The sequence below is a fragment of the Megachile rotundata genome, chromosome 5 (genome assembly GCF_050947335.1).
Source record: "Megachile rotundata isolate GNS110a chromosome 5, iyMegRotu1, whole genome shotgun sequence".
NCBI classification, from domain to species: domain Eukaryota; kingdom Metazoa; phylum Arthropoda; class Insecta; order Hymenoptera; family Megachilidae; genus Megachile; species Megachile rotundata.
This window is the reverse complement of record NC_134987.1, coordinates 20,211,744-20,333,639: the sequence shown is the minus strand read 5'-3', so window position 1 is coordinate 20,333,639 and position 121,896 is coordinate 20,211,744. Positions and strand designations below refer to the sequence as shown.

Genomic DNA, 121,896 nt, shown 5'->3' with positions numbered 1-121,896 from the left:
CCCGATTCTACATTTCTGCTGTATGATCGTTATTATAAAAAGTTATAATTTTATTTTCAGTTATACCGTATCCCTTTGTTTATCGACTAGAAAAAGAGTAAAATTATGGTGATTTCCCACATCGTTTACGTTTTAAAGTTTCTTTTGTCCGTCACTGTACGTATCTACCGTAATTAACCGATCAACAACCGATAACAAAAAACGAACATTTCGAACTCGACGAGCGTGCATCGTGCAAGAATCACCTGCGTGGTTCTACGAGAAAAAGGTAAGAGAAGAATGGACGGAGAGAAAGGAACGATAGAAAAAAAAGGAAGAAAAAGGAGTGAGATGCGGTGACAATGGAAGGGTGGAGAGTGACGAAGTCTGTCGCAATATCCTGTAACGAAAGCCAATAAATAAAAGGACGGCTTTGCTACGGAATTAAAACACATACATCACCTGGCTCTGGTAGGCGTCTCCGCGTTTCCGGTTCTCGTCACCTCTCGCTCCGACCGCTTCGAGCTGCGATGCGTTCCTCTCGCTCTGTCGTTCCCGATGGGCACCGATGGGCACCGACGGGCACCGTCGGGCACCGATGGGCATCGACGGCCACCGATGCCGTGGTTCGGAGCTGCGCTGCGGTCCGACCAAACTTCGAATTAATCTTGGCCGGGCACTGATTGCGAAATAATTTCGCGATCGAACCGTATACCCGACGGCTTCCGCTCGTTGCGAATCACGCAAGACGCGATGACCAGCGCGGGCGTTTTGCTAGCATCCCTCGGATACATATGTCTTTGAACGATCGATGTTTCCCCGTTGGAGGTCCGCTACGGGTAAATCTCTTGATTTACGAAGGTAATTCGTTCCACGAGAATCGATCGTTCTCGCGTTTCGCGCTACATCGGCTTCGAGTTATCGCGCCGTCGACCTATATTGTGTTTTGATAATGAATTCCCGACGGTTCGGATAGCTGTTTCCTACCGGACCGAATTACTGCCAGTGGTCAGTAATGTTTTCTTTTCTAGGAATATTTTCAGGAAAAATGTCGTTAAAACGATCACACCTTACGACTATTGATTTGCAAAATACAATTGTACAGTTTATAGATTCATCCGCGTTGAATAGGAAGCTGAACGTTGCTTTTCTCTATTGCTCCAAAATTATCAAGAAATTTCATCGTTGAATGCATAATGTAGATATTAAACAGGTTTAATATTTGAAAGATAACTTCCTTTGTCACGCTATAAATATGCTAGGGCTGATACGTTCGGATTTATTCATAGAATGCAAGGTGTACTGCCGAATCTGAATACTTCGAGTTTCAATTAAATACTTACTCATAGTTTTGTCGGTGTGCATAGTATTGCACCGAACTCAAAAGTTTCGAGATGAAATTTATTCGATATACGCCGATAATTTGCATGTATCCAAATTTTAGGTAGAAACTTCGTAGATCAGAAACTATGCGCATTGTTTATTTAACACGTATAGTACAGTGCTGCTCGAAATTTATCCACGAAGCGTACAAGTTTTTGTTCAGAAAGGGCGAGTGAATTATTAAAATAACAATGGTAATAAATCAGAACAAATACATACGAGATGGATTATATTACAAGTTGAAAATCTGGGTTATTAAAGTAACCTAAATTCATACGCGTGTACACGCGTATATCTCTACCGGTATCCGCAGATTAGATATGAGTTAGGTTTACCTAGATTCGCACAAGCACTTCGCGTATTAGCTAGGTGCAGCTAACATATGGGTTGGGTCTAGCTAGGTTTACCTAGACGTTCCATATATCCCAGACGTTCAATGTGTATCCCGAATCCGAGTCGAGGATTGATCGAACGCGACCGAGCTCCGGGTTAACCCTACTTTACGTTTTCGGGTTCTTCTGTCCTGTTCCGTGATCGATAATTGCGCGCCTTCCTCCGTGCGATGCAACAAAGCGATTAATCTGCCGTAAATAGCTGAATAATCCGAGGCAATTAACTAGATAGACGTACGCTACCGTTCAAAAGTATACGCTTACCGCAAGCCACGCCTACACGTTTCTTACAGATAATAATCAAATTTGATAAAAACGGTTCGATACTAAATTTGTTCGTTACACGTGTAGTCTGGAATTGACTCGTACGGTGGAAATATCGCGAGTCACTTTATTCGACGGATCACCGAAAAACTTTTATTCGCAGGTATCGGGCAAAGGTATTTGCTAACCCCGTTCGAGTTTACTGCCTGAAGGATTGCATCGTCCGAATTCTACTTTGGACCCAAGATGCCATTAGCGGCGAAGAGAGTATCCCGAGAGTTTCTCGCACCCTCCCTGCGATAAAGTAGGAAAAGGACGACGAGGAGACCGATGCTATTTGTCCCGTTTCCTTATTCGAGCCTTTTTGGGAAGCGAAGGGTCCGCTCGCGTCCACCTCTTTCTTGCTCACCGTTTTCGGAAGGCCACCTTTGCCTCCTGTTCCACCCTTGTTCTCGAAGAAAAGAAATTCCTTGTTCCTCGATCCCTGGGAGGATTACAACGCTGCTCGTGTATCCCTTCGACGTCTTCTTGTCGCATTCCGCCGCTGTTGTTCCACGTCCTCTAATTCCGTCACGTTTCTCTTCTTCCCCTGAAAATGAAGTTGCAAAGGGTTAAGAGCTTCGTCGTGACGCTGGAGAAATCTTTTAATACGGTTCGACGAAGTATTTAAAGAAAACTACCAAAGTTGAACAAGTTGCGTTGAAATGTAGCTGCGAAACTTGTACAATTTAAACTGGCCGCTGACCGTTTTCAAGATAACATAACACGATCGATGTACGCGCAACTTTTCGCGTTAACAATTAATTAAATAGCACCGCCCGAATACGTCGGATTCCAGACTGTGCAATTAAATCCGCTTCCATTCAAACGATTTCTATCATTCGAGCGCAGAGGAACGAGAGTAACTCGACGTTCTCGGTATTAGCCACTATTCAAAAGAATCGGGAAGGAAACGTATAAAATTATGAATCGCGTTGGTTGTTCCGCGACAGGAAGTTGGACTGGTTCGGCGAATGGAAGGCTGCGGAAACGTTTCCGCAGCTGTCAAAGGCAGAGCGAGGAAGGTAGGCAGATAACGCAGGAAGGTAGAGGAGATGTAAATGGTGTGCTTCATTAACGTGAGTTACCGTCGCATCCATTATTCCCGGTAACCTAGCTGACAAGCACGATTCCAGCTTGTCCAGGGTATTAGCACGCCGCGTTCCTTCCTGGACAGTCAAATTGGAGCGAACTGACGCCGTCGCGCCATCCTGGAAAACGTTCCTCCACGACACTCGCCTAGGATCGAATTCCCGAGATATTAACGTAAGCGTTTCGAACTATTAAGATTTTCCTTAATTTCTTCGCTCGTTCGGTCGGGAAAGACGCGTCGCCACGGTTCGCTTTTCAAAGCGGCAGCTCTTCCGAACGCGACACCTGTCTTCCGCGAACGTGACTTTGGTAACGAAGCGACGAGTTCGTGCGGCTTTTACGAAAGTAACGACCAAATCCCGCATTATTGCGCTCGAACAGAGAAGGGGTAAACGTTGCTCTCCCGTGAAAATGTCTCTCTCTAATGGGATTTCGGTATTCGCGCGTTAATTGTCACGGAAGCGCTCGTTGGGTAGCGATTATTTCTGAAGATGCCTGTTTGTAGGCGATACAATTATCGACCGATCAGTCCCTTTTATTATATTAACCTGTTCCTAGTTAAAATAAAGCAAATTCGTAAACTCCGATTTACGACGGATCCGTTGGTTTACTGTCAGAGATGCCCCAAAATCCACTTTGCGTCTATTTGCTTCGCATTTTTATCGGAGTAACATTAATCGAGTAGCCGATACAATTTTTTTTTATTTCACGCACCTATTTGTTACTTGTCCTGTGTTTGCGCGATAATATCGGAAAATTTCAAGCAAAATTATCGAAGGTAATCATCTCCGTGATGGATTTTCATCGTTAATAACGAACAAACGGTGATTCTTGAAATAGATATCATCGAGTGGAGAGTCGATTTGCATGTTAATGACGAATAACGATAATTAACGTTGGGTTTTTGGCAATTTTTCCAGTGGCTCGATGAACCAGCCGGTCGAACGGAACGAAAACAAAGAGACAGGTCCGTTAGCTACACCAACGACGAGGATGATTAACGATATAATCGCTTTTCCGAGTCGCTTGTCACACGCCTGTCATACCGTGTGATATTAATTTTCAAGTGGTCGAAATTGCGTTCTGCTCTCCAATCGATATTCAAACGATAAATCGAACTCTTTCTGCTCGTATCGTATAGAAATAATTGCTTCGTTTAAATCACTTCTTTTACGTCGTTGCGAAACAGAAACAACGCGGCAAGAAATTTTCTGTAACACGATTAATCGCGAGTTTTATGCCGTGCTCGACGTTGTAATAGTACCAAACAATGTTTTACAGCGTACACGCTATTTTATAAACAAAATTGGATCGGTAAAACAATTTGCGTGTGCTATTTACAGTTCAATTTTGTATGGGTTTCGCGATCGCTCTCAAATCTGTAATATCGATGTTTCAAAATTCTTTTACGTTTTGAAATTGATACGCGAACGAACGAGTGTTTTAATTACGCGTAAGAAAATTGCTGACGTAACGCTACCATATCATTTTGCTTAAACGAAAGGCGAACTGAATAGCAACGGTAGCTAAATGAATAGCAAAATTGAAGGGGCAATAATTCTGCTACACACGCGGATGAGCTAAACGAGGAGATAATGGCTCTGCTTCAGTTTCGCTGCGAGTTTCTCCCAAATTAATGAGAGTTGACTTTCGTAATCAACGAACGAAAGCTCTGTACGGAAAATGCATACCTTACGATGTAATAGAAACGATGACTATGATCGTTACCCGAAATTAACGTACGCTACCTTTCAAAAGTCTCAGGGTACTTGTCCCATTAGATAAGAATTTGTAACGAGATAACGAATATCGAATTACGCTGTGAGAGTAAACGTGTTTGCAAATACGCTATTCGATAGTTGAGATAGATGTCGATTTCGAGCGTCGCGAAACACTTTTTAATAATTTCCTATAAACATGCATTGAGAAAGTTGGAAAAATCATTTGTTAAAGTTTTACGCGTCGAAGGGACCATAAATTCCGCTATTTTCTTCTTCAGTAAGTGTTCCAAGAGTCTTGAATAGCATCACATGTTGATGTATGGAATAAGCGAGGATAAAACATTCCTCTCGGTCGGTAGACGCAATAACAAATGGAAGTTGGAGAGTGGAATCTCCATGGTACAGGCTGATTCGTAGGCGGCGACCGAGTTCGCTATATCTACTTCGATTTCCAACTATTCGCAGAAATTCACCGTCAGCGTGTTGGCACAGCTCCGGGGAATACTAATCAAGTTTTCAGGTGGTTCGTAATGGCAGGGACGAGGGACGAGAAATTAATTCCAATCCCAATTAATATCTCCGGAATTGCTTAACAATTTCGAAATTCCAATATGACGAGCGTCTCCTTTGTTTGTCGGTGCGCGACGTTCTATTGCCTGTCTTTTTCCCTATTCCGGTCGACGTTTTGGCTTTTAGGGGAAAACAGGCTGACCGCAAAATTAGAATTTGTCTCGGGCATACGATGTCGCCATTGCGAACGATACTTTTTCATTTATATGTAAACTGGATGGATCGTGAAGCCCAGTCTTCGAATTCAGTAGCAATTGCAGTACCGTAACGCGGATGAATCGCGTTGAATTTATGAAAGATCGAAAAATTACAACGAATACGACGAAAGGGATTAGAGATTTAAACAGCTATTTTGTTCGGAGATCGTTGTCTCGTAACCATCCGTACAGAAAAATACAAATTGGCTGGCAGCTTTTGAAAAAGTAAGCGTACCTCGTTCCTCTTAATAAATACCATAAATCTCTAGTCTTGAAATACCCTGTTTGACACTGTGTACACGTAGAAGAGTCGGCAAAGTGAAACACGGGTGTAGAAAATACGAAAGGTATACAGACTGTACACACATAGCCGTACGGTGACTGGCGTTTGGGTATAAAGGATCGAACACGCGAGGAAAAATATGGGTTACGTTAAAAACGCGGATATTCGTATTCACAAAGTCCGTTTCGCTTATTCGTATCGAAAACCCTAGGCACGTACCGCAACTGTAATAGAAATTGACGTAGATGCGCGGCGTATGCGTAGCGGGACTCGCATACGATCCGAACAGACTAATTACGCGTATATCGAGTAACGAGACAAACTCGTTTATCGACTCGAATTACAGGGAAATTCTAAATTAACGGGACGAGCTCGTCGAGGCGGTCTTCTCTGAATGCCTTCGCTCGACGATCGAGCAGTTCGTCGATCCGCGACGATTAAAGCGGCAAAAAATCACGAAAAAGCCACCCTCGAGTTTCGTTCACTTGCACAACCGTTAATAAAACCTTATTAATTAACGCGGAAACGTCGATCTATTCCTGAAGTTATGTCCCGAAGACAGCATGTCTCCGCTAAGATATCATATTTTATATCGCGAATATTTGTTTTTGAAATACCAGATATTCTAACCGAGATGTCCAATTAAAAGCTGGGAAACGAATATTCCCAGTTATTAAGAGAAATTGAAATTTCTGCGAAAAGCGTGATAGGTCCTTTCGATGCGATCGATTGAAGATCAACAATTTGGAGAGTAGAAGGTCGAGGCATGTTAAGCAAGTAAAGCCGAAGAAATATGAAAAGCTAACGAACGCTAAAAGCTATTTATTTTCGTCATCGTTTGCACGAAATTAAATAAATGGCCCGACAAAAGGGAACATCGAACATTCCGGAGTTATATCGTGGATCAAAATCCGAGCCATCGAACGGTCGATTCGTTTGACAATTTTCGGCTGACGAGCACGCGAATTTCACGGCTGCCAATTATTTGACGCTTTCCTCGAGAACGCGGCTTCGAATACGATCATCGTTGCCCGTCGACCTTTCGTTACTACTACACGTACAATTTTTCCAACGAGGAAATATCGACGGCTTAAAGGCAATTGAATTCTGACGCGAATCGAGCAATGCAAAATTTAGCGAATTTACCCGCATAACTTTGTAAAAGTGAGCGCGTAGTCAGAAGTTGAAGGCAATGTCGGCGTTGACGAGTCGAAAGTTGAACACGACGTTGAACTCGTGTACTTTTTCGAATCGCGAGCAGTCGATCTTATTAAGTCGAATTTAATAGCCAAGTTCCAACGAAAATCGTAGTCGAAGTTGTAGTTTCGAAATAACGAGTCGAGGATGAAGTTAAAGTTTGGAAGTCATAACTCGTTGAAATAAAAGTTTCGAACTGACGAGTTGAAAAAGCGAATCTATGAAAGGGTAAAATAGAGGTCAAAGATGCGAAGCGAAACCGTAAGTCGCAAAATCGAAGATAGAAGCGGAGGTCGCAAAAAGGGGTTGCGAATCCAAAGCACGGCACAGTGACATACTCGAAACGCGAAATTCGGGTCGAGTAGGAGAAACCCGTGATTTATCAAACACCCGGTAGAGGGTGGATAAGGGGAGTGGGAGAAGGAGAGGCAGAGGGTAGACGGGCTTTTCTCTTTAAAGCCCGCAGGCAGTAGTCGTGGAACGGGACGAAGGGAGCAGAGAATCACCCCTATCTTTTCGCGTGCCTCCCACGACCAGCTCATTTATCAAGCTGGCTTCCATTAATACCCGACAAAATAGTACAGGGACGCGCGACATCCCATAGAAGTCATGCCTGTCCGCCGACTACACTTCCACGGGTTTCACATCTCGCATTATATTGTATCTAGTCTCTACTAGCACGCGCCACGCTCTCGAATACTACGGATCACAGACCAGAATCCCCTGGAGCGCGCACTCCGTGACCCGATTAACGATTCCTCCGTATTCCTCCAGCTGCCACGACTTTTCGTTTTCCTTCGTCCGAGCCAAACAGTCGGGAAACGACAATTTCCGAAATCTGCGAAACATCGAATCGTCGAGTAAGGTGTTTTGCTGTCGAGAACCATTCCATCGAGATCGTGCGCCGTCCGATCGAAACTTTCTTACCGATCCCTCCTTACAAAGGCTTCGGAAGTTGTTGCGTTCCGAGGATGCTCGCGAAACTCGGAAGACTTAATAATTTTAATAAACGGCAGCTTTGAGACTTTCACGGTTGGTCGGCTGCAATTAACGCTGTCCGAGACCGCTTTGGAGCTATAAGCCGGATCCTTTCAGAAGAGTTTCGATACTCGTTGCGTTCTTTCAACTTACTACCTTCTATCGAAATATTGGAACGCTCTTACACGACGTTATAATGTTTGTCCATTTTTTTTATCTTTGCACATCCTTTATTATCGAAGTATTCCTCGATAAAGCAGTCTGGAAGATGGTTTAACTTCGCGGCGGAAGAATTGAAACGAGAATGTTGGAGGAAAATTCTTGACTCCTGATACGGTATTCATCCCAGAATTCAGGGCTAAGAAACGGCGCTATATTTTACACCGGTCGAGCAGGCTGCTGAATGAAAAAGCACCATAAAGTGAATCAGAATGATAGAAAAATAAATTGGCCCGCGTATCGTAAGAAAGTCGTTTGACTTTTATGGGTACAATATGTAATGTACAGCTCTGCTGCTTCCAACACCATTATACGTTGCTTCAAAGTCGTAAAGTAACATTAACGCGTTATTCGTCATGTTCTCCTCGTAAAAACAGAAGAAATCATTCTAGCCACGACATAACTGGTTGTTAATGATCGAACCATAATTCGTACGACGTTTTATTAAATTTTCCGTCGTGTTCGCGCTTTCGAATGAAGTACTCGAATAAAAATGACGATAACGCAGAAAGCGTGTACGCGACCGTCTCGGAAAGTCGAACCATTATGTTGTCCACGAGTTTATTAGTTGCGCCAAGAAACGAAAACGATAGAAAGGAATCATAATAAATTCCGTTCACTTTTCGACGTTTACGTAAAATTTACCGAAACAGGAATTCGCTCCGAAATTCAGGGATACGCGTTTAATTATGGAATATCCTGGGTGAATGTAAGGCTTCGATAATTATAAATTGATTAAGTTCGTGCGTTAACGAGTATCGAACATGATCTCCTCAACTTTTGTTTTAAGGTTGAATATTCGATTACAGAATACTATAGTCACATTGATAAATTCGTATTACGAAACTATCGAAATACTATTCGATGTATAAAATTCTTGTTCACTCGATATAAAAAATTTCGAGACAGATTTTTCAAAAGAGATTCATGGAACCACGAGGAACGTATTAGATTCGATCGGTGACGGACAGAAGCGCGATCACGCGCTCGCTTTTTCATGTTATCCACAGATCCCGCGCGATTTAGTCGAAGTCACGGGGGATTTGCTTGCGCGAAAGCTGCTCTACGTGATTTCCATTAAAAGACGTGGGTCGTTCTCCTCGACCGGCGACCGTTCGGTATCGTGTCTTATAATCGTCAACGGAAGATCGGGAAACTTTCGAAAGCGTCTTAACCGAGACCGCGAAGGTTTTCCAGAGCGCCGTGATTTATCGTGAAAGTTAGTCGAACGAAGGCGACCGGGAACCTCGAAAGATCTTATTCCCGGTAAATCGACTTTGCGATTAATTCTTAACTTGTTACCGGAAAGACGAGTTAATTCCAGCGAACGACACCAGGAACTTAATAACGCATTTATTGAAAGGCTCTTGCCTTTAATTTTATCGTCCGGGACGAAGACTCCTGCTACTAGCTTTCTGTTATTATGTCATTCTAGTTAACGAGTTCCAGTTCGATAATTATTTTCATTAACGTTCGATCCTTCATTACGAAATTTCATCTGAATTTTCATTATGTCGATATAACTGAACGTGACATCGAATTTAGTTAAATTAACATGTATTCTCAAAAGTTGCAGCAATTATTGAAATTAAATCGAAATTCTATTCGGCGTTAATTAAGCTGTATTTAATCGCTTTTAATAAAGTGCATCGAAATAATTCTATGACGTTCAAAATATACGCGACCGCGAGATACCGAATCAGGAGGAAGTTAGAAATCGTTCGATACAGAATTGGTCGCTGCACTTTATATGTAGATATTGTTTTACGCGCAAGCTGTTCCGATCTTCGGAACTGGGAGATCGCTTCATTGCCAAGGAGGCACAGGTTCACTCTCGACGGTACTCGTTCATCGGAAGACGATAAAAAACCAAGTTTCCGGCGAAGGATTTTCAGACACAAGAATTGTATTTTCAACATGAATTTCGGGAAGTCGATGGCGTTCCCGTTGGGAGAAAGACGTCGTAACAACCATCCTAACTTCTCTCGCTCATCGCGTATTCTAGTCAGCAGTTTCGGAAGAGCGAGTAACGTCCGATCCCATCCGAAGCCGTGAAACTGGGTCAACATTCTCGCCAATCTGCGAAAAGAACGAAATACGTCCCACAAGAAACGACCACCTCTGTCTTCCTGAACGAGACGGAACCAGATGACCGACTTTGACCGCCGATTCGAAACTTGGATATTTTTGATCCTTTTCTGAAATCCCGCCACGAAACTCTCGCTCGTTGTTGCAGGGAGTAGCTGCTTCTGGTTCCATGCAGCTTTCAGTTTTCTTCAATTTTTCACGAGATCACAAAGAACAGTTTCCGAACTCGCGTCCTCTAAAAAATGCTGCCACTGTGCTGCCGTTTAAATTATGAAAATTTGATGTCGTTAGCGCTCAGGTTTCACGATCATAATATTTAATACGTTCGGAAGTCGATTTCGACGGCTAACAAATTTTCGATCTAAGAGAACGCGACGTCCCTTTGAATTCAATATTTTTCAAGCTCGCTGGAAACGGCGGCAGTATTTTATGAAAAATGTCCCTCGGAAATGGACGTAACATAAGTCGGTACACAGCGGCAAAATCGAGTCAACGACCGTCGAACACAATCGAGAAGGGAAGCGAGGCGCAGCTGACACGGTTTCTCGAGTGTTTGACGGGAATAAAAAAAAAAGGAAAAGAGAAAACCGATAACGTATGAACGGTCGCCGCGATAGCGAAATCCATTTGACGATTGGAAGCATCCGCGCACCTTTGATCCATCTCGAAACGATGAACCATAATGGAGAGTGCAGCATTTTCGTCGAATGCGAGCTCGTAGGAACCGTGCACCTAAGAATTCCGCCGGAAGCTGTCGGTCCGAAAGAACAGTACTCCGTTTAGAAAGTATTCCATTTAACCTACCCTTGCGCCAATGCACGTTCTTCTTCTGGAAAGATTTTGAGCTGCCGTAATCCTTCGGGAACAGCCAGGTTAAAATTCCACTTTCGAGGATGCAAACGCGACAGGTATCATCGTAATGGTCCGAGGATTAGTTGAAGACAAAAGTGATAGAGGCTTTTCGCGTTATTCGTGCCGTCGTGATTAATTTCAGTTCAAAAACGAGCGGTCGCCACGCGACATTTTGACGTCGACGAAAGTGGACTTCCAGGATTACGGCGTAACGAAAAATGGGGAATGTCACGAAACGTGGGACGCGTCCTTATGCGAACTATTTTCCTGTCGTTAGGAGAATTTCGAAATTAATGGGCTGCAACGAGGCCGAAGAAGGGTGCACGATTCGAGACAATTCCGAGCTGGGGTTCGGTTGATAGGTTTGCGAGAGGAAGGGAATAAAGCGTGTGTCGTACAGCTCCCGGCAACAATGCTGAAATCCATTTGGGAGATGACGCGCGCGGGTAAAGTCGCTAGAACAGGCACGAGTTATTGAAAGCTTTTGTACCTTTGATTCCCTTCGAGCTGTGATGCGATAAACCATCGACGGGGAAAAAGTTCATTCTTCGATGCTAGGGGGATGTTTGTTCGTCAACAGCCGGCAGGCATCTGATACTCGCTCGTTTTCGTATCTTACGACTTCCTTCCGCGCGAACTGGTCACGATATTAAATTTAATCATCGAATTGTACGTTCGTCAACGATACACTATCATATTTTACGCGACGAGCGTTTTAACGATATGGGAGAACTCGAGAAGATAAAAATATGCAGTCTATTTTCAGCCATAGTTATTATATTTACGTTTCGGTAGGTCGAAGGAAAAATTAAGAAATAACACGGAGAAATTCAATCCGAAGGATGACTTTCCATTGTGCGCATGACATTCCCAAATGTGAATATTTCGCGAACGACGATTATAGCAGCGGACAATCGATATAACGAAATAACTAAACGCTTTTCAATTTAGAAAGCGCCCTGTCCTTTCGGAGACATTTTATAGGAGTCACGTGTAGCGAAAGGATTAAGAGCAACGTCAAGAAACAAAGAGGAGGAAGAAAAAGGTGAAGGAGAAGTTTGCGGGACATTATTATAAATGCACGGGGGACAAGGATATTCGAGAGAACAGTATTATGCACGACCAACCACCCTGGTACGCATTGCATAATCGTGTCTACGTTCGCGTGGGAATATGCGTATAAATATCAGAAGTACGTCACGTGTGACCGAATATATGCGTATGCCGGTGCTTTCAGTCAACTGAAAAGTTTCCGCTGGATTGGTAACGGTGTACTATGTAGAGAATATGTAAATATCAACGGTAACGTGACTTTGCAAGTAAACAGTAACACCAACAAATATCGAGGGGAGAATAAAACTCGAAAGTCCTCGTGAATCAAGTATCGCGAACGCGTTTGATCTCTTTTTCAAAGGTAACGTGTACAAAATGTCCTGTAATATAAGATCTCCTTCAGGAGTTGAATAACCGTTTCAAAACGATAAAACACGTTAATATACATGTACCTTTTACTCGACGTAGCGTCCCGCGTTGAGTACCGCGCGAAGTTTGTACGTTTTCTTTCTCTCGAAGGCTCTACCGCGACGCTAAGCTAAAATTATAACGAGCAAAAGTTCTCGATGGGTAATTTGCGTAGATGTGTATGTAGCAACCGTCTCCTGGAGAAATGTTTCTCATAAAATGCAGATCGACCATTTTTAAATCGGAAAGGTAGCATTTACAAAAGAGCTCGGTGAAGAGGGAATAGAACAGGAAGCGAGTGCGTTTGAGATACACGAAAGAGGTTGAATCGCCGCATCGTATCGATCTGCGCAGCGATACGTTTCCGAAGAAAATTACATCCAGACTGCGGATCCGTGGTTTGCGCGTCACCGAGACGATTCCAGGCGGAAATTTTCGAACGCGCCTCGACTCTAATCCGTTTTAAAGGATCTCCGCGCCAATGTACCGAGCATTGACTTTCAAATCGACCGATAGAATTTCGTACAGAGAGGGAATGCTTTCCGTAAACACGACCTCCCTTTTCTTCGTGGTATTTCGAAACTTTTTAAATATCTCGACAGTCGAACCAAGATCGCGAGCGCGAGAATGATCGCGAGTACGCGAGAATGGAAAGGTCGGATGGAAATGGGAAATGGATGGCTTAAAGAACACGACAAAATAGGAAAGCTTCGAAACGAACCATAAATTGTGTTCCGTTCTAGTTTCGTTTAATCTTCCGCTTGAAAATTATTCAGCGAATCGAACAGCTGAGGAATTACACGAAAACTACAATTTATACCTACAGTTCGCCGATCTAATAACGGATACGAAGTTAATGGATATTTTTACGTGGTCCCTGATGGAAGTTTCAAGTAGGCGAACGCTTTCGTATCGCAAGTTTCGGTTGCTGCCAGTTCGAATAAATAATATCGAGTATTGTTCGGGACTTTCGCGTTTCACGATTGACTCGCAAATCAGAGGAGGAGGTCGTTCGTCGCGACACTCGTCGATATTCGAAAGCAATTAAAGTTCTCCTGCTTTCAGGCTTTTTGTCCGGTTGCTCTTTGCGTCTGGCTTTCTTCCTCGCGGCTTTCTCCCCTTACTTATCGGCTGGCTTTGCGAACAGCCCGCTTTAAAGCAGCTTTTACCCTTCGACTAATTCACTCTATTGTGACAAGGCATATTCAAGAAGTCTTCGTTTATGCACCACTCTTTTTCCAACGTCTACGTTTTGATCGAGGTGTACTTAATCTAATACGCATCGACCTTTCTCGCATCCCTCTATTCTTCGCTAACTGCCTCTCTATTTAGATCTTTGCATTGAAATCGACTTCAACGTCGCGAAACTGCCAACAAAGCTATCGATTCTGTCAAGTGTTCGATCGTAATCGCCCTGAAAATGCAACGTGTCCGGTGGTTCATTGTGAATCGGCTTTTATGCGAGCGTCGTTTCGAAAATGATGTATGATCAACACAAAATAGAGTACTCGAAAATAATGGAGACAATATTTTACGCGTTCCTGTATTTCTGCGTTTTCCACGAAGCGTGCTCGATGGAACGAGCGACGTTTTCAATTTTGACGACGACACAGATCGGCGAAAGTACAACGGGAAAGGACGAGGAGGAAATCGGAACTGTGCCTCTGACGGAACAGGTTATAGATCCTAATATAAGAACAACTAATGTGCCCGACGTAGAAGAACCGAGCGACGACTGGGACGCTGAATGGGACAAGAACAAAGTGATTCGAGACGTTGCCTATTATATTAGAGCGCACAAGTTTCAAGACTACGATCGTAGGTACTACAAGAGACCCGAAGACTCGCAAAGCAGGTTTTACGAAGAATTCCCGAAACCTCCTTTGAGGTCCTTGCACTGGGAAGTGCGCAAGTATCGCTTCACAAATCCTACTTTTATTATTTGTTAACAATTCTGGGTCAATCGTGCCTGTTCGATTCATTCTAGTTGCTAGAATAGAAAGTCAAATACTTGAAAAAAGTTGCATATATAAGAGATAACTGTTTTTCAATTATGCGTAGATACTGTGACTCGAGTTTCGTCGAGTGTCTAAAATATCTCGAAGGTGTGATTAAAGAGACTGCCTTCAGGCGAGAAGACGACACTGTCACGATCATGAAAGAACAAAAGTGGAACCTTGCGGACAATACCAAGCAGATCCAAGCCGCTCAAAGGGACTGTCAGGCGGCTCAGAAGCGTGACGAACTAACCGTGCTTCCCTTCCAAGGTCCAATAGGCAAGTACCAATGGTCCCCTCGGGACCTTTCCAATCAAAAAAGAAAGCTAATGATCGATAGCCCGAGGAAAGACACTATGGAAGAAACTTTTCATTTGTCGACCATGCTTAACTGGATTCCCCAGTACTTCATTCGTCCTGTTCATATTTGAACAAAAAATGAAACGCTCGACAAACACGTTCTTCGATGCTTATAATTTCCTTTCATTTTGTTTGGCTTCGGACTTGGCGTAATTCGTACGTTGTTTCGCGCTCGAAGGACTTTGTTTAACGTGTAACGCGAAATATTAGATAATTGTATCGTAACTTAGAACGATTCCAGTGGCGGACCACCGTGAGTTATTACATGTGTTGGTACACGATGCTCGGAGTTCCAGAGTTAAGCATCTTCGGCGAGGACTGTGACAACTATGCCAACTGTCAGGTGGAACAGGAAGGCGGAAACGGTGATCCGCGAGCCGATGATACGAGTCCATATGCCTGTGCCCTTTATAGTTTCTGTCCGGATCACTGTTGTCCCATGAAACACATCCGGGATATGACAGATTGCTATCAATCGCCGCTCAATCCTTGTTACGCCGCGAATCCACCGGGTGCGTGCAAATCATCTTACGTTCCCGTGTCATAAGAGGATTGCTTTGAAATCCGAAACTCGACGCGCCAGATAATTTCGTGCGAGTTATTAGGTCGTTCCTTTCCGGCAAAAGACGTTATCGCCGTGTATAATGTTCTCGCTGAAACGTTTATGGCTAAGTATATTAGCTAACGATTCGTTGGCACGAGTTAAGACTACAATATGGAATCGAATCGTTCAATTCCGTGGCAATTTGCCGAGTTTAGTTAAATGCCAAATTTATGCGGCACGATTGAATCTACCTAACGCTCGATCAATTTACATTTATTCCGCTATTAATTTATTGCCAAGCGAATTCATTTCGTGTTTTCGACACGCGTTGATCGCATTCCGAAAACTTTTTTCTTCGTTTGCGACGCTAAAGCTTTTACACGGGAAATCGCCATACCGGTATATTTGCTCGGAATTAAACAAAACAATACAACTAGTTCCACGTTCGATCCAAGTTCCACTTATTTGCATCCTGATCAATTTAGTTTACCTTGTTCGTAGCAGAGCACAGAACGTGCACATTGAACAGGCAAGAAAATCAGGATTTCTTCAGCTTGGTAGGAAACCAGATAAACATCAGCTGTAACTGTCTCGAATCTGGCTACGAATGGTCCTCGAGATTTGGACTCTGCGTGGACGTGAACGAGTGCATCAGAGGAGAGCACGGTTGCTCCACAGACGACGGAGAAACGTGCATGAATATGCCAGGTGGCTACGAATGTGTCTGCAAAATCGGCTACATTTACGATTCGGAGCGAAGAGAGTGCATTTTTAGCTCCGCCGTTCATGAAATATTGGCTGGCGAGAAAGGCGAGACGAACGACTCGGAAACGAAGAGTATCCTGGAGACGATCGTTAAAGCCATTACGAGATCGAGTGACAGTTGTTTGAAAATCGATTATTTCGTCCTTTCTGCTTCCACGTTCCTGCATTTTGTAGCGGTAGCAAAAATATTGCGATGATCGCGACAATAGCTTTTAATTCGAATGTTATATACGATCGTAAAAGGTTCGAATTTTTACGAGTTTGCGCGTTTTCTGGGGTTACCTTTTTTCAGTGAACCGCATTATCGTTAGTCAGGAAGCGGCGAATGTCTCGGGAAATAGAATGTACAGTGAAATTTGTATCCGTAACAATTCAAATTTTAATCTTACCGTGTAATAGCGCGATTCCATGTGTTTCGTACGTTAAAGAGAGTGCCTTCTGTGGACGGTTATTTGCCTAGTCAAGGGAAACGCGACGCTTTCTCGTGGTATTTAGCATAATAGGCGCAGATGGGAATACTGAAACAGTAAATAGAAACCTTTAACGCGTCCAGTTTTACGCGAATTCGAGGTAAACGCCAGTTCCTCCGCCGGTATTTCAATAAATGCAGTTCTATCGTACAGTTGTAACAAAATATGCTTCTCTTCCTGTAAACTTTCCGCTATTTGAATGGTAACAGACTTCTCCGGTGTTAAAATAACAAGCAAAACGAACAAAATAACAGGCTCGGAACTTTACAGGAGTTCAACCGATCTAATAAACCTTGATTTTTCCGGCAACGAAGTCATATTTCGAATACTGGATCGATGTAAATTATTAGAAAAGCGTTATAAATAATGATCTCGTTAATTTTGCATTACAGTGCACACGACAATTGCTACTTAATTTTAACTTGATCTTAAAATGTTATTATTAATCCCTCGTTATTTTATTCTGGAAAGACGAATTGTGTATTAAAATATATAACCATATATGCGACAATAAAGAAGTTGTCTAACAATTTCAGAAATCTCCTTTAAAAATAGAAGCTCCCATCTATCGTCAGTTTTGCTCGAGTTTTTTCGCGAAGAAATTCTTAAACTCATTAAAAATTAGTTCCCTCGTGTTACACGCGTATGTGTAAAAAAAACGATTCAATCAATGTAAATTACTTTTGCCGAGCTTCCAAAATACTTATTTCCAGGTTTAATCCCGTAAAGGTTGTTTGCGCGTCATTAAAAAGTTTAATTGCTTCGTTGGTTTACGGTCTCGAAATAAAATGTAACTAAAAATATAATTAACGCTAAAATTAAAAGCAACTACGTTCAAATTAAAATAGAAGCGACTATACAGGAATTTCTTGGCAAAATATCGAACGCTTTCGAAACCAGTTCCTTCGGATTTCAATCAATTTGTTAGACATCGGATAGAAAACAGTTGTTACGTGAGTAGTTGAACTACACTTTCGAACCGATCCGTAAGCAGTTACGTCTACGTAATCGAATCGTGCAACGAAAATGCGTTGTTAATTTAATCCTGTTCGTTAAATTGAAAATGCAACGTGCTTTTTCGACACGGCGTTTTGTTCCAGCGTGACAACCATCGAATTAATAATTCATTGATATCTTCTTGCCAAACAGCTATACTTAACTCCATTTGAAATTCTAATTACTCGAGTAGTTTTCTTTTTACTGGTTGCAACATTGTTGCAACTTTTTATACGTCGCCTGTTTTTATCTGTTACCCATCAACCCGATTTGCACAAACTCGAGTCATTGCGTGATCAGTGTCGGTTACACGGTTCCATTTTTTACTCTTAAAGCACCACTTCTTGCAATATGCTTTACCATTTTTATAAAATCATCTATAATTCTCGTCGGAATACGAGAAGTGGACCATTGATTCGCCAGATTTTAAATTTTCGATGAGCAAACGAGTCTTTGAGCTCTGACTTTCCACTTTACAGTAATTCGCTTTGACGTTTTCCATGTTTATCAGAAAAAACACCCAATCAGTGTAGTTTCAATGCAGTTAAAATCATTTTTCTTCGGTAAAACCTTTTCGTAGAAAGAATATTTATTCGTTAATTTACCAACAAATTGATTGTACTGCGAATACCATTCCGATTGAATTTATCTTACAGTCTCAATCGATGTACGCTATCAGGAAAATTTATAACTCGATATCGAAAACACATTGCAATTAAAAAATATATATTCGTACAGTTCGTTGAACAGTACGTAACAGATTTGCATCGTTCCCTATTCCGTTCTGTCGCGTTATTTTCTCCGTTACATCGGTCGCGCGATAATTTCCGGTCACAATGAAACGATTATTAATTTACAGTAATTAACTCGCTCCTCGTTCTATCGAATAACATAATTATTTTCCACGAGTCTGCTTGCCGACGAACCGTGTCCACAGAAACGTCGATCGTTTTTCCTGTTGTTATACTTCCGTGCTGTCATGCGTAACACAATTATCGAATTATACACTGCGTGGTTGCAATCATTGTATAGCGGGACATGGTCGATGATTCTTCGCGCAAAAACTGACCGAAAATATACAACGCAACGTGCTGCACTTTGTTTCGGAGATTATTCATTTTGAAAAGTGGACAGCGTATCGCGCGTACGTCCGTGAGTTATCTGTGCAATAACGCATATAAACTAACATGTATTTTTCTTCCTTAGAGTACGACTTTTTCACGTTTCTCGTTTTTGTTCGTGTCAACCGTCGCGCGTGTTTCGCAACGTTAAAGATGACATTACTTGTTCTTCGATAATCATGTTTTATTTGCAACGACGGAAAGACGTAATTGACAACTAAAGGAAACGTTAATAAAGGAAATTGTCTTTCGAACAAAGCTAACTTTCGTAATCTCGATAGCATTGATTATTATTTGAAGTTGCGAATCACGTTTAATTTTCAAGTTTCAAGGGTTTTCCGTGGTCCGTTGTTCGTTTCAACAAAGATTTCCTAATTTTGTTCGGTTTAAATTCGCGCAGCGGGGTTCTATTAAGTAGCAATCGATATCGACTCCGGTCCACATCGGAATTGCAAATTCTGAAAGCGCTTACGGTAATTGAGATACGGATTCTATGGGTGAGACATCGATTCGGCAACGAATATCATTCTACTCGCAATTCATCGGCTACTCGTTCGAGATATCGCTGTTTCGAAAAACCTTTCGAATAATTTACGAGTGTCAACGTAGAAACGCGAAGAAACGTCCTTATTTTGTATTCCCGATGTTTGTTTCGATTGGTCGTAAAATATCGCGTGATCGATTTCGAAACGTAAAAAATTTGACGCTATTCGATAACGTCAGGTCAACGTAGAAGCTTTTATAACTATAAACGCTTTTGTAACATTTTTAACAACCACGTATCAAATAGTTTAACGCCAGCTGCAATGCGCTCTAGACCAGAGAGTCAATTTCGTGTATTGTTCCCTTTTGGGTCTCGATGAGGACATTTCACACAGAATGCAACGGGTAATTTCGTACGTCAATTTCGCCGAAGCACAGCTAATTAACGCGCAATACGTAATTAATTCGATCAATTTTGATTAGGAGAGACGAACGTTTAAAACAAACTCTATACTTTTTAGCCGTCGATGCACGTCATAAACTCGTGTACATTCCACGGATTACGAAACGCTGATACGGAATCGAGAATTTTGTCTGTAACAAGATATACGTATATTTTAAACATCGAGCAAAAACAGGAGAAAAACTACGTTGAAAACGGAAATTCGAGAGTATCGAGTAGGATGTAGGAAAACCGAGCGATAGAGCGAAACACGCTTGCGACGCGAATAAACACATGATCGATAGGTAGATGGATATCGACATTTCTTGATAACGAACGTCCGTCAAAAACGGCGATGCACCTCTTCCGTGTCCACAGTCACGCGGTTTCTTTCAAATTGGCTTGATTTTGTATTCGCAAACAGCGTAACTGACATGTCCGTAGGCGAGAACATCGTGTACATATTCATAGACAGAACTAAACTGGGAAGCAGAAGTAGCCGATGAGAAAATTACATCGTCGCACTGGGCAAAAACAGAGATCAATATTTCGATCTTTATAACACCGTAATGAGATGAACAAAAATCAAAGATGAAAGAATTGTCGTTTGACCGCACTCATGCTATTTTCTCTGATCCTTGACAATCATTTTAGTTTCGAACGACCTCTCGAATCGAGGTCAATTCGACTCGAAACGTGAAAGTGTTAAACCCGTTAACGCGAGGTCCACGGTAAAATTCCGCTCGACTCTTCCTTCGATACTCTCCAGACAAACAAGCGTATTTCGTGTTTGAAAAGCGACGAAATAATTGGGTCGTGAGAAAAGAATATAGGTAATCTCCGCAGACTGTTAGCGTCTCGCATTTAGCAACTCGCGAATAGAGATAGGCATTCTCGAAATTCGAATTGCAGATATCGACATTTACGGTCGAAAGGAGAAATTGTTTGTAATACGCTAAGCTCGCAAAGCTCCCATTATCCGATTCAACCTGTTATCCAAACGGTTCCGTTTCCCAGCAGCTCCTAATAAACCGAACTTACCGGTGTATATCGCAACCACCGCGAAACGAAAACAGAAATGGCCGCAATTTAAGACGATAACGTTATCTCAGCGAGTTCGTCGTTATGTATGGACGAGTCAGAGTATGTTTGTAAGTACGTAAACGCGAAACGTTCAAACTCTTCCCGAGGAAACTGTGCATCAGGTCGTAGGTTGGCAATCTTGGTAAGCGTACAGCCGGTACTCTCATTTACATGGAGATGTTCCAGACGTTTGTGAAGCGTCTGTGCATGATCAAGGACCGTCCGTTCCTCGTTTGGCGTCGTTGAAGGGACTGCAACAAGGGACGAGACGCGCTACATTAAAGGTAAACCTACAGGATGGACATTTCGAGCTTGGAATCGAGCTTAAACTGCTGCGTGGCAGCGAGACAGGAAGATAGCTAGTGACGGGTATTCGATATTTCGTCTTGTAAATTTTAGAGAAATTTCATCACCGGTGAATGTCAAAAGTACTCGTGCGTCCAACTACGCGGACAAAAGTTCATACCTCGTAGCTCCTAAAAGCTCTCCGTAATCTCTTTTTCGATACAAAAGGGAATAGAAAATTAGCAGATTCACTGATCCCATAAAATATGCAAACGTCAGAGTGTTACTATCATTATAACGGATGCTCGAACAACTAGGACAGATTGAATTCGCAAGAGGGACGCGCGGAGAGAAAAATATTCGACCGATCAGATTGTCGAATCCGGATCTTTCGTTTGCCGGCCGATTGCTCTTCCGATTGATCTATCCAGGTCGTCGACGAATATTCTCCTTCCGATTCTTAACGCTCAAATATGCTTGTCTACAAACTCGATATTTTCAAAATATCAGTGAACGTTCAAAACTCTTCGCTCTAATTTGTCGATGTTAGGACAATTACGCTAACGATGTTCAACGCGTTTTCTTCGAGATTACGATGTCGTGAAATTCGGTAATGGAATGCAACGTGCTGGTAAAAGGAAGTCGACGGCATATGCTCACGGTAAGTGGGTTGCAGCGAGGATGGCGTTACTTTCTTCTTCCATCGGTCAGTCAATGAACATGGCTCTACGCGAGTGGTACGCGGATCGCGAGCTACTGTTAACGGGAGTGACCAGTGATCTGGGACGGGCTGTCCTAGAAAAGATTCTTCGTTCGTTTCCCAGCGTGAAGGTGTACACGGTGCTCAGATCACGACATGGCCTTGACAAAGAGGACAGAATCAAAAACATCTTTATGTCGCCTCGGTACGGGTGATCGATATTTTCTACTCTTCTGATTCTATTCTTTTATTGTCGACAGTATCGTATACGTATTATTGACTGTATAGTACGTATGCGGTCGTCGCTGCTTATAATCGATAAAAAAGTTGAAGGATTTTGCATCGCTCATTTAACAATTGTGTCCTGTTTGCGATGTAACATTGACGTCAACGAGTTCAGTTCTTTTACCGATGATTAATGTTTTTATGCAATACACGGAGTCGGTTCGTGTTTGATTTTGAACGAGCAATGTATTTCACGATAAAGTAGGTGAAGTTTGGACTAAAATTACACTTGTTTTCGATTGGCTTCTGCAGTCGTTCAATATATTTGGGAAGTATAATAATTTCAAGTTACCTTTTGAAGAGTGTGGAAGAAGAAACGAGTACAAACTGTTTGATTAACCAATTTGCGGTGTAGGAGCGGTTAACAAGGATTCCTAGAGTAGCAGAATCTATTTATCGAATGTGCAGTATTGTTAATATTGAAATTTCGAAGGGTAAACAGTTACGTCACGAAAGCGTGGGTATTTGTTCGATCAATTTATGCAAACAGACCTGTTTAACATCGGTCGAAAGGAAAACGTACGATTATCGCGCAGTCGATTATTAAACTTTAATTGAGGAATAAAGCACTTTTCGTGAGAAGGAGTCACGAATGTAATGTAGGAATTTAGAATATCTATAAAACTGCATTTTGCGACAAAGATGCTAATTATTGCAGTACTGTACTTTTCACTGGGGAATAACTTACAATTTTGACAATCCGGTTGATTGGCATTGTCACGTGTAACCGTTACAAGGAATATCGTTACATTGCAATTATTCGGCACGTTTCATAGCACTCCTCATATTCGTTAGAGATTACGTCTGACTTTAATCAGCCATTCGTTAGATATTGCAGCCTTCCATTCTAATCAAGGCTTCATTAGGAGAAGCGGCGGCTGCGAATTACCGTTTCATTACGAATTCAACGGATACCACGAAGAACCGTGTTAATTTGTTTAGCCGTTTCATTATAATATTATATTGTACCGTTGATAAGAACGAAAATAATGGAACAGGAATGATTTATCAAATTTTTACGGCGATGCAACAGAAATTTCGTCGTAACATTCTGAGGGTTATCATACAAATTGAAATAATACTTGCTTTAGGTTTCATTCGTTTTTCTCGGTCAAATTGGAACAAAATCTTATACGTAACTTTTAATCGTATTTTCTTCGAAACGTGTTTCTTCCGTGACACGTAAATTAACGGTCGAAGAACATTTCCGTGCACGACACGCGGACAAATAATTATTCGTTTCCTTCTAAGCAAATTATCTTACGGATAATCGGTCCGTCCAGGTAGTAAAATAGAAACGGAAAGCTTGTTTGTCTTCTATTCAGGGTTGATAATATGTGCTCACGACTTTAAATGGCTTTATCGCGGTCGGCGATTTACCACCGTCGACAGGGTGAAACGATAATTGAAGACAATTAAATGGAAAACGGCGAAACGAACGACATGCCTCGTAACAAACGTAGCTGTAACGTTGAACACGTAACGTGATCGAAGTGCTTCGTTTCCAAGTGGACGCAAACAAATTGTAATTACGAAAGAAGCTTAATTTGATCCTTTTGCGAGCGCTCTGGCGCAGTATTAAATTCGTCACGCCCATAAATGCTTTTATTTCGAAAACGAGGCTGCAGATTGCTAAACGACCAAAAATTATACCACTTCTTTTTGGCATACGGAAATCTGGAGTTGTCATGGTGTACGTTATCGAGGAACCCTGTGTACGTACTCACACGAATGTATAAATTGGATAGCGGACGAATAAATTGTTACGTGATCGTCTACCGTAACGATCTCGGTTGCATCGCAAGACACGCGAGCTAAAACTCAGTAGTCGTGGCTGGTTGTTCTCAGCAGCGAAGAAATTTATTTTCATTAGCATGCTCTTCTCATCCGCGTCTTTTCGACGCGTGACTGTGAAATACGTTCCAGCTGCATCGAAACTCGTGTATCACGAAAATTTGTCGATATTTCTTAAATTGTTATTAATTAGATACTTTAAAAACTTATAAATTCATTTTTAACTGGAATAATTTGAAGCTATAGATTTATTAAATGTAATCAGTGATTCTCTCCGCTACAATTTCTTAAATTTCTTAATTAGTTCGTGGCGAGAATAAATGCAGTTCGCAGTACGATAGAGATGCACCAGTTCTCTAGCCGTAAAGAAGGTTAAGAGACACTGGGGCGCTGTAAGACTTTGCGTACAAATCTTACGGGTATCGATAAAAATTTATAGCGGGAAATCGATTTAATAGGTGGGAACGTATAAAAGAATAACGCGAAACCTCGATTGGATGCAATCCTGCTTGGCGATCTTATCGGACACGGGGCCAAGTTACTTGTATTGGAATTGCAAGGAACGGACGACGAACCACCGATAGAATAGAGGGTGGTTATGGTGTACACAATCGAACAATAATAGTCTTGGTAGTTGGAGGCGTGGAGAAGGACTGTCTGGAACGCCCTTAACTACTGTTATTGCAAACAGAAATTGCGCACGATCGATCGGGACGCGTAAATTGAAAGGAACTGGGCGTTACAGAAACGGGAGGTTATTAAAATTATGAACACCTAGGAAGAACATAATTCGAAATGAGTTGAGGTCTAATAAAAATTTATTACTTCTTTATTACTATGATAACAAATACGGTAAAATGAGCTTACGTAATAAGATTTAATACAAGATTTTCTGTGCAAAAAGACTCGACCAATCCAAATAGATCTTGAACGATTTCCGACGCATAATCCGATGAACATTTTCCTCTTACGACCGCCTACATACCAGCCATAGATGCGAACGGTATCCGCAAAGGCCATAATTATAGGCGTTATCGAATCAGATTTCCGAATGAAATTTGGCTAAGGTTCAATTGATCGAATCTCCCATTGTTTGCTACAGGTTCGAGCGAATCAGGCAAGAGGTACCGGACGCGATTTCTCGCGTAAAAGCGATGGAGGGTAATTTAGTATACGATGACCTGGGCGTGATAAAGGAAAACAGGAAACTGTTGCAAAACGTGAGCGCGGTGTTGCACGCGGCAGGGCCGTGCCAAAAACTCCTCGAGTTTTGCCAAAAGTTGCCGCGTCTGGAGGTAATAGCAGTTGTCTCGAGCGTTTTTGAGCAAGAGGGTGAAATCGGTGAATCGAACGAGGAGCACGTAGCGGACGGACCTGTGGCTTTGCTGAAGATTCCTTTGATCGGACCAGCTTATCGTGAACCTATGCCCGGCTTCGTCGACGTACTTAAAGGGCCAACTGCCCTGATTGTAGGAGCGGGTTTCGCCCTTGGCAGATCCGAGCTTCGAGCGGAGATCATACCGATCGATTTGACGGTCAACAGTCTTATCCTTGCTGTTTGGGAACGGGCTACCTCGTAAGTACAAATTTTATATAGTCTATCTTCGAAGCTAAATCGAGTCGAATAAATTCGTTCCACGATATATTAAGCTTCTATACTCGACGACGAATTAAGCACGAAAGCGTAGAGTGTTATCAGTATTTACAAGCGTGTTTTTAACAACGCGCTTAAACGCCTGACGAATGTCGTTCGTGACGTATGGCACGTCGTTAAAGAAGCTTTTATAGGCAGTCAAACTGTTGTTAATTATACGCGAATGGACGTAGAATAACGAACACTGGGTAGTAAAGATCGCTTGTCATTTGCTTCCACTTCAAACACCTCGCGAAACCGATGTATTCTATATGTAGTAACGATCGTTAATTATGTGTTAATTCTTTGCGTTGTTACCGTTACTCAATGCGGAAACGGAGAAAGTGAATAGACACGAAAGTGCATGCGTGACTTGTTCTTACGTAAACGGTCTTAGACCTAAAAATGAATTGGTAAGAGGAGAAAACATGCTACACAACAATTATCCTGTTACAAGTTTTCTCCATTTTGAATAAATCGTTTCCGATCGCACCATCGATAAATTATATAATTCTCGGCTAAAGAACGAAAATATCTCTAATTATTCTCTGTGCTGTAATTTCGTAATTATAGTTGAATTTTTATGAGTTACAAGCACGTAATGAAAACAAAGCGTATACGCTTGGTAAATAAAGAAAGCATCGAGGCGTATTCTCGCTCGTGCGTGACTTAAAATTTATCAGGGAATGATCGAGAAACAAGACGATAAATAATGCCTGAACAAACGGACCAACGAGTGAAACGTTAAATCGAAGTGCACGCGATACGTTATTCGTAAATCACGTGGCTGTACACCCATGGGTCGTTACCGTAGCCGCTGTTAAAGCCGTAAAGCGTTGCAATTAAAGTTTACGCCAAATGAGCACGGCTCCGTTTCGCGAGAGCATTCAAATCTCTTTTGAGCGGGCCAGCAAAAGGCAACGGGTTAAACGGCCAGCATTTGGGGCATCGAGCATTACTAGCGGGAAGTCGCATTAAGGCGGTTTACCAGCCTCGAATAGCCTCGGTTATCGTTTCACGAAGAATCGCGCACGCGAACGAAAGTAGATTTTCCATCCCCCGTATTGTTACGCTTCTGTGATCGTAATCGACGTGTCTCCGTCACTGCTTTCTCCCTTTCGTAAAATAAGCGATTCAATTTTCATTCAAATCGGACGATTCAACGAATTCTTTTATTCTAAACTACACGAATGTAGAAACTACACATTTTTGAGCTAAGACCGGTGTACCGTTTCTAGAATCTCTAAAAACTGCGGCCGCGGTCACCGAATCGTGCACTAGCACGCCCGTGCGCTTCGCTATGCTTTTCGTTATTGGATCTCGAGTCGAAATTTGCATTTGAAATAATATCGTTTCCTCGATTATAGGAAAAAGAACGTAAAAGGGGCGGTGGTGTACAACGCAGCGCCCATAGAGTGCACGTGGGGCGAACTGATTAAGAAAGGCCGGCGCGGCAACCAGAAGTTTACATATCCGACTTTTGGGCTCCGTGGAATGACGTCTGTAGCGAAGCTGCATTGGATTCTGGTGCTGCTGTTTGAATGGCTGCCATCCGCATTCTGCGACACGATTCTCGGCCAGCTTGGAGCAAAGAAGAGGTATAACGAACTGGAAATTTTACTGAATATCCGTGATTTCTACCAAGGTCGCATCTTTCAATAGATTGAAAGTTCGTTCCCGCTACGGCACTTTCGAACGAACTTAGTCGAATTTACGAAAGAGAGACCGACTAACAGCAGGTTCAGAAGTCGTTTGAAATTCACGTGGATAAGGGAAGTTGTTACGATGTTCGGTTATTACGCGAAATTGACATCTTCGATAGAGAGTTAGAAAGAGAAACTTCTCTATTGCGACTCGTTATATTGCACCGTTCACCGATTCGCAACTTTCAGCCAATTTCATTTGGAATGCTCTTGAACTTGTTAACTGCTTCCGAAGGCCATAGGGTACTCTCGCCATTAACTTCGTTGGATTACATAATTACAAAAAGAAAGGGAAAACGAGGAATTGAATTATGAGTATCACTTAGAATCACGTAGAATCCAGTATTAGGTTTCGCCTTTTAAGACGTCGAATAAAATTAATTACGTGTATAGAGAGAAAAATATTGGTAAATCGAGAAAGGAAAGCGATAGTCAAAGTTGGAGGAAACAGCGTTCGGGGACGACGATGCCAGAGACGGGACGCGTCGCGCTTGGCAAAAGCGACGAGTTCGTAAAAGTAAAAGTTATCTTCAACTACGATTTAGACGAATACCGAAGTAAACAGGTTTACCGTGGCATTCAAGGGGACAGAATGCAGGCGAGAAGAAAAACGACTCGAAGAGAAACTCGTTTTCTCCGTGGGAAACTTGAGCTGCAAACTCGCTCGGTCTCTCTGATTGCTTTTAAAAATCGCAAGTCAGATTCAGCGACGGAGAAACTTGGCCGAAAAATCTTGACAGCTCTCATTGAAATACGTCGGAGAAGAGACGGTCTACGCGATCTCAACTTTTCTTCCGCGCGATTCTTGGCGCAACCAGTAGTTTGCTAAGAACCTATTAAAACTGCGAATCTGTCCGTGACTCACGTTTCCTTCGTTAACAGTAAACGCTTCCTGTTTCTTGATAATGTCATTTAAATATAATCTACAAATTCTTTAAGGAATGCCACTGATGGTATGTCGCGTTCGCTCGAAAGCTAAAGCAAAGTACTTTGTTATTCTCCTCGTTTTAAGAAACTAAAGAAGAATAAAAAACGTTGTTCTCTTTGAAGTAGATATGTTTGAACTTTTCCTAGTTCGTTCTACCGCGCCTCAAACTGTCGAACTTAATTCCGTTTCACTTTAGTTTATAATCTATCGCATACTTTATCCATTTTGACAGAAGTTAGGTTAACTTCGCGTCTTCCTTTCATTATTAACGCTAATATTCTCGAGAGAACCTCCGCGATATTCCATTAACGATTTAACGGTGACCGCCTTTGAGCAAACGTTTCCTCGCGAATTCGAATATTGTAAATCCCATGAAGTTAACATCTTGAGGTGACGCCGAGGAAACTTCGTAAAGTCAAACGTCATCGAGCAATTACGTTCGACGTTCGAAAAGTGATATCGCTTACCTACATTTCACTTATCTATACGCCTTTGTGTACACGCGTCTCTAATACCGTTTGCGAGATTACCAAATTTTGGATGATCCTGATTTTCGACGCATTTCCGAACAGTAAATAATATTTGTCAGAAGTAGCGATCATTCGGTAGATCGGGCGAACACAAGTTCGGATAAAAAGGTCAGGACCGAAGTAGAATCGGGTTTCGAAGGAAACAGATGCGAAAACGAAGAGTAGAGGGTAACAGAAGGTAGACAGGGAGAGTATTATGGCAACGGGGAAGAAAAAGATCATTCGACGAGGTAAAACCTTTGCTTCTCCACAGGCTTCTCGAGGAGCAACGGAGAGTTCGTAATGCACTTCGATCCCTTGAGTCAATTTCATCGAGGTCGTGGTCAGTGGAGAGGAATCGCCTGTACCAGGTACAGCAACGTCTCAGCCCAGAGGAGCAAGATGCATTTCCGGTTGTCACGGAAATCGACATCGAGAGTTATGTTCTGTGCGCGAACGCAGCCGCAAAGAAGTATTGCGTGGAGGAGAGCAACATCACCCTCATGAAAATTCTTCGATTGTTGTTCTTCTTTTTCATCGCCGTTGCTTTTCTCTCGATGCTTTTATTTAACAGGTATCGAACATCCGAAATCATCAAACGACGAGAACTCGAACAACTTTAATCTACCGATTTTAAGTCGGTAAAAGGTTATTTTTTCTTTTTACACAATTTTTATAACTCATGATAGCTCTAAATAGTGGAGTAAATTTTGTTCGCTTCGTGTTAAGATATTTAAGGTAAGCGTTTTTAGCGCTATTGTGAAAAATACAATGTGATGTTGCGAAAAAAGCGTACAAGGTAGGGTTATTAATAATTCAACGTATTAAGAACAAAGAAAATTCGGATAATGGGGGTTCTACTGTACCTTTTAATTAACGATAGAAATTGCGCTGTACGTAACATTAGAAAGGGAACACGATTTCGTTACATTCCGAGCATAAAATTCAATCCGTTCGTTAGTTATACATTCCCGAAAAAACAAAACTATATAACGAGTTTAAAGTCGAAAATTAAACAGAAACTTTCATGCCGTATGTACTGGATTGCAAAAACAGAGATCCCTAACGAGCTTTGAAAGCTAAAATCGAAGAGAAATTTCCACCCTGCACATTTTATTCGTTAAAATATCGAAGCAAATCTTCCCTTCCCTCTTTCGGATGTTCCTTCTCGTTTCACGTGAAAAGAAGGACATCATTTACGAACGGAAATTCACTCGCCCTTTTTCGGAGGCTGGCTACCTATGTAACCGTATAATAACACCCGGATCTAACGAGTTAATTTGAATGCTGCTCTCGACGAGCACGGTCAACGGTATTGCTTAAACTGCTAGCCGAATAATTGGAGGAAAAGTTTGCACAGGGGGAAAGAGCTGCAGCACCGTTTCGTCAACTCTCTTTCCCTCTCTTTGTTTCTTTCTCTCTCTCTCTTTCTCGGTGTGTTTCTTTTTCCTCATCAATTCGGTCGTGCCGCTTTAATTGGTTCTGGTTGACGTTCGCGCAGGCGAGTCGCATATAATTTTCCAACGTGTTTACGGAAGCTTTTGAATTGCACAATTTTCATTAAGCCGGAAAACAGGTGTTCGTCCATGGCGAAGAGTTGTCGGCGGACGAAACGTGTCCGAGTCAAAAGGCACGCGAACGTTTACGTAAAATTGGAAAGTGCTTCGAGATACCTTCGCCGAGAGAGCGTTCTCGTAACATTTTGTAGCATGGACCAGATTTTAATCTCGAGTCCATCCACGTCCGCCGTTATTACCTCCAATATCGTGAAACGCGTTGTTTACCTTCCTTCGGATCGACTCTTTCCCTGTGATTTTCGCGTCGATGCAGACTGCGTCGGTTAAAGTTAATCCTGCTACAGTGCGTATCAAAAATTATCGAACCGGCGCGTAGCGATATGACTCGCGGCGATATAACGGGAATCTATTCGATGCGCGATGGTTCGTTCGTTCTGCGATGTAAACCGAAAATATCATTTTATATTTTCATTGACCTACATACGCAACATCGGATAACACTGTAGGCACGATGATCGATATCGAAAGGTCGATGTGTTGGTTTTCAAAATACCGAATGTATAAACATGGCAGCGGGTGAACGGTGTGCATGGCAAATATTCGTGAGAATTGTGCAAGACGTCTGTACGCCGAAGAGAATGATATTCTGGTGAAAGTTCGTCGAAGAACATTTATTATACTTGCCTTCGTACGCGGATAAAAATACGCGTTATGCTTACCATTCTTTCTTTCAACTGAAGCGTAATTATGCGTTCCAATTTCTTGCATCGTGTTACTCCGAAGAACTGACTTTGTAGAAATTGTAAGAAAGATTTTATAGAAATCGTTTAGAGGGTATTAACCTGTTAATTTTAGCGGACTAACGAGATTGCATCAACAAGTATTATCATCGTTATAGAGTTTGCCACACGATAAAACTGTCGCGTTTCGTAAACATTACGTAAAGCGAGAAAAAGTTCGAACTCCCAGATGTTTGTTATCGGAAAACTCTAAGCTGGAAAGATTAAAGTAAACTTTATAAAAATTCGCGCTGGGAGAATAAAATAATATAGTTGAGAGTGATCAAAATGAAAGTATACCGAAACGTATGTGTGTAAAATAAGATCGTAATCGTGAAAGTAACGAGAACGTAATCAGGGAGAAATGTACATAGCGATCATCGTAAATTATTCATAAAGAGAGGTTGTAAATTGTATCCATAAAGTTCTGAAGATATTAAAAACGACACGAAAACCAGTTATTGAATGTAGGCGCTTAATTCTTAAAAGAAGATTTGAGGGAGGTGTAAAAAGTCAGAACGGAGAGGAGAAGAACTCGTAAGACGGTTCCATGCAGCTCGGTTATTTTTCAAAACAGGACGGCTGTCGCTTTTATTACGCGCAATGTGGCGATGTAATGATACATATTAATCGTAGAAGATAGAAATCCTTAATATTCCCATCAAGTTAACGAAGGGGCAATAACGTCCCGTGCCCGTTTCGCGTCCTCCATGTTCCATCAGAAAGTTAGCTCGCGTGACTGCATAGCAGGAGGCGAGGTGAGTTATGCTTTTAAAATCCTGTTATCCAGTTGCGAGCGCGAAATTTAACAAAGAAACTTACAGATTAGTTTCATGAGATATAATTGGACGCGGTGGCTGGAACTGGGCCTTCATAATAATAATTGAGGAACGTCTGTTCCAACGAAGTTTCACGAGCTCGCTGACTGTCTGACTGAAAGACAGAAACGGAAACAGGAGCAGAAAGGAATAAAAGAAATAAGGAGAAAACGAACGAACGATAGAAGAAACCGCTAGAATTCAATGAATAGATAAACGGTATTTTGATGTCGCATGAAATCGTCTTTGTCGCGCTAAATAAACAAATTCATGGCTAAATAATACTTTGCTTCTTGCTCGGTTAGAAATTGTCAGAAGAGAATAACTGAAACTAATTTGCTTCGTTAATGTGACACACGAACGAAATCTGCGACCGGTATTAATATTAATAAGCCTCGAATACGACAACGACGAATATTAATATTAATAGAACAGTCACAAATTTCATTAAGATAATTTTCCCGTCGCTACCTGCGGGTAGACGATGCATGCTTATGCTTACGTGTGATATAACAATTCAGAATGTTAAATTTGAAAGGTGTAGTCGCGTATTTAAATATACGAATTGTCGATCCGGGAGAGAATGCTACGAGAAAATGGCACGTTTTAGCGGAAGAACATCAAAGAGAATTCTACGAATCTCATTCGGTTCGCTTTATTTCCATAAAAACATTCTGGCGAACGTTAAGCGTGTCCGTTTCTGGAATCGTGCTTGCTTCCCCGCAGACGAGGTTCCCGCAAGTTTCCTGGATGATCGCGTCGCTTATTCAATTTCCCCTGGCACGACCATCCGCGCCGGAATAACGCGTGCCTTCGCTGATTCGATGAAAAACGATTTTCCTCCTTGCCACGGTCTTATCTTCGACCTTGTGACTTTCAGCCAGCGGACAGAGCGTCGAGGGTAAAAATTATCATAACTCGACATCTTTACGGTGAGGGAGTGTCTCCGTTAAAAGTGTCTTTCCATTCGAGATATTTGCCTTAAAGCGAACCTCGATGTATAGGGCTTCCACGGTCGGGTTCCCTGGAAAAATTTCCTTAACCTTTTATTCTTTCCTGAATACCGACCTCTTTCGTCGCGTTCTTTCAAAAGTAGCTGCCGACTATGGTAATCGCGCGACGCGATCTATCAATTAAATCCACCGTCATGGTTCTCGATTTCACGGTCGTACAATATCACGAGCAACGAAATTCTTGCAGCTACAACGATACAGGCGAAGAGATAATACTTCTTCAGGGAAAAGAATTTCATTTAGTTTTTGACGGAACGCTTGAAACCAGTGCCGATGTATGCTGATGGAAGATATTATTGTGATTCCTAACCCTTTGCATATTGACGTGGTTCTTATGCTAATTTGCGGTTAACATCAAGAAAGTAGTGGATTTAAATATTACAATGAAGGTTTATATTATGTCGAGGATCAGAGCATAAAGCTTTGGTTATCGTCTGATCGCCAAAGTTAAATTCTACTGGATACGTTTAATGCAGCAGTAATAATGAATAATATTCTATGCCCCATCAGGAACAACTCTGCAGGTCGTGAATCAAGAAATTTTAATAAGCAACGATAGAAGTTAGCACGTTTTTTTCTTTTGGTAAATTCGGTGGTAAGTTTATTGCGAGCCCCGAATAACCGAGTAAAACCGTAGCATATTTTTCTCACGCCTGAGCTGAAATTTGTATGCGTTTACCTTGGAAGTATTCGTAATTAACGTAGTCGCGATTATGCGTTTCCAGATGAAATATGTTGCGACAAAGTAGCCCGCTGGAATATCGTACGCGAAAAGCGCTTTTTTATTTCAGCGGAACGTAATAATAATTTCGAGTATTATTGCTTGAAAGTTTAAACCCCTTGCAATGGTATAAAAAAGGAGAGCCACGAAATTCGGTTCGAAAATTAATTAAAAAAATTTTCCATTCGCTGCGTCCCTTTAAAGTAGATTTTTAAAACATACCGAATTCTCGGAGAAGGCAGCGACGTTTTCAAAGTGTATATTTTCAAATATGTATTAGAATTGCGTTTACGCGATGCGAAATAAAGCAAGATTAATGAAAAGATTAACGGTCGAGAGGAAAAATTTCATTTTCGCAAAAATTTGTGCGTTACTCTTCAAACGTACATTTCAGTATTAAACGAGTTTCATGTAAATTGCAATGCTGATGCCTTAAATTAATATGGCATGAAAAGTGTCAGCACAACGTACCGTACAAACACGCGAACACGATACATTTATTTGATGCACTATGTAAAATCTTGTGAATTTGGCATTACAATGTTTGCACGAAAATTTCGTTTTACTAGATCCTCTTGGTAATGTACGCAACGTTTGTTGCCGAGCAAATAAACAAGCCTTGCTACGATGAATTTTTAATACACGTGTAATTTTCATGCAACCTTTTATTAGGTTCGTGGCATACTAAATACGAGAATTCAAAATGTACTTCGTTACGGAATATGATGACATAAAAATGACCGCAAAATAACACTTCTGTCGTATCAATTTGAAATTGTCGAATGATTAAAAGTGGCAATAAATATTGGAATATGCATCTGTCGAAAATTGGATATTTGCTAATGGACAATACCGAAATGAAATTGGTCGACCCACTATCTGTTACAACGTAGCATAAGTGCTATATCACGGTACTTTCATATGGGATCATTTCAAACTGATCGATCATTATTATAGGCGAATACAAATTCTCGCACTTTTAAGGATGTAGAGGATCTGCTTTACAAAGCAATTTTACTCCAAATTTTACGCTTTTGCCATAACAGAGAATTTAAAGAATAGAATTACAATGGCTTCACGTTTTATTCTTTTCAATGGGAACTGAATATCGTTATAATTTTCGTAACAGAATTTCTTTCACAAGGAACAAAGATGAAATTTTCGATAAATTTATCCTCGTATGTTTTCTCTGAAAGGGCAACGTAGCATGGGTTTTGTGAATACAAGCTTTAACGGAAATTTGGAACGATAACGTTAGCGGAGGCTTGGAAATGAAATCTTGCGGGAATCGTTAAAGAGATCTGGGAGGATAGATGAAAATAGAGGAAGGTGCGAAGGCGAAGATGTCTCGGAAACGTTGAAACTGCAGAAACAGGGCGGGGAGATGATCGTCGGTAGTCTTTGAATTACTCAAGATTACGTTTTGCGGGCGGTGCAGTTTCTCCGGTTCCGTGGTCTTGATAAATGCTCGAACAGAAAAAACGAAGCCAGGACCTTTAATTTTTCACCGTGTTCGCGCGAAAAAGCACCAGATTCCTCTGAATAACGCTCGGTATATACGAGCACTCGAGTCGTCGTCGTCGCCGTTGTCGTGCATCGGCCAACCCGAGAGTCGAAGAAAAAGTCAAAGGTGGAGAAAAAGTCTCGCGATTCTTATAAATCCCGCTAACGACCCGGCATCGATTTTATGCTCGTTCTAATACGAAAACCCGTTCGCCTTCGACTCCGGGGAAAAAGAAAATGCGGCATGATCGGTGGTGCTGATTTTTCCCATCTCGAACAAGGTCCTTCTATTCTCTTTTTACCGAACTCCATTAAACGCAACAAATCTTGGAACGAGTACTCTTAAGAACGCGAAGCAGTAAGGAATTAAAGACGTAATATCCCCGTTCGGACGATTTCAAATGCATCGACGAGTAAGTTTCTCGCATAGAAAGTGAACGTCCTTTGTTGGACGGCACTTTTGAAAAGTTACGTAATCGAAGTTTACCCTTTACCTGGTGGCTGACACCGGAATCCATTAAGAGTTTAACCTCGTCCACCATCGAACTCTTCCAACGAGGACAATTGCGATCTTCTTAGTTTCTTTCCAGTTTTTTTTCTTCCATTAAATTTTCTGTTCGATGCACCACCACCTTATGAAAATATAACGCTGGAAACGATCTTTCCGTAGACGAACGAAAAAGCATTTTTATTCGTTCAATATCAATCGTTACAAACCGTGTCGCATATTTTGCTCGCGTTACGCTCGAACAACGATATAACGAAAATTCATATAAATACGAGTTCGCCCGAAAGATCAATCGGTTGGACACTCGACAAGAGGATAGTTAGCAAAGTGGAAGTTCACTTTGCTCATTAATCGCTTCTTCGCGGCAACAACACCGGCCTCCGCTCGATAACTCGCGCGTACAACAGACTTCGGGCAAACAAAGTCGCCTCTATAATGGGTCGCCGCGAAATTTCCACCGGTAATTTACAAGGCAGTTGGCGGAGGGCCATTAATAACCCCCACGGCCGACCAAATGCCGCAGTTTCAGTTTTGTTACCGAAGCTACGAGGGATGGAGGGGGCGGTAAATATTTGAACGCGACACGAGGCAGAAGGAGAAATCGAAACCGGTAAACCGAGAGCAGACGGTTTCCGTGCGCTCTGTTCCCTCGGCTGACACGAAAATACGCGTCAATTTTTAACGAGACCTACGATTCTCGAAGATCGACTCGCTTCGACGTTAAGATTACCTGTTCAGAGCAACTTCGTCTCTTTGCTGTAACAGTAATAATGCACTATTTTCCCTAATATTTATTTCGCGTAACGCTGTAATTAATATGGTACACCAGTAATGTATAATGAAATTTATTGTTTGTATTAGAATCTAATTTGCCAACAACGGGCTATGAAACTTTGTTAGCTCGGTTTAGTTTGGTTTCAACGAACGCGTAACTTTGAAAATTAAATTATCCAGCAACCGCTTCGTACCTGGAGCCATTTTGTGCAGGTAGATTTTTCGAGCGGATTCGATCTGGGAGCAGATTTATGCGGTTGCTCGACCAACGTTAGAGCACGTCTTTCCTATGTAAATATCGAGCCATCTTGTTTACGCAAAGCTAAGGGAATATCGCGAGGCAAAGAACGTATTCACAGAATCTCTACGCTCTTTGTATGAAATCGTCTGAACGAGACGATTCTATTCGAATCGGACCGCACTCGTGGAAATAATATGCTTACTCTGTCGCTTTCGATGTTCCAAGAAATACCATATTTGTGTATGTTTCTTAAGAACGATTTCTGCGTAAAAAGGATGAACAATCTTCTATGTCGTTTCAAATTATTATCATAGATACGGTGCAATTAGAAATTGTCTCTTTCGTCCGGAAACAGGTATAATAGGAAAATGGACAAGAAAGTAAATGATTTCGTAGCTAATTTTAATAACAACTTTCTTGTTTCAAGATAGATTCTGTTTATTGAGAACGTAATCGCAACGTCTAAAAGGGACGCGCGTAACGAATACTCGAAGAATTAATTACCATGATTAATTCTCAGCAGCTTTGAACGGATAGCTTCTCGGTGTCGGAAGTTGCTACTCGTTATCTCATACTCGTTATACCGTATTCAAAGCGAAAGTTTTGATTACGATATTAACGCCTTGACTACCGCGACGATAACCAAGCGATGGGTCAACACTGACCGAGACTGTAAATTTAATTTAACCTAGTAACGAAAAGTCGACAGAAGTTGAAAGAGAGTTTTTAATTGGTTACTATTAGTATCGAAACCGAATAATAACCTTTCGATTGTTCGTAACTCTTTTGTTAGAAAATTGAAATGTCAAACTTCAATGGCGCTACAATGAAAAAACACGGTATCGCTCCAATTATTGTATCGTTATTAAATTGTAGCATTACAGCGGACATATCCACGGCATTCGCGGACAATAAACAACACATTGAGATAGAAATTTTTATTCGAGCATACTCGTACGCTTTACGCGGGACGAGAAGAGTTTGCCTCGATACGATAAGCGAGAGATCAATGAAAAGATAACGAAAATATTTGTCAACGTAAAAGAATAAATATTGGAGGATCTCCCGGAAGAAAATGTTACAGCTAATGGATTACGGTAGCAACCGTGTTACACAGGCTGTTTAACTTGCGCCCAGTAATAAATGAAGCAACTTCTGTGAAGCAGCTTCGCGAGAGGAAGCGAATACTGCAGGCCGCTCGAGTAACTTCTTCTAAACGCCACTTTGGAAAGCAAACGAACAGTGAAAGATGATCCTTCCGTTAGCTCGAACGACGAACAGATTTCGAACCGATCAATGGTAGGAAAATTATTTTCCCACCGCTGCAGCGTAACGATTAATATCCATTGACTTTGTACTTGATCGTTCGCGATATTTCGCTCGAGACACAGAACGAAATTCACCGTTTATCCGAAATTATTTTCCCGATACAAAATTGTTTCGCCATGCGAATACAGGTATGTAAACACTTTATTAAGCAATCAATATGAAATTACCGATCGATCGTCGCAGCTTTTATTATCGCGACAGTAGGAAAACATTGAACGCGAAATTATGTTTGCAATCTACCAATGCAAATATCAATTTTCAAAATATTTTCGGAGAGCGGGGTTTCAAAATTAAATGTTATTAATTATGGAGGTTTATTTATCGACGATTATCGGAAACATTACAAATTTTTCGACTAACCCGGTAATACTTGATTTCCAATTCGTACATTTTCGAGCAGTATTTGGGAGCAGATTCTCGAAACAAAGTTGTCGAGAAATATTTGATTTTTATCGATTCTGTCGGCAAATGTGCCTTTATGAAATTCAAATGTGTACCAAATATGCATCCGTGCGTTCGATGTTGTTCCGCATTTCGAGTGTAACTACGCAGTCACGCACGGTTCAGATATTTTTCAAAAAATTCGTCCGTTTCAGGTGGTCGAAATGGTGACGCGCGCGCGGTTCTCATTTAAATACCGAGAAACACGTGTTTCGTTGGTAATTCGTTCGGTCGGGCAGCGGTCAACGTTCAAAAAACCGAACCGAAACGCGAACGGTCTTCGTTAACGTTAATTTAGCAAGCATAAACAACGCGAAACCGTGTACTTTCCGGTGGAACCGCAACGAAACGTTTTCGTGTTGTAATGTTCCGTCGTGTATGGAAAACGAACGGAAACCGAGGAGAAACAATGGGCGTGCTCCTGTATCGGAGTTGCAGCGGCACTTATTTGCTGCTCGTGTGCGTATCAAACCAGTCAGAATGCAAATATCGCGAGTAATGTCGATGACAGTTGTTTTTCGTGTACGGATATAAAGTACAGCTTTAGTCTTTTGCATGGTAAGCGCGATTAAAATAAACGAAGCGACGGTTACGTTGAAAGAAGGGGCAGAAAATGAAATTCCGAGCAGATTTCTTCGTTAACGCGTTCGCTGTCGTCGTGGTCACGAGCGATCGACTTTGCCGCTTTAATACGCTCGTGCAACCATTTAATGTGATTTGACTCGATGCGATTCAATTAAGCGCGACTCGATTCGATACGATTCGACTCGACGTATTTTAATTCGACGCGATTCGATTCAGCTTACTGAGCATGCGGACACGCGTTACGACGATGGTAAGCCACAATTCGTCGCGACAGATTGGTCGCTCGCGCATCTACGCGCTGCGAGAATTTCCCACGCGATATATTTGCGTTATTTCGACACGCGTGCAATTAGTCGCAAATACAGATAAGCCTGTAGTCCATAGAGTTGAAACTCTCGAACCGGAACTGTCTTTCTTGATCGATCGATTAACCAAGCAACGATATACCATTCTTAAAGAAAGAGGAAGAGACGAGAAACTCGATGAATCCGGTGTAATTGCGATGTTAGCGACAATTAGATTTTACTAAATAATTAGGAGATTCCTACTACTTTTCGTTTCTTAATCGCTCGATTTAGCCAATTCATGGTACCGATGCTGTTATTAGAGAGAATCGCTAATTAATTCGTTGAATTTCCAGCATCGTTACCGTAAAAGATAGACGGACGACAATTTCTTGCTGGTTTTCGCGTCTCGTTGAATTATTAAGCGATCTTTAACGAGCTGTATTCGACGGTTCAAATACAAGCGTATCAGAATTCCGAGCACGCGATGCACGGCCGCGTTTCCAAACGAAATGAACCCGTTAAAAAACGATTGTAGCGGTGATAAAGGATGCTTGACGAGAAGGAACAGAGATGGACAGGAAGCGACGCGACTGAAACGTCCTCTTGAGCGAAACGTTAATAGCCGCTGGAATGCTAACAGGGGAACGAAATTGTCCCGCTTCTACGGAATGAACCTTTTATTCTTTCGAATTATACTTTCGTTTTATCGCTACTGCGTAACGAGAATTTCACTTGTTCGACTTTTGACAGAATTTCAGATCATTTTGGAAAATGATCATTTTTTTCTTGCGATCAATCTTGTTTTTCGTCGCGTTCAATCCGATATAACGTAATCCCGTAGAAAATAAAATGCGCGTAATTGTAGTCAGAAATTGTCCAATGAGCCGTACGAATTAAAAAATGATCGTCAAACGATGTCGAAATAAAAAAGTGACAGAAACGAGCATCGTAACGATGCGGAATGGACAGGAATGGACGTGGCGAAGATATCCTGCCTTCAATGAAGCGTTAATAGCCGCATTGACACTAAGGCACGAATTAAACGACGGCGCCTGTTTCATCCCCGAGCGGAAATTAATTTCGTTCATCTTGCTACCTGCCAGCTCTCGACTACAGATTGAGCGTATTTTAACGAGAACGCTGCGTTCCGCTTCGCGTTCCTCCTCGACGGATTAACGGTAACGAAGCACGGCCTGCTCTTCTCCCGTTTGCCTTTGCGTTTTGTGACCAGCTAAACTACCCTATCCACATTCTCCTGCATTTTCTTTCATCCTATAGTTATTCCAATATCTCTTGTATCATAATCAGAGGTTAATGACCGAGATATAACGTATAATCTGTTTTGATCTTGCCGACAGTTCTTCCATCGCACTTGCGAAACATTTTGTATCGTCAAATTATTTGTAATATTATTTTGTAAGATATAGGAGGAGATAAAATATTAATGAATTAACATTTTTCGAAACTGGTTTATCAAGTTATTTCGCATTCCGTAGGGACGGAAATAATCGGGGTCATTCGTACATATTTAAACATCGACATCAAAATATCGAGGTTATTCAAATACCTTTGAAAGATCGAATTACGTTATTACCACGATAGAAAATTCGAATCGAATGAAGATAGTGTATTAGTTCCGATAGAATGTTGAAACGATGAATGTGTATTGCGAACTTTCTGTAATTAATGGTTACCTAATGAAACTGTTCAATCATTATCCATAATCAATCCAATTTCTGGGTAATATGCAAAGCGATCGAACGAGTCGAATGGATCCAATTAATCAGTAGATTTAAACAATTACGTTACATGCAGCAGATGTTATTGAATTAGTAGTATCTTTAATTACAAGGTAACTTTGATTAAATAGTAGGACAAAGGCCTGCAAAATTTACAAATTTAACGAGCACATATCCGTAATTAATAAAATAGATAATGCATATGCGTGCAACTCTTTATGGGTTACGATAAAATTCAAGTTTCCCTTTATTAATATTAAACGCTGTATGAAACCAGCGACAAAGCGTAAATACCTGTGGAAAGTATCGAACGAACGTAGAAGCGGTGAATATAGAATGCACAGACAGAAGCTGGAATTAGGCGTGAGGGAACACAGCTATTAGTATAACAATGGAACGTACTTGAGAGTGCAGGAATTGTACGCTCGATACTGGGAAGACGGTAACAATTCATAAAGCAAAGAGACATCTTGTAGGAAATATATTCTGCTAGATGAAGCATAAAGATAACACGACGACTGTAACTATCCACCTGGAGCCCGGAAAGTTTCGCGGCATAATGCAAGGCGCCGTGTGAATCGTATTTTATAAGCGACACGCATCCTGCGATACAGCGGAAAATAATTCTTATCGAAATAATAAATGCGTGGATGTGCATCTTGGCCGACACTGTTGCGGAGTAAAGACGCTCTTGCGCTTCTTGCAAATTGTCGCGATAAAAATTAATCAGAACTTTTAAATTGAAGAGATAAAAACGCGCACACAGTTTCATTTTCTCGGACACGACATTGAAATAGTGTTCGGACTACTTTGTACCAGCCCTTATTTATTATTGCACTTTTCGCGGAAGGTTCCCTCGGGCCAAGTTAAGAATAAAAATAAACCAATACATTAACAATTAGTCACGTTTACACTTACGCGAACGATTTCACCTTAGCTTTAAGTTGCCATTACCTAGTTTCTTAATCACGAATGTACATGTAGTTTCTCGTTCGAAAGAAAAACACAGTTGCTCTTCCATCTTCGTTCCGACATCTACAGCTTCGCAGTAAATTTTATGGAAAAGTAGTTACTGCCAGGCTTTCAGCTTCAATTCGATAGTAATTCCTTGGCTGGTTTTAAAGAAAAATAATCCCGTTACTTAACCTTGTTAACTTCAAATTACTCTTCAGTTTTCTTTCCTTACATTTGATATAGTTGAAATAAAACTACGATTTTCGTTCGGGTTCTTAAATCGTCACTGTGAACGAATCCGTAAAAACAAAATTGCACGAACGAGACTTTATTCATCGATAAGAAAGAACCGTAGCTGGTGTAGTTCAATTTCCGTGGCTGCTGTAAAGCATTCTTCGTTCATAATTCGTTCTCGCATAACAACATTTTCCTCGCTTCCTATTCTCTTTCGGTGACACAACGATTTCCACCTATACCGGTGAATAGGTGCCTTGCACGAAATCTCGACCACTCTTCGAGATGAATAGAAAAGAAATAAGCAACAACGATCTATATTTTGGGCGTCGATAAAATTTACATAGAGATGCCCTCGTTGCCAAACGCTTTTCAAACTATCCACGTCACCTATAAGCAAAATTTCTTTCGACATAAAAAAAGTTAGTCTTTTCTTTGTTGTTGAAACTTGCAAAAGAGTTATTTGCGACGGTAAAGGAACGTTCTATTTAATTGGCGAGTATTTTAAAGACGCGAACGATTCAAGAGACAGTCGGACGTTTCATGGCAAGCTTGATAATTGAAACGTTATCAGAAAGCGGCACGCGCACTCGTCCCGCGAGCAAGAGAAGCCAGGTTTACCGTCTATGGGAAAAGACGGCTTTTGCACGTTCGCTGCGCCGCATAAATGATACATAAACAGTAACTTGTAAGTGTGTACATAAGCGCGAAAAGCGCGAATCCAGCCACCACACCGCGTAACGAGGCGCTCCATGAAAACGTGCAAACACATGGGGAAATTGAAGCCTACCTTTTCCTGCGTTTTCCTGACTTACCTCTCCGCGAATTAATCACGCTCAACCTCTTCTCTACGCGAATTAATGCCGCTAATTTCAACTTCTATTCCTTTTTCTTCTCTTTGCTGTACATTTCACACGAAGCACAACAGGGTCTCGCTACACGACCCTGGTCGGAAACGTACAAGCGAAAAGAATATAAATGGAACTCGTTCCGTGGGATGCTCGATGTTTAAAACTCTTCCCCGTGGCAATTCTGAATTTACAAATTGAAGAAGTTTCAAGAGTTTAACAACTTTCTGAATTGCTAAATCTGACAATTTGTATTTATCGATCAGAAACAAAATGGTTTCGACTTAAGACAAAAGGATTCGATTTTTCGACAATATATAAAATGGACGAATACTTGTAAGAAACGTTCGTTACATCTTGCTTCCAGAAATATATTTTCTCGCTTTAACGCGTTCGGAAAGCTGCACGGCATTCGGGTGGCAAGGTTTTTACGCTTTTGGCAGTGCGATATAGAGAAGAAATGAAAAGCGGTGGATATAAAGGACGCATTGACGTCTGAAACTTTGCGCGGTCGTCTTCTGTTGCCGCTCCGATACTCATGGAACCTCTATGGCTCTATGGGTTTTCGCAAAAAGAACGACCACCCGTGCTATCTGCGAGAAGATGGATGAAAAAACGAAAGAATCTCCTCGAATGCTTTTACCCAGGAAGTTGCTCAACCGAATGCGTTCCGATGCAACGCGACTCTCTCTTCTCCTTCATTCTTGTCTTCCTCGTTGTCTTGTATCGTGCCCATTATTTTTACCCCGTTTGAATATCGCTCGTTAATCGTTCGGTAACATTCGTCGCTTCCTTTTTTTTCAAACGATACAACCACGTTGGTGTCTGGATGAACAAATCTAGCTCTAATTTAATTTGGTAGAAAATGATTGTCCTATTGTATTATCCAAAGTTGAAGAGACGAATTCAATCCATCTGATCGTGGAACCGTGTCAAAGAGTACCGGACCACAAGAGTAAACTGCCGACTCTGTTTAAAAGCTCATACATATAGAATTTAATGAAAGATGCAAATAAGGAAGAAAGAAGAGGCTCGTATGAAATATGCATTCCGCCAAGCATACGTTCTCACCGAAACAGACTGCAATAACACGGCGCATCAACCGTTAGATGCGAAACGAGCTTCGCAGCTTCTCGACGACCCGTAAGGATAACGCGGCAGACAATAATAATAATAATTATTCGCCTCGCGGTGCTCATAATTGCCGAGTGTAACTCGTGATTCCACGATGTCCGCCGCACGTACGAAGTTTGCCGGTGTATGCCGCGAGCAGAGAGAGTTGCCATGCTGCCACGGAAACTTCCTCCAAAATGCGGTTGTTTCGCGTTCCCTTTCTCGCCCGCTGAAGAAACCAACGACGAATTAATTCTCGCAGTAACACAATTACAACTTGCAGACTTTTGAGCGCGTGGTATAAGGAAATATTGATGTAGTCTTTTGTTACCCTTAACGATGGGCGTTAAATATGGCGACACGAAACATGACAACATAATGCAGGAGCATACACGCGACGATTTAACGCGCTACAAGAGTTCCCGATAGAATTTCAGATAAAAAACGAGTATTATCCTGTCCTTTTCAATAGCGATTGACACGCTTATAAATTTATGAGCCAGTACGCCCGATAGTACGGTGCCACTTGGGAGAACTTGTCAACAAGCTGACCCAAGGAGAGCTTCGTCTCCCAATGTAAAACCATCATGTACGTCGTGTCGTAAAACTTTCTTAAAAGGATCATCGTGGCTATAAATTATTACTTTTATTCGTTTTACGAGCGAATAGAGTCGCGTTAATCGAGCAAGGTTCGTCGATGTTACAGAAGTTTGTTCGTTAATTTATAATTAAAAGTTTAACCGGTACGTCCCTAAATCATTTTCGAGTCAGTTTATGCTTTTGGTGGCTATTTAGCGTTGTAGACACAGACGCAACTCAGCATACAGGATGGCTGCACAAAACACGGGCGCAGCACGACTTTGGCTCGTTTGGCTGCTCGCCGGCAACGTTTCGCGCGATAACACCGAGATTATCGTTCAAACGGCGAGAAGCTCGTTTCCCGCTCGTTTCACGGTTACACAGCAACGAAGAAAGTTGGCGAATGTTAACGGGAAGCTTCACTGGTGAACGTGGGTTTACGCGAAAGCAACTGTCCAGTAATTCGGGAAGCCTCTGAGGTGGTCAGGCACGCTCAAACGATGTCGTGCTCACGGCACGCTCAACTTATTAACCAATTAACCGACAAATATCTTTGCAAAACCTGTAACAACATCATTTTACTCGCGTTTAAACAGCGTAGCGTACTAACGCTCGAAAATATTTTCAGGCAAAAGACTAGATAAGCACCGGAATATTCGTGTGGTTTATATAATTTAATATAGAAACGAAAAGCAGAGTTAATTCATCAGAAGCTATCTCGTCCGCCGACGAAAATAAGAAGAAGAATAATTAAACATCCGACCACTTTACACGAATTGCTTCGAACCATGATCGATGATCTGTCGTTAAGCCGACATGCTGAAAGTAAACAGAAGATAATGGAACTATTTATGTACCAGTATATTCGTAGAGAGAAGATAAAATGAATAAGCAGACGAAGAGACACGGTGGCAGGTTAAACAACGTACTCCCCAAGGATACCTTGAAAAGCAATCGTTTCAGAATGAATTATGAGAGATGTGGAATCAGAGTTTGTTTAATTGTATTAATTATGCAGCAAACGTTGCCACACTACTGGTACGCTTTGATGCTCGAGAGACCACGGTTGTTGAATCCAAGATTATCCGAAATCCGAGCAGTCTACACACCCCTAGTTTGTAAGTTTAACCGAAGTCGAGCTCTGTTTATTCACCTAAGATCGTCTAACCTAACGTCGCGTTCAGCAGAATTCAAAGTCGCTAAGGAAGGAAGTTTGGCCAACCAAGCGAATTATTAGCCTCGATTCCCGATCTCGTGCTCCAAATCGATGCCGCTTCGACGAAAATCTAAGCCCTTGCCAGTAAGTACCCTTTTAACAGGAAATTGCAAAATGGACGATTAACCTCGTGAACGAAGTGATCGTATTCTCGGTAAAGCTTATCGCCGTGTATATTCAAAGTTTCGTGTCACAGAATGCGTCTTTGAATAAAATGATTCAATGGTGCGTTTACTCGAGGTTTAATGATTCTCGAGAGTATGAAAAATAGGAAATTTCTGGTCGGTATTCCGTGCCGGAATATGATACAAAGTGCTCGTTGAACGGTTATGTTCCGTGTCTGTGCAGATAACATAAATCTATCTCAACGCGTTCGTCGTACTTCCACGCTCGTTACCCGTCCAGATTATACGCTTCCGCCGTGAGAGCTGTTTCTCGAAGAAGCACCGGATAGCGCAGTTATTCTCTAGACTTTAAGAGTAACAACGAAGAACTTCTGCACACCCGGAGATTTGCCAAGAGCCAAAGTAGCTGCAAGAATAAGAACTCAACCTTCTTGCTGTCGTTTCACAGACAAGCCTTTTCCATTGGTTAGTCTCGTGTTTCCGTGCCCCGTTTCGAACGCGACCGTATTAATTGCATTAAACGAAAGTTACTACCCTTCGTGATCTTTATTCCCCTTGATCCTGCGACACGACAGGACATCTTCGTTGCCGCTGTTGCTATCGTTATACGGGAAATAGAATCGGCACTGACACGATTAATCTACCAATTACAATGGGACAACTAGCCAATTTCGTGCTACAGCACGTTTTGCTGCGAGAGAAAATTTCTCAGGCTGTTAGTCTAACGGGGGTATTTTAAACTGTTAACGAATGAAATATACGCGTTGAATTCACGGGTATTCGTAAAATTGACGCAGAGGACGAGGATCGCTATAATACGCGTTTCTCTAGCGAAAAGCAGCTTCCGTCTCTTATGTCGGCATTTTTCCCAGAGAAGCTTACCGCGCTCGACGATCATCGTTCGCGAGTGCAACGTTTTGCTTTTGACTTAATTTTTGAAAAATCTGACTGGAACTTGACTCTTCCACTCTCGCAAAAAGCTACGAGCGTTTTCATGAAACGCGATTCCAAATCGTATACGTATTTCATTTTAAGATTATCCGCGAACGCAGATTCGATTATCGTAACATTCTCGACGCGGTGCAAAAAACGAAGCACGAGCTCTTTAGAAATAGATCCGCTTCGAGCTTCATGAATCAGTTTGTTTCGATTGCAATCGCTATCGCGTTTCTCGTTTTCTGAAACATCGAAGCTGCATAAACGAAGCTTGCTCGACCATGGAAATTTACCGCGAGCTTCCTTACAAACAGTGTTGTCCCGTCCGCGCAATCTCGCCGATCTGTTGAATTAATGGTGAAGATCTTATCAAAAAACGAGGCAACGAGCTCGCCAATTTCAAGGAACCCGTTAATGTTGTTTCCCCTATAGAACTCTTCTCTCTGTTTCGTTTGCTCGGTCGGATCGTTTCGAGATACCTTTCGACTCTCCACTGGATTTCGTTTACTCGACCTCCATGGATTGTGAAAGACGCTGAACAGAAAGTACCTGCTACTAGATGTAATGCATCCGAAATGGACCATTGGAAATTAGTTACCGGAAGAGGAAGGAACAAGTGTCTAGAATATATTTAAGAAAATGTCTCCCTAAAGATCTCGGCACATAGCATAAATATTTATTCGGTTAGTTAAGTCTACGGAAACGTAACTTAATGCGATACAACATTATACGTAACGTTACTAGATTATTGGACACTGAGATACGAATTGGTATAACTATTCATGTCCCGTAAACGTATTTATGTATTCAGGACATCAACCGCGTCAATTTTAGTCGCATATGTCCTTGATGAGTCTCTTTAGCTTCCAATCTCGACACGGAAGGAAAAATATTAATGCACTTTGATTAATGCTGTAAAACATTGTCTTATTTGTAATTAATTTACGAAAGAAATTACGTGGATATTTAAAGCAAGTACGTACAGGCCGTTCGTGTAACAACAAGAGGGAAGAAGATGAATGAAAGGAAGAAATGCAGCGGGGGAAAAAAGGGACGAATTTAGCAGATAGAACACGATTCCCCCGTGTAGAAGGGAAAAACACACAAAGCGGACAAAAAAGAGCGTATGAATACGAATGGAAGAACCGGTGGGTAAAAAGCAATGCGTTTGCAAGCACACGCCTCTGCGAAAGAGTTGAGTGTCGTCAATTGGGACCCGCATGCATGGTTATTTTCACTGAAACAGGATTTTCCATGTTGGCATGGGGATTTTTGAATAGACGTTTCTCTTTCATATTGCTTTTAAAAAGGATATCCTCGAAGGTGAATGCAAATCCTGTAAAAGTTCCATTTATCCGAGTTAACAGGGAGATATAATGCCTCAAAGAGAAGTAAGTTTCTTTTCTAGACGTAGGAAACAAGGAATCGATATTGAATACGCGATGAAAAGTGGACTCGGCGATGGTCGTTGGCTGAAAGTTTGTAACGAACAAACTGTTTCTGCCTGGAAGAATGTTCCGTCTCATCGGTTCGACGCGTGGCAGTTCGTTTCGGAGCTTTTCACCGTTTCACGTTTCGTCGATTCGCGGGAACGCAGCGAAATTTTTCAAAGTACCCATTAAAATACTTCATGGCTCTGTAGTGACCATCGAAGCAGCGAACAGAAAATCAACGAGCATTCTTTGCTTTCTTCTCGAAAAACAAAAAATACTAAAGAAGGAAAAATGGAAAAGAAAAAAGAAACACAACGGTTCGATGTTGTAACAAACTCGTTTAAGGTTGCTTCGCGGTGAACAGACGTTCGCGACGACGACGCGCGAGCTTGTATGCAAAGGTAAACCGCGAGAGGGTTGAGGCCGAATGAAAAAGTAATGCAGCCTTGCTACTCTCGAGTGAAGGAGCGTAGAAGAGGGAAGAGAGTAGGCGCATAAGTTATAGTTGGCATTGTGCAAGACCCTCGGGCAAAGTCGCGCGAATCCGAAAAGGGTGCAGGCTGCCAGGGTGTGTAGACTCCTTCAACGGCTAAGCAGCTTTTCCATTGGCGAGCAAGCAGCTCGCGCTCGTGCCCGCCCTCGCCCTCTCGCGAGCGAGCCACCGCCGCGTCAGTTAATCTACGCCGGAGATTCTACACTCTCGCGCCGTGTTAAGCTTAGCTTTTTGCCGCTCTCTTTCTTTTCTCCTCGCCATCCGGACGTTTTCCACGAGAATAACGTTCGCTCTCTTTCTACTTTTCTCCGGAGTCGTTGGGTAACCGCTATGCCTTAATTGAAAATCCTCTTTTATGTCGATGAGCTCGATAATCAAGACGGAGTTTCGTTCCTCGTTTCTTCTGCTTCTTGAATTTCCGCTCGAGTGATACGAGTGTCTCGTCAATTAACTCCTTTCTTTCCGCGAGTGACCTACATCCTCTTTTTTCGATGCAACTTTAAGAACGTATCGAAGGTACAGTCGGGGACAAATCGGCCGTTATTCGTTAACATTTATATTTCTTGCGATACTAACACCGACAGTGGGGGGCCTAACGGAGATGTTATCGGATGATACAACTTTTCGCGGACAAGTTTGATCGAGAAAAAAGTCGCTCATGGTGATCCCGCAGGAGACTGTTCGTTTGCAAAACTTCCACTCGAAGATCGTAGATATCCGAGTATGGGTTATCGAAGAGGTTCGAGTATAACTGGTGCTCGAGTCAGGGCTTCGATCGTGCATTTTCACTTCTTGCGCCGAGCAAATCGAGTGCCAGCCATTTTCGGCTGGTACTGCTGGGAGATGGTTAATTTAGCACCCACAGAATGTTCGACCGGTCCAGGACTTTGCGATAAATCAGTGGCTCTCGATTTGTCACGCGTTCAAAAAGCAGAAGCGTGGAATCAGGTGGAAAGAAGATAAAAAAGTAACGAGGAACGAGAATTTTTCACGCAGATTGAAGAAAACTTCTCTCTCGCTTCAATATTTCCCATAAAATACTATTATATTATACTGCAATGTATAATGCATAAATTCCTTTATTTAATATAATCTGCTCACCTTAAAAGTACGTCGAAACATCTCTGAAATATTAACAGATACAATTTTGTTTTTGATACTGAAATATTGAGAGGTTGGAGTGGAGCCGTATGTCCGACATATAGCGCACGTATACTACTTCGTATAAATATTCTTCGCTGCTCCACATTCTTTTCTTTGAGTCGGCGTATTTTAGAAGCACTCCATTAATCACTTGACGAGGTCAATGCTATTATTAATTACTTCGTTGCAACGTATATTTCTGCGCATAAAAATTCGAGTTAATAATTATATAGTATAACGTTATTAAGCGAAGCAGGAACGAGACAGAATTTTTATGAAAAGATTCCGGTCCGGTGGGATTAATAAAAGTCGTCGTAAAAACTCGTTACCGTTACGCAGCTTGCACTTCGGCCGGATACAACGCAACTTCCAGCCTCTGGAGCATATAGTTTACAAGAAGTTGTAACAATCTGAATTCCTTCCGGCGAATGCTAATTTGCCCTCTATTCATTTAAGTACTTCAAAACTCCAAGTGATTTTCAATCGACCTCGGCCCTGCCACGATCGTAATTGTTAATTATGGTAAGTTCCAGTAAACTACAGCAAGTTCCGTGGCTTTGGACGACAAGAAGCGATGAGAAAACTTTCCTCCACGAGTAATAATGTTATCGTCGTGAAAACTGAAAATGTTTACTCGCCAGTTTAATGCAAGTACACTTGTGTATGCCAATAAATGCTCCTATATTCTCGCGTACGCGTAAACGTTTTTATTTCTATGTCTATACACGTATCGTATTTTCCCACGCTGTGTAAATTGTAAATTATTCCTGTCAACGCGAATAGAAAAATCTTTTACCATTTTAGAATCTATAATTTTGTTCCCGAAATGTAAACGGGCAAAAATTTTTGCGAACTTTAGTTTTCCACACATTCGATTTGCTCGTAAAACGAGTAATAATTTTTCCAGGATTTTTTATTCTATCAACGAACGAAATTTGAACTTCAAACGAAAGCTTTGATGTTCAACTTTGAATTTTTTTCGTAAATAGATTCGTAAATGTACAATACCGAATATGTCACAAGCGTTACTTTCTCAATTCTTCGTGTGCGGTAAAGTCCATTTGGTAGATGCGATCAATCAATTAGTAACTTCCCGCACTTAATTCGTCGTCGCAGTTTCGCGTAATTTATCACCGGATACCATCAAGGTTCTTCGCTAAAGAAACTCGAAGACGAGCGACGAGCAATGAGCCTGCACCGTGTCTTGCCGTTTTCACGTCCGAACTAATAAACGCTGAGTTTCTCTTATGACGCCAATTGGTTACGTTCGTTATAAAAAATAAGGAAAAAAAGAACGATCTTCAAAATTTATTTAAAATTTATTTATTCGAATGTATATATGAACACGCACATTTTTGCATATCTCTCTATTGACGAACGCGAAGGGTATCGGTGCGCGTAATCCCAGGAGTTTGGGCGGATGTTTGCTCCCAAACAAAAACGATCGCGTGCAAAAATTTTCGCTCCTGCATCGCGTGCCTGTCCATCCAACCAAGACTGCCGCTCCTGTCCAACTTTCCAGCAACTCGTTTGTCCGCGAATCCCGCGAAAACACTAACGTTGATGTAATAACGATCGTACGTACGGACGGCACAGAGTTCCGTTCTGTTCCTTCGGATAGATTGATTTCTGGGAACCGAAGGACGAACCCTAATTTTTGCAGGGCGATAAGAGTTTCATTATTTCCGTTGTATTAGAGTAAATCTTTGATATCCGAGTAACCTACCTGTTATTACCATCGAATCGCAGTTGTAAGAGCAGAGAAATTGGATCCCGATCGAATCGAAACGCGGGACAAGAAGCCATACGCGAGCCAAGACAACGCATTGCGAGCCAGAAACTCCCCAATACACGTCCGAAACTGGGAAGATCGTTGATTAACGGACGGAATAGGAACATGTACGAGTAGTTAGAGCGGATTCTCGGCATACTGCTCGTAATCGGACGCAGGTGTACGACAAACAGTTCCTGATCGAGCGTCATTAGTGAAATTATTGGTTCATTAAGGATTCGGTGGTGCGGAGTCTCGAGGCGAGTCCGTAGCAAGATCCGTGGCAGCCCGTAACTCGAAACGATTGCGAGATAGAACTGCTGGCGTATGGAATTTCTCTCGATACGAAGGATAACCGATTTCGCGTCCATCTCCCAGATTTACGACGTTATTATGGCCAATAACCGTTGACCCGTATCTGGCAATGTTCCAGCCAGCATTATGCTCGCTGTTGTATCAATATTGTCGCGTGACATTCGGTCAGTACATTTGTTGAAAAGCAAACCGTAACCCTAATCCACAGCAAAAAATACAATTAGTCCAGCGGATAATTAATTTATATACAAATGGTGTACAACTATTTTGGTGACTTCTATCGCTCGTTTAACTAATCCCTAATGCAATAAGACCGTCAGTGAAGCTTTCTATGTATTTTCGATGTTCGTTTTCCTTAATCCGATGGACCTTAATCCCAAATCCGCTATTATAGCTACCGGAAAACAGTTCTCACCTACTATCGACAAGCAAGAGAATTTATTCCGAAAAGCTTCGGCGAGAAAACCGAAGGCGCGTTCGCACGAACATCGGCTGCTATAATTCACCGTTTTTATCCGGTTTGATAGAGATCGCGAAACGAACATTCTCAACGCCCTTTCTACGATTTCTTACGGGATCGGTAATCATTGGCCACGTTAACTGCTTTCTGGTTAAAGGAGTTAAAATCGAACGATTACTCGGCAAAGTGGAAAAAATTGGGTCGGAAAAGAGCTACGTGGCTCTCCTATAATCTCAACACCTAAAATAAAGTTTATCCGACTTTATTGTATCGGCTTACACGACTCGTACATTTCCGTTTGTAGGCACTTCTCCAGGACAATAATGTCAGAAGTCATTAAGAAAAGTAACACCTTTCTCCCACTTTTTTTCGCAATCTCTCAACGTTAGGCTTTCTTCTAGAGACCTTTTACCGTAATTATTACTCGGCATATTTATTTATAATCGTATCGAGTCAAACATGTGATAACTAAATTTTCAAGGCTTTTATAATACGCTATTAAGGCGATCTGTATATAAAATTTTGTATAGGAAGGCTAAAGTTTCGTGGAAATTTAAAAGAATCTTTCCGGTTGGAAGACCGTGAAGAATAATAATTGAAGTCACGGCACTATTGGATACATTAAAAAGTCAGTTGATAAATGTTTCCTTTGCGAGCTGTTGTTCCAATTATGAGAAACTTTCCGGCGTCGAAAAGTTTACGCTGCCAAGAATACTAACGAAACAATCAAAAGATCTAAACGAATTCTTTTTAATTACGCGGAGTTGGGGAAACGAATACAGTACCGTTCGAGAGATCGATGAAAGGAACAGACGTTTTACTTAATATTTTTAACGAATGAAAAGAACTTTACCCTCGAGGAACGCGGGACTCATTCTTTCTTCTCTTACCTTTTCAAGCATCGTTTGAATTTAATAGGTAAACGCAAAGAAAAATTGGGACAGCAATTTAAAATAATGCTTATTAAAATCTAGCCACTTTAACGTTGTGCCTTTTAACGGGTGAATTAACCTAAGAAAGACCGGCGATGTTTACGGCACTCGCTAAATTTCTTGCTCGTTTTCTTGCCGGCTACGCGAATAAAATTATTTGATTAAAGCGTATCTACCTCGGATTAACTCGTATCAATGAAATATTTTCGAGCGCTTCTTTTCAGAGGAGATTCGTTGCTTTGAAGCATCGTGGCTGTTCATTAATTTTCTCATCAGCAAGGTTTGTTAATGGAATAGAATCCGGTTATATAGCCGTGGACGGGACTAAGGAAACAAGCTGCTCAAATTGCGAATATATTACGGAGCAATTTAAAAAGACGACGTCTACGGTATAACGTTCCTTTCGCGTTTTACTATTTTCACGATCCAACATTTATGTAATGAAAATTTCAAGAATTATTTACATTCCAAAGGCAACGACGTCCAAAATTTCTGGTCAACGCGAAAAATATTTTTCGACTAAAATAAATTCTTACGCGATGCAACGATATAACGACGAAGTAAAAACGGAACGATAATAAGTGTACTTTGGATCGGTGAGTCGTCGATGAGTTTACACGAAAAGTCGATCTCTGCTCCGGTTTACTTTTCCGCCGGTTAAATTTTTAATACAACGTCATTGGCACGATCGATCGATGACAGGCCAATTAACCGCTTTCATGAGACCGTTTAACGCACGAGTTTGGAAACATACGTTATATCCGGTGCTTGGAGAGCCAGAAAGTCCGGGCAAAGTTCGAAACAGACTCACTGGAACAATCAGGTAGACTGGCACGGAACTAGTTTCACCTACATTGTGAAGAGAAATTTTGCAAGAACGAACTTCCGCCATGTAACGCTAAGAAGCATTTAAAAGCTTCCGTGTGCAAAGCTCTTTCCGAAAACAGTTGCGTGTGATTCATTTCGTAGTATACAATTACGATGTACGATAAGCGTCGAGATAAATCCGTTTGTATATTTAACGAAAGCGATCGAATTATAAATCCAACCCGAATCTTCTCGCTGTTCTAAATTTCTGAAACGTCTAACACGACTCTTCGACACTTATGGTGAACTCTGCTACGTTGCGCGGTCGTTCTTTACGTGAAATATTTAAGGGGTCCTTCAATGAAGATGGAGGTTGGATGGAACGCGAAATTTCGCTGGTGCGTTCGACGTTTCAAGCATCGTATACGAGTGTACGTAGACTGTCGTCTTTCCATCGAGGTTAAACCAAGATAGTAGCTAGGTGATTTCGTCTGTGTTTCTGGAATGTCGGTTCCTTTGCAAGAAGAATAATGTATCAAGTTCCTTCGATCTCTCGACGTCGCCGTTCCATGGAATTAGATGGGATTCTTGTATAGATGCAGCTTTCTACACAGCGACGTGTGTACCCGTGCTCGTGCATCGTCGTGGATTTCGATGGGAAAAGCCTTTTCTGCTTTGTCGATTCGGTTAGTCTTCTCTGAAACAAGTAATCGTGTGATTTAACGTCAAGAAAGTACTGTTAGGAAATAATAGAGAACACGAGATTTTCGATCTTTTTGATCCATACAATGAAATTGATACGATCTATGCTGGTACTTTGCTTCATTGAGGCGTCTCAAGGAACATCATAGCGTCTCATCATAGATCTAAGAAAAGTCATTACAGTACTCGTGTTTTCAGATTTAACAAATTTTACTAAAGGTTTATTTTATTAAGGTTCTCTGATTTAAGTTATATTTAATGCCACGTACTTGTTCCAAGAGAAAATAACGAAGGATCATTTATCTTAGAAATAGAGAACTCATGATAAGGGTGTCAAAACACCGCATATAGATAGGTGCTGATTCTCCGTATCTATATGCAATGTATGCATGAGGACGTGTTATATACTGCGTCTAACGGATGCGCGGCTGGATGCATCTGATTTCATCTTCTTCTCGTTTCTGCTCGGATAGACGCTTCCGTAAATTCATGCCCCATTCGTTCCATTTCGTTATCCTTTTAACCTCCTCTCTTCCTTCTTCGCGCTTTCTCCGGAAACGAACAACGTACATCGTTGCGCCATGACATAATAAAGAAATGTTCGTTACCGTGATAATTTAGAAAAAAATGGGAAACGATAATGAGTAGCTGTTTTAGCGTGACATTTTATCGCTGCTGTAAACCTTTTTCAAGCCGTAATCCTTTTTACAACGCACAAAATAGTCCGCGAATCATCCATTCTCATACTTGCTTAAAAGATATTTATCCAATGAACCTCTAATATCTTTTTAAAGTTACAAATAAACCAGTGTTGAAAACCTTCGGAATGAATAACTACGACTAAAAAAGAAGCAGACGCTTAGAAAATATTTATTTAGGAATCCAAGTTAAAAGACGTTTCAAGAACGTTGTATTACGAAGCCAACCTGTTAAATAAATAAACGGGAGGAGAAATTTAAAGCAACTACTTCTGTGAAAATTCACCGCACGAATGTAAAATTTCATCTGAGACGAAAAGGTGCAACGATAGTTGCGACGATTCTTGGCACACGAGCAAAAGAACCATTATCTTTTTACGCGAGGAAAAAGGATGCGGTCGAGACGATTAGAATAGAAAAATTCGAGATAAAGTGATCGAAAGAACGCAGACGGTTGGAGAAAACATAGAGAATAATGGGATAGAAGGTGCTTACAGGCCAATCGAAACAACAATTTACCAACAGCTATTTTTATCTGTAACGGTGGTAGACGTCTCTCGTGGTGTCTTTATCCGATGTTGTTAATAACCTTGATTTTTCTACTTAGTATCAGACGAAGATACAAAATAGCAGATATAAAATAGTAACAATAAACAGCGTAGCAAGCAAGTAGACAGAAAGAGCGAAAAGTAGTCGCGTTAGATTTGTCGGACTGCTCGGATATTTGTTTTTCGAGCAATTTCATCCATCTTTTCGTGCAACGGAGTGTCCAAGTTTGTCCGTAAGACGAGGTGAAACGAGAGAAAAACAAGCTGTACGTATTTGGTCGTGCGAGGATTCAAGATAGGGAGAGTGCTCGCAAAGAGGAGAGAAAAGCATCTTCTGGTCACACTGGCCACGGACAATTCGCTTCGTTTAACCGGACTGGATGCTGGACGATGGCCAAACGGTATCACACAGACGTTTGCTGCTCTTTTGAACGTCAGTTATGAGTCTTTCAAATTGCATCAAAGCTGTACAATAGCTCTATCTCTCTTTTTCCCCGACTCTCTCTCGTTCTTATCTTTTTCTCTTGATTTGTGCCCTCTGGTGGAACGCGGATATCAGGAAAAGCTTTCCTCTCCGCTTCTTCTGCCGCCACTTGTGTTTCCTCCTCTTCGGTCCTGATATCGATACTTTTTCCCTCCACTTTAGTTACGGCAAAGCGACAGAAAAAGGATCAACCATGATTGGTGATCCTTCTACGATTTCGAACCAAATACGATAGCCCTAAGTATACCTTGGCTTTTCTACCGATCGAAGCGTGCAGATAATTGTACCGTCAGGTATTCTTCCCTCGGTCATATTGGTTTTCGCCAGGAGATTTAATCCACGCCTGCAAACTTTATTATCCTCCTTCGAAAAAAGAAGAACTAATCCCATCTTTTGCAGCTGGGATATCGGTTCTAGTACCTCTGCCACGCTCTAAACGGATTGCACGTGTATACACGAACACAGCGTTTCTTTTCTACGATCGCTCGAAATTTACCAATTGTCAAACTTTCATATTTCTGATATTAGACCCTCGATGACGGAGCTTTACCAATAGAACTCGTTTAATTTTTTGTTCGCTCCTGTAGCACCATTCAAAGCTAGATATCCATAGAAAACTTTCCTTAAGACTTATCCCGGTGTAACGAAAGAACGTACAAATGAAAATGAATACACGATGTTTAGAGAAACGGCGGTGTTCTATTCCGCCTGCGTCGTAAATCCAGTCAAGTATTCCGGACAAGTTTAAACCCGTTTTAAATTGTTTAGCCCCAATCTACATGCATACATGCAAAGCGTTTCACGCGAAACGTAACTCGAGGGAGCACAATTATGGGGGAAACGGTTGTTCGAACCAGGGAACAAAGGGTAATCCATTATATTTTGCTTCTAGCATCTTCCTGTAGATAATTCCAGCTCGTTACAGAGTCGGAGGTCGTTTTTCTTCTGTCGGTTGCGCGTCGTGGCATAAAAGGGGGCCTGGTTTCCTCGATTTCCTAACTGGCGATGCACTTGGAACACCAGGAAGTAGTTAGAACGCTGTTTGATGGCGTATCAGAGTTTCCTTCGCGGAAGCAATTTTCTGAACCCTCTTTTCGATCGCTTTGGTTCGATCAACAAAATTTACTTTCGTCCGCGGAGAGAAGTTTCGTTGTACGAGATAACGACACGGCTACGAAATATTAACGATACATTCATCGCTTATTTTAGCTTTAAGAGACGCGATTACCGCGTTAAACGCCACGATCAGAATGGCCTGCGTCATAAATTTGATAGAATAAGTAGAATTAATATTATATTATGCTCGCAGTATATCAAGAGGAAATTTTGGTCGTGTTCTAGATACAGTAATTGCTCGTTAATATCCAGCTACAAAATTCCCTTTTAGCCCATTGCTCACACGTTCTCGCCTTAAAAGCCCGAAGCGCAGAGAATTATCGAACACGTGTGCAGCGTGCCGTGTTACGCGTGTTCGTTTCTATAACGCGTCGTTTGACACGTTAATCGTTAAAATAATTCTTGTTGGGCAAATTAGGTTGACAGTAACGTGGCGGTAGCGTGGAAGCGGTAAGAAATCGTACAAAGGAAAATCTAATGGTTCGCGGTTACTATCGGTTTACCTGAAAACGATGTAAAAGTATCGCCTCACGCGAGGCTCATTAGCATTTAGAGTGGCAAGGGATTTATTCTCGGGCTGTGACTGCTGGATCACGACACGGTATGCATAGGATTATCTTCGAGCACCTGGACAATAGTGACCTAATCCATTTAGAAAGAAAACGAGCTATCTCTATACTTCTGTTTTCCTTTATGCCATTGTGTACGTATATGTATACACCGTGAATGTTACCTTTTATCCTTTTCATTTTTACGCGGTTCGTTGCCACGATGCAACGAGAAAATAAGAAATACGAGCAAAACCTCGTTGCTTTTTTAAGCTCTTACCCCTTGGTGTTTACTTTATAGAGGAACCGCTATGCGATCTTAATTTAAGAGAGAAAAGACTCGGGTGCTACCACCCAAAATGGGGTGATTCTAGGTAAAAAGGTAACACGAAAATGCGGGATATATGTATTTTTTTCGTGCATGGCTTCGTTTACGGAAACAACGAGTTTGTACAGTTATATAAGGACAGCATTTTTAACAATTTCTTTTAGCGCGAAAATTTCCTTATCTTATTATTCCTATCTTAAAATCCCGAATGTAGTCTCGCCAGCTCTTTGACAGTTACCTGGGACCCCGGAACGGTCCATGTTTTATCGTTTACCGAGCGCTAAGTTCCTCGGTTCCAGAATCCTTGGAGGAGTTCAACCGTTGCCATGAATTGCTGCAACGACGTCCGCATTAGCGCGTCGCGCCGCACCGCGCCGAGACGCGTCGGATTGCAACTTGAGCGTGTAAATGCAGCTGCTTTGTATTTGCGGGCTGGCATCGTCGAGCAGACCGATTATATCATGCCTCGTGGAAATCCAAGCATTCTTGGTGAACGCCATCTGTCGCAAGGCTCGTGTTCCGTCGCGTGCGCGTAGTTACCGTTTCTCTCTCAAAACCCTTTGTTTTCGATGATGCATATATCGCTCTTTAATAAGTCGATTATTGATCGCTGCGTGGTATATCGATATTGCGAGAATACGAAAAGGTTGCGCAACACAGTTTGTTTTATTAATAGCAGCTTTGCACGTATCGAAAATATGTTCGAGGATAAAATAAATACACATACCCTTATTTCTAGAGAACCTGCATCGATCCTAAATACACGGATAAAAAATTTCTCACCTCAGAACTTCTGTCTTCCCTGTAAAGTCGGCTCGATCTTGTTACACACACATGGTTCGGTCGACTAAGCAGTTTAAGGAGTGCAGAAACTGTCAAGAGAGATTGTTCTTTGTCCAACGAAGGCGTGAAACCACGAGCAATCTAGCCCGTGTAATTTCTCAAAGAATTCCGGGTGCCGTTCGGTTAAGGTAGTTTGCGAACAGCACGTGACAACAATTAAGAGCATTAGAGCGGTCTGAGCAGCGCGGCGGGAGGAAAGTTTCGCGGCCGCTGACGAGGAATTAGCAGTGTTCGCGAGACTAACTACTGCTGGCTTACGCGAGCCTGCAACTCGCCAAGATCGGGGATCACAACTCGGCAGCCTGTTAACGCTCTTATCTAAGAAAGGAATACGCCATTCCCGTGTCCGTGACTCGACTATCCAACGCTGTGTTCGTCGAGAGACGCGTTGTAAAGAACGGACCTGCAAAATGTTTCAATCCATATGCTTCTCTTCGCGAGTAAAATCTTAATGCTTCGGGTTCTTCTTCGAACGTGCTATTCCCGTCAATGGATACGTGTTTTCCACTTTGTTCCGTGTAACCTTTTAATATTTCTCGGCAAGTATTTCGGAGAAATTCTTCGGAGAAAAAAGTCGGTAAAGAGCTTTCCGAGTTATGTACGATTGCTCGAGAAGAATGACGAATTTCGCTATTCCTACTGTTTCCCTTTTCTCTAGAAATCGCGTGTTGTTGGTATTTGTACTCGTTCGCGAAACATGGATCGCTGTTGCCACGGATTTCGTTGTAAAATATATGTTGAAGCTCACGGGACTCGATAAATTCAGCTCGAAGAATTTTTGAGAATTGTATGAGCTATCGAATCTCTTCGAACTACTATGCCGGCGCGGAAAGAAAGGAAAATATTTGCTTTTATTTGGAACGAATTTATTGGATCGATTTAGAGAGGCGGGTGCATTGTACGCTTCGTTCGAGCGACCACTTTTATGTGTTCCACGGTAAAAAGTTTGTTGTTGAAAGCGGTAGCTACCTCTGCCGTTTCCTACAAATAGCGGCATCTTTGGAAATAAGTAATCTCGATTCCGTTTTATCGAAGACTAGCATTCGTCGACTGTTTCCATTGTTTCGATCTTCGTTACGCGATCGGAATAAATATTACTTCTACTTTGCATCGATACAAACTGTTTTGAAAAATAACAATTTTTTTCGATTAAACGAATCGATTAATCGCGATTCTTAGCAACTGCGAACTACTAGAAGTTCATAAATCGGCGAGGGAACGAATTCGCTATCGTAGACGATAACCCATTCATTTGGCTAAACCGTTTCGTTCCGACGCAGGGTATCGACCCATCGTCGTCCACTATAAATTACGATCACGCAAAATTCTTGTGTAAACCGGAAACATTGTTCCGGCGATCGCGCTTAACGCGAACCAGCAAAACGAGGATAGCAGAAATGAAGGATCGTTGAAGCGTTCGATTTCGATGGACCAATGATAATGGCGTCCCTTAATAAGCTTAACGTTGTTATGCAAATGTTACGTTACACGAGTTCACAAACAATTTAGTATATTGCGCAACACTGGGACGTCGCTTCGTGTCCGAGTACTTAACGTTTACGTTGCATCGTAATAAGTTTAACATAGTTCGTGTAGTCGGTGCTCGGACAAATAGAAAGTTTCGGCTGTTTCTAGTATCGGTTACCGACCTTTGTAGCGTGAGATTGGAACCCTTGTATTCGATAAGAGTAGTCGCGAAAGTACGGATGACAACCGGCTTGCGGCGTCGAAGTGGACGAGGTAATTGACTACAAATCAAAAGATCGCCGCTTCGATTTTCCTTCGATCATACTTTTCCACGGGTGTCCAGAAAAACGGTGGCTTACATCGGTCAAAATGATCACAAAAATCGTCGAACGCAAAGTTTCAGCGAAAGAGTTTGCCAATTCTCGGAGTAAAATGATAAGTTTCTCTAGGGAAAATCTCTAGGGTGACGCAAAGCAAACTTTGTACTTACACGATTCTCGTTACCGTATAGTCTGTTTCCCCACTATCGATCAAACTGTAAATCAACTTACGAATTACTATTCCATGCATATCGAGTGATATATTGGAGACCGTAGCAAGTCGATTCGTTAACCTCGCATTTGACCATTTATGAAAAATATTCCGAGTTTCGCGAATTCCACTAACGCAACGATATACATATATGGAACTAGCCACGAGGAACCCAGTAAAATAAAACTGTAGAAGATTTTAAAAACCGTAAATGTACGAAACTGTGAATTTACAAAGTTTACGACCAGTGATCCGGTAATTAATTATCGCGACTCGTTTATTTACGCTGCAACGGAGCGTTCCGTCAGATTTTTTCCGGAAATTTGTCCTCGAGCAACGGACAGTTCATTACAGCCTAACAAGAACGCGAGAAAGAAGAGATTCACGATTGCAATTACAGTTTCAAAATGTTTCGCAACAGCATTAACTTTTTCGCTCGAGATAACCGGATAACATTTTAATCGAGCATTCCAGCCGCTTCATTAAATGTGTGTGATAAACGAGCTCATTATACAGCCCCGTAGCTGAAAAACGATCGAGCTTAATTCGATAAACGCTTCGCTTAACGGCCGCATTACGGTACGCTTCAACGCGACGAACTGAATGGCCAAGTTTCGCGGACGAATTGCGTATAATATTTAGAGAATAAAAGCCAGAACTTGGTCTTTTTGGGGGGCTTGCAAGTTTCGAATAAGCGGTGACTGAGCTGATTCTGGAGACTAGAGAATTTTCTGCCAACTTCTCCGACTGTTCCCGATTTCATTAATTTCTCTTTAATTTTCACGTCGCTCGAGAGAATCGTTGGTTGTCCACAACTGTTACGCTAAATCTCTCTTTCGAAATGTTACCGTCATTTTTTCTATTGTCGTTAAGAAAATTTTCAATAGTTCTTCGTCCGTTTATAATTGCAAACTTTAAATGTTTATGATATCCCGAGACTCGTAAATGGCGTTGCGTCGCGTAATTTACCTCGTAGAATGGAGAAACGTAATTTCATTATATGTAATTATCGCGCTCGTTGGCTCGAGCCTTATCGGAACGGAAAACCGGACAAAAACAAATGATTAATAACCTAAAATAGAACCGTTAACTTACGCAAGAAAGGGCATTTGAAGCAGAATATGCGTATATACTGGCGCAGAGTTACATTTTCTGAAAATGTATGCGAATAAGAGCACGAGAAAGGGAACTATGAAATATCCCTTTATGGTTAAACGAGGTCATCGCAAAGTAATGAGCACCGTTTTAAGGAATTATTAAAGAGATAGCCTACTTTTCGTACACGTGCAATGGAACGCACGGTGAATTATTATGACGTTCAACTACCGCGGAACTATGCTGTCATAAATACCAGAATACCGCGAAACCATGCTAATAAAGTCATACTTTTCGTCGCTTTAGAATATTAATAAGGAGAACGCTATCTTGGTTCCTACAGAACCCTGTATCGATGTAAATGTCGCGACTAGTTTGTTATACAAATAAGAACCAGGATATTCCATCTTTTCAACGAACGAAAATTTGTAAATTTCATCGACATTCTGAACGAAAAGAAATGTTCTACTAACGTTTACGTAGAACTCGACTTGGTTCCAAGAAAATTATCGGGTATAAGAAAATTGCAGCAAGTGGAGAAAATTAAAAAAAGAGAGTTACACGAACGAGACAGTTTTACCAAGTTTACGGAATTATCGACAAAGAATCTTGCGGAGTGTTGCAAAACGGTAAAAGTATTGATACAGCGAGAAGAATCCCGCGAAATGTCATAAGACGTCCGGAATGTTGGCGAAGCCGATAGAAACCTGCGCAATGTTGCAAAGCCAGAAAAATCTCGACCGAATTCTTAACGTCAAAACCGCAGGATATTTTTAGGAGGAAAATCAATGCGAAAAGATGACGTCATCGTAACAAATTATTGAAAATGCACCCAAGATTTTGGAAGCAAGAGTTTTCTTTGCAGTAGTCTGGTAAAACTAGCAAACTCTTTTCTCGTGAAAAGTAACAGTGCTATTTATAAGAATAGACTAAAAATAAAGAAGACTTATAATTGCTGTACCGAGTCAGTACAACCTAGTATGTATCAAATTCGAGTCCATCCTAAAGGATGATATAGTTCTTTCTGGACGTAAAGATCAATCGGTATAATCGTATAACCGTCAGCGTAACAAGCAATCGACGTATCGGACGTAACAGGCACCGGATACGACATATTCCATAATGGCTGAGGGTGTCGATAATCGCAATAATAATGCAATAGCTATCGAATGCCGTTAGCAACACTGTTGGCACCGGCGGCGGAGTCGAAGCGGAGTCGGAGCGGCACGAAGCGGAGGTGGTAAGAGTCGTGGGCGGGGTGGTCGGGGGTTGATATCTGGCTAAGCGCGGGCGCAGTTGGATCGTGGTCTCCAGCACGGCAGCATTTCGCTCACCGGTCTCTTTACGCAGCTCTCTCTCGGACACCTTTCTTCCTTTCTCTTTTTTTCAACCCCTCTTCGACCATCTACTTATCTGCCTATCCATCTTACCAACCCCTTTGTTCACCCCTTCCTCTTCCTTCCTTTTACTATCTCAGGCTCTTTCGCGCGCTCTCTCTCTCTCGCACATTCTCTTTCTCTCTCTCTTTTGCTCCCGGTGGTTAGTTCCATCCATTTCAGTCTGTAGATCGAGACCATGCGACACACGCGTCCACGCGACCAAGTGTGTCCGTGTCGAATGACGAATGAGTGGCACTCTCGAGGGAAACGGAAGCAGGGACGAGCAGGTTGATCGCGAGTCGGATGTGCCGTGTTTTGGTGGGCAGGGTGCGCCGCGCCGGCCTGTCACGTGGAAATTCGATTTCGAGCCGAGTTTCGCTCTCTCTTTCGTGGAACGAATCGAGAAAAAGGTGGTCGAGGAAAGGGTTGTTGGTTGCCTCGGAAGTTGTTGTAAGCTTTCAAGTGAGTGATTTCGAAGGGTCGGAAAGAAAAGATCGCGTTATGCGATGGGATTGTTTGGAAGTAGAATAAAGTAAAGTGAAACGCTTTTCTTGTTGCTGCTTTCGCTTCTGTCGATGGTCTTATGAAGCATCGTGGGAAACGATCGTGTTTCAGTGATTTACGGATGGTTTGGTGTTGCGGTTACGTAGAAACGTATGTATTCGTGGGATGGTTACATACGTCCATTGACACGTACGTTATCGATCAAAAGCTTGCGTCAAATTCGACGCGTTCGTCCAGAAAATGATATCATCCTCCGTTAAGCAATTTGACATATCGTGCACCAGTTGGTTCATTAAGAATACTTGTCAGTAGTTTATTTAAAGTACCGAGCACGTGGTTTGTCGATATGTCGGTAACGTTCAAGTAATTCGAGTTCGATCGTAATAAAATATTGACCGCGTGAAAAGTTTAATGTCGCGTTCTCTTCAATCGACACATCGATCAAAATAAATCACCCCCATACCTGTTTCGCCGATTTAAAATTTTCATTGATCGACCTGAATAACCTTTCATTAAACGAGCGGCCATTACAATTCTAATTTTATGATTACTCTACACCGGTCTCCTATGGTATGCTAATTTTCGCAGTTTTAAATACGACAGTGTGAAAGAAAGAAAATTTGTAATAACACATTCAGGCAGTTAACATGTTAACTTGTTAATCATCGACGATCAATGACCTAAATTGCATCACATGCCTCAATATCCACTACGGCAATCACACTATTGAGGATCTATAATAACGATCTATATACTGTACTGGATATGGCTGAATTTAGTATGGCAGTCAACGTGCCGACAAACAACGCGTTCCACGCATAGCAAACACTGAATCCTGTGCAAGATTATTAAATAAAATAAATATTAATTTTCTAGTAGACTGCTCTTCCAAACAGTTTTGTAGGGAGGAAAGAATATTTTCCTAGAAATTTCGAATCGAAATCGTAAAATCATTGACCTCCTTTATTCTCGACTGCCTTTCCATTGATCTGTTCCACTGTACTCGTTCAAAGGCTCGTCCCGGTGTAAAATATCGTACGAATAACCTGTTCACGAAGTGTTTTGTTCTTAAAACTGCGCAGAAGGGAAAATTCAATGAACATAATGATAACTGAAAGCTCAAAATGGAGCGTGCTCGGTCGGAAACGGTGAACGTTGAAGTCGTGCGAGAATGAATTTTTCCCCTGGTGGAATTGTACGAGTTGCGTGACAATCCGAGGAACATTGACAGGAAAATGCATCAGAGAAAAAAGGGACACGTGGTTTCGACGTGGACGCAATAGAGGCGCTTTATTGGTGACAGCGAGTCAACAACGACCGACACGAACCGCATCCACAACAACGGTACGTTTTCCATAAGAGAAGCTACCGAAATACGAAACAACGCGGTTCATCATTGTAACTCGCTATCCACGCAAAAATAAACTTAAATCGCGAAATGAAATTTTATGTTCAAAACCCTTTGTTTTCGAGGAAATTAATTTTCAGCGTCCCCACCGTGCTCGCTTGCGTTCCATTTAGTTTTCGTATTCTCGAAACGAAATAAAAAACGTCAAATAAACGCGTTTCATTTCGTTTTCAAATATTTTACAACGATATATTAATTGTTAAAATGGGAAATAAACATTTACTTGCGATATTTTATTTTACGCTCGACTAATTACATCCGTAATAAAATAAAATGAAGCCGATCTAAGTGTTTAACAAAATTAGGCAAAAAGAAAATTAACGGTATAGTTTTTCGCTGAAAAATTCGCGCGAGCTCGGAACCGTAACGCATATACAAATTTCCCTATCGGAAAGTATAAATTTTTGATGGCAGGAAACATCAAACGACGCTTTAAAGCACGGAAACCGTGCTAAACAATTTTCACGCGTTCGCGTTTAAAGCTACCACCCTCTCGAACGATTATCTCTCTGGCAATAGAGTTATATTTGGGATTGATTTCAATTTGCGTGCACACGCCAGCTTCGCAGAAGCGCGAACGATGTCGGCTCGATTGTATAACAGGGTGATTATTAGCACGTAATAACTGGTCCGTAATAAATCTACGAATAGATAATCGAAACTGTAAACATCGTGAAATTGCTGTGTCGTCGTTTCGCGTTTCGATTGCTCGAGTTATTTACAAACGGTATTACAAATATTATTATTGTACATATTGCATGTAATCCGTAAACATAAACCGGTGTACACAACGCTCATTATTAGTTTCGATTATCTGCTACTTAAGTTTAATAATTGTAAATATTAATTAACACGTTGGATTTTGTCAAATCAATTAATTACACGTCCCGTTAAGAAACACGTATCCAGCATCATTGTCTACTGATGCTTATTACATACATAATAGGAGTCAATTATAAAGGTATCATTTTTTTTGTTACACGAGTAACTTTGTTCATTTTTTGCAAATCGACACTATCTCGAGAATCACCTTTACAAAGTTTGTTTCATTAATTTCTGAATATTGTATTTATCACCTTTTTCATCGACGATACAAAGGTTCAGACAAAACAAATTCACCTCGCCGATACTTTGAAACAGTAAATGGATATCTCTGTTATTGTCTACAGAAGAGATACACCCTTCCGCTTTAAATCGCGAAATGTATCGGAAACGATGGACCGTGAAGGCACTGCGAATGGATTTACGGTACAACGGCGATCTAACCTACTGGCGCGCGCCTGCCCTGGCCAACATGATTTGCATTCTCTTTTTCTCGTTGATGCTACACGGTAAGTCGATCTACTGCTCATAGCGTATTTTCAAACTCTTGTACGAATTATGATAAACAACCGTATTCTTCTTGTTCGTCGAGTTCGATACCCGAGATGCTATACGTAACAAGACAAGAACTTTATAATATATAAAAATAATATCAGAAGAAGCGAGACTAAACATTCCAGAATTTAGAAATGATTTTCATCTGTCATTATCCAAATTGGCGTTGAAGATATCTCGTAAACACGGTAAATAATTAACGATGCGTTTTAATTTATCTCTGAACGAGAGAAATAAAATCCTCTTGTCGCATGTACACTGGTCCTTCAATTACTTTTTGTCATTGATTCTTCTCCATGCATAGGACTATTTATTCGAGCTGTCCGCGGTCACCATTTATTGAGAGTAAAACGTTCGCGTTCGACCCTCGTTAATTAGAATCTGTGTTCCGTTTGGTCAACTATCGATACGGACCGATGACTGCCTACTTTCATTACATTAAGGCTTTATCGTCCTGTTAATGCTTGCGACAGTAGTTGTCCCGATATCCATTGATTAATGGAACACTTCGACATTGATTTCCATATGTCCAATATGCTTTCCTATAATTTCCATCGAGCATATTAATTATACGACAACCGATCGATCCTCCTCTATGTTTATATTATAAACTTTTATCAGAAACGTACGTCATTCGAGACTGAAGACACAATTAACGATCGGATAATGTCCAACGTTCAATTATCGGTGCGCGTCGAACAACACGCGCGCGTATAAATTTTATTGGCAAATAAACGCGGTTCAAGAACGTAAATAAACTCATTATTTCAATAACGCAATTAGTTGAAAATGTTTATTCGCTCGTGAATTATTTGCCGTACCTCTTACACTTTTTCGAAACGGTTGTAAAATTCGGTGCTCGCAGATTATACGTGGCAAAATACATAAAAAAAATTCTACATCGCTTTGCAATCTTCCGTTTCATTTTCGACTCGCGAGCGATTGAAAACTGCATACTGCTGCGTGAACGCGTACAAATTTTAAAAAAGCAAAGCATCGCGTTATACGCTCATTCGGTTCCGTTCGTGACGATACCAGGAAACTCCATTGCACCGAAATATCGTATTTGACTACGCATAAATTACGTAAGAACGGTATTACTTCCATAAGGAAAAATTTCCGTCGTATCAGTGGATGAGAAAGAAGGTCGCTTTGTTGAACGGTACGTAGCTGAACATTTGCAGGAATCTTCGAGAACGGTTTTGCATAACGTTTCGCATACATAGTAATTTCGTAAAGTTTTTTACTCACCGTTTCGAGCGTGGATAACTAAAAAAGAATAGAGAATCGGTGGAGAGGTTTCGTAGTCCGAAAACGGTGGTGTAATTTCAAGCGCGACGTTTTAGCGGGAGCCGGGTAAACGTAATTAAAAAAATCCAGATGCAGTTCTTTTTTTGAAGTAGTCTGGGAACGTTGGCGTGCACGAAACACTTTGTCCGTGCACCAGCGGTTCGCGCGACACGGAATTTTCGCGAGCCTCGTCGGGTGCAACGATGGGAAACGCGTTGAAAACGCGACTCAAAAGGCATAGAAGGAAAATCAGCAAGTGGAAAGTTACGTTAGCGACGTACATATGCATGGGCGTGGTTTCGACGTGATCAGATAAAAACGTATCGGAGGAAACAATGATCCTCCTGGAAACTTTACAAGTGTCGCGGTTAGATAACGGCGCTCGGTACATATGTATGTATTATTTCGAAAAAACAAAGATATAGGTAGGAATGTGCCGTTTCCCTGACAACACCGCGAATGTGCTGCTCGTCGAACATTTTTCCACAATATTCGATCCGCTGCAGTAATTGTCGACATGTTTTGGTCTAACAGAAATGCTAACTGGCGATACTCGTATCGGATTCGATGATTTCGCGCGCAGAAAATTTGATTATTTATTTGTTCGTTCGCTTGCTAGTTTTCCTAGGAAATCCTATCGAATTCGAAATTTTTCATTTATACGCGCAACGTATCGCGGATGAAATGCTTTGGCGAATTCGCGTATAAATTTATAGTGTTTCGCGCAATCGAATCAATTTACCGACGAAACGCGAGCGTTTCGCTATTAAAAACGCGCACGAGCTCCAAGAAATTTTACCGGCATTCGTTTCCAAATTGACGAGTACGAGTTTACCATGGCTTTCGGCGTTAGTAACGCGAAGCCCGTTACGGAATACCGGCTCTCGGTTTTCAAAGCATACTCGACGTTCATATTGGCCAGGGGTAAACGCGCTTATCCGAAAGTTGCAGTAACGTTTAGTGCGTGTTGGCGTATCACGTATCACGACTGCAATATCTATTCGTTATCTCTCGCAACAGCATCTGCTATTGCCCATTGCGTACGACCTAACGATACGACGCCGCTTTTATTCCCGTTAACTCCACGCATTTGTCGCAAAACGCGAAGGCAGAGTTTACAGACCAGGGGCTATTTCATTTTACTCCGGCGAGTCACCGCGAAACCGGCAAAACGACGAATTTACGTTCCGCGAAACTTCCTTGCGCAGACTAATAATTTACGACCCTTTCCCTTCCCAACTTTCTATTTTGTCGTTTCGCCTACCTTCTACACCCAACGTTCCTCGTAGCCGTTCTTGCTGAAACAATCTTTGCCGACGATACCGCGCTGTAGTCTCTATGTAGATAATTATTCGTATCGTATCGACGAACACTTTAGACTGCCATGCGCCATCAAAATTTTGGGAGAATTTGCCTAATCCTCGGAAACTTACCTCATTCGGAATCGATGCAAACGAGCAGAATAATGTGTTCGAGTAGAATCAACAACGATCCCCTCAATTACCGCTGTGTTCATTTCTATTTCAAAGATTGTACCTACACGCTAGTCGTAGAAGCGAAACCAGTGTTCGGTGTTTGATGGCTAGAATTAGGTTTATTCAACAACGTGGAGGCGGTATTACAGCTTTACTGATGAATCATACAGGACTAATGTGGTTTGCGCTCGGCGTTTCAATTTCTCTTTGACGTTTGCGCCAACGCCGCAAACACCCTGCGAACCTTACTCTGCAAGCACCTGAATACACCCCGATTTCAAAGGTATAGCTATACATATCACGTGTAAAAACGAATAAGAGTACATTAGGATTTTATACATGTACGTCGAACTGCAATTATTAATTGTCTTTGAAACATTAAAAGTTGAAAGTTACGTTTCGTGCGGTTAATAGAGCGTTGGAATTAAGGAAATTTTACAATTTATTCGATAACGATGGTTGGAAATGTTCTTCGATGTATCATAATCAAGGATAATGAAACGAATAAAATTCGTTCGGACATGGATGCGCGCGTGGTCGTAATTTGCTGAGCAATTAAACATAGAGAAACCGCGGTATAAGGTAGTTGCTTCGACGCGTGCGAAAACGGATTATCCTTTAAGGTGACTAATTAATTGAAGTCCCACGCTAATTTAATATACTAAGTTAGTTGCTGCGCGTGGTTTGCAGCTGGTAAGTGACCCAGTTGTGGACATTTCCCAGTAGAATCGCGAATAGAAGGATGGTCGAGGCGAGGATCAATCACCCTGAAAGCTAAATAACTTAGCTTCCAACCGTGAGATAATTAAATCGTGTCGAAGGCAAAAACAAATATTTCTAAAGAGCGCGAAAGATAAAATACGATCTTAATAGCGACGAATCGAAAACTTTCTGAAAAGTGGAGCACCACGTGCCCAAACCGGTGAGCTCCGTTCCGGAGCGATTGTTCTTTTCTCTCTCTCTCGTTAATTGAAATCAAAGGTTGAAAATTAATGCGGAAAATGTGCGAGAGATCAAACAGTTCTGAGAGACAGTAACAAAATGAGACGAAGAGATCGCGTAGACTCGAGGACTTTCAACTTAACGTTGATTTATCGCGTGTCGAGCACAGCTGTAGCACAAGACTTGAAATATTCGGAGGACTCACGATCCTGTTTGGGATTAAAAATGTATGACATATTCGGTACTTCTCGCGGAGAAAAACGGAGGACAAGAGATAATGTCTATCACAAAAGACGAACTGTCGTCGGTGTCGAGAGCAGAGTTGGAAATTAAATGAAACGTTAGCGTTAGCGATCTATAGATCACGAATATAGATTATAGAAGTCGATGACAGTAAGAGCGGAACGCTCTAATAAAAGTATAGACTAGTTGTTAGGCGAACCATTATGAACGCGTGTTGATCAAACTATTGTAATAACGTGTTGTCGAACTAGATCGTTCGAGTTACAATGTATGACGTTACTTCGGGAGATTGGCCCGTGTCTGTAACAGACGCGTAACCTGGTCGTAAGCAATGCATACGAGATGAAACTTTTGGGGTGCGGAAGTAGGTCGTACGAAGAGCGATACATCGGAAAGGAAGGAGATGCATTTCGTTCGAGTTCTGTGACAGAACTCGTCAGCGGGGTTATCTGGGCTGTTTCGTGTCTCAACTTCGGGACATTCGATCGAAGGAAACCGAGTCTGTTTGACGGGATTCGCGATTAAGCGTGTAACTTTCTCCGAGATAACGAACGCTCCGGCAGCGAGCGCGTGACCGATTAAAAAAGCACGATATCTATCTGTAATTACTGTGAAATGTTTCTGTGCGGTAGCTCGAAATGCAACGCGACGATTTCTAGGTCAGCATGTATAAAACATTTCGCGAAAGTATTCACCGATCGAAAAGCACGGAAGTTCGTTGTGCAACGACGCGTTCTCGTAACCCATTTCCAGAACAGCTCGTGATTCTTCAGCTTCCTACGACCAGGGAAAGAATGCGAATAGAAATGGTGGCAAGAATTCCATTTCGCCGCATTCCTGATCGCTGGACTATAACGACGTCATAAGAGAAACGCAAAAAACAAAAGTCTCGATGCCCTAAACATGAAAAATTCAAAAATCCCTCGATCGAAGGAAACTCCGCTACTTTGCCTCGAAAGTACCGTATTCGACTCGCAAGTGCCGGTAACAGCCGAGCTGATAACTCGCCGAACGATCGAGTCGAAATGACGACGTTTTTGAATAATCTTCGTAGGACCGTGGTATAGAAGATATGTCCGAAACACTCGGTACAACATCGAGTATCTCTCCGAAACACTCGGTACGACTTTGCCAACTCTCCCTTAAATTATACGCAGTTTCATCTTTCACGAGGGAGAACAACAACGGACGAGTTAGAACTTTATGCTGTGCGGTTTAAATTCGGATCCGAAAAGTTGCTCGACCCGTTTGGGAAGCTGCCAAAGGGAAAAGACTTCTTCGTTCGCTTTTCATCCCTATTCGTCAGGCGTTCGATCATTTTCAATTTCGTGAATCGATCTTCGCGACGCGAAAACCAAGCTTCAAAAAGCGAGGAGAATTTCACGGGTCGATTAAAGGAGCCTTCGAATCGTTAATATTCAGTTCGTATCGCTTTACGCGGCGTGTACAGACGAGATTTTCTGGTTGTTTCTGAAGCCCGCATCGGTTGAACGTGGAACGAGAGCGAACGAGCTTATATCGCGTGAAAAGACGAAGCGGATAGGTGAAGCGCGCTTTCGAAATTTCCATATTTATGCAAGTGTACGCCGTCTAAGGAAAGCTTCGTACCGCTTACACGATGTTGCCAACGGCGTCATCGGCTTCCCCTTTCGAGCAGCGAGCACAGAAATTCCAGCCAATTTCTGGCTTGTCGATTTAACGACGCTTCGCATCCTCCCGAATACGATTCAAAATTTCAAAAATACAAGATATCGTGCAGTGAATGGCGCAATTGACAATAAAAAGATTTTACGCGCAGAAGCGAAACCCAGAATGCCAAGTAAACGCTCTTCGACCAGCATGCGATAACCGATTCGACGGATAAAGAGATCGCCTTTGTCTACTTTGAAACTTCTTCATACGCCAATGAATTTTTTTCTAATTAAATTTTGATTTCCAAGCAACAGGCGTAGAAATAATTATTGAGCGATTCCGTTTCCTGGGTGGAAAACTCAGTCATCGAACACGCGATTACCTTCTTCCAAAGGCATCCTGCAATTTCATTGTGGTTTCATGATTTAAAGGGTGCGGTACAAAGGCAAGGTGAACAAGCGAAGTGACGCAACTTCGGTGAAGTTGCCTTAATTGTTTATTAGCGCGACCGAGAAGCTGCACCGTTACGAGAACCGCCAGCAATTAAACTTCAACGAACCCCTAATTTATCTGCCCGGATTTTACTTTACGTCGTTGCTCTTTGTTTTCGCGTTAACTTCCTTAATTTTGCCGTAAATACGCGATGAAAAACTGAAATCTCGCCAAGTATCACCTTGTTAGAGGCATGACGCCATGAATAATAACGAGGAAATGATCTTAAAATAAATAACAAATTATTACAAGTGTAAAACGATCGATTTGATTGAAAAGCGTAACTCGTGTAGACAAACACTGTCAGTTTCGGTAGGGAAATTAGCTGCTCAACCCTGTCGATATACATGCAGAATCATGACGGATCGAACGAATCATTGATACCGTGCTCGACGAGTTGTCCATGGTCAGTGTACATTTTTAATCCTGACATTGATTGTTTATAAATAGACACGTTCTTTCGTAGTTGTTCGCATCCATGCAAATGGAATTACGTTTCCCCGATATCCGATAGAATATCAGATCGTTGATCGACACATTTATAGTTAAATTTTACTTGGACTTCATTTTTTTGTTAATCGTTTGTGAATATATCTTGTTTTGACCCATGCATTTAATTGAGGAAATTCGTTAGTACGCAGGTATACGTGCAGGACATTATAGATCATTAGGCAATCACAAAGATCTCTGTATTCTAAAGTAACCTGAGGAGAGCCTCTTTACTTTTCTGTATCCCCTTCTTAATTAAATGGCAAAGCTTTTAAGAGGCTTATGAGCTTAGATTGCCGGAGCCTTATCGTTCAGACACGTCTGCAATTGTCAGCAATTTTCTCTTTTCGTCCTCGTGCCGTGCCGTCTTTCTCGCAACTCGGGTAATAAGAAACTCTTTCGACTTTTTAATTGCTCGTCGAAACGATGATTTATTCGCTTTCCCCGGGGAAAAGACGCTCTTGGACTTTCATTAAGGAAAACTCCACGTTCGAAATCCCTGAAAGCTTTCGTGGACAAAGCTGTTCTTTTCTCGAGGTTCGTTCGCTCGAGGAACCGGAAAACGCTCTCTGTGGACGAGTCTGCGGCGGAAGCGCATCGTTTCCGGACGCGAATCTAAGTTCGCCATGCGGCCAATTAACTTTCATTACAGACGACCGAAGCTCGAACCAACCCGGCCATTGTTCGGATCATTTTGTTCGCGATTTAACGCTCGCTCCTTCGCTCTTCTTCGAAACAATGATATAATACCGACCAGACCTCGGCGAGAAATGATCTCGAATGCGGAATAAACGATCGCGTTGCGAACAAAGTGTTGCATTTTCAACTGGTATTTTCACTTATCGCGAAATAAACTTTTACGGATCGGAGAAAATTAGTCATCGGACAAGTTTAACAGAAATTTTTCTCGCGATAAAACATCCAGCCGTGTTCTTCCCTGATACGTATGGAACACAGTAGCTACATACTACTTAATTAACGTTAATTGCCACCTTTCGACTAGCGCACTATGCACGCGACCATGCTATTTTAATACGCTGTTCTTCGATCATGCGAAGCAACGATTTATTAACTTTCCCTCGTAGCAAAAAAGATGCTATTTATTTAATGGAACGAAGATTGCGTTTCGTTCGAATTTGTCGATGGGTTTCCATGAAACACGGAACGAATAGCATTGATCCATTCATGTTCCCTTTTCAATCGCACTCGTGTTTTTGTTGTCCCTATTTTTCGTAATAAATCATTTGATGTTCGTCATTGCAACAAAATTGTATATTACGACTACCGAGCCATGGAAGCGAAATTATCGTGAAATATTCACGATTCTGGGAATTATTAAGCTTTCAATGCATACTTTATAGGATATATGCTCAAAGAACCCAGAGGATTCGCGAAAAAAGTTTGAACGTAATTACACAGATTAATAAACTTTCAATTAAAGCGTACTTTTTCCTATCCCTTTATCATCTGCCGCGGAATGTGTGCGTGCACAAAGAATAATTACGTCAAGAGAAAAAATTCTGTCCATCCAAGCGTTTTCGTTAAATTTATTTAAAATTCTCAAAGGTATCCTCTCTCCATCAAATATTTCATTTAAATTTGAACGCTATTTTTAAGATTTAAGTTCTTAGTTCCGCGCTGTTATATCGATAGCGATTTGAACGAGTGGTAAAAAAGAAAAGTGCTAAATAGGTTTTACATCGACAGAAGTAGCTCGTTCTCGTTTCAGTTTCAGCATGGTTGACACGCACTAGATAGTAAGATGGTGCATTCGTTGGCACAATTTCGTCTAATTAGATCAAAGATCCTTTAAGAGTCTTAAGCATAGCGTTTCTGGCTCTGTCTTCAGTCATTTGACGCTCCGTTGTATGACTGGCTGTTCCTTTGAATGTCTACTCGAGTTCTATAACTGTAAATGACGATATTTTTCTTCTTCTCGGGCTCTTGTCCTTGCGAGACAAAAACGGAACAATCGCGACTCGTATACCGCGTCTGGTTGCAAGAATCGTTCTTTGCTCTGCTTTCTCCGTAACGAACATCTTTCTTCCTCCCTTAGAAAACATTCTTCTTACGTTCAATGTCGAACAATATCGCGGAAGACGTGGCTGGTTAAGAGAACTTCTATCATTCTGTATTCTGGTTGCCTTGATTTAAGGTTCGCAGACAAATTGCTTATGAAAATTCATGAGTAATAGAAATCGATTGCGGACGAATTACCTGGCATAAATTTGGAATTGAAACTGCCAGTCGTTCCCTTATTCCGGCGCAGGAAGGTGATTATTAACGTCTGTAATTTACTGGCTATATAAATTATACTTCGACGAGAAAGGTGTACATTAGAGAAACTTGAGAAATGGCTTAATTAACGGGTTGAATCGACGACATCTTCAATGATTACGGATAAGTAAGGAATAAAGGAACTGCAACGGAATGTGAATTATATTCGAAAATAGACTGGCAGAGAGCTGAGAGATACATGTTCATGATACGGGAAGAGCGTGTTCTTTAATGGAGAAATATATTCTGTCCGCGGTATATTTTCTTGTCAGCGAAAAAGACACGGAGCGCGATATTAACTTGCAGATCATTTATGTAGATTTACGCGCACAAAGGAAGACGCAAAACATTTGCTCCCTTCAGGCGCAGAAAAATGTCTGCGTACGAATCCAAGGCTATTTCTTAGCGTCAATCATTCATCTCGCTAAAATCTTTTGCAGTCTCTCGAATAAAAAACTCGAATATGTTTCGTTCGAGTAACTTATCGAATGAATATGATTCGATTCGAATCGATCAAAAATTCGAACCTTGGAGCTTTCAAAAGCGTGGGAGTTTGATAAGCTGTGAACTTTGAATGTTCGAGCGTGAAAATTTTGACACTTGGAAGCTTGGAAACTTGAAAGCTTAACACGTGAGTAGACGAGAATTTGTAAATTTAGGTGTTTGAAAAGTTGAGAGCTCGGGAATATGAAAACAGATCCGGTTTTCTTTGCATCTCTCTCGCAAAACACTCGCTATACTATAGGCGTACGTATATCGTGTCCCATTGCGGATTAATTAAAGTCATAAACGACCTTATGACTGCACGCGAAGAGCAACAAGCGCGTAGAATGACAGAAGGCAAAAGGGCGATTCCGACGAACGAAAATTCCGTTCTTATGTTTATGAAGAGTAGTGGCATTGATGAGTTTCATATGGAACGCGTACATGCCTGTGCATTGTTGCGGTCAGTATAAAACCGGCAGTAACCGCGTTCCTCTGGAAAACGTGCTTCGAAAAGTATGCTCTAATGGTTTCATTAAACGAATCCATTGAACCAATACGCTGGCATTTCGTTTTACAGCACGGTGCTCGATACGACTGTCGTCTATTCAAAGATAAAATTAAACAACGAAAATTCCGCAGCACAAAATCCATTTCATCAAGTTTCAATGGAAATAGTTGATCCGTCGTATCGATTTGCTGATGATTCCCGGTCGATGAAATTTGGTGTTTCGCCTTTCGTAATTAAAAATACTGTTTTCGACAAAAGCGGTGCGAGAAAGCGGCATAAGGAAAATTAAATATTCTCCTGTAAAAGGAGGAAAGGCAAAAGAAACGCGTTTCTTTACTCGGATAACGTCTCCGAGTAGAAAGAATGCAAAAATGTTGCACCCTTATCTCACATTTTCTGTATGAAGGAAGATGTATGTATATTCTTGGCTGCGTGCTATGCGAGATGACACCGTCCAAGGTGCTTTGACTCCGTCTCTTTTGAATTAAAATTTAACATTGAAAACATTTAAAGATCTTTGTTTGAAAAATTGTTCGCTTTAACACCGCTTTGATATCAGACAGTAACGCGAACAATTTACCTATATGTTACAACATATTATGCATGCAAATGAAATGTATTTATTTTAATCGAGGTAATTATCTGTAGCCGATATGACTAGAATGGCATGCAAATGGTTGGGAGAGTTTCACGCGCAACGAGGAAATATTGACTTAATGTCGTTGCTTCACCTTCGAGCCATCACTTGACCGTCACTCTTGAGAATTCTTTGAAGTTGAGACTTTGCTAGCTACGCTCTTCGAGCGCTGCACCACTTTAACTCCCTTTGAACCGTCGTTAACGGGCTAAATGTATCATGATCATGACAGTACATGCAATTTTTTCCTCGTTTCTATTTTTTTAATAGCTCTTGTGTACATCGTTTGAAATTCTCTCTATCCGAACTTCGATCTACACGTAGCGTCTACAACGTAGATATTAATATAGCACCGAGACATCTTCGGAAGCGACGCAACTGCGAATTTTCCCTTCACAATTTTTCTATCGCGATTTTCGAATAATATTTCGCCTTTGAAACGCACATGCGCTACTCTTCTACTCGCTTTTGCCACTCGCACCGAAATATTCACGAGTCTCGTCTCGGCGCAGCGGTTCAATGCGAACTTCTCGTCTCGCGCATTCGACTCTCGTGGACCCTCTCGAAAAGGTACGCTAGTCTCCGTTTTGTCGGTTCGGTCGTACACTTGAAAATGCACGCGATCTCCGTCTAGTATATTCCACCGAAATATCTGCAAATTGATTAGACTCGGGTTAATCCCCTGTTTAGTGCAGCGTCTAATAGCACCGAAAATCTATTATCATACGAGAATCCGCGTTTCGAGCGCCGCTGCCACTCGGGGGAGCAGATATTTAAATCTCTTAGCGTCTCGCAGCGTCCAAAGAGGTTGTTGACGTACCGTTGCGAATTTTATTGCCGTTAACGAGTCTATCGTATATTTTGTAGCTCCTTGAAAGTACGTGAATTTGCATAGAAAGGGAAAATCCGGTAACTTTCGCTGAAAACGATGAATAACCGTTCGTGAATTTCACAAGAATCCCGTTTATAAATCGAAGCTGTTGCTTTGAACGTACAGCGATTAGCATTTCACAAAGCAGACAGAAAAAAGACATTCGATTGAGTTTCGAAAAGTCCTCGATGGCAAAGTAGTCATTTGATGTCTGCGAAACGAAAATTACCATTGGCGGCCCTTTGACGCGAATTCCGGGGCGTAAAGCGAACCGGTAAAAAACTGCGATGCTGCAAACGACAGCTTAATTACCGGCACACGAGACAGCAGCCAGAAGTAATGCGTTTTCAATTATCTCCGCGGTCGTAGTTTAATTTTTTATCTGCATAAGAGAACGGGCCAACCACGCTCGTAATTTCTCGCTCGCGGATGAGAAACTTTCATATTGTTGTTTCCTCCTGGCCATTGTTCAATGGGATTCTACAATTGCTCGTAATGCCGCCATTGACAGTGTTTTCAAACGATCCTGCTCGTGGAAAGCGTAAGAACTTTGAAATAAAGGCTTGCCGTTCATTAACGAGGATGCCCAAGCGTTTCCTTGCAAACCGTGGGGCTGTTACCAGTCGTTTAAATGAGAAACATTGAAAATGTTTGAGATGCCGAGATAAATTGAAAGGAAGATTCTGCCCATTGAACTCTCAATTTGTTAAATAATAGAAAAGTAAACATCCGTATAAATGATGCAACGATGAAATTAAGACTTGCTATATCGCGCTCAGATGCCACAATGGGCTTCTAGTTTAGAAACAAAATTGGTGTCGCTTTCTAAAGTCTAAAAAGTATACCAACGAATGTGTAAGCAGGTGTTGGCTCGTTCTGTGTTACGAAACGATCGCAAAATTTATGATACCTTCATGACGTAGAGTAATGACCGTCAGGTTCTAATTGCCGAAAAAATTAGGTTAGGCGATGCGATTTCAAGATATCGCGATAAAACGTAGAGAGCAACGAAACGAACGAGTCGAGGTGGTTGATGCACGCGCAAATTCTATGCCGTCTAAAATGATTTAAGGGAGATTAATGCGACTGTTGCGCGCCTCGCGTCCTATAGTTTACACTCGTGTCGGTTTATCTTTGCACGACGAACGTAATTATCACGGTGAATTATGCGTCCCCTGTTATACGAATGGCTTACACGTACGCGTGTCCTGCTTGAATTTTCTCTGTCCTTCTCTCGTTCAGGAAATAAGTCAATTTCAATGTAGTAGATTCAGATCGATATAACCCGTTACACGTAAATTGCATTTTGAAATGTCCACGGTGCACGTATCACGCTTGACCCGTGCTGCTGATTTCGGCAACTGCGTCGCTATACGTACTACTTGCCCGACAGAATCTCGTTTGTCATTTCGCCTCGAACGTTGCGTTACCGAGCAAACTATTTTTTCCATTGAACGTAATCAAATTGGAACGGCACGTCGCTGAAAAGTTACTTTGCTCTCGGCCAGTATGCTACCGCGATTATTAATGTTCAAAATGGCTGGTTCTTAAGCCAAAGTGGTTGTAAAACGGAGACGCGATAGACGAAGAACCGTAAAACCTTTATCGATTCGAAATCATAGCCTAGCGTGGATTCGACGTAAAGTTTTCATTGGCCCACTAGACTTTCTTACGGTGTGAAAATAGTCTCGTCCCTTTTTCTAAGATATTTTTTCACTTCGTGGCAAATCGAGAGAACGTTAGGCGATCGGTTAGGATGAAAAGGGGTGGTAAGGGTAATAACGCTTGAAAAAGTTTTAATTTCTGTCGAGCGGAGGATTCGTGGGGTTTCATTAAAATCTCAAAGCCTCGCTTAATAAGGTTCCTTCGCGAAACGGCAAGGGACTCGCGTTACTCGAAAAGGGGATTCTCCGGATTCACGGTGTAAACTTGAGTCGTAGAAGCGTTTAGATTTAAGGAGGGTTAAGTAAGTGGTTATTTACGGCAAATCCGTGAAACTCGTCTCGCAGCAGGCGACTCTTAGGGAATTCGCTTCCCTCTCTGAGGCGTGAATCAACATCCGAGAAGACGGTTAGGAAATACCTGATTGCTCCTATAACTTTGGCCAATTTTGAGAGACGAGCATGTTCGACGATACCGAAGGGACCAAAGGCAATTTTCTATTAATATCAGACTCTCTGTCCTTTTTTCTCGTTGCCGCCACTTTTATTCGATCAAGATAACTTTTACTCCCCAAATTGCGCGTTGATACTTGGTCCTTTTTGCCCTCGGGCACTCTAAACAATTTTCGTTTTCATCGTTCTTTCTTTCTGCAAAAGCACGAAGAGTAAAAAACCTAGGGAGTTGAAATATCGTTTAACTCGTTAAGAGCCGAATCGCTGGCTACGTTTTGAACGGTGTAAACGAATTTAGGCGTCGATCGCGTGTTACTCCGTAGCTTACGTTGATTTCCCGACCTCGAAATTTTCGTAGTACCGTCGTAACTTCAGTTTCTTCTAAATATTTACTTAATACCAAGTTCTTATCTTTGTCTTAAAAGCACGAATTTCTTCCGAAAGAATCTTGTACATTGACGAAGTTACGAAAAGTCGAGAAGATAGGGGTGAAGCAAAGATATTGCGACGAGCACGAAGAATGGAATTATTCGGTTAAAGCTTTACCCCGGGGGTTCGCTGTTTAGTAGAAAAGCATTTTCCCCGCTTACAAGCATATTCCCCGGTGATCTCATCATAACGTCGGTCTTGGCGAAACTGGGTTAAATCTAGATGAGTTTGGCGTGTTTCCATAAACCGGGAAAAGTAGCCGACAACTGCATCATTAGGCGGATCCCGCTGCTTTGATCCTGTCGTTTTAAAATTATTCACTCGATGAAAGTTCTTTCGCCTCGCTTCAAGGTACTCCGGCAGAAGGAAGTCTCGAGGATTGGAGGTTTTAAAAACGCGGATGAAAGTTGATATACTTCGACGAGAGTTCCGTTCGCTTACCGGCTCGAGACATGCCCGTACATTCGTCCATCTATTCTTTCCCGTTCGATGCACTTTTTGTACGTCGAAAAACAGGAACAGGTCTCGAATAGGAAAACACCTGTCGTCTTTGATCCTCAACGTCAGTCTCGGTACCACGTAAGCGTCTATTTCCGTTATATTTCCGTGATATTGCAGTCGTATTTCCGTTCGCGAAATTTTTCAGGAACAACTACATGCATAGATCATATAAAATATGATCTAAATAAAAATGTCATGGATCGATAGTACTTGCAAATTGTAATTTAAAACGATTACTCGTTCTAAAAACGTTTTCTTCTTCCTTTCGATCTTCACAGAATTTTCAAAGTTTGCGTCACGCGAAAAGTAGAAACATTTCCGAGTCACTTTTCGGTTTATCAAAAAACACGCTCCCCTTTGGATACATTTTCTCCGTAGAGTTTCGAAAGTTCCGTTCCGTGAACGACATTCTCCGATTTGGGCGAACCGACAGACGGAAGTCTGAAGAAGATGCGGTTTCTATGGTGAATGTTGGAAGAGAGAGCTCCCATTAGTTTTCTTCGCTGCCATTGAGAGCCCAACCGCTACTTCACATTTTAGATCCTGGTCCTTTGACTCGATTTCGTTTCACCGGTTAACTGTTACCGGAATTCCTTCAAACTTATTTCTTCTACGAAAACGTTCAAACACCTATCGAACAAAACACAAACGCTAACGCTTTAAAACTTTCGAATGCGCTCTCGTAGCCGCGTCTATTTCCCTGGAAAAGCGCTCGACATCAATAACAACCAAGAGTAATAACTTCGTACTATCGCAAGAAAAGTTGTAGTAATTTCAAGACACGAAACGTGGCTGCCATGAAACTGTTTTGAATAATAGATGAACCGGTTAAGTGGTCTTGAGCAAGCCTGTCGCAAAAGAGAACTGCTACGACTCTGTGCAAGGATAACCTTTCCTCGCCTTGTTTGATTCGTTTCAAACTTTAATAACAAGCTCGTTCTCTGCTCGCATTTTATCGTTACATATTTCCTTGCCTGTTAGCCAATTGTTGGCTAACCGAACTCGATCGATCGGATAATATTCAATTTAAAATTCAGCGAAATCAGAGATAGATTAGCGAACAGTGGAATAATTCAAACAGACAGCCGCCACTGTTCCGACACGAATGAAATTTCATTAAAGTTTCTTAACTCTTAGCGACGTATCAATATTCGCGTCGTCCTAGAAGTCATTAGTCATGTCGTAGGTAAGGTGGCAAGTACGGCTGGTGCTCGACATACTCTGAAATTTATTATTAAGGCGAGGAACTGCTGACTACCGGCGAAGGTGAATGTCATTTAATAGAAATCCTTTCTTTGAATTCGTCCAACGTCGGATAGTTTCCAACATTGCATAAAACGTAGAAATTTCAGGAACGTAGAATTTCGCAAACTCGGAAATTTGAAAATTTATGAACGCAGAAATGTTGGTGCAAAGGAAGCATCCCAGTCTACCCAGCGTTGTTTGCAAATATTCATGCAACCGGTGACAACGGAGAACTTAAGTGGCGAAAGCACTTTGTCGAAGACGTTATTCAATCGATACATTAGACAAGATGCATTAAGGTTTCATGGGTTGTGCAATAAGCCGCGTCGTTGCTATTCAACGTATCAAATTGTTTATTCTCGACGCTAATAAATGAACGGGTAAGTTCGACGCCGTAACTAGACGAAGCACCGCTGAAAACTTTTTTACGCAACAAGGAAAAATGAAAGAACTTTAGATCGAAACTGACAGCGATATTGTTTGCCACGCTAAAAGCCGAGACATTTTCCTACCGTGCATTTTCCCATATTTCCCGCTTACAACATCGCTATATAGGTAACAGCTTTATGGGGGAAAGAAAAAGAGTCCTTCGCTGAACGAACACGAGATCCAATTTCGCTGTCGACCAACGATGATCCTTCTCGAACTCGAACATCGTCAATTTTCTCGCGATATTTGCTCTTGGTTTGAATTGTTTTATCATCTCTGTTCTCGTCGAAGCTCGCGGTTAGAAAACACTGCGGGAAATTGCATACAGGGTTTATTGGCAAGAATGGAATAACTCGGTGAAGAAAACCTGACAGAGCAATCGAAGTTATTGGTTGATTTTCGTTGTATGAACTTTAAAATGGAGTTTCTGTGTCGCAATTTCGGATTGATATTTTATAAGATTATAATGCGCTGTACACGTATTTATTTATGCGATCAAATTTTAAACTTGAACCATCAAACACTTGGCACGTTGTTTCGAATACCGACATTGTAACGTAAACCCGAGAAAGTTATAAATTGAAAAATAGAAGCAACGGTTATAATTCTTATTAAAACGCGGTATGCTAAGTAGACCCTCCAAGAAGAACTCATATTTTTCGCAAAATTCCCTATCCAAGAAAGGTAGACTTATACATTTTTCATTTGTACCGGTACTTATTGCTCATATATTTCCGTCGACGTTTGAATTTTTCTTCTGAATTTCACGATCCGTAAGATCCGATGTTTCAAAAATATACGAACCCGTTGCTTCGTTGAACGCGTTAATTAAACCAATTTAGTGTTCGATATACTTTCTGGCAGAAACAAAATCAGGATTCGTTGTTAAGGAATTTAATAAAACAAGCGTTTTATAAACGTAGCATTTTACTCGTCGAGCCTTGATATTTTCGTATATTAAAGGCAATATTGGCAAGGTTATTTTTACGCGAAGTTCTGTCGCTGAACGGGACTTTTTATACGATCTTCGTGGACGCAAGATAAGAAGGTTCATCTTTTGGTTTCTAGGTCAGTCGTTTCGAAAGGGTCAGTCCTCGTAAGGTAAAACCAGAGTATCAAGATTCTCGAATTCGATGGTTGGCAGCGACGCTATGAAACGGGAATAATAGCTTGCTTTTGACGGGCTTCTCGTGCATCGAAATTGAACCGAGCCACGTACATGTCGATCCCGAATCGAAACCAATTACGAATAAGACGATTTTCATAGCTGAACTATCCTATCTTCCATGTAACTACATTGAAACCTTTATCGTGGACTATTTTGCTGCTGGTCACTTTGCCTTTTGTAAAAATTACTCCGAAAATTTCAAAGTTACCGATTAGGTTTAAAATTTTTCTTCTTGCATTCGTGCTTACTTCGATAGTTCTTTCGAATATTCTGTGGGTTACGCCTAGCGTTTGTTTCCCTCTTACGATTTTTCACCGCATCACCTAGGCACGGAAGCGTGTTTGTTCGACCGGGCCAACACCCTTCCGGTTCCTTCCCCTTGGTCGACTACTTCGCTTTTATTACGATGAGAGATTTTCGCACCGCCATCGTCGACAATTTATCACGCGTTTATTGTTTCGTAGTTCCTGTGGGGTCACCGATACGCAAACCTGCGATGTATCGCGGCTTTTTCCTAAGGAATTCGCCTCGTAACCCCGAATAATTGAAACCACCTTTGGGCAATTTCGCAACGTTTCCGTTCTTCTCTTTCGTTCGACCCAGATGTTTATTTTCTTTCTGCCGTTGATGAATGAAATTGTATGATAGCAAGATGTCGGATAACCAGTAAATCTTCCGCAGATACTTTTCTCCAACAGTGCGCAGCTTATTCCTTGATGGATTATCTGCTGAGTTCATTTTTTATGTCAATGTGAAGTTGCTACGATACCAATAACATTTATAATGTAACAAATACATGAGAAAATATTGTATAAGCTATTACACTAGTCATCGCACTCGAATTGATATCGTTCATTTTCTACGTGATGAATTTCAGTTTACTTTATTCCTATAGTAGGTGTTAATAGAGTAATACAAATCAAGGTATCGGTATTTTAATCGAATTCATCGATAAAGCGAATTGCTGGAGATATAAGGGACGAAAGAAGGGTCAATTAGAAATGATAAACGAACGGTGATCGATCATTTAGTTCGTTCGAGGGCTATTCGAATAATTGCTGGCTCGCTTAATGGGTATTCCAATAATTGACATTCCAAAGATATTTTAGCTCGGCTTCTACCATTCATATACCGAATCATAGAATCGTAATAATTGTGCGGTAGAAACGTTTTTGATGATTATGCGCTTTAACCAATGCGTATTCCTTGTCATCGATTTCAGATATCTCGTTTATCGCAACGCGTATCGCGAAACTCCTCGGTTACAGTTTGGCTGTTACTGTACCTCAACGATTCGTTAATTGGTAGCACAAAATCGCGGTGTCGGACGTTATCGAGCAAGCGATACTTTGAACACGATACTAGAGCCATTTTAAGAGCATCAAGATCCTCTGAGAGGCTCTGTATTAGCTAGTCGGATACTGCTACGACCAACTGTGTTTTCCTTGCGAATTAACTTTGCCAGAGAACCTTCCTTCGATCCTCTTTTATCCGTCGGCAGAGAAGCATGAAAGCGCGTGGAATTCTTACTTTCTTCCGGAGTAAACGAACGCGGCTGAAAACACTTGGTCGGTAGGTCGGCGAAGTGAAAATGGCGCGAATAATTCAAGCGGTCGTAAAAACGTGGATTTAAAGCGGGATAAAAAGGAAAGGGTTAATTTGAGAGTCTTTGTTCGATCCAGCAGAGGTTTCGTCGAGCTTATTACGGTAAATATCTTAAGGGATCGTATATTACGTCTCTACTGTCGCTTTTCTTCTAGTCTTCATCTTTTTCTTTCCTTCGACCTATTAAACCAACCCTTTCGACGTGATAAATGTATAGCGAGAGGGTCCGACCAAGGATGCTGACATCACGCTGCAATTTCGAAGATAAATATTCTTCTCCTAAATTTTGCGTTTCGGTAATTTACTTTTTCGATTTCATACTAAAGGCCGGTGAGACAAATGCGATGTAATCTATGATGTAATTTGTCGAATAATTTGTAAAAGACGAAACTGTAACTGAACACGAAATAATTCGCTAACCTTTCATCCTATCAAACACGTAGGGTGAAGAGACGGATACGGAGAAACGAGTAACGCGAAACTGTTGTGTCAAAAGGTTAAGCTAGTAGGGTCCGAGAAAGCGACGTTGTGAAAGAAAGTCGAGGAGTTAGCCGTTCCGCAGGGACGAGCAGTTAATTAACGCTTTAATGGCGACGCGAGGCGTCGCGCGTAGTATATTAAACGAGTCTCGTATCTTCCTGGCGATTAAAGCATTACCATTAACACGTTTAACTTTTGCTATCTTTATGAATCGACTGTCTCTCTGGCGACACCGAACTGATTTATTAAATCGCCACGTTAATTCCAATGAAAATTAACAAAGTTTTCAACACCGCATAAGGAAGAAAGGAAAAGAAATTACCTTGTACGATGAATAATTGATACCTTGACCTCGACGGAAGTTACCGATGTATAATAATATTAATTTACTTATGAAATTAAAAAAAATGAACGAAGAAGGGAAGTGGAAATATCGGTAAAATGCCAGTAACAATTAAAGATATCGATTGAACAGTTCACGATCGAAATGGATCAAATATACTTTTTCTTTTTCTCTCCGGCTTGAGAGACATCCATCAGGATTCGCGACAGTGTTTTTTTTTTACGTTGACTGGAATTTCTTTACATTGTATAAAATTTAATTAAAAATGAAATATTGCGAGGCGAATTCTAAGCGGATACCGATGCAAAAGGGAGCGTAAAAATGTTCGATGATTCGGTAGGAAAATGTCTGAATAAAATCGCAATTTCTACCGTATCGTTTCCGAGCGATTAATTTGCCCAGTGAGAAGTACTTTTCTTTTAATATCCGAAAGAATGAAAAAATTAAATGAACGTACCCTTCGTGCTTCGTAATTGTGACAAATTATACGAATGCATCCATTTACGCCGCGATAATGAATTCGATAATTTGGAGACTAGGGAATTCGGGGGTGTAAAATTCGCTTTGTGTTTCGAATTAATCTGGCATAAATGATATTCCCGGTAAAATACCGTAGAAATGTTTGCATATTTTCAAACGAATCGTTCGAGATTTAACGAGTAGATAGATTTACATGCAGAAAAGAAGGGAAAATTTTGGGAAGGTAGTCGAGGAGCGAGAAACAGCGATCGGTGTATGTGTATGCATCTCGTGCACGCGGTTACAGCCACTCGTGCGAATGAGATCGTATTTGCCGCAGTGCAGGACCAGCAGAAACAGGATAGTTACGCGCCAACTGTTCCGCGCTCTACTACTCTCTCGAGCCACTCGGTTTCGCGAGAACCATTCGGATGCTCGTGGCGTTTTTAAGAGATCACTGCTGCGCCATTGTTCGATCGAAAATCACGCGAACAAATTGCGTGGCCCGGCAAACGAATCAACGATTACGCTTGTAATTGACTTTTTCCGTACCACGGCCTCGTTTATTCTCCGAACGTTTGCGGCTCTTTGTGCGACGGGACGAAATTAGGAGGCTGGTAAACTCGATGTCGAGGACGAAATGCAAATTTTGCTCGAAAAAAATAGACATTACGCGAAAAGAACAGAGAAAATACAACGTTTTCCAGCGGCACGAAAAAAGGATAGTACTTTCCCCTACAAAAACTAGGTGAAATAGATAAAGAGAACATGAAAAACGGCGAAAACATCGCTGGGAAGTTTTTTTACCAGATCCGTTTCACGATATTTGACGCTCTTTTTACAACCGGTTCGTACAGAAAAAAACATACAAACGAAACCGTGGAAATACGTCGAAACTACCGATCGCGTTGTTAATTCTCTGGCTTATACGAGACAACCGTTTACACGAATTTTTCGTTAAATATCGTTCGAATCGAAGCGTACGATCACTGTTTGTTTTCCAATTTCAGAGGAAGCTGTGCATAGCTCTCGTCTGGTCGAAACGGACGCTTTTCAAGAATGGCCAACGCTAGATTCGAGTCATTACTTTGATACAACGACTCCCTCGAACGTGACAGGACTCGTTGGAGAAACCGTCGAATTGCTGTGTAAAGTGAAAAACCGAGGGAATAAAACCGTGAGTATTATCGTTATCCACAGCCCACTATCGATAAATAAACATTTCGAACGCTCGGGAGATTTCGAAGCCACTTCGCGCTGATTAACCCTTCCGCGACTGAATCTATACTTGTCCAACGCAGTCCGCTTACGTTTCGAAGTAGAAAGCATTCGATAAAACCTTTCATACCATAATCAGAAACAATAATACTACGCTGTACGCTTTCTCTTTACAAATAAAATCTTATTAACGATCCAAGAATACAAAAATGAACTGCAAGCAACTTCTCGGAACGAAGATCAAGTGGAAAAGGCAGAAACTGATCTAGAGATATTCCGAGTCGGCTGCAGACGATGCGTTACCATTTTTAATCCAGAAACTCATCTTTATGCAAAGCATGTGCCTACACACGAGGTTCTCTCGAGTCTGTGTACGTGTACTAGATAATACGTTTCGTTGATATCGTACATTTACGTCGTCCCATGTAATGTCGCGAGTAAAATTGAGATTCCTTCGCCAGGTGAAATACGCGACGTCTCAGGGGCGAACGATGGCATTGTGAACTCGACTATAGAGCACTCTCGCTATGTACGCTTCTAGACGATGCTACAGAAACGAGAAAAACTGTAGAAAATTTGAAAATTTCAAACGACTACGTAAAATTAGCTACCGACACTTCTGAATAAAATACTCTTGCACCTACAGCGAAAAAAGTTTGTAGAACGAACATAATAGAAATAGAACAAGCAGTAACGAGCAGGTGATGGTCCCGATTTTCTCGAATCTCGATACAGAGATCCGCGATGATTGGTTGGCCCGCAACTCGAACGGCCGCGCGCGTAATCTGTTAAATTGCACTGGCAAAAACGATCGAAATTGCCATTTAAGCCGCGAGATCGCCGTTACGGCACGATTCGGTGCATCGAAAGGAAATGGTTCGGGTTACGGGTGTTATGACGGCTCTGGATCATCGATTAGATTCCCTTCTAATTAACGGCCTGGAGAAGTTCGAGCTCGCTCGCCTTATGTGTCGCTTTGCGCGTTCCACGTTGGAGTCTTGCCAACCGGTTTACCATCCGACCAAACAGGAAACATCTTTAGGTCTTTTTCGTTGTACAAAGTGTTGACAACTTTCTCCTTCGACGAATCCTTCCTGTTTCAAAAATTAACATTTATCGAAGTAACGTGATTATTATTACACGTTTTAATATTCGCTTTAACGAGACAAAAGTTTATATTTACGGACGTCTTTAAAATAGCATGTAAGAACCGTAAATTGGTCGAGACACTATAATTCCCGGAATTAAAGTTACGGCTAAAAGCGAGGCGGTCCCGTGATTCGCGTTAGAACGTTCTCAAAGTTGAAAATCTACCAGGGTCGCGTACAGCGTTAATTATAAGCGAAAAATGAAGAATTAACTGGGCAGTAGGGATGTCATCCACGCGGAGAAATCCATTTGCAAAATTTAACGCAAACGTTCAAAATTACTTAACTCCTATACGAAATAATCTACCCGTCGTAAATGTACCCACTTATCTGTTAATTAACCGCGTGCACTCACGTATGCGCGTATGTACATATAAACGCGTTCGCGGCAATTCGCACTGCTACAAGCGTTAACACAGAATGTTACTCGAGTGTCAAGTACCAATTTTCTTCTCTTTCACATATTTCATTACGTACCAAAATCTGCAAGATTTCATTTTTCTATTACACTTATTTACATAGCAGGTGTACATAATGTAAAAAATAAATAATTCATTCTTGATTCCTAAGTATCTTCGTTTCATTCGGTTAATAGTATGTTTGAAAAGAGAACGAAGTCGATACCGAATGTTCTGATAATGTTAGTTAACGTTGACGACGAAAATATCACCGATAGGAAATAAAATGATTCGATATACGACGGATTGTATCTATAAAAGGGTGAGCAAAGCTTGAACAGCGTCGGGGTGAAAAGCATAATGGTATAACGGCGCGATGGTAGGTCGTAGGATAAGAGAAAAAAAGAGAAGTAAAAGTTGTAGTAGCCGATGTTATAAAGAAGGAAGTGCGAGAGGTAATAAGCTGGAGAACGTCGAGCGAAGCATAATAGTGGTTCGCATCGTGTATTACTTTCGAATACGACTTTTTAACGCTAGCACTGTGTCGCTCGTAAACTCTTGGGAGACGAGGTATTTCGAACAAATTTCGGACAGCTGGGTGTTCGTAAAATATTACTTTAATATTTAAATCTTCATCGTGGCTGAATAGGAATAAAAAGAAGAACGTAAGGTAATCAACGAGAGTATAAAAACTTGTTGATAGGGGAAAAATGATGTTATTACCATTATTAAATAATATCATTTCGTGTTTGAGTTTTTATGGGTTGTCAAAAACAAGCTTTACTTAAAAGAAAAAGAACAGCAAGAACTACCATTTGCTGTGCAATGTTCGTAAAATTCTTAATCGACTACTTGCAGCAGAAATAATTTCTTTGCTCGAAAAAAGCGATTCCGCGACCCTCTAAATGAAATGATAAAAAGAGTAAAAGTTTAAAGAAAATGAGAAGCACGAACGTAAAGAAAAATTTATTTTTCGTTAGAAAAAAGCGGCGAAGGAACGTTTCACAGCTTTCTCTGATACGCGTGGTGTAATGTTTACGATATTGCGGTCAGCGAATAACGCGTAAATACGCGCACACGCGAACGGTGAATGTACGAGTCGCGAATCGTCCGGCGTCTAATCATTTTTGTGTTTTAGGGGGTCGATTAATCCCCAGAGTGCGGTATGACCTACCTTCCATGCGCGCGGTAGGTCGGGTTGGGTTAGGTAGCTCTTAAAAATGGAAACTGTGGCTTGGGTCGAGCGGCCACACTTTACGCGTTTATCTTCGGTCATCTATGTAACCTCGGACCTCGAAAATAATAACGCGATATCGGTACGTTAAAAAATTGTTCGTGGAACGATCGAAAGAAATACGCGGTCGTCGGGTAGAATTTCATTCTAAACCAAATAGGAATAGATAACGTTAAATCGAGGCAATCGATAGATTGCGATAGTTGTTATCGTATCGTATTTCGATCTAAAGCAGTTTCAATGATCGATCTAACAAGTGGTTGAGGACCGCTGGTCCATTAACTGAAGTTAAATTGAAATTATCGAGTTTGACCCGAATGTATCGATCTAACTATACGATTAAAAGTTAATGAACGTTATAAACTTAATGCGATTTTCTCCTTGTTTGTAGGTTTCGTGGGTGAGGCATCGAGACATCCATCTTTTAACGGTCAATTATTATATCTATACGAGCGACCAACGTATCCAGAGTATACACAATCCGAACACGGAAGAATGGATATTAAAGATACTGAATCCTCAAAAGAAGGACTCTGGTATTTACGAATGCCAAGTATCCACTACCCCACCCACGAGCCGTCGCGTTTATCTCACAGTGGTTGGTAAGTTTGCATCTCAACTCCGAATCGCTTTACTTTACGATCGTCCAACAACGCTGCATCCGATGGCAAGTATCGTAAACGATCGAACAACTTGGTCAGTTATCCGAGAAAAAGTTGAATTAATTTTGAACGCGTTATTTCCCGGGATCTCGAACGAACGTTTCACCGGCTGTTTTACACGGCTGCCAGCTCTCGTATAGAAGTGACTTCTTAAACACACTCGCACTCGAACGTGCACCCACATACGTGTCACGTGTACTCTGCAAAAAAAAAGTTTCGCTCGCGGTACGCTTTCAGGCGAGTTAACAGGCGGAAACTCGAAACAGTTCCGAGTTTTTCGCGTTTTAACGAGCTACGTCGAGGTGTTGCAGCTAGAATTATTACGCGGATATCGCAGTTTAGTGTGCGACTTATCGCAGCGGAATTTCTAACCAAACAGATATCGCGACGGTGACGAGGAGCGTATCGGCTGTTTAATCGTACACGCGACAACAACCGCATGAAAGGGAACCGCGTTATTATTCCAGCGACGTAATTATACGAGCCAGTAACTGGGCGTATCGAACGCCGAGGATGCGACGAGACAGAGGAAAGGGGAGAACCGAGTGAATCTTCCGGAGACATAAACACCGCAATGACATCGCGGAAACAGCGTCGAATGTTGCGCTTTGACGATATCCGATGGAACGATCTATTAATTTGGAGGATATTTCTCTCGGTGAATCGCGACACGGCTGCTTCGTTCTAAATTATACAGTGGAACAGTTTTACGATCCGATATTTTCAATTTTACGAGGCAGATTGCGCTTATAATGAATGTTGTAATCGCGATACATTGATCGAACGAAAAATGGGTATCGACGGAACGAAGGCGGTACCTAACGTAGATGGAAATCAAAATTAACCATTTCCGAAAAGTCCAGAGCGGTTAATAAATCTGTGCCAAATTGTGTAGTAATCAGAACGATAAAGATACAACGAGCATGCGTTGTGGATCGGTGAAGGAATTTATGTTGGAAATATAAATCGTTCAATTTTTGAAACATCGAACAAAACATCCCGAAAGCGAAGTTTCAGATTTGTTTGTAACGAGTGTCGCATATTTTTGTCGTGATGTTTCGAATCGATATACAATAAATTATAGTATCTTTCTGTAGGGATTGGAAGGACAGTATCGTTATAGCGGTATATTTAAAGAAATTAAAGAGGAACGAGGAAAAGTGACAGATAGAAAAAATGGATGAAAAAAGATCCTTCTGATGGATAGAGACGGAAGAAAAGAAGAGATATCGAAGGACGAAGCGGCGATTTCTCTACCTTTTCATTTCTTTTCAGCAGCAATAGCTTCATTAGCTTCGGCGATAATTGGCTCCGGTCCGTGACTTGCTTTCGCAAAACACTGTTCGTCCTATCCTTGACGTCGTTATCTTTCCAACCTCGATCTTGAAAGCTCTTCCTTCCTTCTTTCCTACTCTGAAAACTCGAAAAGAGTTCAAGTCCTGGATATCCGGTTCTACGTCAGACTCGAAGGAATTTCTCAATTTCTTTTCCCTTACTTGCACCGGATGCAGGCTTTTAAGCTTTGCCAACTATTCGAAGTCTGATAATAGTCGTTGACGTTGATCGATCGCTGGTTTTCGTGAATGCAATGATGATTTTCAGGGAACGGAATAGCGGAAAGCAAGGAAATTATGTAGAACGTTATCTGTTTCGTCCAATATCGCAACAGTTTCAACGTATCTCGATTCTAGTTAATTAATTCAGGATCGTGACACATTGACTGGCACGATGGGGTCGTTACTGACCGACCGTACCAATTTAGTTTCGACCAAATAATTTCAAATCGAATATATGGCATATCACGGCACGAACCGGTTATTAATAACATTCAACGTCTATTCTGAATCTACTATTTCGAGATAGCGATATTTTCCCGGAATAGTAGACTCTGCGTATATTGCCTCGCTGTACATCCACGCACGTTTCAATGGCACTTCATCGCGGAAATGTAACTGGGATCTGGCGTATTTGGAATTTCGTGGAAGTTACAGGTGACCAGAATCATCGATAGCCCGAAATAGAGTTCGCTAACGATAGTCTTTCTTAATTCGTAAAATCGAGTTTTATCGAGAGACGTACTCGGCGAGATGAAAAGAAAAATAAGTATGAAGCTGTACCGGTACACAAAAGCGAAAAGAACAAAAGGAACATAGCGTGTATTGGCATCGAAGCAAACAGCGGCGCTGAAAAGCGAAAAGCAGGCGCTTGTTTCCAGTAAACAGGCTGAGTAGAACAGCGTTCGATCGTTTCGGCGTTTCGTGTTTTGTGCAAACACGCGCGCACGCACACGAACAACAAGGTACAGAAGGTAAGCAGAGAAGAAACCGAAGAGTTCGAGAACGTCTTTTTGGAAGAATCAGAATAGGTGTTCGACAAATTGTTCATTCGTGGTGAAACGACACGCTGACTCCACCCCAGACGTCTAATAAAAGAAGCAGACTAGAACGAATCGAGAAACAATTGCCAGGTTCTCAGCGGCATTCTTGGCACCCGATACCCGTGAAATTGTGGCGACAAATTGAGTCTTTCTTTCCAACGACGACTGCAAGGACGACGTTGACGACGAGGACGACGACGCCGACAACAACCACCGCGTCGACCTTTTCCTCTCGATAGTTGCTTCCTCTAATGCTCGCGCGTCTTTCTCCTTGTTCCTTCGTCCTGGAATCTCGAATGGCTGCGTGGAAAAAAGAAACGACCCGTTGCTCGTTCCGACGTCTTTTTTAAAGCACCCTTTCCTTGACAGAGGAGCTCGTTTCGCCTCCGCTTCCCACGGTTCTACCAGACCATTTTCTTCGCTTTCGTTAACAATTCATGAATTTTTCCACAGGAATTTCTATGGTTCTACGTTCGTAATCTACATCCTCCGAGCGAAAGAGATAACGTTACTTTCTGACCGGCGCGATGATTCGTTTTCGAACAAACGACAACTTGTAGGATTTACTTCCGTAATTTTTAGCAGGGAAGGCTCCCAAAGGGCTACCGAATACGTTTTCTTTTATTAGGTACGCTTTCTTACCCTTCTTTTTAGGCATTTGCCGAGGGTGAGGATTGCCCGAAACGATCGCAGTTTACTTTTACAGCCTCTTTACGGGCCATCCCTGGCGTTACTTTTATCGCACGCATCACGATCGGAAAGCCTAAATAGTGTGGGCCTTGAAACAACCACGAGAGATTATTTCCCATAAACGCTACCGGCACTGTTGACTTTAACGGTCGCACTGTTTCCGCAAATGAATTACTTCCTGACAGCCATTTTCCCTCCCAACCGTTTCGAACTTCTTCGCTTCACTTTATCTAGGATAGTCCATTTTCTTTCTGCCTCCTTCTCTCCCTCGTTGGTAACGCTGCTAACTTACCACTACCAATGAGAGATACGAAGTAGATTAACTATTGTTATGCAGATTTGAAAAAGATGGAACGATTTAAATTTAATTTATAAACTTCGGAAATGAGATTTTATAAATTCTAGTTTAATTATCTGCTTTTTTACGTGCTAAAGTTAATTCGTCAACTTTTACCTCTAATAGTATCGTCAATTCGAGATACATCCAACGTCATTCGAAATAAAAAGTAAGTTCAAAATCTGCTATCGAGTTGCAGATCGCAATGAAATACCGATCCACGTTATAGGACTTTCGGCAATATGCTGACTAAACGTAAAAAGTCGATGATCCGTGTATCGAAATTTGTGCCATTAGAAAAGATCGAGTTATAAACCGTATCTTCGGGGTGGAATTTGACGAAACGGTTTTATCGTACGAGCCATTGGTGATATCGATGACGGCCGACTGACGTAAACCACGGTAAATTTAAACTCGATGTCGTCACGGACACCTCTGCTTTTTGAGGATCCCGAGGGGAAAGCAATCTCGCGTTTTTCCCGTGCATCAATTTTCCAACTCAGCCAACTCGTTCTTCATTCGCGTAAACGAGAAAGAAGAGACGCTGGAGAGAAAACGGTACGTGTATAAAGGAAAACATTGGAGTAATCCTGTCGTAAATTCGGCCAGCTGAACCGCGATAAAGATATAATAACGTTGAATCTAATGGAATATTCTGGTAGGCGAGTATCTTGGAGCATGGTCTAAATGTGAGAATCTTGTTTTTCAACGTAACACGAAAAGTGAAACAATTTACGTATGCGAACAAAGTATTCGTAATTGGATCGCGAACGTATTCTATTTAAAATAATAAGGGCGTGTACTCTGATTTTTTAACATCCTTTTCGAACAAATGCTAAAGCTGTTTCATTATCACGGAATAATTTATGCAGAATGTAGTATTTTCTCCTGTTTTACGTTACTTTTAATAGGCAGAAAAATGCACGCTGTCGCGCGTAAGTTGCGTAACGTGACACGGTGTATGCGAAATGACTATATCGCGTTGCTGGCACGTTGAAATATACGCAACAACTGATGGTTATTTTTCTTTTTGCATCGGATCACGAACCTGGATCACCGATAGCAGGTGAATTCACGCGACGTTGACAATAGTGCGTCTCCGCGTTTAGGCACGGCCGTGTTTAGGTTCGCAATTTATCGGTAATACACGCGACGAAACCGTCATCGTGACGGATTAACGAGACGCCGTTGAAAATGCAAAAAGCTTTAATTTCAATGACTATAGGCCGCGTGCAGCACACGGGTCGAATAATTACAAGGTAGTACACGAGAGGTCGGATCATCGTGATAACAATACTCGAACGTCGCCGTTACAACAGCGTGCTATTGTAATTACCTATCGTGCCTTCAAGTGCAACGTGCTATTTTCGCGAAAAATACAGGGGAGCCTCGCACTCTGTGCACGATACATACCGACATTCAGTCCCCCCTGACCCCTTTTTTTCATCGAGCACTAACCGCAGCTCGCAGAGAAGCTTCCATTAGGTGAATAATTGCCCTGGAAAAAAGCTACTACTACGTACCTTTTGGTCATTAACTGGAACGCCAACGTTCATTTCGGCTCATTAGTGTTGCACTTTCAACTATCGCGTCGAGCAACTAGTCTTCTGATCCGTGCGACCGTGTTTATAATTTTTAAACGACGCGAACAATGTCTCCACCAATTTCATTTCGCTTGCTATCAAATTGGATAAGGTTAAGTTGAGAAATTTTGCAAAATTCCATCTTTCGACGCGTTAACTATCGTGATGTTTGTGCATAATTCAATATAACCGTTCAACGGAAAGCAAAATCGTATTAGCCACGATTCTCTTTACTTGCTATCTGTTCTTTGCCGAGTGTCTCTCTACGAGCAAATTAAAAGATAAAACAAAAAAGTAAACATTGTTGGAAGGATTGTCCGACGCAATAAAGGACAGGTTAAATGACGGAAAAAGCCAAACGCGCGAACGAGCCAATCTAGTTGCAGGATTTTCGACTTTTCGGATTAAAGCGATCCTCGGCGGTGAAGTTTCTACATTTTCATGGCGTTCATTTGCGCTCTTCGAAAAGGGCCAGCCAGCACGACACTGCGAAAGCTTTTAACGATTGAGAAGCAGTCCAGCATATCTGTTACAAAAAGAGATACACCGATCGAAAGTGATTCCAGCGGAAGCATCGCTTAATCCTGTTTCGTAAATCCTCTCATCGTCGTAGGTACGTTCGACCAAGCAACGCCGGCTAAATCGTGGGATTCGGGCGATTTCAAAAGTGGCGGACGGATTCAAAGGCCGGATTTAAATAAATTAGCTAGCTTCTTCCAATTTCTTCTTCGTGCTTAACCTCGAAAATCATTAAGCGCGTTCGGATAATCTCATTACGTATATTTTGCTACATAAACGGAAATCGTAAGCGTCGGTACTTGCTGATAGAAAATCGATGTCCTAATTTTCTGCGTTTACATACACAGCAGACCTCAGCTTGCGAAATGCAATTATTCATAACCACTTTGTCCTATTTACGGTGGATCATCAAATATAAAGTGGCAGTTTTCTGCCAATTCTCACCTCGAATAATCGCCGATTAATTTATAATCTTGCAAAGGATATTCTCGGGTTCTTTCCGCTGGTATCGTTCAAACCCCTACATCAATGACCGAAACTCTCGCATTCGTAAGGACAGAATAAATAGAAGCACAAAATTTAGCGTCGTCGGGGTTAATTACGAGTCAACATCGATGATCGTAGAGGTGAACAACGTACAGGGTGAAAGGGAATGGTGCCGTATCGGTGGCTAATATGGCGAAGCGTCTAGCAATCCCTGGTGAAACATCGGTTAATCCAGTTTCGATAATCCTCTCATTAGTCGGCGTAGATTAGGCCAGGTGTAGATTCGATTGCGAGAAAGGATGGGCAAAGATAAAAGGGAGAAACGACCGGTGGTCCAAGGTAGGTCAGGGTAGACGTTTGATATAAAACGAAGGAAAAGAGGATTAACTGGGCGAAGAGGATACGGGTGATACAAAGTTTCGCTAGTTCGATACGAGGCTGAATGATTTCCAATGGTTGGATATTCGCCAAGCTCTCTTTCCAGTCGGTTTAACTGAAATAAAGAATGTCATATTGAGAATTTGGCGAAAGTAACGTTTAGAGTTTAGAGTCCGGCGGCAGTGGACCGGTGATCGCCGACCGATTCCTACGGGATTCGTTCGAACGTTATTTAGCCGGATTATCGCGAACGATATAATTGCTCTGTCACCACGGTTGGGAATAACGATCGAGCTTGTTAGTCGATCGTGATCGAAAATAACCACGGGCACCTACCTGGACCTTCCATTAGAATCGTATTTGCGGCCGGACGAACCATGTCTCGCAAACGTTTATCGTTCTACCGCGATTAATCCGTCTGGACATCGTGTTATAGCAGCTTCCACCGGGAACTGCCTACGATGCCCCGATTTCAACGAGTCACGCTGATATTTTCTGACTAATCGATGATCGTTTTCAAAGTGCTGAAACGCGTCGCTCGGAATACTCTTCTCTTTGATATTGTTCTCGGTATCCAAACTCGATATTCGCGCGCTCCATCAAATTTTCAGAAACAACGGTGTCGACTTGAAATTCCTCGAAGCTCGAAGGAAGGAAAATTCGATACTGTGTATCGATTCGTCGCAAAACGTACCGAAAGATCGGTTTCAATGTGACGCGTCGCCAGGACATCTCCGCAACGGAGATAAATTATTCCGGCACGCAAAAAGAGACGAGTGGGATCAATAATGAAGGTCGCTCGTGTGCCACGAAAGCAGAAGGTTTAGCGTGGCAAAGCGATTTCCATTGCGGCTGAAATTCGTGACTGGCGTTCGAAATAATGCTGGATTCAGTGATGTCCTTTCGTCGTGATCGAGGACGTTAACCCGCCGGATGTATATACAGAGGGATTCCATCCTAACGGATCGAATTATGCTCTCGTTGAACTCCCCAAACAACTACCAAATCAAATTGTTACCAACTTTCGAATTCAACGGATGACGGAACAGTTTATCTTATTACCGTACTCTTGATATTAAACAAAACCTTGTTAAGCGTCGCGGTTCGATTATTCTATCTACGTAAAACAATGTCTACTTCGTGCGATCATTTATCGCAAATACAATTTCAAAGCGTGTAAAGTAAAACGACTGCCACAACCAATAGGTATCGTGTTCCCTGTGGATCCTGAATAAAAAGCAAGAATCGTCACTCTTAAAGCCGTGGAATCGACTTGATTAAATCCCGGGATTTAGGTGTATCAACGTCGAAGAGAATTCTATTCCTACCAGAGCGTCGATCTACTATCCTCTCCCACTTGTTAGCCTTTTCGTATTATTTTTTTTTTCGCAACGAACACAGAACAACGGTGATTCAATTGCGGCCGTAGCCGCGGTCGAGTTACGTATCCGTTGCCTTCCCCGATATATTTCCCGTTGTATGGCTCGAGCAAAGATCGATTAGGAACGAAGATCGATGCCTCGGTTAGATATTAATTTGCTGAATTAGTCGAACGTTCGAAGCTCCGCTAAAAGATAAATCTGTGGGATTATCGGAATCGGTACCCGCAATAAATACAAGAAACACTGAAGCGGCATTTATTAGAGCAGTGGAATGAAATTAATTCAGAATTTAGTGATAAATCAATCGACTCTACTAAAATCGAGCCGAGGGTTTCAAGAACATCCGATTAAACTCGTGCACATCTGGCCAATTATTGAACAGCCAAGCACGATATTTCCTTAATTCGCCTTTACATCATAGTCGTCCGAATTGAAAATTTCATATTTTTATCTTCGAACTGATCAACTTCCCACTCAAGAACGAAATATATTCGGGATAAGTTCTTAGTCGATACATTTTCCTGTATAGAAAGATCGATTAAAAAAATTCGTTTCCGATACAATGAGAAAAACCGCGAATCGATTGATCCATTCGAGATAAGTTCACCGAGGTAATTTGTCGCGCTGAACTTTCAGTTTAATCGATCAATAACCGCCGCAGGTGTCAGCGTATCTCCCTCGAGGCAGCTACTAAGGAACAGATTGATTATTCCTTAAGGAGCGAATCCTCGAGGTGCTGCTATACCTCGTAAAATGTCTTCCATCCTGATAGTCATCCCCCGTCCCCCCTTAACCGTCGAAAGTTCCTGGCGGAGAAGCAATATGCCGCTTAGGGATGCGCTTCACCGGAGGAAATGAAGATCTCTCGCTGCTGTGTTGGTTTCCGCTCGAACGGACACCGGATGTCACTGGCTACAAAGTCCAGGAACTCGACAGCTGATACAGCTATTTTTTAAAAATCGAATTTCTCCCTTCGATAGTTCTGCGATCTCCATTCTCTGCGACGAGAATTAGTTTTTCATAATTTAACCATTCTTTCTGGCCCAGAGAATGGACAATTGAAAGAAGCGAAGTTTTAAACTTTCAAATTTACCAAACGAATTATCCGAAGTTTAAACTTTTAAATATTTTGTAATTTCCTGCGTTCGAAACTTTCAAGCTTCGAAGTTCTAAAGCGTCGAAGCTTGGAACTTCTCAAACTCCGAAGCTCGTAAGCTTCGGTTTTCGAGCATGGACGCTCGAAAGCTTAGAATCTTAGGATCTTGGACGTTCGGGAGCTTGAAAGCTTGGGAGTCTGGAAACTTGACAACTTCGAAGTTTCAAAAACTTGAAACTTCGGAGTTTCGAAGTTCGTTGCATCGTAGTTCCGAAGTTTTACAATAACGCCATTTTTCAATTTTTGAAGTTGGAAAATTGTTAAATTATAAACCAGCGAGTTACGAAGTTGCGATGCTGTTACGCGCCGAGATTGCGAGAGTATGAATCTTGAAATTGTAAGAATTGGAAATTTTGGAAAATTCCAAACTCGTATAGGGACGTTCGCGTCGAATGCGATGGCAAGATGGCGAAGCGCGATATTGGAACCTTTATACTTATTAAGAGGGATTATGGAGCAGGAATAACACGGTGCCGGCGTTGGCGTAGCAGATAAGCTAGAAGATTACAGAACACAAAGGTTTCGAATTCGATTCTCGTCCCGCACTTCTGGCTTCTAGTTTCTACCGATACTAGTCCAAATTGTTCATTATGCATACACATTCTATTCGCTTTACCTTTCGGCATATTTGTTCAACGATAACGGAATTCCTTCGAATCGACGTTTAAATTATCTTTACGAACAATTTTCTGGTGGATATAATAATTTATCTAAAGCATTACACGAGTTGGCGCGTGACACGGTAAGGATCAGAGAGATCCGACGTTATAAAATAAACTAAAGCGATTTGTTGAACGGAACAACGGTTCCATTTCCTTCGCCAAGGAAACAGCTCCATCCTGCCTAGAATCGTATTTGTCTTAAAACACGCGAAGCGTTCTCGAGCCAGCATGGTCGGAAATTGAACAAAGACGGAAGAGGGTTGGGTCAGTAACATCATGACTGACCAAAGAGAATTCGTGAAACTCGAGGAATCCCGGGCGCTCGGGTGATACTCCTTTTCCGCGTAGGTAAACGTCAAGCGTCAGGATAAACCTGTTATTTCTCACTGTAAAATGTCACGGGAATAACGAGACCACACTATCGAGATGATTACTCGCGTCAATGTTTGCTCGCTGCTACACGATCAACGGGTCAAACGGCCATGACATACCCTTTCCTATCGTCCAACCTCGAAATTTCAACCCTTCCGAGCGGAAGGTAAATAATTGTTACGCTATCGAGATCTCTGAATTCTGTTTACAGTTCGCTGCGTGATCGTGATGATTTAGGAACGTCGAGCACGCCCGATAGAGTTTATATCATCGCGTTTTCCTGTCATAATATGTTCGATTATAAACTTCCACTTCCGAAATTTTGAAAAACCGTATGCTCGATAGAGGGCGGCATCGATAACATCGTGAGAGCTGGCTCGCGCGAACAAAAATTCTATTTATGCCGCTGTGTCTACCTCAAATTTATCGTTGCTTTTTTATTCGGTATCGCGTCTATGCCTGGAAGGAGAAAAGAAATACCGTTCCGTTGGAGAAAAATTTATATTCCCGTACAGATAGTATCGCAACGATCGCGAAACAAGAGGCGCCCCATCAAAACGGTTCGATAAACGATACTCTTTTCCGAGTAAGTAGACGCATTCCGATGTATCCCGTGTTTCGTTGATTGTACGCGACGCGAATTCTTTCTTAGGAAAGATTTCAAGCCATGTAGAATTGATCCAATCGGTATTCTCTTGGACAAGCGTTGCTTTCACGGAACAGTATCAGATATATCGCCGAGGGAGATCTCCGTTCGCCGTTATTGGATTTTATTCGGCGGACCAAACCTTACCCTCTGTCTAACAATAAGATTGAATTTGACCAGTGCCGGGCAAAAACAAACGTCTACCCGGTCCGGCCAACCGTTCGTTCTTTCCATTTAGAAGCACCGTCTGAACCACTATTCTTCGTTAAGATCGCTTCGGATGACTTCGAACGGTGTGTGTAATGGAATCCTGTTTGAGCTCGAAAGCTCCACGAACAAAGGTAGTTACGCTTTGATATCGTCGATGATACCACAAGTACTTTGTAACCATTTTTGAGAGAGATCTAATAATCTTGGAAGTTTCGTATGTTCTGAATCGGTCAGTTTCTTCCTCGAAGAAAAAGAATTCCTTTCCTACGGCATTATTTATTGAAATTAATAACTTTCAAAAGGAGTCCCGCTTAAGTCAAATAACCTTTTACGATATTTCTGGAAATTCAACGCGATACTTATATCGTATAAAATATTGCGATAAGAGAGAGGCGCAACAACGCTTTAACTCCGTTTCAAAGTCGATCATTATCTAATATCCCCCTTTAGGCAATCCTCCACCGGTAATATATCGGTACGTTATACCGTTAAATTGAACATTTCGACAGTTGATAAATGAAAAACGTTCGTTTCAATTTCAGAGCCAGAGACGGAGATCGCCGGCGGTCCAGACCTCTTCATCAACAAGTATAGCACGATAAACTTGACGTGCCTGGTAAAGTACGCTCCCGATCCACCGTCCACGATCGTCTGGAGCCATAATCACGAAGTAAGGAGCATACATAAAACAGCCCTGTTCGCATTCGGTGTAACCTCGGCCTCGATACAGCGCAGTCGAAGATGCAACTAGGTCGAAATCAACCTCTGAAAACTCGTAAAACCTCGATAGCCATAAACGTCGCGATTGAACCTTTTAAATTAACCATGTACGTAAAAACTCGATGTCTCGGAGCAAACGGACGCTTTCTACCCTGGTGAAAGAATTACCCGAATAGGTGTAGCCCATTGTTATCGCGCGATATCGATTATCGCTGCAGTCGAAGGCATTATTTATGAACGCCTACTAACAAGCCCCGATTGTTCGCGAACAACGATGTACTGGTTGACTCGAATAAATAAAGAACGGCTTTTAGGACGTAAATTATTCACGATGTAACTAAAGCTGTCAGCGATTGAAGAACGAGGATCCCCCGCAAGTGATTTATTACGTAAAAAAGTTTCATAGCTTCCTTGTTCTTTCGAGTCGATGTTATGAACGATCGATGGAATGGAAGTTAAACGCAGACGCGTTAGAAATGCATTGAAAACTTCGCTCTTCTTCAGCTTCCCTTCGGTTCTCGAACCGATGTTCTCGGTACAACCAGTTCTACCGTGTGCACAATGCGCTGCATCTTACGCTGCTTTGTTGACAATAAACAGGTATACTAAGAAAGTACGGGGACTGAAAAGTTTAAGAAGTTACGGGAACTTGACGTTGTTAAGTCCCTTCTTTACAACTCTGTTCTCGTTTGTGTCTCGTAGCTAAACAGCGAATCGTTTGCTTACATTTTCTTCTATACCGCACACGAACAAAGCGTCTACGGTGCAACTCTGTGGTACTTTTTATATCGAGTTTAGCTACATAGATTATTTTCGTGTAACTTTTTCCCCGTTGTTACCATCGCTATTCCGAAAAAATTCCCTTCGCTTCGTTACTTACCCACGAAAGATCGAAAGAAACAGTCAGATATTTTCGTCGTTTAATCTTAACCGCAAAGTAGCTTCGATCGTTAGCGCGACACGCTGTTCGTTTTCTTTGTTTCCAGCCGATTAACTTCGACTCTCCAAAGGGTGGCATCAGTTTGATCACCGAGAAAGGACCCGTGACTTCCAGCCGCCTGCTGATTCAAAAGGCCACCGAGAAAGACTCCGGTCTCTATACGTGTGCACCCAACAACACTCGTCAGAACAGCGTACGGGTTCACATTGTTAACGGTAAATTGAGCGTACAATATTGTCGGGATAAAAGAATAAACGGATTATTTATTTGGAGAAAGGTAGTTACCGTTGCGGTGACAGCAGCGTTATGTCGATTCCTTTCGTTGTTTCCCGAGGATGTACGGGCAAACAAGGCACAAATGAGTTTCGTAAACCGTATAATCAAAATGAAATTCCCGGTCGCGTATAAGTTCGCCCAGTTCGCGTTGCAACCCGAAGGAAACGGGAAACTTCGCGGAAGAGTTTGTTAGCAGCGAACGCGGTGTTCCGAACAGTTTCAGCGGAGTTTCCGAAATTTCATTTACGTGCTACTCAGACATATTAGCAGATGCTGTTAGCGCATAATTTAACGTAATTGCACGAACGAAGTGGAGATCTCGACACGTTCGTCTATCATCGATCGATCGAAATCCTGCTTTTCACGTCGTCGTGAATTTACTTTTGTTTCAGAACATCCGGCAGCGATGCATCATGGCAGCGGCGACAGAACGGCTGCGACGTTACTTCCTCTCGTTCTGCTTCTTTTCGCGATCATTTAGCCGGTGCTTGCTCTCTACAAGTGGTCTTCGGTGCGAATTGTTTCCGCGTTATCGACGAAAGTCCATCGACTTTATCTCCGTTCCAGCGATATCTGAACTCGCTCGATTCGGTGTATCATCTCGCTTTTCTTTAACTTTTCTTTACTCCTCTTTCATACCTTCGCAACGTTATTGCCTTCTTAAGTACACCTCCTTTCCATTCGATTTTATGTGTTTTATTCGTTTTTTTAAAATTGCATAGACTGTTCTTTGATACGCGATATCGCCGGGAATAAGATATCTTCGCGTGTGAAAAACTTGTGTAAACGATCGAATTTGAAAATCGCGTACCTGGATGCAGTTGCGCTCGAATAAACGAGAGTTTCTGATTAACTACCCCCTTCCAGGGTGCTCGGCGCTCGATACCACATTTGTTTGGACGTTCGAAGAAACAAATTTTCAATTTACGTTTGCACGAAAATTCGTCGATTCGAGAAACGTTAGTTTCAAAATCTGTATACCCTGCAGGCACCAATTTAATTTCTATATCCGTTTTTCTTGTCTCCGCGTGTACCATACAAGATCGCGCGTCGATTCGCGTGAAATTGTTCTTTTCGGTACAGAAACAAATATCTTTTTTCTTTTTTATCGCACGAAACGAGTCCGACAATCGTTTCGAATTGAACCATTGAATTCGTACTCGTCCCCGTTGTTAGTGCACGGTTGAAAACGTTTTACGTATCGGACAGGTCTTTTTAACGAGCGTTTTTGCAAACTGATCAGTCGACAACGAGCAATTTGACGGAACTTTGATGACGAAATTGGTAACCGAGTTACAGCGTGACGTATATTTAATTAAATAAAAGCACGTTGGAAACAACGACAAAAGGTGCTACGATGATAAACTTTCGTCTCCCCTGTTGACGAAAGTTTCGTGCGATTCCCTCGGCTTCGATAGGTTCGCTCGAAAGAGGATAAGCGCCGAAGTGACTTCCTATCCAGACAAACTCGTTACATGTTGTTTCTGTCCTCGGCAAATGGAATGAACGTTACACGGAGAAACACGAAACCTTTTCTGTCATAAGACATAACGCGAGAAAGAGCTGAATTCATGCTGAAAAAGGAATTCAACCCTTTCGCGCTCTTGGATACGTCTTTTCCATCGAGAGATTTCTCGTTGCCATTCGAGCAAAGCGGACATGAAACGCGACGAAAGCGGGCAAAGAATGGACACGTAGAGGACTCTCGCGCACTTTGTTCGCTTCGGATTCGTGTGCTCGAGACATACTCCTAGTTTGCTTACAGCTTCTCATTCCCGAGAAAAAGAAATTTGTATCGATCTTCGGATTGCACGATTGACTTTCAATTTACAAAATGTCGTCATTAGTATTTCGTCGTTTAAAAACATTTAAATGTAATTAAATTATACGAAGATTATTGCGGTGAAAGATGAATCGAATGTACATTAAAATTTGTAAAATGAAAATAATTTTAGTATTTTAGTATTATGATAAAATTTTATCGTGTCACCGAAGCATCGTTTCCAGTCCATTTCCAGTTCACCGTAAAAAGAAATATTTCTAAGAGTACTAAATTTGAAGAAATGGATTTGGATGAGAAACACTACAGTGCAGCTGCCATTTCGTTTATAGTCCATTTTCTCAACAAAAATTTCGTGAAAACGTTAAACTTGGAAAATTGGTTTGCGGCTAAAAAACACTACTTTGCCGCTTCGGAACCACTTTCAACCTACTTCGAGTTCGTCTTTTTAAGGAGAAAATATAAATCATAAAATCGTGTGTCTTTCAACCTCCGGATCAAAGAATAATCGAATATTCGAGTAGAGAACGTTAATATAAAACGCAGCTGTATTTCGTTACCGATTCGTTTCGTAAATTAACGAGAAATCGTAATGCGACTTTCTTGGTAAACAGGAAACTGAAACTTCCATTTTATTGTTGAGATAAAAATGTGTTGCCGTTGTACAGAGAAGCGTAGCAACGTGTGCCACGAGTTAAGGAAAAACAACGCTGCTAAAGGATTAAGGAAAGAAACGAGAGGAACAGTTTGCTCGAAAGCTGTGTCGGACCATTCGTACTGATTACTACTTAATTTTGCTCTTTTTTTTACCGAGTCTAAACCATCGTGATTACAGTGAACTGCGATTACTTCCTTTTCCGCAGTTTTCTTTCTACGTTCGAGTTACTGTTTTATCGTACACAAGTTCGTCGTGAAAGGAACGGAAATATCGTTCTACGAGCAAATGGAAGGAAAATATTTGCCCGACACAAAAAAAAACTGTTTTGACAATATGAACCACGGTGGAGATTAATTCTTTTCGCGGATATCGCGACAGAATAAATTGAAAATTTATTGTATCGTTTGGTTTAGAATATGTATATCGGCTGTTTGCGGAGCACGAAACGCAAACACGACGCGCGTGTTTGTTCTCGTAATTTAAAATTATAAGAAAACTTGACAAAAATTCCCGAATTCGAAGCGCGAATATTTAGAATCGAGTATATCTCATTTGAGCTCAACTTACGGTAGCTTAAATATTCGCTCGCGGAATATGAAATTCGAAGACAGCTTTGTTGAATCTAAATCTTTAATATTTCATTCCCTATTCTGTACATTATCGACACTCTGCGCGCTCGCGAAGGTTAAAAGCAAGGTAAAGTTTGTATTTCAAAGTCGCTTCCTTCCTTGCATTTTTCATCGTATCGGTTGCGAAACACAAATTTCGAGTTTAAGCATAAGCGTTAGTCTCGCGCGAACAAATGTACTGATCGCTGTAAGTTGGATGTAATTGACTGCCATTATCTGTGCACGTAATAATCGCATTTCTGTTGTATCTAAGGGACCATGAAGGTTAAGGAAAGACAAATGGTCCAATTCTCCTGATTAACAAGCGTTATTTGGAAAGCGAAAGACGGGCGTTCTTGAACCACGGAACAAATTTCATGGTACTCTTTCAATGGCATCATCATACCGTTAGCTGTAAGCATTTTTACAAGATTCGAAGAATAACGACAAAAATATTGATTAATCGTTGAACCGAACTGTACGCCGTATTTATCGTAGATAGTCGTAAAGGATAAATATAGATAAGTTTTCTGTATCGAAGAAATTTTTTACAAATGTACATAAATAGATAAGTAACACAGACTTTCTACAGCAGCTTATCCCTTCTTTGTAGTAATTGATTATGTATGTATAAGCAAGAGAGTCTGTTCAGTGTTATTCTCGCGAGATGTTAAAAAAGATAACAAGTTACGTGGATCGTTGTTATTTTTAATAATTTATGAAAAATAAAGTATTCATCAAGGAATACCCTGCTCTTGTTACCGAAAGTAACAAAGTTCCTTAATAACGCCCCTTCCCATCTTCATCAGTGTTTGCCTGCGTAGATAAATCTTTAATCTCATCAATATTTAACAGGGTTTCTTGTTAAACGACTCCGAGTCCCCTTCAAAATACATAACGTTATTGATAGCGGTGCGTTTAATCAAGAGCAATACTAACTTTATCTCCCTGTTGAGATCGATGACTGTATGTTTTCTGTCGAAAAATTTGTCGAGAGTAATCAATTACGATTCCTAAACAGAACGTGTTCTTTAGATTGCTATATTTCATTATACACATACTAACAATGGTACCAATTTCGAACAGAAGATTCAGAAATCGTCGAGCCAGTTAAACGAAATTTAAGCGAAAGCAGAATAAAGCGGAGGACGAATAAAATTATCGAGACTCGTCTCATTTTCAGCCACAAAACCATTCGAGTATATATTCAGGGAGCAGCGAGCGTGAAACGGCCGCGAAACAGCCCTTTCTTTCCCTCTAAGCCCTTTCTTTTCTCGTTTCAAGTTACCGTCGCCAGTCGACGTCGCATTTCCAAGGAGCCGTTTTAATTAATCCGCGAGCCGACTGACGCTAATTACCCCTCTCTGCACCGAGACTTTTTCGCACGTTCTCCGCTTTGTAACATCAACCGGTCACCCTCTTCAATCTTCCGTTAGATTTCACCTGCCGTAGGCGTGCGCTTGGACCGCTCTCTTTTTCTTCTCTTCTCCCCTGGCAATTTTTCTATTTTCACTCCTCCGCCTCCTCCTCTTCTTTCGTGAGTATACAGTTTTTGTTCGCGGTTTAATGACGCGAGAAAATACCTTCGCCGTTGAGAAATTCGATGGTCCCTTGATATTCTGATCCGCTTTTAATTACTTCCAACAACGAGATGCTTAACCGACCGAGAGATCCGATTTGGCGGTCCATTTTGTAACGAATATCGGCTCTTTTTTCGCACACTAGTCACGTGTCATGTCATAATTCATTTAATCGAGTTATCGATCGCTACATCGAAGTTCAAGACTGCATAATTAATACGCATCTGTTTATTATACTTTCACCTGTGGCATAGATCCTGTAATGAAAAATACGTAGCACGACTCTCAACGATGGGAGAGCATACACGATTTATGCTCTCCACGCTCGAAAGCAGATGTGGTTTTCCTAAAGAATATGTGGGAATGAAGAGTAACTAGAGTAATTTTGCAAACGCGGAAATTACGGACCAAGGAAGCTTGCAGGTTTACATATGAGCTTTTGTCTAAAGAAAGCCTACGTGGCTCTCGAGTATAGCGCAGAAAATAAATAACGAGTTGCGATTTTGTAGTAAGGACAAGACTAGGAGGCGTATAAAGTTAAACGCCTTAACGAACGGTGGCCGTGTTCTCTTGTTTCTCCGCAGTATATTTTCAACGGGAATCTTACGAGGTCCGTGATAAATGCGAATCGTAAAACAGCGCGAACGTGGATCCGGAGACGTAATTAAGAAGCGAGCAGCAAGTAGTTGGAGCGAAACGGGAACGCATCGGTCTACATAAATCTGCTCCACGGATTAAATTGAACTTTACAAATCCATTGTAAAAGTTAAGGTTGATTTACAATACAGCTAATACCATACTCGTACGCTAGGCACGCTCGAGTCGTGGGCGACAAACTTAGACTACTTCGGACCCACTTCAGGGTTTTTCTCATTCGCTTATTACATCCAGAAGAGTGTAAAAAACGTACAAGAATGTCTGTTTATTTTACAACGGTTTTCATTAGTCCATGCTAAATTATATGCGGGGAATGCGACTGCGGAGGGCTAAATTAAAACATTTAATTGAAAAATTTAATGAAGAAACGTAATTCGATATCAGGACGAGATCCTTTTTCCACCCTCTCCTCGTTTCGGAAGCGAATTCTATTATCTTATTTAATTATGCTCCTCTTGACGTATTAGCTTCATCGGGAATGACGCGGCCGGTATAATTTTTAATTACTCTCTCCCGCGAGATGCGGCGAGATTTTGAGGAATTAATCGCGGCCCTCGTTCAATTTCCGTCCCGCGGTCACGTTCCACTTTTTTCTTTAAATAAACCATTCGCGACATCTTACGTTTTATCGAGCGAAACCGCTGCTCAAGGTTCCCCATTCTCGTTATACACACTCGCGTTAATGAATAAAATTTAATTAAAAAGTTCGGTGAAACTTCCGCGCAACAAATAGAGTCGCGGCGAAGGAAGTTCTAATTGGAAGGCCAACAGATTGTGTTCCACGCAATTATTTTCCGGGGATGAAAAAAAAATCCCAGTGGCTCCCTTGTTCGGCGGTGCATTAATTATCTCGCCACCGCCGGAAACTCGGATTAACGTCAATCGGTTATATTTGTTTGCCGCGATCTTGCCCCAGATAAACTGCTCGAAAACGTTTTTTCAGCGAAACGGAATTATACGATTAAGCGGCACAATGGCTCGGAGGGAGAAGGGAGGAACGATTAATATTTAAATAGCGTTTGCACTTTTCTCTTTTACTATCGGATCATTAGGTATGTACAATGGACAATTAAATTAGGATCAAAAGAAACGCAGTTATATGTATATCTTACGCACCGAGGGTATTACGATTCGCTTCTTCTAACAAATCAAACATTTTCCTGTTCGATTCTTTCGATACAATAATTTGTCCAACTACTGCAATGTCACATTCGTTCGTTGCTTAACCGCGTTAAAAACCAATTTCCGCTTCTCATTGATTAATCAAAACTTTCATTGGAGGGGCAATAACGCGCTTCACAAGCATTCCAGGACCAAAGTCGATCATCATTCCGTTAACTGTCTCTTGTTTCGAGAATCAATGGGTCAATCAGACGTACGCAGACGTTTACGGCTGTTTGTGTCCTACCTTGGCATTGTATCAGAAGTATCCCGTTTGATTGAACACATTCTGAACGTTGCTCGGTAACTGAATATACTTGAAATTCGATCGGTCCAACTAGCAACTTTAATTGTTCTCGATCCATTCAAATTCGATCGACTGTCGAATTTCAGATGGTCTCTAAATTTCCCTAAATTTCCAAGTGTCAGATCGTCAGCGTCATACTGTCACGCGTTAGATGCTATTATTCTTAGACCCGTTTCATCCATAGAGGAATAAAATTAAACCCGAAATAGTATCAGAGAAATAAAATTAGACAGTTACAAGCAGGTTATTGCACCCGATATTACCGACTCCGAAATATATACAGTTTGACAAGTCTATTTCTAGGTACGTATAATATTAAAATGTCTTGGAATTCAATTTCAATCTGTGTCACAAAATTTGATCTCAAGATCTTTGATGGTATATCAGAGTAGATGGGTTCTTAAATACCGAAGTAGAACACTCCGATTGCAACGGAACGTTACGCGAACGAAGAACGATGTTATTTTCATTGTGAAATTGTAGCCTGAAAGCGTCCAACGCTTCCTAGCTTTTAGAACTTTGAAGATGGGAAGTTCGTGTGGTAACTTGAGACCGTCATTTAGAGTAGCGAAAATTTATAAGGACTTGTAATTGGAATAATATTCTAACTGAGTCGAAAGTTTCGCTATATGGTTGGAGTAACTCGAGAAACATCTTCTATTTCGAAACTCTCGGCGACTCCATGTATAATGTTCAAAAAAGGATTCAGGACTTCAATTTCGCTTCGGTGTAACGCGGAGTAAAATACTTGTTTAACGGTATATTCTTTCTCGCTTATTTGCAGAGTACGTCTTTTTCTTTTCAACGATCCAGCGATCATCCAGTGATCAACGATCAGCGAATTAGTAGAGTAAGCTACTTTTGCAGTTGGATTTCGCTACTTTAGCGAAAATTAGTCGTTTGCTTTCGTTTCCCCTTGGTTACCTTGGTAAAACGGATCGGTCCGTTTTAACGATGCCTTTTGGGAAGACAAAAACAATCTCGAATTATCCTCTCGAGTGTAGTTTCATTCCCGAAGGAGGTCGGCTGTTACCTTTATTCGTTGAAATCGCCGATTACGATTATCCTTTGCTCTCGAGCATCGCTGACAGCGTGGTAATTAAGCGTCTTTCCAGCCACCATTTCTCGTTATTGTCTTTTATTTTTCGAGGATCCGGGGGTTCTTGAAAATTCCCGGGATGGAATCAAGAGGACGGAAAAAGCGCAACAAGCACAGATGTAATTACAACTCCCTGTTGAGCCAGGTTCGTTAGTACAAAACGGATAGCGTCGTGTTGATGACTTAACATGGATTAATTAGAAACGATCTGTGACTCGAAATTATTCCTCTGCTTTCTCTCTATATTTACGCTATTAACCTTCTCCGTTCTTGAGTCGAGCAAGCGTAACGCATATTTTCCGATGAAAATGATTCCGGGAAAACGAGAGGTAGAACACGTTGGATCCCCGAAACGAGCTTTAGACACGTTGCTAGATAAAATCGACGATATAAAAGGGATAAAAATAATTTGACGAATGAACATGGACACGGTACTCCAGGCTGTTCGAACTAGGCAAACATATTCTGCACGTAGAATCCGTCGTTAACGTTAGAGCTTAACTCTGTGGCTTCAAGTACGCAAGGTTAGACCGTGTATCTCTTCGTTAAAAATGATGTTACAATATCAATCCCGTTATTATTCCATGGACTAAAGTATACACGCTCGTAGGGAAATTAAAGCGTAGCGTGTCGCCGTTCGCATCAAACGTACTATTAATTTGTTTGCTTTATCCCATGGAACTGGGTCGTGTTCCTCGAAGCGAGGGAGCGTTGACGAAAAAAACGAAATTTTTAATCGGCCAACGCGAGCGGTTAGCCAACCGAATAAAAATTGCAGCGGTTAATTAGAAATGTAAAAAAGTAGAGACAGAGGTGGCTTCGGCATTGTCTATAGTCTATAACGAAATTCAGACGAATACGAACGACGCTGTGTGGACGTGGATTAATAATAAAGCGGTGTACGAGCGGACATCGCGAGGAAAAAGCGAATTAAGCCGGGAAAAAGAATTCGATTCGAATATTCAATACCGCTACACGGGTGTTGCTCGTTACATCGTTGCAATCGCATCGTCGCGCATTGCGTACTAATGCAACGCGGTTACTTGTACGACGTCCTAGTGTTTCCTATACGATCATGATGAAAAATTTGGAAATTTCATTTATTTCGTGGTCTTCATCGAGAACTGTGCAGACCATTTATAACAAAAAAGGATTATGGCTTTGACGTACAAAATATAACGTAATACGAGAACCAGCGTGTGGCAATAATGCATGACGATCAACGCTCAGCGTTTAATGGAGGATTTGCGAAAAAAAATTACACAAAATAATCCTTCTTTTGTGGATTAATCTTGTTTCGTGCAGGATAATAGTACAGCGTAATTAGTTTATTCTGTGTTATTGCTGATATTGTTACATTGGGAGCAACTAATAAAGGATTGCTCCGATTCTTAAGTTGTATAAGGGTTCGACAAATGTTAGGGGTAACCGATTTACTGCTACAAGGCGTAACCTTCCTACGTCGGACCGTAGAACCTGTTTTCTTCGGCAACGACCATTCACAAACGACCCTTTTCATCCTTTCTTCCATACCATTTTCGAATACGCATCCCCTTGACCGAGTCGAAATTGTTTCTCATTCTATACATCATCCCTAGCCTCTTCTATTTAACCATTTCGCTACAGCCCCTCTGAAAATCAATTCAACCTTTTCTTTTCGAATAAACCCCTGTGACTAGACGCTTTTTACGTCCAATGGAATTTCATTAGATGCACGAATTACTCGCTTTCGTAGCCTTTCGAGAATTCAAAAATTATAATGTTTATTCCTCTTTCAAACTTTTATTCGATCCGCTAAGATCTTAACAGTTTTGAAACGTTCGACACTCTTGAAATATCAGAAACCGTTGAAATTGAATTCTCTGTTTAGTTTGATTAAAAAGAAAGTGACGCGTGTATGTGCGGATAGGTATTAAAGTCGCAGGATCAAACATAGCTAACTTTCATTAAACTTTGTACGAACCACGACTCTATTTGCGGTCGAAATTGAGCTGTGCTATTCTTAGAATGATAGAGTAGAGTAAGGTGATACTCGTGGACCGACACGATAGTTTCTCAAATTCTTAATACTGTTTCTAGCTTCGAATCTACACGATCTTGCTGGGCAAGAAATTTTGCCGAATATTCGCGGCCTCGAGCTTCTATAATTCTCTCTTTTTACGAGACACTGAACAACTATTTGGCGAAAGTTTCAAGTTGAACGCGAGTTTAGTCGACGCTGTAGTTCGAACAATTTACCGAAAAGAGTTAACTTTAAGCGGCCGTATTATCTTCGATACAACGCAAAATTTTAATAAATCGTAACTCGAGGCAGAAAGGACAAAATGCTAGGGTCGAGGAAATTTAACGAGACCCGTTAATAAAATTTCGTCCTTTGTTCCAGCTCGGAACATTCTGTAGAAGCTCATGATACGCTTTCTAATGACAATTTTAATCAACCGCAGGAACGAGTAGTATATACCCGCGAATTAACTAGCTCGTATCGCGAGCATAGAACCTAAAAACGATGGTTGTTGAACGTCCAACGCGAAATTTTATGGTTGACTACGCGCTAATGCGCTACACTCTGTCGCGGTGCTCGTTAATGGAACCACGGATTAAGGAGACCATGAATGTTGCCAGGGCCAACTGTACACGTTGATAAGTGGCTGAAAGAATTACTCTCCTCCCTGGTTAAACGGCCATTATGAAAACGAACGTTTTCGATAACGTGCACCCTATCGTCGCATTAATATTGTACCGTCAAATAAACCATACCGATCTTCTACATTATTTCTTTAAACGTTTCTATTCGATGAAAATCGTGGAACACCAGACTGATACTTTATGTAATAAATTGCGAGATTAAACGAGCCGCAAATCCAATTCTTGTATGTCATTTTGATTCGAACGGTCGAAGAAACTTATACGCAAGATTAGAACTCGGCTAATACGCAAAAAGTTAGTAGAACAAATGATGCTGGGATAAAATCAAGAACGTTTCTTATGAACAGAAAAAGGCCGCTAAGAAATTATTTGAATCCCCTTCTTCCCGACATTTTCGCATTTTTATCGTGTTCCTTTAATATGCGTTTAACGTAGCGACGTAGGGTGAACCGGAAAATATCAAATTTTTACTATATGACAAAGAAAGTAGCAACTCCGGAGGAAATGAATGGAGCGGATGCTGTAAAAAGTTTTCAAAAATAAAGTAGCAAGGAGATTGGATATGTATATATGTACATTGTGTTTCGCGGTTCCATGAGAGATACAGCAAATATTTAAATTTATACAATTTTTGTGGCAGAATACTAGGCAGAAAGTGATCTCGACAAATATCCGTCTTTTTACTCCTATGTTTGCGGAGGTTATTTCCCTCTTAGATAGCGAATGATCTACTGCAACGCGTTATAACTCTACCGTAATTATTACAAAACCGAGTGAGGCTCTATCGAGTTGAATGGAAGTTGTACCAAAAGTTGCACGATTTCAATATCGCGGGAACGAGTAATATACAAAGGACGAAGGTTGAGGTAAAGGCACAAAGTGGTAGAACTAGTTGGACGCAGGGATACGCGTGTAATTGGAAAAGTCCTTGAATTCCTGCAAGCAGAGAGCGGTGATTGATCGTGCGGCCGGCTTAAATGAAGCGACCGACCGGCCAACGGCTCGTAATTATCGAGAGACTCGGTTAATTGGCTTGACCGCCGCAGTTGCACCATTCTCAACGCTGCAATTTAAAGTAATGCAATCCGGTTTCTAATTAGCGTTCTCTATTAAAACGACCAGAAAACTGTCGAGCCCGCAGAATCCGTGCATTATGCACGCGGTCGTCCAGCGATTTTTCATCCACGCCCTTAATTAACTTTACGTCGATCGATCTCTCGTCCCTTCGTTGGCGGACAACTTTCGCGACTCGTTTCCATATCGTTGATCGACGCGATCGAGCGAACCTCCTTTAGGGTATACCGTTTTGAAAACTTTAGCCGACCCGCGGCCTCCAAGTAGCTACTGTTTATTCGTTCGCGCGATTCCCTCGGCTTCCATTTAATTTTCTCAATATCGGATATTCGAGAGCTTTTCGAAGCGTTATCGCTGCTAATATTTGTATGCGCCGAACAATACTCTATTTGATCCGCAGCGCCAATATTAGAGCCGAAACGCAAATTTAATACGATAGAAAATACGAGTAGAAAATTTCGAGAATTTCGAGTAACGCGGAGGAGAAATAATTATTCAAATATTTTCACGCGCATTACGTACGTGTAGGTACGCGCTCGACCGCATTATCAAAAAGGAAGAGAAGGGTGGTTCGCCGGGAACGAAAATATATATTTCGTATGCCTCGCAGATATTTCACTCCGGTGAAAAGGCGGACGTGCATAGCTTTTTGGTTTCCTTTGATCCGTCCTGGCTCAAAGACCGTCGGCTCTGTACAATTTACATTAACATTTGCTAGATGAAACCAATGCCTTTTGAAAAATTCCCTTAAACGAAATACGAAATATGTTAAACTCGTCCAATATGCTCGTTTGTCAAGCCGGGAACAGCCGGAGAACGTGCGCAACCATGCATACGTTATCTTCGCTTTAAACAATTTACTTCCCAAATATAACTTTATCGAATCAGCATAGAAGAGCACGAGGCTTTAGTGATTAGACGAAACGATTAAACCGAAAAACCAAATTATCGTGCTTTTAATGATTTCTAAGAAGCGGGAGAGACTAAAAGGCGAAAAAAGTCGAAGAATAATTGCGCCGTCAGTGATTAAGATCTACGTCCGCGTTTCTCAGCGAAATTCTTTAAAAATAAACACCGAAATATGGCTGCTAAAGGCTGAAAGCAAGATCGTGGCCACGGGATTAGAAATTTTGTATAAACGCGCAGAAAGGCGTAACAAGGGGTCTCATTTTTAACAGTGACGTTTACATCTTATCAACCGATTCCGGAATATAATTTCTTTCTCGCGGCGATTCTTCTTGCCGGCCTATTCTGTCAGCCGTAAGCACACGCGCGTGTGCATACGTTTCAGATAAGAACGATTATAAGCACGCTCGTTACCATATTCCCTCGCACCAAGCTGACCGTTTACGACGCTGAAATAATAGTGCAATCAAAGTCAACGACAGCCACCCTCTTATCGGCCCACCAAGGGTATTTAAAACGTACACCGTCGCGCAATATCGCCGACACCGCCTTCGAGCAAACACAGCGGCTCCTTAACTAATTGAGCTAATGAAATTCAAGATAAAACCAGTCGTTTTTGTCGTTTTATGCATTTCGTTGCTGCAAAAGACCGGAACGACGTTCGAATGCAATACACTTATTGCTATTGTACGGTTTTGATTAAAAGAAAGAGAAGAAACGATTGAACGTTTAATGCAGAATAGCAAGGTAACTGGTTAGTAAAGCTGCTTAGATAGGAGAATAGTCAGTGTCGGGCGCGTGAGAGGCAGCATGACATCTTATCACACCTAGACAGGACGGATGTACGTCTAATCATTGAACTACTGACAGGACTCTCTATCTGATAATACCATGGGGGTATATATGTATTGTAGAACAGAAAGATGTCTATCGGAACAATACAGAGACGAGAATACTTCGCTTATTCCATTCAACTCTCTCCTCTCAGCACGGATGAATATGGTCGCAGAATTCCCGTAGGGACTTTCATGGTGTAAACATATATTGGATAGCGCAGATAACTACAGAGATGCATGCGTTATGGTTTCGAACTTTGAACTGTTCGCTATCGCTCTACAGTATTAGATTTCGAGGTATCTCATTCGGCAAATAACGAGAATCCGCGTGTAGTGCTTTTACTACCGTGTTAGAGATAATGTACCTCTGACGACTACAACTTATCGGGTCAACGTTCGTTTCTCTAGACATCTACCTTGCTCTAAAACATTCCTGGCAGCCACAAGATTAGCTGCCATGGTGGCAGGGTATCTACGGTATTTGATGTAGTCGTCCATTCCAGGGCATTCTAAATAAATTGGTATTGCCCTCATGAGCCCTTGTACAATGGTCAACTAGAATTGAACACCTAGTTTGCTCTATAACACGTAGTAATGCCGTGGTTAGATCAGAGGGCATGTATATTTGAACGATTAGATCAGTACCAGCGTTACATGGGTACCGCTACTCTAATTGCCAAATACGGGTAGTAGCATAATTATTTATTGGCTTACCGATTCTGATCATTCTTAGGTTATTATTAGGACGATATTTATGTTACGAAATGTGACTTTAGTCACACGCGATAACCGTTATATGTCGCTCTCGATACACGGAAAAATAAAAACTGGACCGCGTGGATGCAGGAAACAGAACGGAAAGTAGTAATACGCGTTGAATGAGAAATAGATGCGTGCAAGGTAACGGAATGCTGATCAAAGGGAGTACGCGTTTTAGATCGAGTGATCACAGGACAGGTGCATCGCGATAAGTGCTATTCGTTGAACGAGGTTACTCCGCATCGGGTTAATTGCTTAAGTGTTCGGGGTGTTTCATAGATCCAACCGTGTGGAAACCACACATCCAACGCACGATGTGCCTGAAAGACGGCCAGATAAATTGCGTGGAATAATCGAAAACGATCCGTCAACATCAGGAAATTACCTGACAGAACACATCTCACCGACCCATTTAAAATGATACCTTATCGTCGTGATTTGATTTTGTTACTTATTCTCGCAATGATAAATTCTCTTTCTCATAAATTTGTATCAACTCGTAGACGCTAATACGTAAAAAAACACATATAGATCAAGATCGATGACTCTCGCGCTATCGTGAACATTTGAGGACGCGTTCGACACAAATCGGTGACAAATCTACCGAAAATTTGTGATATATCAACGGTACATCTCCCGTAAGAACTCGTGTATAATCGAGGAGAATTAAACTCGTAATAGTTGATAAACGGTGCAGCGAATCCGTTTGAAACTTTTTGCGATGATTTATGAGGCGACGAAGAATAATTTCGGAAATGTTCGTTAACTTCGATGAGTTTTAAAGCGGGTCCTACACTTCCTTAAGTGGAAAGGCGTTTATCGGTCAGAGCGGAAAGGAGATTGTTATCTAGCAGCAGTGTGTGCCCACCCCGTAGTAGATAAGGGTCGCTCCGTCTCTAAACCTATTAGGTACGCGCGCGCGCACACGGACGGACACGTCTAGCCCCGGCCAAATGTTAGAGCATCCCCTATTTCAATTTTACGCCGACTTGCCTGAAACCCTATCAGCTATGACGTTGATGGAACATAATTGTGGAACGGCTTTATCCGTCCATCTCTTTCGGCCTGTTTCACGAAAATTGCATTCGTCGCAATTATCCTTTAAATCTTTCTTATCGTTCTAAAAAACGATAAGTTGCCTTTCACGTTCAGCATTAATGTTTCAGGCTTTCTGTGAATGGGGTTCTTTGGAAAAGCGTTGTATATCACCGGATAACTTTGCTTTTTAATCGTTTTGCCAGAGATTCTGCGATATAACGCCGGATTGAAACGGCCACGGATAAGAGGAGACGATTCACCGTTTTATACGGCTCGAGAAAAGAAAAAGTGGATGGCTAGAGGTAATAAACGATCGTCGAAAATGAAACGTTGGGGTTGATTATAATCCTGGTCTTTAGAGACAACCTGTATCGAGGAGGCAATCATTCATGGATTAACGCCGGTTATTTCTTGCTACCGACGCGACGATGCGTCTTCATTCACCTTTTCGTCGGAAATACTTTCTAGTCGAACAGGGTAAGGAAGCTCGAAAAAATATTCCGTAACGCGATGAAGACATTGTCGGTCAACCGGCAAGAAAAGTAGAGATCTTTCGGAACAGTGGATCGATGGAAAAACAATTTGAACCTCGATGATCGTTTTCGACTAATATTCTATCGACGCGTCATCTTTAAAGCGCAAAATGATATCCTATAATTCATCGAATTACTCGCTCCTATTAAATTTGACTTCGTCGGAAGAATCGTAAATTTCCTGATTTCCCATCGTTCTACGTTATCTCGACCGATTGAATTCAGCGAATCACGAACGTCTTCGATCGGGATCGATGAAAAGATATTCATAACCATGGTGCACGGAAACTGACTGAATGGCGGCAAATGCGATCCTCGACGAGGCAAATGAACGTAATTGAATGCTCCGAGTGTGGGGGGTGAACCAATTTAAATGCATTAGAGTTTAGAAAGTTTCTTATTAACTCGAACGCTCGTGATCGGATTCGGTGTGTGCCATTTGTATCGTGAATATTTCATGACACGACTGGCAAGCAACCGAAGCAACGCGGGACGACGCGAGGCGACGCGACGCGGACCAGACCGACACCATACAAGATCCTAAAATATACGTACACGAACACACGTATCCGGTTATACGCGTGTCAATCGATGCTCGCGTCAAGTGTGCCGACTTCAAACGACTGCCTCGATATTTCACCAACGAATTTTCTCTCGGTAAAGAGAAACCTACTTTCAGGAAAATTTCATCGACAGAAACGAATTTTACGAAATAACATTCCGCTTGTGCACGCCGCGCTCTGCCGTGGAAAATGCGCGTTAATTCTTATTTTCAAAATCATAATGTTTTCGGGGCCAAAAATCTCTTACGTTATTCGAGTAGAACGCTTTTGGCAGACAATACACGCGTCGTATCGTCGAGTATTATTATGTGGACATGTCGTGTTGCCGGGCACGTAATTTAATATAAGACTATTAGCGGATATTGTTACGCTTAGAAAATGAGCTCGAACGAGAAAATGCGGTGTACGAGAGAAATTCCCGTCTTTTAACGCGAACTTTATCTTTGTGTACTTCAAAGAACATCCCACTCGCCTCTTATTACTGTAACATTAGTTTCAGATAACAAACGTTAGTAATTAAGGATCAGGGAAGAAGTTTTATTTACTTTTGCCTCATAACGGTTTACAACTTTATCTCGACCAAGATACACGAAAGTTTTCAAGCTGTTCCTTAGCTTCGGTAGTTCCAACGTAGCCCCTTTCGCCTTTTATAAATAACGTTGCAGGTAATAGCAGAATCAAGCTTAAGTTACGAGTCTTCTCTCTCCGTTTCCTTTCCATCGAGTTC

General features: G+C 41.6%; 3 protein-coding genes and 1 long non-coding RNA gene across 16 annotated transcripts; 3 read left to right on the top strand and 1 right to left on the bottom strand.

Annotated features, from left to right (window-relative positions):
* Window positions 1-1,439: 1,439 nt before the first annotated feature.
* LOC143264443 (uncharacterized) lies at window positions 1,440-60,010 on the bottom strand. 2 transcript variants are annotated; one of them, XR_013038161.1, is made up of 2 exons: window positions 59,635-60,010; window positions 1,440-2,607 (listed from the first exon to the last, which is right to left on the bottom strand). It is a non-coding gene; the product is annotated as an uncharacterized LOC143264443 (long non-coding RNA). The 2 variants fall into 2 exon arrangements; XR_013038162.1 differs by lacking the exon at window positions 59,635-60,010 and adding an exon at window positions 3,146-3,844.
* On the top strand, window positions 14,095-17,505 carry LOC100878185 (uncharacterized). Its single transcript, XM_076531459.1, has 4 exons — window positions 14,095-14,627; window positions 14,777-14,991; window positions 15,303-15,584; window positions 16,121-17,505. Exons 1-4 carry the CDS (start codon window positions 14,194-14,196, stop codon window positions 16,576-16,578), a joined length of 1,389 nt encoding a protein of 462 aa, XP_076387574.1. The 5' UTR covers window positions 14,095-14,193; the 3' UTR covers window positions 16,579-17,505.
* On the top strand, window positions 21,928-31,566 carry LOC100878298 (putative fatty acyl-CoA reductase CG5065). Its single transcript, XM_012285195.2, has 4 exons — window positions 21,928-22,166; window positions 25,143-25,616; window positions 27,041-27,271; window positions 29,088-31,566. Exons 1-4 carry the CDS (start codon window positions 21,943-21,945, stop codon window positions 29,434-29,436), a joined length of 1,278 nt encoding a protein of 425 aa, XP_012140585.2. The 5' UTR covers window positions 21,928-21,942; the 3' UTR covers window positions 29,437-31,566.
* A 4,064-nt stretch (window positions 60,011-64,074) lies between the features above and the next one.
* Window positions 64,075-108,755, top strand: LOC100876130 (zwei Ig domain protein zig-8). 12 transcript variants are annotated; one of them, XM_076531461.1, is made up of 9 exons: window positions 64,077-64,628; window positions 64,782-64,820; window positions 65,684-66,014; window positions 67,248-67,409; window positions 88,581-88,747; window positions 91,960-92,170; window positions 103,571-103,698; window positions 104,735-104,903; window positions 105,357-108,755. In XM_076531461.1, exons 4-9 carry the CDS (start codon window positions 67,280-67,282, stop codon window positions 105,443-105,445), a joined length of 894 nt encoding a protein of 297 aa, XP_076387576.1. In that variant the 5' UTR covers window positions 64,077-64,628; window positions 64,782-64,820; window positions 65,684-66,014; window positions 67,248-67,279; the 3' UTR covers window positions 105,446-108,755. The 12 variants fall into 12 exon arrangements, with proteins under 12 accessions (XP_076387580.1, XP_076387576.1, XP_012140603.2 ...); XM_012285213.2 differs by lacking the exon at window positions 64,782-64,820 and having other exon boundaries at window positions 64,077-64,453; window positions 65,753-66,014; XM_076531462.1 differs by lacking the exon at window positions 64,782-64,820 and having other exon boundaries at window positions 64,077-64,493; window positions 65,753-66,014.
* Window positions 108,756-121,896: the final 13,141 nt, after the last annotated feature.

Bases quoted from the DNA above. Each gene is read 5' to 3' on its own strand.
- LOC100878185 (XM_076531459.1), top strand. From the start codon at position 14,194: ATGATGTATGATCAACACAAAATAGAGTACTCGAAAATAATGGAGACA. The intron at 14,992-15,302 runs GCAAGTACCAAT...ATCGTAACTTAG, and splicing joins TCCCTTCCAAGGTCCAATAG to AACGATTCCAGTGGCGGACC. The intron at 15,585-16,120 runs GTGCGTGCAAAT...TGTTCGTAGCAG, and splicing joins TTACGCCGCGAATCCACCGG to AGCACAGAACGTGCACATTG.
- LOC100878298 (XM_012285195.2), top strand. From the start codon at position 21,943: ATGGCGTTACTTTCTTCTTCCATCGGTCAGTCAATGAACATGGCTCTA. The intron at 22,167-25,142 runs GTACGGGTGATC...TGTTTGCTACAG, and splicing joins AACATCTTTATGTCGCCTCG to GTTCGAGCGAATCAGGCAAG. The intron at 25,617-27,040 runs GTAAGTACAAAT...CCTCGATTATAG, and splicing joins GTTTGGGAACGGGCTACCTC to GAAAAAGAACGTAAAAGGGG.
- LOC100876130 (XM_012285213.2), top strand. From the start codon at position 67,280: ATGTATCGGAAACGATGGACCGTGAAGGCACTGCGAATGGATTTACGG. The intron at 92,171-103,570 runs GTAAGTTTGCAT...TTTCAATTTCAG, and splicing joins CGTTTATCTCACAGTGGTTG to AGCCAGAGACGGAGATCGCC. The intron at 103,699-104,734 runs GTAAGGAGCATA...CTTTGTTTCCAG, and splicing joins TCTGGAGCCATAATCACGAA to CCGATTAACTTCGACTCTCC.